At 46.4% G+C, this 144,179-nt stretch overlaps 6 protein-coding genes across 6 annotated transcripts; 5 read left to right on the forward strand and 1 right to left on the reverse strand.

Moving 5' to 3' along the window:
* Nucleotides 1–1,457: 1,457 nt before the first annotated feature.
* LOC149335660 (mutS protein homolog 4-like) lies at nucleotides 1,458–45,253 on the reverse strand. Its single transcript, XM_089553853.1, has 23 exons — nucleotides 44,939–45,253; nucleotides 44,730–44,831; nucleotides 42,305–42,453; nucleotides 40,361–40,509; nucleotides 38,887–39,077; nucleotides 36,713–36,834; nucleotides 35,574–35,794; nucleotides 31,276–31,470; nucleotides 28,692–28,811; nucleotides 28,177–28,243; nucleotides 25,236–25,411; nucleotides 22,884–22,896; nucleotides 22,740–22,785; nucleotides 21,904–22,028; nucleotides 19,682–19,776; nucleotides 18,077–18,124; nucleotides 17,035–17,202; nucleotides 15,926–15,998; nucleotides 12,500–12,564; nucleotides 10,515–10,585; nucleotides 8,581–8,705; nucleotides 5,876–5,976; nucleotides 1,458–2,299 (listed from the first exon to the last, which is right to left on the reverse strand). The coding sequence occupies exons 1-23, from the start codon at nucleotides 45,055–45,057 to the stop codon at nucleotides 2,099–2,101; spliced, it is 2,742 nt and encodes a 913-aa protein (XP_089409979.1). The 5' UTR covers nucleotides 45,058–45,253; the 3' UTR covers nucleotides 1,458–2,098.
* Nucleotides 45,254–58,285: 13,032 nt separating this feature from the next.
* LOC149335661 (uncharacterized) lies at nucleotides 58,286–87,062 on the forward strand. Its single transcript, XM_089553854.1, has 4 exons — nucleotides 58,286–58,450; nucleotides 80,443–80,696; nucleotides 82,778–82,820; nucleotides 83,828–87,062. Exons 1-4 carry the CDS (start codon nucleotides 58,388–58,390, stop codon nucleotides 85,520–85,522), a joined length of 2,055 nt encoding a protein of 684 aa, XP_089409980.1. The 5' UTR covers nucleotides 58,286–58,387; the 3' UTR covers nucleotides 85,523–87,062.
* A 19,147-nt stretch (nucleotides 87,063–106,209) lies between these two features.
* Nucleotides 106,210–106,947, forward strand: LOC149335662 (uncharacterized). The gene has a single exon (XM_089553988.1). It carries the CDS (start codon nucleotides 106,210–106,212, stop codon nucleotides 106,945–106,947), a length of 738 nt encoding a protein of 245 aa, XP_089410114.1.
* Nucleotides 106,948–110,133: 3,186 nt separating this feature from the next.
* On the forward strand, nucleotides 110,134–110,844 carry LOC149335663 (uncharacterized). Its single transcript, XM_089553855.1, has one exon. It carries the CDS (start codon nucleotides 110,134–110,136, stop codon nucleotides 110,842–110,844), a length of 711 nt encoding a protein of 236 aa, XP_089409981.1.
* Nucleotides 110,845–114,520: 3,676 nt separating this feature from the next.
* LOC149335664 (uncharacterized) lies at nucleotides 114,521–115,237 on the forward strand. Its single transcript, XM_089553989.1, has one exon. The coding sequence runs from the start codon at nucleotides 114,521–114,523 to the stop codon at nucleotides 115,235–115,237; it is 717 nt and encodes a 238-aa protein (XP_089410115.1).
* Nucleotides 115,238–122,229: 6,992 nt separating this feature from the next.
* LOC149335665 (uncharacterized) lies at nucleotides 122,230–122,946 on the forward strand. Its single transcript, XM_089553990.1, has one exon. It carries the CDS (start codon nucleotides 122,230–122,232, stop codon nucleotides 122,944–122,946), a length of 717 nt encoding a protein of 238 aa, XP_089410116.1.
* The last annotated feature ends 21,233 nt before the right edge of the window (nucleotides 122,947–144,179 follow it).

Below are 144,179 nucleotides of genomic sequence, written 5' to 3' on the forward strand. Positions count from 1 at the left end.
CCCGAGTTATCTCGGGAGTGGCAGATTAAGGGTTAAGTACCTGTTCACCTCCAGTTGCCAGGTGCAATGAAGTAGTTGAAACCGAAACTAGCTATAGTTTCCTACCCCTGACGGCACTCCCTTATAGTCGCTATTTTGGAGCATGATTTTTTTGTGGACTAGCGGCAACCATGCTCTTGCTTAAAGGTGCACTAAAGAGGAATCTGAACTCGTTTTTTTACCGCTGGAACTCGAGCTACACGTTCCGAGCATTCTTAGAAACCTCAGATCATTGTCCTTTGCGGCTGATTTCTTTAATTTAAATCGGATCAAACGTCCCGGCTCCCGCCATTTTTTAAACTAGCCGCTGACGGTAGGAGGAGTCAGCCAACCTTTCAGCCAGTCCCGTGGCTGCTTTCCACTCTGCGATCGGCGGAGTGATACGTAGCGATGGTGAAAGCAAAGAGTCCACGCGTATTTTTATTTCTGTGGGCCCAATTTGTGGCTATGTAGCCTCTGACTGGATCTATTCATTCATGGAAATCTAAAAAGCAAAATAGTAATTACTCCCTTATTACAAATCTACTCCACCTTGAGGGATTTCCCTAAACATTTGGTCAACACTGTCCCCACTTTGAGTTATTGATCAATTCGCTCTCGCCCTACCATAAGCTTGCCGTCCCGGTTAGCTCAATTGGTAGAGCGACTGCTCCGGTGAAGCGGTGGTCCCGGGTTCGAACCCCGGACCAGGACGAATTTTTTTTTAACTACGAAGTTTCTGAGAAAGCTGTATAGCTTTCCTTTGTAGCCGAATGGCTGCACTCAGGTGGACGTCAATGAGTAATTACTCCCTTATTAGCAAAATAAAAGCAAAAGCGAAGCCGTCACGCGACTGCCTGAAAGGCACTCCATGCATTAGTCGACTCCTCTTACCGTGTGCGGTGAGTTAAAGAAATGGCGGGAGCCGAGACGTTTAATCCGATTTAAATTATGTAAATCAGCCGCAAAGGCCAATAATTCGAAGTTGCTAAGAATGCTCGGAACATGTAGATCGTGTTCCCGTGGTAAAAAGACGAGTTCAAATTCCTCTTTAGTGCACCTTTAACAAAAGACAATGTTTTCTTTGACCCTAAGAGCTAGTATTTCTTTTCGTTCTTCCAAAGCGGACGCATGTGTCCGCATGTTCATTTCTTTTCGTTCTTCCAAAGCGGACACATGTGCAAGTATGCCACATGTTCACCCTCAAAGGATGCAAAGCGCGGGTTTCAGCCAAAGATGTGAGCAGGATGAGCATGTTTGCAACGGGACATCACAAGCATCCATTCTCTTTTGATGGTGCATCCGTGTCCTCCAAAAATATGGCTCCAGCTTATCATTACTGCATTGGTGCTCTGACAAGTGAAGTTCTTCCTCAGAGGATGTGCGTTTAAATTTTAAGGCATTATCTCCAACGAAATCGGAGTGTTATACATTCATGGCTGGGCAATTCTGCTTGCTGTGACATTCAGGTTTACCCAGTGCTGTTCAGAAACGCTGGGTTGCCTGCAAGAATAGCTTCAATTAAAGTAACAAAAAATATCTTACTTTAACATTAATTTTCACACAAACAAGATGTCGCACGACTAAGACCTTCATTATCCCGGAAAAAAAGCAAAAAAAATCCATAAACTCTCAAAGCAAAGGTAGGAAAACTAATCTGAATAAATCCACGGGAATAAAAAATCTACCAGCAAAAGAAATGTTCTACATACCGTCAGCTCAGCTTCAAGGAAAGGAAAAAGCACATTGGCGTCAGCTGCTTAAATATCCATTAGGAAAGAGCACGAGTTGCGCAAACATAGTATGAACAAACAATGAGTATTGATGGTAACCCCCCAAAAAAAGATGCAAATAACAGGGAAAGTTCAACACATAGCGCATCAAATACCTTTAACACACCCATAGGGAGACAACGTCAACTGTGAGAACTAAGTTATACTGGTAACTCAAAAAAACAACCGATGCAAGTCACTGGAAATGCTCAACATATAGCTTGTCAAATACTTTTAGCATTGAAAAACTATGTTCGGTCAATGGGTGCAAAAGAGATCCGTTAAGGACTTTGACGCCAAGTTGCTCGTTATTCTGTGTCCAAGTGGCCAGCCTCCAAGCTCTTGCGGAGCTCCATCAATTCCCGGGCCTTCTGCTGTTCCTCGAGCAAGCGCAATCGCAGTTCTTCGCCTTCCAGCTTGGAGTGCTTCGCCAGGACCATGAGAGTGCCGGCGAGTTCAATCTCGGCTCGCTCCAGCTTTCGCATTACGTCGTCTTCGTATAGCGGACCCTGGAAATTTTTAAACGGAAGATTATGTAATCTCTCAAGTGGCCACAAAGCATCGATGAAGAGTTGACCATTTTTCTTGCAGGTGCAGTATGCTACTTCTCAAGTTTCAGAGATACACACAAACAGCAACTCAGGCTGGCATGTACGATGAGCTGTCTTTGTATGCTTTACTGTGACAGTTGTGTCAGTGCTTACCGTATCACCGACAAAAATTTACTTACGGCTTTGTCAGAACAGTACGGCACAATGGAATACAGGTTCATTAATTGGAAAGCCTAATCACCCCTACATTCTTTTTACATGTCCCAATATTCAAATAAGAAAAAAGGTACCGCTATTCAACGCTTAGTTTGAACATTGGTTTGGTTTATTGGGGTTTAACGTCCCAAAGCGACTGAGGCTATGAGAGACGCCGTAGTGAAGGGCTCCGGAAATTTCGACCACCTGGGGTTCTTTAACGTGCACTGACATCGCACAGCACACGGGCCTCTAGAATTTCGCCTTCATCGAAATTCAGCCGCCGTGGCCGGGATCGAACCCGCGTCTTTCGGGTCAGCAGCCGAGCGCCGTAACCACTGAGCCACCGCGGCGGGGAGTTTGAACATTGGTGACATTATAATCACGCCACAGGAGACCCCTGCATTTATGGCCAGGGTACAATTCAATTCAGTTTATTCTCCAGTTATACACTGGAACGTTCTCTGGGCTAAAAGGACTAACTGGGCCTTGACTGAGTCCCAGAGACGTTTACAGAGCAGCGACAGGCAGAATATACAGAGAAATGCCATACAGTACAAAATTAAACAGAGCATATACATATAAAAAGTACATACATATATACAAAGCAGACAAAAGAGGACACATATACATAGCTATACAGTAAAAGCTCATTAATTCGAACTTCACGGGACCGGGAAAATCATTCGAATTATCCGATGTTCGAATTATCGAATGGCCGCGAATAAACCGACAAGAACCATTTGCATTATGGTGTATGTAGGGTATTTACTCAACGAACCCACTCACATAATGAACCCACCCACCCCTGATTTTTGCCTAAGAATCTGAAAAAAAAAAAAAAGCGTCAGTCGTTAACGCTTCCCTCCGTTTGGCACCGTCACGGCCCACAAGGCATTTCTTGGCAGCGCGCCAAGATGCTGCGCAGCGATAACATCACTTTTGACGTTAGCTCCAGCAAAGGGGGAAGCGAACTTTGGCAGAGTGCCAGCGCTTGTGCCGGCGTCTTCTTCGCTTCCATTGGCGACCGACCGATGGGTGGAAGCATGGACGACACTCGCAAAGAAAAAAAAAGTTTTTCGCACGTAATTTGTAGCGCCCGTCCGAAGTCATAGCCTTCATGGGCGTTGGCTGGGACCGCGCTGACAGTGCTTATCCGTATTTTTGAATTAACAGGGCTCGAATTAATGAGCATTTAGTTGCGAGTTGCGGAGGTTGGGCGGAAAAGAGGGTAGGCAGCCGCCAGCGCGGTCGCCACCCCTTCCCTCCGGTGCCGCAGGCCACCGCGCCAGTGATGGAGCCATTTAAGCTTTACCCACTCTTCCAAGGTTTTATCTAGTTCCATCTTCTGTCCCCGTTTAGGACATACGCAGCCTCTAACTATGCGGAGGAGGTGCTTTTTTTTTGGCCACATGCTGTGTGCCAAGCCGCCCAGACGCGGTGGCGCGTAGTTCGAATTATCCGTAACGGAACCGACTCGCTTTCGAATTAACGGGCTTTTTTATACACAGATCTCTATGGAGCTTGGCCGGACCAAGTAGTGTTGTTCGAATTATCCGAAAATTCGAATTATCGAGTTTTTAATTAACGAGCTTTCACTGTATAACCACAAAATGCGAGGCAGAAGGCAATTACAATTTACTGAAGTATTCGTATAGCTTTTTGCGCGAAAAGTTATTCATATCTTTATGGCAATTTAATATAACAGGTAGATTGTGCTTTATGGACCGCAATTTATAATTGGTGCGAAAATGAGGAATGAGCCAAGGGTCGGTGTTACGGGCAGCAACATTGTCCACTAAAAGAGGATTTGAAAAGATGGCTTTCTTTTTGACCACACGGTATAGGTAATATGAATAGAAAGTCATACTCTTTCCCAGAAAAGACACTTTAAGCTTTTTTTCTCTCATCGACGAGAATTAAGAAAGAGCTCTGGTGAGTGCTGTATTTACAATAGATGGTGCCGCGGCAAGTATATTCTGACCCTGTCCCGCTGAGACAGGCCTAATGAAGACGATCCACGATATGGTAATGCGGCACTCAGATGTCGAGCCTGAGCACACGGGATCAAATTCTGGCTGTGTTAAAGTGGCACAACTTAAAAAAAAAAAAAAAAACAGCAGTTATTAACAATGGGACACAGTTTGAGCCGTCCTGTATTATTTCGCTGACCGATCACAACAGTAAACGAAATAAGCTTTTTAATGCTTGCCTTTGTTAAACCAGCCATGTATCATAAGTCTAAAGCTCATTGTTTCTTTCTTTCTGTGTTTAGCTTTTTATTAGGTATGAAGAAAAGTTTTAACAACAGACTGCATACTTTTTTGTCGCGGAAGAATTTTGTTTGGCCATCCCGAATGTGGGCGGAGCTTCACTGCAGACTTAAGCTGTAGTCAACTAGAGAATTCTAGACACTGTAGCCACATTTCGATGGAGGCACGAAATGCAAGTGAAGCCCATGTGCTGTGCGATGCCAGTGCACGTTAAAAAACCCCATGTGGTTGAAATTCTTTCCAGTAACACCACCTCTTTCCTTCTTTTTTCTCTCTCTCCCTCCTTTGTCCGTTCCCTCACATGGTGATGAAGGTGTCCACTGAGAAGTGAGAAATTTACGGTGCCTTTCCTTTCTTCATAACAAATATTCAACTTTTTTTTACTGGTAACAAGCTCACTCACTAACTGGGATAACATTTTGCTTGCATTTAAGTGAGTTTAACAGCAAAAATTAAGCAAACTGATGCAAGCTTAGGTTCCACATGCAAGGATATGTAGCTTTTCCTCAAAAATTTGGATGCAGCAGAAATCTAAAAGCAAGCCTCTGTGAAACTCTGCTAACCTGGAGAGCATACTGGGTGGTCCAGGGAAGCCCGCAAATAATTTTTAAAGATAAAGATAGCACTTTTGAAGTACAAAGCCTGGCTTTTGAGTACCAGCAGTATACCAGTGTTGGCACAGACGTCAGCGAACTGGTGAATCATGTTAACTAGTAAGCTGGTTAACTAATTTCTAATAGTTAATTTATAACTATTACAATTAGACTCTTGGCTGCAATGGGAGATTTGTAGCTGGCCTTTAGTAACAGCCAGTGTGAGTTTTCAGAAGTTCGAAAACTGCATGCCCGGTTGGCGCCTCGCAGATCCGTATGATGCCTGCGGTATAGTGAGCTGCATGCACCTGCAGCGGTCACATGCATGTGTGTTCAACCAGTGTGTACAACAATGTGTGTTCAGCCTCCAGAGATGGCGCCACATCTCGTGACAAATGTCAAATGATACAAATATGCAGGACACAGACAAAAATGGAAAACCATTTGCGAGTATGAAGTCGAACCATCCATACGTTTTCATCATCTCCAAGGTTGGCCGATATCTGCTCGGACACTTCGTAGGCCCTCGTCAGGACGTCGCAGGGTATCTGCGATACTTCCGCCAGCTTAAGTCCTGTAAGCAAAATAGCATTAAATTAACTTTTGAATTCTCTTCTGAAGTCTCGTCTATCCTGGTAGTGTCTAGTCATCAAATCTGAACACAAACGATGATGACCGATGTTAATGATGCAAAGGCAGCTTCACCAAAAAGAGCCAAGGCTAAGTAGTTTGGTGTGAACGCAGACCTATTTTCGCAAGCATTTCCTTAAACAGAACCTTAACCCAGTCGGTCCCAGGAATCGAACCCTGCACCTCTCGCATGTCTGAACGCAAATGACACCAGATCTAGGTGTGTCGCCCCCGAACTATCATTTCAGTGGCCCCCCAATTTAGACATTTCCGGTTTCCACTGTGTCTGCATCTCCTTGCGTTTGCCATACGGTAAGCGTATTTTGAAGAACTCATTCACATTCAGCAATTTTAACATTCAAGTTATTTTTCCTGATATTTTACATGCGCCGATTATATTGAGTAACAACTGTATAGAACACGCACTCAACACGCTACTGGATGAGGAAATCAAAAGAGCTGATATTACGAGGGTGTTTCATCTAAGACTGTTTTTAAAAATGGGCTTTTTGAGCTAAAGGAATGCTCTTCAGCAATGAATTGTCAGTGGTGGTGTTTATCAGAATACAGCTAAGATGTGTTTGATTAAGGCTGGTAAAGTTAGTTAAAGAAGCATAGGCACCAAATTTTTGCTTGCACGTTTTCTTCTTTCAAACGATGTGCTAGACGTTAGTAAACTTAGGTCCCTCCATGGTATTCATCTATGAATGCTAAATAATTTATAAGTGAAATTTTTTTCTTGTTGCTGTTTTAGCTCCGCCTTCATCAGCTGAACAATGGCTGTAATGTGTAGCTGGTGTTTAGGTCACGTGAGCCAGGAAAAAAAAACTATATAATTGCTGATACGTAATTTATTGTCATTCTAAATCTTGAAGCAAGCTGGCTTAAGTGTTGTAAGTTAAGTTAAGTAAGTGTAGTAAGTTAAGGCTTAAGTTGTAGTAAAATAGAACTATGCATGTGTTTATATTTTAGCTTAGTGCCCCATGTGACCTAAACATATGTTGCAGCCATCGGTCGGTTCACCATCATCATCATCAGCCTGACTACGCCCACTGCAGGGCAAAGGTCCCTCCCATGTCTCTCCAATTAACCCTGTCCTTTGCCAGCTGAGGCCACCGTATCTCTGCAAACTTCTTGATCTCATCTGCCCACACAACTTTCTGATGAAACCGAAATAGCACGATAGAATACATTAAGTTACTTAGTGGTCGTAGGCGAATACCTAATGTTCTAATCTCTAACGCATATCGCTTGAAAGAAGAAAACATTTAAGTCATATTAGGTGTCTTTGGCGCTTTAACTTTACTTTCATACTCAGGTTCCTCATTTTTAATGGGAGGTTTGTAGCCCACCGTAAACATATCAGTATTTAAATGTTCAGAAGTGTCATTCTGATCACTGCTACAACGCAAGTAATTTTAGGGTTGTAGAAGGGCCAAACCGTAACTGCTAACCCATTTAGGAGGCATTGGCTAACCGTGTCTACGGGTGCACAGCATTACGCTGCGCAGAGAGTGAAAGCGAAACCTGGCTAGCTACCGCTGCCTTGTCACGTGAGGGCCTCTTTTCCACGATGCTTTCCATTACATTTTTTATGACTAGGCTTCAAGAATGTCACGTGATGCTCCCTCCCAGTTTTTTTTTCCTACTTGCACCGCGCTCACACGGGTGCTATGAAAAAAGCACCTGACACCCGCATCGCTGTGCGACGCCCGCTCTGTCGTTTCATGAAAGCATTTTTTTTTCTTCCGTATGACCCGGGAACACCGTGCAGAGACCAGATGCCATCAGCCGGGCCAAAGTGTCAAAAACCTAAAATTCAAAGTAACACGAGAATCTGCCTTTCTTTCCCGTGAAGCTGTAACTTTAAAACTTTGCCGTCATGTCAGCAATGTGCTCTAAGAAGCATTATTAGACATATTAGCTGTAACTGGTGACTATATTTGGCAATATAAGGAAGAGCCTGCGTATTTCAGCTCTGTAGCTTTAACCGCATTGCCAAGAAAAGTAGTCACGGAGTATAGCTTCAGAATTCCATCCTCACCTCAGCAGCTCTGCTTTCATCCTCACTAATTATTTTGTGCCAGTCCTACCTCAACCACTAAAGTCGTCATGAAGTGAGGGTTAAGACGCCCTCGTGAGGGTGCCATTGTCTGCTCGCCATGCATGGCTGTATCCTCAGATAAACAAATTCCTCGTACACAGGCTGAGGCAGAGATTCACATATTCTTACGAAGGTATAATGATCCCACCTTGTTTACGCTAGGTTCATTCTGTCACAGCTGATGTATATAATGTTCCTTTTTTTTCCCCAATAAATTGCCGACAGTTTTCCCCGCTCGATCTGTCTGCTGTTTCTCTGTCCTCTACAGCCTACACAGCCTCATTTCACTATATGTACGACCAACAAGCACAAACCGAAATTCGACTTTTTTCGCGGCTGTCACTTCATTTCAGGTCAGGACACAAGTATGATGTTTACACAGATGCTGTACGTATAAGTGACATATGCATGCATTGAGGGGAAGAGGAAAGCAGCCTCACAGACCGTAGTTTCGTTCCATGCATGTCCCCCTGGCCAGCCTGTGCGTGTAGAGCAGCCTGGTGGTGCTGCCCGCAGAGTCGCCGTCGCCGCTGTTCCTGTTGCCCCCCGCCTCCACCTCCATGTGGTAGCTGTGGAACGCGGAGCTGGTCTATGAGAGCGTTCGTCTCGGCTCTGCAGGGACACGAGCTGCAACTCTTCTACCTTCACACTTTCGAAAACTATGCCACCCCCCCCCCCCCTCTCCCTTGTGGCGCTGCTCCCACTGGGGTGCGGTAACAGCGTTCACTGACTCGCCGCGGTGGCTCAGTGGTTAGGGCGCTCGGCTACCGAGCCGGTGTACCTGGGTTCGAACCCAATCGCGGGAGCCGCGTTTCGATGGAGGTGAAACACAAGAGGCGCCCCTGTCCTGTGCGATGTCAGTGCGCGTTAAAGATCCCCAGGTGGTCGAAATTATTCCGGAGACCACCACTACGGCACCTCTTTCTCTCTTTCTTCTTTCACTCTTACCTTCCTCCCGTCCCTCAGAGCGCAGTTGAGGTGTCCACCGAGAAGCGAGACAGTTGCCGCATCTTTCATTTGTTGATAAACAATAATTTTTTTTTTCCTCGAGTAGCGTCTGCGGCAGCAACGCCTCTCGCCTACCATGGCCGCGTCAAACTGTCTAAGAACGTTGGTCGCGTCCATATGCGCCATTTGTGCATGGCAGCCACGCTCCCACCGCCATTTTGACGGGTGCCACTGGCGGAGGAGCGTACTGGTGATGACACACAGTGGTTATTTTATGACATCATAAACAAGAAGGAAAAAACGGCCCCATGAAACGATGGAAAGCTTCTGTTTGTGAGTAGTTATGCTGAGAACGGCCAATGTGACTTGGCCGAGAGGTTCGCAGCGGCGTAATCTTACCCACTGAATGCAACTGGCGACACTAAAACGCAGTTCAGGGCTCAAAAGAATCAGATTATTTTGAAAAAGACTCGTCTTCTTGGCAAGAGTAGTCAGAGACAAACAAAAACTAACATGCACAAAAATGCACTCTTTCCCAAAACAACACCTGAATGGAATTCCTTGTTGCACGACTCACCTCACCCTTTCTTGTGAGTGCTTACATATATGTGGTTTCTGCACAGCAAATTAGTTCTTTACACAAGACTGTTCTTTACTGTGTTGTCGTATTTGCATATATGTCGGCACCTCTATGTTATTTGTTGCCACTATGTGTTTTCAATGTATGTATGGTACCAACTGGCCGTGGTATGATATAACATTGTAATAAAAAATTAAAATAAGTCAAACACTATCGGATGCGGCCGCTGTCGTTGACATCGCTGGATATAACAGTTTCCAGTGCGCACGCGGGGGAGGCTGCTTTCAGGTGCCCGCAAAAACTTGGCGGGTTCGATAACGACAGATCATTTCCAAGAGTGGGCAGAGCGATTCACGAAAACTGCTGCACTGAAGGCCCTGTGTAACACACGATGCGAATAGTGAAATAATATAGAGGGTTTTGCATACGTGCCTGCACTGAGAGCAGTGTCATGTGCGACTGTGCTGTACAAACATTTATGAAGTGGAGAACTCCTTGCTTACCTGAGCAGCGCCTGCAAGCATAGCGGTCATTTCTGTCTACTTCATGCGTAAATTCTAGGGGTGTGCGAATAGTATTTTTTCCAAACTGAATCGAATATGAATAGTGTAGCTAAAAACCTAATCAAATATGAATCGAATATTCGTGCTAATATTTGAGCGAATATACATATAAAACGAGCAATCGTGTGGAACACTGAAGTGCCAGTGGTGCACTGCTGCTATTTGCAGTGCACCACTGCAGTCCACCACTGCAGCTTTGCTATTTATTCGCAGCTAATCCTGGTTTCATTTGAGCAACCACACTACTAACTAGCTCGGGTATTACACTACAGAAGGCCTGCACTTACTTTATGACGTGCGGGTACATGGATTCCAGCTGTGTCATCATGTCAAAATGGGTGGCGACAATCACGAATGCCTGAAAGATGCAGAAAAAAATGCATTAAAAAAAAGGCTTCCTCCCAACACCTGTTACAACACTTCTAGAATCCCAGGCACTACTATGACATCAACCTGTGAGTGAGAATGAGAACATCACACACGACCCCCTCAGCTCCTCCTTGCCTGCTGAAAAGCAGAGCTGGAAAGTCCTCCTCGCCCTCGTTAGAGATCTAAAAGCATGCCTCCATTCGTTTCAAATTAAAGCTAATTCCAATGAAAGGACATGCAACGCTCCTAGTCATAGATAAGATGCTTACATTTCCATCTGTGTTGGCTTGTACATTCGCACGTTTGTTTTTAGGGCATGTATTGTTTGCTAGGTCAACCACCAAATGTAACACCATGCTATCAATTTACAGAGCGCATGGTCTATATTGGTGCGTCAAATAAAAATAATGTGAAAGAACAGCGGCTCATGCAAATGCAGCGATGTCGCATGTGTCTTGTCAATCGTGGTATGTCATTTCCAAGTTGAGCGTGTAAGATAAAACACAGATGTATTGTAGAACCCCGCTGTTACGTTCCCGCAAGCTGTGTTTCCCTGGCTGCTATGTTTTCACGGCCTTATCCTATTTAGCTCCTAAAGAAACCCATGCAATACACACTCCCAATTGTGGCAACGTTCCCGCATGGTATGGCGCGAATGCCACCTAGCGTGTTCTACTCTGTGTTGGTATTTTAAGAGCCTATGTTTAGCATGCACGGAATTGTGAAAGCAAGCAAGCTACAGCGAGAGTCTCCAGTACATTGAAGCTTGACCGCCACCGTCTTCCAGCGCGCTGCGCCAACGTCAGTGCCATGCAAGCTTACGGCCAGCATGATTTCTGTTGTGGCCATTGGTGCAGTTTCAACGCCTCTTACGCGAGTGCGAACGACTAACGGCACAAAAACGAAACTATGGTGCGAGACATGTACTGCCCGCTGGCAGCTAATTACTTATGTACGATATGCGCATGTGCAGGTTGGGTCCGAAGGTTATTTTTCTGTCATACGTTTTTTTTTCTTGTCTGCTGAATAAAAGACACAATTTCTAGATTCCAACTGTGCTCAGGCTTAAAGTGGCCGTTGCTAAAACAGCGCAAAAGTGTCTTCGTTCGCGCCCTCTTAGCATGCTCAGACAGCGGGCGGGTCAATGCAGGGCGTTTCGAAAGTTCTGTGCATGCAGAACGATTGCGAGAGCCAAGAAGCCTTGCAAATTTCAAAGAAGTAAGTTGATCTTATAATAAATAACAAAAAATGAAGTGGCAGGCAATGATCTACAATTTTTTACTGTGTCATTGGTCATAAAAGTTGCTCATTGGCTGGAGGGAAGTGATGTCATTTCCGGTAAAGGCATCAACAGCTGCTAATACTATCGTGCTGCCGACACAATGGAATCGGATGCCCTGCGCATTTTTCACACACTGTATTCGGTGCTACATTTCCTGAACAACAGTTTTTTTTCCGCGATCCTGCGAAAAACGTAGTAACGCGTTTCTACAGCAGTGTAATTTATGTACTGAAAAAAACAGTGGAAAGGAAGGACTAAAGGAAAAAAGATGGGTGTCAGCTGCGGAAAGTGCTGTATATTCCTCACCCACCTGACCTGCAGCTGGCGGGAATATAAGAGATAGTGTAGTAAATAGGAAGGGAGAAACAATGATGAAAGCAATAGTAAGGAAGTATAACGGAAAGAGGTATATATTGACAGCTAAGTACAATGGCCACATTCATATGCATATACAAATGAACTACATATTCACTGACATATTCAGAAATGAGGAGCTACGGGTTGCAAAAATAAATGATCAGAATATGCTGGCATGCAAAACAAAGACATACATGCACAGATTTGTTTACGTGTTCACATTAGGGTGCAAGTTAGGAGACTCCTAGTTCTCAATGAACTCACGTCGGAATCGATGAGCTTCTCAGTTATTGCAATGCTCATAGCCGAGCCTTCCTCTTCGCTGGTGCCTAATGGGGAAGAGAATAGATGCATGTTACTTCTGCCCTGCAGCACAATTTTAATGTGGAAAATCCATTTCAGAATTGAAGATTCTTCTTCGATGGTCTTAAATGTGAAGACGTTATGTGCAACCTTGACACCTTTTTTTGATATGGTTTTGAAAGAAAGAAAGGTGGGCCTGGAAGAAGGGGAGCAGATGAAGAAGACAGCCTTGACTGAACACATGCAAAGCAAGCCTCAATTGTAGAACAACTCTATTCATCGGAAAGTGTAAGGAAGTGAATCATGGGATATTTGGATTATAGGTCACGGTGAGCTCTCTTCCAGACTGGACGTCAGGTGGCTACACAGCACAGCCTTGCAGTGACCTCTTTGGCCCTGCCCGTCAAACGAAGTTGTACCTCTGGGGTCCGAGTTGAAGAACACAGTCTCCCACTGCTCTAGGTTGGAGAGTCGCAAGTTCTCCGCAGGGCATTAAAAAATAATATGAGAGCAGCTTTGGGTGCTCCGCACTTATCACAGTCTTGTCTGAATTCATCTGGGGTGAATTTGGAAAAGTAAGGATTAATAAAGGTTCCTGTTTGTAACTGCCTCCAGGCTACTCCTTGCCTTATATTGAGTGAGGAGTGAGGGGGAGGTAATTTAAGCCTACTGTTTCTGTAGTGGGAGGTAATCTCATTGTAGTAGACCATTCTCCCTTTGGCCGAATGAAAAGCCGAATCGCCCACTGCTCGGCCAACGAATTCTCGGGCATCTTAGTTGGCTTTTTCGTTTCCCTCACTGCCCGAGTGAGCTGGAGCCCAAACAAGTTCAATAGACCGATTTCACAAAGCCTACTGCGCATGCGCGCGTTTACCGGAAGTAGCCAGCCGCCATCTTGGTTGTAGTCCTTCGTGGCGTCGTCTGCACGACAGCCCACATTACCTTGCTCCTTGACAAGCATTATACCCGGCCGCACTTTCCGCAGTTTCGTTTATTGTGTTGAGCTCTATAAAGGAAAAAGAGGCTCCACGGCGGAGTTTCGAGGGGTGCAATGCTGATCGCGGTAGGAGCAGCGCAGAAAGGGTGGTCAGTTACCCCTTGAAGTGGAGTGAACGTGGTGCCGACGCTCCGCTTGTTACTAGAACCTTGCTTTGGAAAATGCTGCAGGTGACGATGCAAACGCGCTTGACCGCCGCTTTCGTTAATTTTGTCAGCAGTATATTTCAACGCATAGCGATGCACGCGATTTTATTAACGTCTTCGGACAGTATATACATTTCTTGCCACCACATTTAGCTGTTCCAGTATTCGCTGTATTCATCGAGGCATTCGCTATAGACGTGTCACACAGCGTTTGTTGTCTTTATTTTTTCGTCATAGCCCTTGCTGAAAACTGGCCATGCGATAGTTTTTTTTATTCACATCAACACATAAGTGTATTCACGACGTGCTCGGCGGGTCACCAGCAGGAAAGATGAGCATTCGAGCGAGCTATGCCGTTTTTCTAAATGGAGATGTGACAAATGCTTGTGTTCAGTACAAAATGAGAAAAAGACAAGCCAATCGGGGAGCTTTTGATACGCTTAATTAGGGTTTAGGAGTTTTTAATTTCGCGACCAATAGTTTTATTTTGATTATTGCTACACTAATTATTTTTATTTTGGTTAATATAATCTTCTGCCAGGGCGTCTCCCGTACGACTCACTCTCGCTATTTTCGCAGTACGAGTACAGTAGATGGCCTTTTTTTTTTCGAAAACAACGGGCAAAATGTGGATGATATCCCGGCATAAATGGTATGTGGCTGATACTGGAATGCCACTTATGCTCAACGACCAGTGAGCTGGAATTATTCCACATTTCTAGTTTTATAGCCTCGCTTTCTCATTCCGTGAAATAGAGAAAGCATTTTCGCTAGTATGGCAGCTCGAGACATCAGGAGTGAATACGTGTATCAAAAGAACATTGTGGGTTCCTGAATATGACAATAAATCTGAGCACACTTGTTCCCTTACAACCTTGCACCGGGCAGAAATCTCTGCAAGGACGGCTTGACAACGCAGCACGAAGGCAAATCCGATCGTCGTCTTTTTAACAATCTAAGGGACCGCCTCAAAGCTGAGCGGCGCGTAAAAGACATTTCATACAGCTTCAGAACTTGAAATTTTTTCAATGTCCACTGATCAACAGGGACAATACGGCTAAATGCACTGAACAGGACTTCTTCCCCTGTCTTTCGTGAACAGCTTCCACGCAATGTCTTGGGTACTTTTTCTCTTCTATAAAACGGAAAATCCGGGACCCTCTGCTTCGCACGGTTGTCGGAGCTCATGACATCCCTCAGGTGTCCACAGTGCCGCAAATCTAGCATTCATGCAGAGAAACATCGTGTGGCGACGCAAACAGGGCTGCTTCTTGCGCGTGCGCCACGCATCGCGCCGACGCGGCCGCCGGCCGGAGTACCACAACTCCCAGAGTGCATCTCGGCGGCGGTGGCGTAGCGCAACTGCTTGTGAAATCGGTCTATTGGTCTTAAACTCTGTCGTGGTAATTTGGATATATAATTTTGAATGCTGTATTACATACGAAGCCTTGCACAAAGTTCCGTATTGCCGCTTTAGAGTCGCTCATTATAGCAGAGGACATAAACATGATAACCCGTAAAGCCTACACAGAGGCATTAAACCTTGCCCACTACATTGGCCTTAATTGTTTGGGAGTTCAATTCACCTCACATACTGCGGGGTTTTAGAATAAATCCGTGTTATCCATTCCTAGTGTGACTGTTCCCTTCATGAACTGTTGATGGTGCTGCAAGGAGCGGCTAACTTCCAGAGACCTTTGATATATCATGTGCTTGTTCACCTCTCTCGGTGGTCCCCTCTATTCCTTTGTAAATTGATAGGCATAGCACCCAAGAGGGTGGCAAGGGGCAATTGTGAGAAACATTTGCCCTATGTGGTATCAAATACGCCCTTGGTCTTTTCTTTTGCTTTGTCAAGGTAGCTATTTAAAATGATTAAATTACTTTCCTTCCTCACAACAAATGTTTCTCTACGCTTTCCTTGCTTTCACCACTGGCTTCTTTTGTACAAGCCCTATTGAGCCTCTCACCTCCATAATTCTTATCTTCCTGTAAACATATACACATGCAACACCAAGAGCACAAATCCTGTCCAGGAAAAGACTCGCCACATATCCTGTCTTTTTTCTACGCGTTATCTTGGAACAAGAGTGACAAGTAGTCCGTAATTTACAAGTTGCAGACTGCAAAACAACTTATTTAGTGCTGAGACACACAAGGCACACAATAAAGGAAACAACAAAATGTTTACAAAAAGCTGCACTGTCTGCAGTGGTGGCCCAACTGCGAGCGCAACATACCAACCTCTTCCAAGCTCGTCGATGATGATGAGAGACTCGTCAGTGAAGTTCTGCAGGATGTAGTTGATCTCCCGCATCTAGGGAACACAGGAATAAACAGCAGCTGTCATGTTTGCCTTCAGAAGGCTGGAGCAGAGTAACATTTTAAAACAAACACAAACAAGCCTTCCGCCAAGAGAGACGTTCACATAGGGCCACCACAACCTGTGTAAATAATGCAGCCTGGACATTTGAGTATGACATTTTTCTCTCTCTGAAATGCTGATTTATTGAGGAGCCACGGCGCAAGATTTGACACAGCTCTAAAGGTGTTGTGAGATGAACGCCAATGAAACTGGGGGCAGGCAAACAAAAAACACACTGGCTGAAAGCGTAGTTTCAGTATTGTGCTACCTATGCAGTACAACTTGCTGAGGTCTCTGTGGTAAATATTAAAGAAAAGAACACAAAAAAGAGGCTGCATGTCTGTTTGCTTCAAATGAAGAAAGGATCAGTAACAAGTAAACTGTGCCTATGTGATCGATAATTTACACCTGTGGGGACCCGCCCTGTTTTGCCCCCAAGGTTTTCTTCCCTGCGATGCGTCTTCCCTAGTTAGCTATAAGGGAGGGTGTAATTGTGGTGGGCGCGGGGGAGACAGCCCTGCCCGCTACGATCTCTGCCACTAACTTCCCTGTTCCCCATCCCTTTCCCCGACCCCCTACCCCTGGACACCAAGAGTGATACCACGCATTGGGATCGCTCACCATGCACCCCAAACCACGGGACCATGCACCAACAATGAGGGACATTGGAGTGGACTAAGGCTCCAGATTAATTTCAGGCCTGCATTTCACGTTCCTGGAACGTTCCTGCATTTCACAGCCATCCACATACTCCTGTCATGACTAGAAACGAATATGCAGCCTTGTGCCTAACCGCGCACTGCCACTGCTACTGACACACGACACTGTTTGCATTAGATGTCACATCAAACTGAACGACACTAACAGTGTTTGAGTAATGACCTAATGCCGAACCCTTGCATTCATACTGCAGATGATTTCGTTTTCACTGCGCCTGCCGCTCTCTCTTAACGAGGGTATAACGAGAAAGGCGATGATGATTAGAGACCTCCATGAGGAAGGTGGAGCAGTTGGTCTCGATGTCGTCCCGGTGCCCCGTGCGTGCAAAGATCTGGTCGGCAATGCGAAATGATGCGTACTTCGCAGGCACGAAAGAGCCCAGCTGGGCCATCACTTGCAGCACTGCCACCTGCTTCAGGTACGTCGACTTCCCGCTCTGAAAGAGTAGTGTTAATGATGCAAAGGTAAGAAGAGCAAGGCACACATTTTTGGCGGCCAGGACAAAAAAATATAAAAGGGTAGTGCCTAGCAGAGTTCCACAAAATTATGTACCAGGAAAAGAGGTGTCACCATGACACTAAGGACAGTGCTATCGAATTTTTTTGTAGTAAAATCCAATAATTTGGCATTTTGTGGCTTTGTTGCTGCTTGCCCGGCAGTGAAAGGTGCAATTATTGCTGAGAGATATGGATTCCAAGTTTAAAAACTTTTTCCTGCCAATGCGATTCAAACTCCAGACTCCACGGGAGCTGCTGACAAAGTGTCAAAACTTTCTGTGTCACTTTGCTGCTTGCATGTGAAGCCTCACTCCAGTCATTGCTTTGCATGGCAAATGATGAATTACACCAGCTGTGACAGGGAAAGTGTCGTGTTTAATAGGCAACTGCTGAAAACAGCCAGAAAAATGCAGCACGTTTATACAGCGCAATCAATCGGAAGAAACTATACATTGGTCCAGAAGATGCAACGTTACATTACTAACAGTACATGACATCACAGGCTGCTCATATCTTTGCATGACTCTACAATAGTATATGCATGAAGTGATGCCTACAAGTCCCTTAAGTTTTTTTAAAGTCAATCAGAGCTGACCTTTCATACTGTTCTCTTTTTTCCCTGTTGTGAGATGACAAAATGACGTCGCTAACAGCAGTCAGCGATATGCGTCTGCTTCGGTCACTGAAGAGTTATTGTGAACATGGCAACAAATTTTTCATTTACAAAGCCTATCCTATTATAGTCTCTATTTGAGAAAAGTTGGCATCTGTGTTCGAGCAAAGCTAGCAACTCTTTGCAGGTTCCAAACTCACCATGTTTGGTCCGGTGATGACATTGCAACTGTGATGTGGGCTTGCATACTAGAAAAAACAGACAATCTTAACATGACATAAAAAAAAAAGAACGACCAAAAGCTGCAAAGTTTAGATGTACACTTTCCTGGCATGTCATGTCAGTTCCAAGGCAATAAAAATTTTGCTGGTTAAATTACTGTGATGCCTTCTGGTCTCTAGCAATTCTCAACAAATCCGTAGGGCAAACTAAAGTTGCTGTCAAACCACCAAATGAAAAAGCGACTTATAAATGAAGTATACATGAACCGCACCTTGTTATGCAAGCAACAACCATAGCACCTGCCTCCAAGTGAAAGGTAATGCGGAACAACCCTCATCACACAAGTACTAGTGTAGTTACTCTGGCACTCTTTCAACCTTAGTGAGACAACTGAGACTTGTGCAAGGCACAGGTTAAGCATGTGAACAAATTTTTTGGCTCTGACAGGCTATCATGTTTCCAACCGATTGTGAAAACATTGTGAAGAGCGATATCACTTCATAATTATATCGTTTTAGGGCGCAAAAAACAGATAAGACACGTAGGTAGGCGACAGGACGAAGCGCCAACTTCCAACTGTTTAAGCCGTTCTTGATGCAAAAGGCGACTGACTGTCCTTGCACGACAAGTGTTGGTGACGACACGTGATACAATCATCAATGAAAGGAGGAGATGACACACAAAAGGAAGGACCCACTGTACTAGAAATATAGTCTAAGGGCACTTGCTGCTGGGCTGGTTGGTTTTGGTTCACAATTAAATAGTTTTAAGGCGCAAGAAACAGACAGTACACATAGGTAGGTGACAGGACGAAGCGTCAACTTCCAACTGCTGCCGACGTTGCAAGTTGGCGCTTCGTCCTGTCACCTACCTATGTGTTGTCTGTTTCTTGTGCCTTAAAACTATTTAAAAGGGAGTAATTACTCATTGGCATCCACCCAAGCGCAGCCATACGGCTACAAAGGAAAGCCATACAGCTTTCTCAGAAAAGAAAAATTCGTCCTGGTCCGGGGTTCGAACCCGGGACCACCACTTCACCAGAGCAGTCGCTCTACCAGTTGAGCTAACCGGGACGGCAAGCTTATGGTAGGGCGAGAGCGAATTGATCAGTAACTCGAAGTGGGAACAGTGTTGGTCAAATGTTTAGGGGAATCCCCCAAGGTGGAGTAAATTTGTAAACATCTGACCAACACACTTCCCACTTCGAGTTATTGATCAATTCGCTCTCGCCCTACCATAAGCTTGCCGTCCCGGTTAGCTCAATTGGTAGAGCGACTGCTCCGGTGAAGCGGTGGTCCCGGGTTCGAACCCCGGACCAGGACGAATTTTTCTTTAACTACGAAGTTTCTGAGAACGCTGTACGGCTTTCCTTTGTAGCCGTATGACTGCGCTTGGGTGGATGCCAATGAGTAATTACTCCCTTATTACAAATTTACTCCACCTTGGGGGATTCCCCTAAACATTTGACCAAAACTATTTAATTGTGAGACTGAAGTAACCACATGGCAACAATCGTGCATTGAAGTGCTATCATGCTCCGTCTCTGTCCGTAAACAAGAATGACGATTAGGAATCCCCCTCACCGTGTCATTTGGGATGAAGGTGCGCATTCCAGCCTTGTCCAGCACAGGGTGACGGCCCTCAATGATGCAGAGGGTGTCGGTGAACTCTGGACAAACTGCACAGAATGAAAGAAAAGGGAAGCATGATGTATGTGAAGTATTGGGCCAAGCAGATGCATGTTTTAATTCACTGGTTCATACAGTTATCCCATAGTAGTAACAATGCATCACAGCAACATTCTTAATTGCACCTTACTACGCTTTTCAGGTCACTGAGCAAGGGGGGGTTACGTATGAACATACAAACATTAAAAATATGTACACCAGGTGTTTCACCTAAGATGTTCTGCAATTTTTAAAAATAAGAGTTTTGATTTAGAAGAGTGCTTTTCCCGGCATAGCATCGTCAGCGTTGTAATGCATCAGAATACAGCTAAGGTGTGCCAGCTAGTAGGCTGGTCAACAAATATTGATTAGTTGACCTTTTAACTATTACTGCTAGTCTCCATATTTATTGAGGGGTATGCAGCCTACCATAACACATCCATGTCAGTTTTTATAATTTCGAGAACGCAATTATCTTCGACGTTGTAACCCAACTAATTTTGGCTATTTCGGCGAGTTATAAGCGCTCAAGCGGTTGCTATGCCTGTAAGCTTCTCGAAAGATTATGTGTTTAAGTGCAATTTAGCAAAATATGTTGGGCCACAGCACCGAAGGTAACTCCATTTCCGAAGTTCGAAAAACTGGTGTGAATATTACTTACTTACATTCGAATACACAGTTAACTATTCAAGATTAGTTAACCAGCCTAATAGTTAGCACTTAGCAGTATTCTGCTGAACTATACCACCAACAACGCTGTGCCGAAAAAAAAAAAACATCTCACATTGCAAGTGAAACACCCGATGTACTCGGCGATTTTGTTTACAGGTTTTTATTTATAAAATTGTGACAGATACGTTGGTGCGGTCTGTGCAAGTAAGTTGACTGTACAATGACATGGATGTTATGTACGTGGTAAAGCTCAATAATTAGACAATTAATTAAATAAAATTAACTAATGAGCTTTTATAATTTTGACTTAAGGGGACAAGATAACAAAGCGATATCGAAGGCAGTCACCACTGAAGGCGAGCTCAGTTATTTTCTCAATCAGCAATGTGGTTCAAAACAATGAATGCCAAAAATACGCACTTGAAAGCTCAATGAAATGGCTTCTCCGCACTGCACAATTACAAAGTGGTGTCGCTCGCATTTCTAATGCAGCAAATACAGAGGGCATTTGCATATTTTAAGACAAAGAAGCAGTTAATGTGATTTCAGTGAATACATTAGGCACAACGGCACCACCTAACAAATATGCAACGCAGAAAAGCCAACCAAATGAGCTTTTAAATGTGTATTGTTTACGTTCAATATTTTGAACCACACTGCTGATTAAGAAAAATTAAAAAGTGGGCTCACCTTCGATGTTGATGGCACTCATTTTCACAATATAATCTTTCCCCCTAAAATCAAAACTAAAAAAGTTTATTAGGTAATTTTAGCTAACTAATCATCTAATTATTGAGCTCTATCTAGTATATAATGTCCGCCTTGATGTACAATCCCCCTGCACAGATTGCATGAATGCCTCCAAGTTGTTAAAATAAAAAACTGTAAACGTTTAAAAAGAAATCACCTGGTATAAAAGAGAACTACAAAGTACAGCTTTACATCATATACTAAGAAGAGCACAGGATGCTCTAATCTGCTGTTTGCAATGATGTAGAAATCTGAGCTTTTTACACACAAGAAGACAGCGCAGGAACAAACAAACATCACACTGTTGATTGCATGTATATATATATTACTCATATATATACTAACGTACACATATATATAGCCAATGTCATCCCACCTGTTCATTGCCACTTTTCTTTTTAACCAGTTTTACTAGCAAAAGAGCTCGGTATCACTGCACAGATGATATAACAGCTGTGCACCAAGTACAAGCGGTGTGCTAGCTCTGTGCTGGTCCTCAATTTTCCCTTTGCACAATCAAAACACTTCAGAAAAAATGACCACATTTCTACAGCGTGTATTTACAGGTCGCAGTCCTCCCCTCTACACTGAAAGGCTTCCTCCCAGTGGCTTTAAACCCTTGGCACAGCAATTTGCTTGAATGTTAGCGTGATTTCTTGCTGAAGACAGGATCTTGGCTATGTACCACAGAAGTTATGCCTCCAGTGACTGCTCACCATAGTCGGACAGCGTGCAGGCCTCGGCCAGGGAGTGGAGGAAGTCGATGTTAGAGATGACCTCTGCAAGCTTGTACAGGCAGCCGATGTTCAACACAATGTCATGCAGCACAGAGGTCAGGACACTGAAAAACCACGCGGTGCAACGTCAGAGGCGAGAGAATTGTTAAGAGAAATGAAAAACCCCTAATAGGCTACAAGATATTTTGTAACTGCATGTATAGGAACATGTGATGAAAAGCAGGCATAAAGAAAGCCACATATTGAATTTTCAAACCATAATCAGACTGAAAAGTAACAAATAAGTAACCTAGCGATTCCATCAAGGGATTCACGTTTAATAAATTTAAGGGTGCTATTTAAACAAAACAATTTAAACACCTCAGTCATCTAGGGTTACCACAGACATGAAAAACTACACAGCAGCTTCATGTCCAATATTACTGCTGTATTAAAATGCAGCTATTTCACACAGGAACTAACGCTTAAAGATTGAGATATGCAGTCCAGTTCAGAGGGGTTTGGTGGATTTTAGTTTCCCAATTCCCTCTTGTACTTGAATTGTACTTGAAGAGAACACTCAGCCCGTACTGCTTACAGCAACATGTTTTCTTGGGCTGGTTCAAAACCGGCACAGAAAGGATAGCACAGGCACCAGTTATGTTCTATGTACTATTTTGTACTCTCCCTTTCTTTTTACACTATATTCGCTCCACCTATAGAAATCACAGGACATGCATAAGATATAGAACATAGTTTAGTTTTCTAAGGAGGCTTATGAGCAACTTTAATATTCAGAGATGCGTTTATCCCGGGGTGAAGAAGTGGTAACTTACCTCCAGCTCAGACGGGTAATTTCATGTATGGCTTCTCTGGCTCTATCTACAAATTAAGGTAATCAGGTGGCAAAAAAAACAAACAAAAAATGATAACGTACACAATTCTGCACACTTCTCAGGAAACATCAGCGGTATTCTTACCATTCATCTTGATCTTTGTCCAAGGAGAACAGGGCAGTACATAGATGAAAAAAAAAGAAATTATGAAAGCTTATATTAGCCAAGAATGAGTTGGCAAGAAAGTGAAAGGCATTGATTGCATGTAAATCTCATCGATTTGCTCTTGTTGATAAGTGCCAAGGAGCAAACTTGATTAAATTCATGCAAGGACACCGCTGCACCTTGTGGGAAACATATAACAGGTCTCAAGTAGAGTTTTACCCCCTTTTAATAATGTGGTCACTATTATCAACGTGACTTTTGTGCTACATTCACACATAGCGACATGAACCTGCTACATCAACGCTTTTTTCCTTCACTTGAATCATCACCACCCAGCTGTGTCCATTGCAGGAGACAAAGGCCTGTGCTGATTATCACCACTTATCCCTGGTCTGCAGTAGCCACTGCTATCCTACTAACTCCGTAAACTTCCTAATTTCACGTGTCCACCTCACTCTCCACTGTACACCCGTACACCTGCCCATCTCGCAATCCACTGCATTACCCTAAGTGTCCATCAGTTTATCTGTTCTCTGCATTCCATTCAACAAGTACTTTGGTTTGGGCTAGTTGGTTCATAGCTACGGTTGATTCTGAAGACGGCGCATAAGGGACAGGGACAAAAAAGGCTCAAGAAAACAACGCCTGTCTGGCGCCTGTCCGGTTGTTTTTCTTTTGCGCCATCTTTAGAATCAACCTTAGGATCCCAATCCTTCCTTGCCCATGTGCATTTCCTCTTCTTGACTTCAGCTGATCAATTAACTTGCATCTGCTGCCTAATCAACATTGCTTTCTTCCAGCACCTCAACACCGCACCTATGAACTGGTTTGGTTTATGGGGTTTAACGTCCCAAAGCGACTAAGGCTATGAGAGACGCCGCAGTGGAGGGCTCCGGAAATTTCGACCACCTGGGGTTCTTTAACGTGCACTGACATTGCACAGTACACGGGCCTCTAGAATTTCTCCTCCAAAGAAATTCCAGCCGCCACGGCCGGGATCGAACCCGCGTCTTTTGGGCCAGCAGCCGAGCACCATAACCGCTGAGCCACCGTGGCGGCACACCTATAACTGTTTGTTCCCAAACTTACTGCACCCGATGGGCTCTGAACCTCCCATGGACATCCTGCAGACAACCTGAACATCTGCACGACGTCCAAGGGAGTTTCAATGCCCACTGGGCAGTGTCTATAACTTAAATTGAAGACTTTTTGTGAGTCCTCAGTCACACTAAACTCGGCAACCGCTTTTCCTGGTAGTGAACGGAAGCCTACAGGGGGGGAGCATTCATAACTGACCTACTGCCGAATGGTTCGATCACATGACAATTTGCCTGGATGGATGGAGCACTGTTCTCCTCATTCCATCGATGGCTGGTGCCATCTACGAAAACTTCTTCTAACAAGATGTGCCTAGTAAACTAGTTGTAGCCAAGAAAAGTGTATAATCCTTGATTTTGCAATGCTGAAAGTTGGTAGCTGTATCAGAAATGTGTCTTAAGTAACATACTGGGTGTTTCAGCGAACACTAAAAAATTTTCAGAAATAGGCTTTCTTAGTAAAAATATAGCTTTTGCGGCATAGTATTACCAGTGCTGACAGACACCAGAAAACCAGTGAATCATCTTAGGTAGTAAGCTGGTTAACTAACTTTTAATATTTTAATTTTTTAACTAGTAGAGTTAGTTGTCTAGTTGTAATAAGAGATTTGTAGCCGGTCGTTAATAATAGCCATATAAGTTTTTAGAATTTCAAAAACGCAATTACCCTCACCGCTGTGGCTCAACAAAGTTTGGCTGCATCGTGCGAAAATACATGCGCTTTTGAAAGCATGCAGGAAAAGCAACCCCTCCAGTGCACGTAACTAGTCGAAAAAGCCAAATTTTTTCGAGCCACAGCGCCAAGGGTAATCACGTTTTTGAAAGTCTAAAAACTGATATGGCTATTACTAACGACCGCCAGGTTTCTAACTCTAATAGTTAAAAGTTAATTATTAGAAATTAGTTAACCAGCTTACTAGATAAGATGATTCACCAGTCTTCTGCTGTCCACCAGGCCTGGCAATACCATGCTGCAGAAGCCATAATTTTACCCTAAAAAGCCTATTTTTGAAAATTTTTGGAAGTGTTCACTGAAACTTCCGGTATACTGACAAAATACTGTTAAAAAAAATGAATAACTGAAACTGGGGACTACACTCCACATGCGTAAGAAGAGAGGGCGCGTTTCAGATTCGTAGCTCCCACTCCACTGCGAGAAAAAGTTGTTGCAGAGTATCGGAGAATTATCGAACATGCCCCCGACTGATGACGTGTTCACCGTTCGGCAGCTCACCAGGCCGTCGGTGGTGAACGAGATGGTCGTCTTGGTGAGGGACACCTTGATGAACTTGTCGGGCAGGTCAGGAACGCGGCCTGTGTAGCTCATTTGAATGTAGAAGCCTCGCAGCTGGGAGTAAGCCACTCTGAGGGGCAGTCCATGCTCCTGGGCCAGGTCCTTCTCGACCATCTCTGCACAGAAGTGTCGCCAGACATCCGTCGATTTCCCCACAGCTGGAAACTCAGCATGCGGCTTTACATACAAGGATAAAAGAAGGAAAACCCACATGCATATTTTTAGCAGTAAATGATGAGCTTTTGCATGTTAAAGGGACACAGAGGACACCTCCGTCCAGCTTTTGTTCATCATCATCATCATCATTTATTTTACCCTTATATATCGAGGTATTACATATATGGGGGGGACAAAGCAAATACAACTGCGAATAAAACGTCAATAGAGTAAAACATAGTGCAATACAATAAAAAACGATGCATCTCAGCACGATGCTGGTCAGTGATGAATGGCGAAAGGCTGAATTAGGTGGCAACAGCAACAAGAATAAGTGTAACTGGATAAAGAACTTTGAGACAAATTGGCAATAGCTTTTATTCAGTACAGTGATTAATTAATGTCTGTCAAAATTTAATAGGGTTGCGCTCGTTTGCAATGTAGAAGTAGCTGTTTTTTTCATGTCAATTTGGCAGCAAATAAAGACATTTATTACAGAAAAAATTGCATTTAAAAATGAATTTTGTTTTTCCCTTGCCACTTGATTCACCACTTGATTCAAACTCGTGACTGCAGTAACAAAAATGAAAGGAATAATGGTGACCAGTCTATGTGAACATAGTGTTGCGGCTTAGCCTCAGTGAACCGCAAAAAAAAAAAAAGAAAACTCTTTTGCCATCCCTGCAGTTTGCTTGTGAAAACGTTCACTCACCGTAATTGGATAACTAATGAAAGCTTTGTTCCCAGTGAAAGTAGGCACTTTAACACTTGAGCGCAGGGATCTGTCAATACAGGCCAGCTTCTGTTCTGTCTTCAGCGTTTCTCTTCAAGTGAAAACTCTGTACTGCCCCCAGTTTTTTCTTTTGCACAATAATAACAAATCACTGCTTTACAAGGTATGCGAAAAGTGGGTATTGCACAGGTAAACAACTGCACTAAAGGGATGGATTTGCACGAAAGTGTTCATGAAATGGAAGACCAAGATGTGTGAGCCGGTGTCAGAAGGGCCGCCTCACCGCTACAGCCATGACAAATTAAAACTTACATTACACAATCACTCCTACAGACTCAGCAACAGCCTTTTAGCTGTTTCCCCTTAGTTTGTTTATAAATGCGATCCAAACGCAGTCAACCACAATACATGGAACTAGTACCGCAATTGCTTGCATAGCAGACCCACTGTTTTTCCCGAAAATTTAAAGAAAATTTGGGAGGTTTGTGTGCATTACTCAAATGCATCAATTAAGAGAGTAAATATGGCATTAACTGCTTCCTTCATAGATGTTCAAAGCAAAGAGAACGACAGATTGCCATGGTTTTTGAATAAGCTACCAGTGAGACAGATGCAAATCATATATACATGGTCTGTTCTGAAAGTAGTAGGACTGGTTTTTTCCTGGGCGAACGGGCGGACGAGAGGTGGTCTGCGTGTGCAGGATCGTTGAAGGAATGCTGGGAATGCATGGGGAAATTGGGAATGCTGGGGAAAATCGGCAGTCGGCTCTTGGCCGTTAAAAACAGGAGGTCGCTTGTACTGTGAACCCCTGTCGAAACGTCTCGTCACGCAGAATCGTCGAGCGTTTACTGCATCAGCGATACGCGATCAAATTTTGAGTAAATCTTGGTAAAACGGGCAAAGAGACTCACAACATGATTAAGGAGGCCTACGGTGACGCTTCCAGGTGTAGATCAGGTGTTTTTGATAGGCACAAGCTTTTCCGAGAAGGTAAGGAAAGAGTGGAGGAAGACGACCGCTTCAGACGCCCTTCGACCAGCAAGACCAACAAAAATGTGTAGCGAGGGAAACATTTACTTAACAGTGATCTCTCAGAATGATTGCTGGTGACTTGAGCATTCCTCAAACCCAAGTTTTTGGGATCGTGACAGAAAACTTATCCATGAGGAAAGCGTGCGTGAAGTTGGTGCCGGGAGTGTTGTCAGAGGAGGAAAAGCCCAACCGGTAGGATCTTCTTCGTCATCTGAATGAGGACCCTGATTTTTTGCCCAGCACAAGGCGGCAACGCTGCCTCAGCCCCCCCTAGAGCCTCGACTTGGCCCCGCCAGACTTTTCTATTCCCGAGAATAAAATCGACGCTCGAGGGGAAACATTACGGATCAGTAGAGGTGGTTAAACAGGCCGTGACGAGGGAGCTAAACAGCATTCCTGTCCAGGCATTCCTGGAGGCGTACGAAAACTGTAAAACTCATTGGCAGCAGTGTGTAGGTGCGGAAGGGTGCTACCTTGAAAAATTGTAATCGTTTGTACTATTCTCTTGAATTAATTTTGTTTAAAAAAATGAGTCCTACTACTTTCAGAACAGACCATGTACATCCGTCCTATAAGACTATAGCAGGGAATCTCAATCTTTTTATCCTCCAGGAGCACCACTGGCTTTTAAAAAGGTGTCAAGAACCCCATGCATCTTGACTTCTAAACCCTCCGCCCAACATGAAAGTAAAAAAAAAACATGCAGACACACAGCCCCTCAAAAAATGCCAAAAGTCAATATTAATGACTCACTGTGTAGTAACACAAGCTACTATAAGCAACTACAATGCAATTAGTTCCATATTAAGGCAGAGGAAAGGTGGGGTTTTAGGCAGACACATACTATAGGTGCTCGAGAAACTAAAATAGTGCTCCAAGGAAGGCAAGGGTTCCACGGAATTGGGTTCGCGAACCTCTGGCCCATAGGTTTCCTATGTGAGCACAGCGCAATCTCACCGTGAATATCATCTTGCACTTCTGAGTAGGTCCTTCGGGCAATGTCAAGGAGGCCGTTGACTTCGGGCTGAACAATAGAAAAAAGATGAGGTTCCGGTGAACCCAATACAAAGCTGGTTTCCTTATTAATACCATTCAAAACCTAGAGCATGGTGCGCAGCTTTTGCTCAATGCTTGATTTCTGCTCTGGAACTCAGAACCCTTGACGGGCACAGAGTTCAAGAAAAACATTCCAGGCAATTCCAGTGCAAATGTTTAGATTCCAAACACGGCCTAAATGTTTCATGTTATTCAGTTTATAAGCTGCATGCACTGAAGGAGGATATAAATCTGACATACTGTTTGCACTCCTGTCCACTGTCATTATTTCAATTTTTCTTTGTAATTCTTTTGCTACAGCAGAAAGAGGCTACAAGACGTCAGCATGCATTGTAAACAAAAGCTTGTTGGAATAGGAATCAAGCTGGGGTTAGCTGTTAAAGCATGCTGCAAATGTAAGAACATGCTGAACTAACCTTTATGCTGAAGCAGAGTTGCAAGACTCTGTTCCATGTGCCCTTCTGGTAGACGACATCATCCCTTATAACCGTGCAGATGCGTTCATGCATCTGACCGTACCGGACATCAGTGATGTGCTACATTGAAAGAAAGATAAAAAGAAATACTATACAAGTTCTCATTTTTAGCTGTCAAAATTCCCCACATTGTTTAGAGTGCAAAGAGGACACCTAACTGGCTGAAACTGCTCAGTTTCGCAAAACTGGCATCAATGAGGCATTGCTCTCTGCCATGTGAAATAATGAAATGCAGCAGGTTTGTGCTGCCCCACATAAATTACTGTCAACAACTGAGCAATCCGCAGTTGTCTCGGGCCTACTAGCCCACAGAACCTGTGCTTCACATACTGATGTGAATGACATCACACATGACCTTTGGTTGTCAGAAGTCAAGCTTGAAACCAAGTGGCATAAATTCTGCGATAATAAATCATGGAGAGCTTGCTGTACCTACGACATTCATCACTCTTGCTGCAGAGGGTTCGATCATACAAATTTGGATTGAAGTGGGGTAAACAGCTCTTCTAAAAATGAAAGGGTCAAAAATACATGTGCAAGCAATCCATTTCATAACATGCATTCGAGCACTGATTATCTGTTTACTTACTAGTACAAAATGCTAGTAGCTTAGCACAGAAGGCTACTTAGAGACATGAGAGAGCAAATGTGAGAAAAATGTGAGAAAAATGGAAGTGAAATTTGGGCTGTTAAAAATAGTTACCAAGCATGCTGGTAAGGTAAGCAGATATTTCATCCGTAATACAACAACAGATAGCCACATGCAACATATATCCTTGCTCATTAAATTCTGTCCAGATTTTGCATATTTCTAGTATCTCTGTCTAGCTTGAACAAGTCAAAGAAGAAGGTATTTAGAGAATACTTATTTAGTACTAGCAAGTTCCAAACTCTGTGCTATGCTACGCTGGGCGTCAAGCAGGACCATTCTGGCTTAAAATGCTTGTATACCGAACTCTCAATAATTCAGACTCAGAACGGGATCAAAAAAATTTGTTTGGTTTATGTAGAGTTTGGGTTAGGGGAACCTTTTTTTTTTAGTAAACATGACGCTGACAACATCAAACAACCTGAAGTTTTAAATGAAGCAAGTTGGAATCAATGACCATCCTCTGTGCAATCCACTGTCAATGATTTCACAGTGGAGCCAAAATTAGGGAGTCCTACATGGTGCCTCTAGTAAGAGTTTAAAGTAGTTTGAAACAGACTCCTGATAATATAAAATATGAAAAGGGACCGAAATTTTGCTTGAACTAGGTGAGTTTCAAATTAAGAGGTGCATTTTTAATGGAATGGAAGATGATGGGACCAGCACGTTCATTTCAATAACCGAGGAGTCCATTGTAATTCACCTTCAGTCAATGATCTCGCAGTGGATCCAAAAATAGCCCATCCAGGATATGCTGCCTTGAGTAACAGTTTAAAGAAATAGCAAGGAGTCAGGACAACTCTGTCCAAATTTCAACCTCAGCGAAAATCGGATTTCATGGCTCTTTCTGGTGACTTTAAAGTTTGCACAGCAGTAAAAGACACATTTATTGCAAAGGAAATTTTATTTGTGAATTTGTCCACTGCTTGAACCAAACTTGGGAATTGTCAGACTGAAAAAAGATTTCGTGTCACCGCATGAACGGGAATGGTAGTGCATCCTAGGCTCAGGGATCCGTAAAAAAGAACTGTCTTGACACACCGTGGTTTGCTTCTGAAAAGGACCTCTATTGGCGATACCTGTATTTCATTTTGTAGTGTACTTCACCATTCACAGAGCCACACACCCGGCGGAGATCGACCTTTCTAGCCATGGTTCATGAAACCCTAAACCACGGAACTGAAAACTCAGAGCCAGGTGGCCAGGTAGAGATGAAAACAGATAAATGTTCGCCACGCACAAAGTATGTATTGATGAAGGTGCTCTTGATGAAACCAGTTGAATTTAATAATAGTTTCATCCTTTTGGACTAACACAAAGGACATTACACATTTCGTGGTCTTTCTGTTTTCAGTGAAAGGAGCTTTTTTGTGATTAGAATGTGCAATATATCAGAAAAAAAAATTCCGGGGGCACTTTGATGATCTAAAGTGCATGAGGCGAAAACCTTTCCACGCAACTTCGGCTGCACGGCCATAGGCACATACAAGGTGGGCGACTTGGACTGGCTAGTCATGACAAATTAGTCATGACTAACTAGTCATGATTCATGAATAACCAGTTATTCATGACTAATTAGCTGATTACTGGTTAATGACTAGTTAGTCATGGCTAATTAGCTGATGAATAACTAGTCATGATTGGTTAATGACTAACCCATCATGGCTGGTTAGCGACTAGTTAGTCATGACTAATTTGTTGATAACTGGTTATGACTAGTTGTGACTCACTTCAGATGTAATAGATGAATGGACGGAGTCATGGCTGCAAGTATGACCCATTAAAGGCTTTCACCTTAATACAGCCAACTGTAATCGTTCCTTAATGTCCCTTTAACAGTACTTGAAACTCGGACAACTGCTGCCGAGTGCTCACCGCAGCGTACGTGCCCAGCAGGGTGCCCTGGCACTTGTCGAGCACAATGCGCAGTGGCTCGACGTGCTCGAGGATGTGCTTGATGCAGACGCAGTTGTGCACGGCTGCCTCCATGGTGCGCAGGGTCTCCACCCGGGGCACCTGTACCAGGGCTGCCAACAGAGACTCCATGTCTGCAAACTTCACCAGCAGGAACTGCACCACCAGGGAAAGCGGGACACACTGGGCTCAGTTTCGCAATAACCAGCACCATGTTTTCCATTAAATGCCAACTGCTGTGCTGTGAACACGACAGGTGTGACAGGTGCAAGCCAGTGTAAATGGTTCAGCCCCCTGTTGTGTAAGTGTTGTACCTGAACAATATGGGTAAATGCTTCAGCTACCTAAAAGCTCCCACACCTTAGTGGGTGCCAAACTTGTACAACAGGTGTACAGGTGTGACAGGTGCAGACCAGTGTAAATGGTTCAGCCATCTGTTGTTCAAGTGTCGCATCTGAATAGCAGGTGTAAATGCTTCAGCTGCCTAAAAGCTCCGACACCTTAGTGGGTGCCAAACTTGTACAACAGGTGTACAGGCGGACAGGTGCAAACAAGCGCACCTATAAGCTTTAGCTACATCTGCTCCACCTGCAAACTTTTACAGGTGGCATATCTGTGCAGGCGTATTTGTGAATGTTTTAGCCACCTAAAACATGCACTCAAACATGCGTTAAACAGATGTTAAACAGATGTAGTAACTGGTTGCTTTACAAACAGAAAATGCTATCGCTGATGGAGTCATATGTGCCTCTTGTGTGCATACGAGGAGATGCTGATAAGCATTGGTTTTCCAATTCTCTTCGAAGATTATTAAAAAAGAAAAAGCGTCTTTTCCGAGCAGCCAAAAATTCAGCCACCGTTTCAAAATGGGATAAATACTTCGAATGTCTCCGTAATTATACGAATCTTTTGAGACGCTCCAAAAAGAAATTTTTTAATAATGATTTGCAAAACATAATTAAAAATAACCCCCAGAAATTCTGGAAGATTCTGTTGCCAAACCATAACTCGCCGCAGGGTATTATCTTGCGTGAGCAAGATGGCTCGCACGTCTCTGCAGATCGCTGTGCAGATGTTATGAACAATTACTTCTCTTCCGTTTTCACTCATGAACCCGTCCTTCATGTACCCAACCATAACAGCTCTCATTTCAGCCAGATGCCCCCAATCTCCATTTCTGCCGAAGGCATAGGTAAACTTATCGACAGTTTGAAGTCGTCTAGCGCCCCTGGACCTGACGAGATACCTACCAAAATACTAAAAGGCACTAGAGAAATTTCATGTCAGATATTACAAATAATCTTTAGCCAATCAATTTCAAGTAGTTCGATTCCAAATGACTGGAAGTTAAGTAGGGTTGTTCCGGTTTTCAAGTCAGGTGATCGCTCTGATCCATCAAACTATCGCCCTATTTCATTAACATGTATTGCTTGCAAAATGCTAGAACATATCATATACTCACAGGTTGCTCTTCATCTAGACAAAAATTCCTTCTTCTTTGCCAACCAGCATGGATTCCGTTCTGGTTTCTCGTGTGATACCCAGCTTTACGAATTTACTACGGACCTTAACCTCAATTTGGATTCTTCATTTCAAACTGATATTATCTATCTGGATTTCTCTAAGGCCTTTGACCGTGTCCCACATCAACGTCTGATGTTTAAACTCTCATCCCTCTCTCTTGACCCCTTGGTACTATCATGGATTTCCTCCTTCCTTTCAGACCGCACTCAGTTCACTGTTATTGGCGACCATCGCTCCAAAAACTCGAATGTCATTTCAGGCGTACCCCAAGGCTCTGTCCTCGGTCCACTTTTATTTTTAGTCTTTATAAACGACCTCCCTACAGGCATTTCATCCACAATCCGCCTTTTCGCTGACGATTGTGTACTTTATCGTCGCATCACTAATACATCTGACCAGTTGCTCCTGCAGAAAGACCTCAACACAATAGAAACCTGGTGCGCCACCTGGCTGATGAAACTGAATGTGTCCAAGTGTAAGAGCATGCAAGTCTCCCGAAAACGCTCCAACCTTGATTATTCATACTCATTGAACTCCATGATCATTTCACGTGTAGAATCATACCGATATCTGGGAGTTATTATCACAGACAAACTGAACTGGTCTGAGCATATCACGAAACTTGTGGCGGACACATCTAAAACACTTGGCTTCATCAGGCGTTCTCTCTCTTTATCCCCCAGTAACATTCGTAAGCTCGCATATGAAGTATACATTAGACCTAAACTTGAATATGCCTGCGCAATATGGAGCCCTCATCAACAATACTTAATTGACTTACTAGAAAGCATCCAGAATCGTGCAGCTCGCTTCATCTGCTCAAAATATGATACACGGATCAGCGTTAGTGCCATCAAATCATCCATTGATCTCGACTCGTTAACTCATCGAAGGAAGACATTACGGCTGAGTTTATTTCATAATCTATATTACAACCGTCCTGACCTGCGAACCTCCCTTCTGGTACCACCTGTACGAACGTCCCGTCGGCTCTTCAATTCCCTGAGCGTGCAGCGTATTACTGGTTCCACAAATGCATTTAATAAATCATTCTTGCCCTTGGCTATTGATGACTGGAATTCACTTCCCGAAACTATTGTCCATGAGCGTGACAACTCAAAATTCAGGCAGTTAACATCCGCTCATTTTTCTAAATAAATTGATGAGCAGCAATAGGATTTCATTTTTCTTTTGCTATACTTTTCTCTAATACCCTGCATTTTTTCGTTCAGTACCCGATTGCTTTTCCTTTTTGTGTGTGAATATACTGTTTTGTTGTTTGTTAAATAATACACTGCATTTTTTGTTCAGTACCCGATTGCTTTTCCTTTTTGTGTGTGAATATACTGTTTTGTTGTTTGTTAAAAGTATGCGGAGCATAAGTGCCTGTGTAATTTTCGTCCGTTTGTTTTCCCTATATTTCAAAATGCACGGATCATAGAAATGCACGTACATCACCATGCCTCGTTGTGTTTTTCTTGTCTGTATAAATATGACCATGGCCATACTTTCTTGTCCCCCCCCCCCCCCCCCTTATGTAATGCCCAAACCAGGGCCCTTAAGGGATAATAAATGATGATGATGATGATGTAAACAGGTGTAAAATATTTCTGATGCCAAAGCTCACAGGCTCATTTGCACTCAAATTTTATGCACAGCCAGCCTCTTCTGCTCAATCCCAATTAATAGCTACTCTGTCAGGCTTCTCATTGCTTTTGCAAAGAATAAATAAAATTATTAGAGCCCATGATTAGTCCAGGCTAGAACTGGAGAAGTTTACAGCTTCTGTCACAGATGAGCCATCTCAAGCTGAGATAGTGAATGCTCACAGCACTTTCTCATCTGCTCTCTCACTTTTTCTTCTCTATTTTTCCTATTAATGACAGTAGCGCTTTAGTCCTTCTCTTCCTGCTAAAAATTCTTGGGGGCACTTTGCTCTTACTAAAGTGCACTGAGGCGAAAGCCATTTCCATCTCTGTTGCTGCCCATGTTGCTGTGGTGATTATGTCATAGGTGACGTCACGGTCACGCACAGTACATTTTCGGTTATGGCATACTACCCCATTTGATGACGTCATCAGTCTTTTGGGAATTGTTTTTATTAATTTTTCTTAAAGTAATTAATTTTATTTAATTAATTTCGTGTGACAACATACTGCACAATGTTGCTGACGTCTGTTTTTATTAATTAGTTTGATTAGTTTTCAATTAATTTCATCTTACCACATACTACACCATGTTAATGATGTCATCAGTTTTTAATTAATTGACAGCTAAGGTGCGGCGATTTCGTGTTACGACATACTATGCCACGTTGATGACGTCATCAGTTTGATTGACAGCTAGGGTGGGACAACTTCTGCGGACGCACACGCTGGTGAGTCATGAGCCTATAAAGGCTTTTGCCTTAAAAACATTACTGTTTATAACTATCGAACAAAGGTGAAATGCCTCCAACTTTTGCCTGCTCATGACAAGTATGACAGCAGGCAGCGGACCCTAAGGAAAGTGAATGTCTTATCATCATCGTCACCACCATCATCATCATCCTGACTACACCCACTGCAGGGCAAAGGCCTCTCCCACGCCTCTCCAATTAACCCTGTCCTTTGCCAGTTGCAGCCACTGTAGCCCCGCAAACTTCTCAATCTCAATCAAATTCCAATTCAAATTCATTCAAATTCCAGTTACAGAGTAGGCTATTTCTGCACTGCGCGTTCTGTCTCAGAGTGCACCTGGAAGCTGTAGAAGATCTCCTCGCTGTCCAGGATCTGTTGAACGGCCTTCTGTCGCTGCACGATGGTGGCCAGTTCACGGGGCGGCTGCAGTATGTTGACTCGGAGCAGTCTTGAGCCCCCGGGCGTCTTGGCATGGTTCAGCACACCAAACAGCGACACTGAGCTTCGCGGAGCCAAAGTGTTGGTGAGGAGCTCGAGGTCGTGCATCGTGGTCGAATCTGCGAGGCCAAAAGACTTTGAAGACTGAGGAGCTTGCAGGCACACTCGCTCAATGCACCTGAAGTACAGCATCTCAGGACAACTTCTTTGGATGCACATGATGAAGTGCTGACGAGTTGTTTGCTCCCATGGCAGTGGACAAAAAAAGCTTTAGGCTTTGCTCAGCCCAATGGCAGGTAGTTTTGTGAGGAATTCAGCACTTCTGTGTCTTTCTAATTCAAGCATAAACTTCACTACAGCACAAGTGACAGCAACAAGAGGGCTAATACAGCCTTGCTTTTAAATCCTGCTTTAACTATTGGCTTGAATCTGCTATGCTATCTTCATAACCAGAACATAAATATAGAAAGTGTTAGTATTTCAACCCTGAAAGTTTTTTTTCTACCACACAAGAATGACAGGCATATCTATTATGAACAGCACCTGCAATGACTTTTCTTTTATTTTGATCCTTTGATCTTGCAGCACACAGTGATATTCATTTCATGTTGAACGCTCATTATGAATTGTTCTATTACATTTATTTGACATGTTTAATGGTATCATTTGAGTAAGCTTTCACTCAGCTAATTTCCGCTTTCGCAAGTTCTTCACTTCTTATGTAATATAGTACAGGTCTCAACTGATGGCTGTGACAAGGCATACTGGCAACGTGGTTGTGGTTGTGTACTATGCCTACCTCTATTCTGAGTACATCATTACCAATCATGACATGCTTTCTCCACCTCTCTCCAGTGCAGAGTACCAGGCCAGAGAATCATAGCTTAGACTGACCTTTCCATACTTCTTTGCAAATAGGCTCCCCTCCCTCTCTTCTGCGCTGAACCTTCATCATCAAAGACAAAGTACCAATGCCTCCCTGTGAACAGCACTTGTAATAAAGCCTGCTCTGCTTGAGGAAGGTGCAATAAACTCACCAATTCGAGCCACGCCTTCCCCGGTGCTGAAGATGACCTTGATGGAATGGGCCGTGCAGGCAACATTCTGCATCACCTCCACATAGTGGATCAACGCAGCCGTGGCAGAGAGCGCGTAGTACCTGCGTAATTCAAGGAAGCAGAAATTCATGTACATGTACTGAAGCAGATAGAGATGTGCACCTGAGAGCTCACTGAGTAATTACAGCCCATATGTGCACAAACATGAGAACTTACTGCTAGTAATGTAAGTGTTAAATAAACATCTACTAAACAAGGCAGGATTTGATGATAAGACCTTAACCCTTTAAGGCGCTTTGTAAACGATTGTGTACATTGCAAATTGCAGCTTTTTTTCTTGCAGTGTCCGCTACCTAGCACTGATTTCACTGCTTCAGGAGAAATAGGGTGCTTTTTATGCCAACTAGCAAACACAGCAAATGATGTTTCTCAAAACAGTGAAAGTGGCAGCACGACCTCCACAATTTTCTTGCAGACAAATTCTGCAACTAGTGTTAATTAAATTTTTTTTCTAAATTTGTAAGGTCAAGTGCATCTTTAAAAAGAACATGACTACACAATCTTTCGAACATTAATTTCACAAATCCCGGTATTTTAGTATTCCAGTTTCCAATCGTTTTGACAGTTTGTAAAGAATTTTTGATATGCGTGTAAAAAATTAACCAATGGTGTGTTCCACTGGAAATGAATTCGCTTCCTTAAGGACTGGGTGTACTATCTAGACATGTAAATGGTTGTTTTGCATCAAAATGATAAACAGCATCTCCATACAAATATCGTTTCCAGTAAAAATGGATCCTATGGCTCTTGTCCAGCAGCAAAAGATGCACTTAATGCTGAGAAAATTGAATTAATTTCAAACTTTTCCAGCAATTGACTAAGTCAACTCATGATATCAGGACTGAGAAGAACTACACGATCCCCATTTAGAAGTGAGTAGTGATGCAGTCTATCCTCATGGATCCGTGTGAAAAAAAAACAAACAAACTTTTTGATGTATCCCACTTTGCTTGAGAAGATAGCGCGTGGTGGTGATACTTACATTTCTTTGGTGGTGATACTTCCATTTATTTTTTCGACCTTTCTGAGCTTATAAAAACTCTGTTTTTAGTGAAAGTAGTGTTTCTGTCATTAGAAAGCACTAATCGATCAATACAGGCAAATTTCAGTTTGTCGTCAGTCTGCCATTAATGAGACTGCAGCCCCTCATATCATCTTTCAAATTTCAAACTAAACCTCGCGAACTCCATGAAGTTCAAATTACTGAAAATTTTGCTCTAGTAACACGTTTAAGCACATGCATTTCTCATGCAAAACATGGTGGCAAAACGGAAATGCTGCAATTGTCGTGGTCAGATTCAATGAGACTGCTGGTAGAATACAGATTAACTGCCGACATCTACCACGTTATGTCAACACAGATGTCATGAGAAAAATACAAACAATGCATACATATTTCTTTGCTTTTACAAAAGAGTGACAGAGCTTTGCAGCAATTGAAGAAAAGGAAAATTAAGGCAGCAGAACGGGTGAACCGTGAGCATCAGCAAAAGCAGAAAAAAAAAACATAAGACATTCTGACAATACCTATATTTCACATGAATCGCACCTTGACCACATACCATACCATACCATACCATACCATACCATACCATACCATACCATACCATACAATACCATGCCATGCCATGCCATGCCATGCCATGCCATGCCATACCATACCATACCATACCATACCATACCATACCATACCATACCATACCATACCATACCATACCATCAGTTTCTGTTACTGTGCATTAAATATAGATAGGCATTTTGTATCATGGAAGCGAAAACCAAATGTCATCATGAACATGTCGGCGAGATGATGCAATGTTAGATATCACACGAAGGTTTGGTTTGGTTTAAGGTGTTTAATGTCCCAAAGCAGCGCAGGCTACGAGAGATGCCTTAGTGAAGGGCTCCGGAAATTTCGACCCCCTGGGGTTCTTTAACGTGCACTGACATCTCACAGTACACGGGCCTCTAGAATTTCGCCTCCATCGAAATTAGACCGCTGCGGCTGGGATCGAACCCGCGTCTTTCGGATCAGCAGCAGAGCACCATAACCCCTGAGCCACCGTAGCAGATGATCACACAAAGGCACTCACTTGTTAACAACTTCTGTCTCAACCGAACTGTACTCTGGCACACAGAGCTTCCTAACATACTGGATGCCGAGATTTTCGTTGAAGAACTTTCGAGCCAGGCTGGTGATGGTGGCCGTTGGCATTTCCTGCTTCAGCTGGCTCACAAGCTGGGGCATGAGGTTGCCTTCCAGCACCGTCTTGGGCAAGAGAATCTGAGAGTGGGCGAAGAACAATTTCCATCGCAAAGGCACGAAGCAAGAACTTGCAAACAGAAGTGATAAAGAGGGTAGGGTTGCTAAGGTCACATTACGAGCTCTGCCTTCTTATGAATGCTCTTCACAAACCATAGCACAACTGAAATCGCAGAGAACAAAGGCCCAAATTGGAGGAAACTAAAAGTGAACATTGCATCAATCTTCTTCCTACTTTATCTAAACATTTTTTTTTAAAGAAAAAGCATTAACAAAGAAATGCAGCCTATACAAGGTAAGTTGCTGGGCGAGTTGGTTCCGATATTCCATGAATACAGCGCAATGAACAGGACAGCAAGAAGGGCACAGGCAAGGACACAACACAGCGCTGTGTTGTGTCCCTGCCTGTGCCCTTCTTGCTGTTCTGTTCGTTGTGCTGTAGTCATGGAATAGCAGCCTACACAGTAGCTTGAAGTGGAATTCAGCACACGAGAGCGAAAGGACTGGAGCAATTATTCGCAATCGTCAAGCTTGTCTGCAGGCTTATCACCATACTAGCCATCATCCTACCATACGGTACATGCAATTTTTTCTCCTTCACCAAGCACAGGTGTGAACAAAACAACACAGAGCAGGCTCTGATGTTTAAACTCTTCTCACATGTTCTACAGTGAAAATATGTAGCTTTTTTGGGTTTAAATAAGTGCACTGGTAGCATTTGCTAGCGTATGTAGTGCATTAGGTGCCCCTAATTTTCTCTTGGTAAGGTAAGAAAGGAGCCAGGGTGATGTAGCATACACCACATTATTATGGCTATGATTGTACAGTGTAATAAGATATTAGTTCTTGTGAATGCATGCTGGGACTAATAAGTGCATACACCATATTATTATGCCTGTGACTGCACAGTGTAATATTTTATCATTAGCTCTTGCGAATGCATACGGGAACTAACGAGCTATAGCTCAGTCCGACGAGCGCCGAACGTAGTGTGCTTGAGAGGCTAATGGTTTGATTCCTAATGTGACCAGAAGTGCACTATTTTTCTTCTTTCACTGCTTCATAACAGGAAACAAAGTGCGCAGAACAAAACAATGCGAGAACTTGAAGATACTGAGAGACTGAGGTGATCTGGCAATGAATGATGTTTGGGTGAGACCACACAAGAAGTGTGCAAGATTCTTTAAAAATCAACAAACTTTGAGAATACGTGATCGTGGCTGTAGACTCCCTGGGGCTACAAGCGTTTCATGCTCAACGGAAAAAAAAAAAGCTATGCTGATCTCAGCTGTTCCACACATTACCTCATGAGGATCGAGCACCTGCAGCTTCATGAGGGTGTTAGTGTACATCCTGTTGTCTGGGAACTGTGCCAGGACCAACTCCGGGTTCTTGAGATCGAATGATGCCATGCCGATATCCCCCCTGGCGAGACCTCTGCCTTCGGCGATTGCTGCAAGTGTAGATGACAAGGGACAAAGTAAGGACGAGGACAAAAAAACAAAACACCTTGGTCATTATTCTCATGAGACCAGTGCCTGAAGGAACTGCACTGTAACGCACTTTTAAATCCATAAGGACAGCCAAGATGGCATGAGATGGTTCTCTAAATACTTCAACTAAAAACACACAGTGAAGGAAAGAATGGTGGTCAAATGAAGCCAATCTCTGGCAGAAATCAGGCAAAAAAAACTACAGAGCTCTGCGCACTGCTAAAAACAGAAGAGAACATTAATAATGGTCAAGTCTAGATTCCAGGGATGTAATCAATAAGGGCCTCTTGAAATTCTTATGTTGATAGGCAGAGGAGGCATTAAAAAACTTATGCATTTTGTTTACTATGTTACTATTATGTTAACACTATGCTACTATGTAAAATGTTTATTATGTTGTGTTAAAACTGCATCTTAATAAATACCTTGGCCACACTGGTCAGTGATGATAGCCAGTCACTCTCACAGCATCATAAAAATACCCAACCAGTCAGAACGCCATGTGAAACATAATGGGGATTTCATAGTTCAAGGAAAATTTAAAAAACTCGCATTCTTTGCAATGCAAGATTCTACTGCAATTTACAAAGGTAATAGCGACCTCATATGTTTAAGACTATCAGATAATTAGATGATTAGTTTAACAACATATAAATCTTTAGCTTAGTTTAAGGTATCAATATAGGACAGATAGAAGTAATAATGTTATCAACAAGAAATCTTGCATTCTTCAAAAGCGACAAGAGACTGCTATCATATTTGCATTCTCTGCACACAATTTTAAATTCTCCAAACAAAATACCACTATTAATAATTATAACAAATGCAATAAAATATAAGAATTATTAATTTTAAAAAATTTTAAAAATAAGTACATGAAAAAAATTGCAAGAATTATTTGATTAAATAAATGAGACAAATGAACTAGCTTTGATAGTTATTTTATGTCCATATTTGCACTCATGGTAATGAAGTGGCCCATGTAATCAATCAAAAAATTAATAGTAATTAATTAAAACAAAAATTCAGGGGGGCACTTTGCTGAGCTAAAGTGCGGTGAGGCGAAAGCCTTAAGCGCGGTGTTGCTGCTTGTGTCACTGATGTGTGGTTAAGATGTTAATTAAGTACACAATTGTTTGTGAGAAATTCTAGAGGCCCGTGTACTGTGCGATGTCAGTGCACGTTAAAGAACCCCAGGTGGTCGAAATTTCCGGAGCCCTCCACTACGGCGTCTCTCATAGCCTTAGTCGCTTTGGGACGTTAAACCCCATAAACCAAACCAAACCGAATCTTAAATGCTGGAGACACTGGAGGGCATTTGGGAGGCATCCGTCTGATTCGATGCCTTTCTGCAAACACTCTCCAGCGTCCTAGACAAGGAGAACTGCATATGCGATGGCAGGAAGTAGCGCAGCCATTAGCACGCTCGGCTACGAAATGGAAGGATGGTGGTTCGAATCCCATTGTGCACAAAGATATTTTTTTCTGGTCTGACTAGAAAAAATGTGACACCTCTGCTGACAACCTGCTGTCGACAACCATGAGGCATTAAAGGCTTTCTTTCGCCTTAATATGCTTTCTCTCTGTCTTACTCAATGCCGGGCCCTGCAAGCTATGATGATTAGACAGTCCTTTGATCTGCCACGCTTACTGATGCCACTACCACTGAGTGAAAAAAATCAGCTGTTTGTACACTGTTCTCGGGGTACTGCAAGCGGCCAAAGATAGAGGCAGAGGAATGGCGTAGGAGCTCACCGACAACCACTGATTTGGAAAGTATGTCAGTGCTGCCTGTGCCTGGTGTTGTCCTGCGTCTCGGCCCCGATGAAGAGCTTGCAGTCCTTCCATGGTGCAGGGGATTTCTCAGTGGTGGTGCAGGAGTTACCAGCTGTGCTCCAGAACCCCTAAAATGAAAGACACCACAGGAGAAGAATACATGACTGAATCCCCACGTAGGATCAATCTTCTGGATCATCAAAACAAATACTAGTATTAGATGATGAAGCTGAAGGGGCGTTCCAATAATGGGTCAGGTCAGTGTCAGCTGAATGTCTTAAGGGTGTCATCATCATCATCTTAATCTGTTAATCTTTACTTCTTAATCTCATCCGCCCACCTAACTTTGTGCCGCCACCTCCCAGCAAACCAAAAACCTCTCAGAGACGTCTAGCTAGACGTCTCTGAGAGGTTTTTGGTTGGCTGGGCTGCTACATTTGCCATCTCTTGGAACCCACTCCGTTACCCTCAAAGACCACCGGTTATCTTGCCTTCGCATTACATGCCCTGCCCAAGGCCATTTCCTCTTCATTTCGACTAGGATGTCATTAACCCGTGTTTGTTCCCTCACCCACTCCATCCGTTTCTGGTCTCTTAATGTGTAAACCCCTAATGGGTAAAAAACAATTCAATTAAGGGTGTCAGGGGCTGCCAAAGCAAGAATGGGCAATTATGAAAATGTGCTCAGGGGTTCAGTGATGATGACAGTTAAATGGATCAGGTGACAATTAATAGGTCTCCTGGCACATCACTAGGGCAGACAGGTTACAAGGCTCTGGGTTGTATGGTGATGTTGTTTCGTGTGGACGATAACCCCAGGATCTCGGAGAATGGTACTGGCTATAACAGCTGACAGCCATAAATATGCGCCAGGGATATGACTCCCAGGAATCTGCGTGTGAAGTCAAGAATCACCAATTGCGCATATAGGGGCGTTAATTAACCAATTAAACTATCGTGTCATTCCCCTCCAATTCTTTTTTCCGTCTCGACGCGGTGGGGCACTTGACTGCCGAGCCCGGTGACGCGGGTTCGATCCCGGATACAGCGACCGCAAGGCGCCTGGTTACGCGATGTCGACTGGAGAACGTTCAAGAACGCCAGTCTAAATTACTCCACGACGGCGTCCATATACACCAAACCCCACATGCCATACCATACCGTACACGACGCCATACGCCATACTAGAGTGAACTGCAGCCATACCATACCATACGCTCTTTTAGTTTTTTTGTGCAGTTTCTCGTCAGGAGAGGTGCAAAATGATCGTGATGAACGGACCTATGGACGCGTCTACGAAGTCCCATATGACAAGATACAGATGTGCTGATTTGATTACACACGATATGCCGGAGCGAAAGCAGAAGCGAGGCACAAAATGCGAGGCGTTGCACAGAATGCGAAGCGCTGCACGAAATGCGAAGCGTTGCACGAAATTAAGCGACGCAGACAGTCACGTGCGAGACAAGCGGAAACCGGAGAACCGGAGCCCGTACGTTTGCTGTCCATCGCCTAGCTTTCTATAGCTGTGTCATGCATGTCACCGTGCAGCTACCGCTTGAGGTGACAAGCAGGCAGCGATTATAAGCAGTTAAGCACACGATAAGGCTGCACATGAAGCTCTAAAGTCATTGCTGCGTTAGCTGCGGAACCCTGCAAACTGTACCAATCCGAAAAAGAGCGGTCGCCATGGCGCGCGATGCGAGGTGCGCGGCAAGTTCGAAGCGCTCAGTCAACGGCTGCCTGCTGACTTGCTGAAATTTAACGGGTTGCCTCAAAACCCTACGTGGTAGCCGGTAGGAGCGAAGGTGGCACGTCTGCCCGTTCACGCTGCTGTGCTTCGCAACTTTACCTGCTTTTACAGCACGAAATAAATCTAGTAAAAGACGCAACTGACAGCACACCACCGTTGCGTTGACGAACAAGACTAGACCAGCCAAAGAGATCTGGCCAAAGAAGCAGAGGCGTGCGCAGCGTCCTCTAGAGCATCGCTGGTATGTTCTACTTGTCCATTGCGACATTCTGGTCCCAGTCTCGGAGGCCGTACATTTATCTTTGGGTCCCCGAGATGTTGAAACGGATTTCTCAACGAATGAGTACGTTCCAGCTCATTTTCCTCCAAACGCGCGGAATTGATTGTGTATGTAATGATGTAATGGATGTAAGGTGCGTGTTTCAACTGAATAAGCCTCTCTGTAAATCAATTCGCCTCTGCTTCTTAATTCATGGGAATTCACAACGACTGTGCAGACTATGGAGTTTAAAGCATCTGCCCAAAAGCTGTTGCCAATTTCTGCTGGGAAAGTCTGTTTCCGGCGTAAGCTAGGTTAATTGCTTTGCACAAACTGAAATTCGCGTAGACACGAACAAAACAGCTGCGACATCAAAGGCGCTGAGCTCTCACCCGCTACCGCTGCTGGTGTCGAATATCGCGTTGAAGTTTAGGGACGATGATGACGTCGTATACGCAGGATTCGATCTTGTTGTCGCAGACCTTTCTGGAGCTCTGTGGGGGCAGGGGTAAATCATGTCAGGACAAAGCAAAACGAGTTTATGCAAATTTCGCGTAAGGTCCAGCTGCGCACAAAAGGCGCCGATGTCCCGAACTCTCACCCACTGCCGCTGCTGGTGCTGAATATCGCGTTGAAGTTCAGGGACGATGAAGAAGTCGCAGGATTCGACCTCCTAGTTGTCGCAGACCTTTTTGGAGCTCTGGGAGATTTAAAAGCCATGTTAAAACAACTTAAAACGAGATTATCTTCTTTATAATCCGACGTTTGTAAGCAGCACGAAGTGATGCAAACAGGTGCGCGAAGGGTCTTCTGCTGCACTACCAGGAGGGAACAGGCGAGCACGAAATAAATGTTTGACTACACGTTGTGAGGAGTGATGTTTGAAAACAATGCACTATTTTTAAATAATTTGTTGGTTTCTGTGGTTGTCTTGCGTTGAAAACTTGAAATTTAAATTGCGAGCCAACTTTTGAGCGCCTTGAATGCGCGCACCACCATGCGGCACAGATAGAAGCAAAAGGGGTGTCCGGGCGGGATGTCCATCATTGCCTCCCTTGAATTATATTTCAAACACATCGGAAACCGTTTGAAATATGATGGTAGTAATTCACCAGTCCGATAAAAGACATCAAGTCCTTCTTCATTTGCGGCAAAGGAAACTCTCTGATTTGCCTGAATTTTAAGTTGTTGTGATCGTCTTGCTCCCTGACCGACGACATGACCCCGATATTCGACTTCATTACGGCCGAATTTACACTGAGCAGCCTTAACCGTTAACCCTGCTTCTTGCAAGCAGGAAAGACCTACTGCAAATGTTGGATGTGGTCCGCCCATATGTCTGAAAAAAAAAAATTGCTATATCTTCCAGGTAAGCCTTGAAAATGCATACGGAGCATTTTTTAAACCAAAACTTACAACAAGCGGCTTAAAGACACCGAACGGAGTCATGAACGCTGCCAGGTTGCTCGCGTGTTCAGTAAGTGGTACTTGACCGTATACGGCCCTGACAAGATCGACGGCTGAAATGTATTTTGCTCTGCTTACTTTCTCGATGCAGGCTTCAGTACTCGGTATCGGGTAGACCTTGGTTACAGCAACGACATTTAACTTCCGGTAGTCCACACAGGGACGCGGATCTTTGCCGTGGCTCTCTACCAAAATAATGAAACACATAATCACTTTCTCCTTTCTCAATTAACTGCAGTTGAAGCATTTGATCTACAGCATCTTTTAAAAGCTTTTCTTGACGTGGGGAAAAGCGATAGGACTTGCACTGAATTGGCGACTGACTGGCTACTTCCTATATCATGCTGGACTATAGATTGGTTTTTCCAGGAATTGTGGAAAACAGATTCTGGTATTTTTAGATTAAGGCAGTCAGATCCGCAAGTTGATCCTGACTGAGCTGTTTCGCATCAGTCATAAGGGCTAAGATTTCGCTGACTGCCAACATTCCATCGGATTAATGTTTAGGGGAATCCCCCAAGGTGGAGTAGATTTGTAATAAGGGAGTAATTACTCATTGATTTCCACCCGAGCGCAGCCGTACGGCTACAAGGGAAAGCTATACAGCTTTCTCAGAAACTTCGTAGTCAAAGAAAAACTCGTCCTGGTCCGGGGTTCGAACCCGGGACCACCGCTTCACCGGAGCAGTCCAGGTTTTCCCGAAGTCAGGAATATTGATAAGGGGTAGCAAGCCAAGGAACAGAACGACATGATGAACGATGAAATATTATTTTTAATGGCTGCGGGCCTAGCGCGAGCGCTCCGTCCCGCGCCACTGCCATCTTCTACGTCTCCGTAACAATATGAGCCTGAACTTCCTCTGGTTGATTTAGTGCAATGCTGACGACTTGTACACTTTCCAGGTACGGCTTTACTAAGTTGCAGTGATACATTCGAACCTCTTTGCGACGTCCAGGAAGTTTTACGACGTAGTTTGTCTCAGATAGTTTCTGCTAGATCGTTGCTGGCCCCTCCCACTGCACTTACAATTTATTAGCCCTAGCAGACCATAAGAGTAGCACCTTGTCTCCTACCTTGTACACTCGAAGGCGACTGTTTCAGTCGTAGTAAACCTTACCCCGATCCCTAGCTTTCTCGATATTTGCTTGTACAAGCTCTCAAGTTTTGTGGAGGCGGCTCAATAGAGAGAGTACATACTCTGTTACCATGGGGTTCTCGGCTTCGCCTTCCCAGCCCTCACGCAGCAATCGCAAAGGCGAATGAAGGTTTCTGCCGTAAACTAAACTAATTCCGCGGGCGTAAAACCCGTGGACTCGTGAACTACGATTAGCAGAGCGAAAAGCATAGCCGGCAAAGCCAAGTCCCAATCTTTTTTCTGCTCGTGGTATAAGGCCCTGAGGATACGTTTCATGACCGAATGCGTTCTCTCCACGCTATTACTTTGTGGGTGGTTTACCGAACTGTGCAAAATTTGATGCCACACCTTTGTAAAAAGCTGCTTGTTAAAGCAATGGTAAAAACGCTACCAAGGTCACATTAAATTTCAGTTGAGAAGCCGATCTGAGAGAAAATTATGAGCAGACTGTCTACCACTTCGGACAGAAGTCTGGTCTTTCATGGGCACGGCCTCGGGAAACTTGCTAGCAGGGCAGACAATGGTTAATAGATACCTATAACCACTCTTAGTGGTAGGTAGTGGACCTACGACATCTATCACAAGCCTCCTGAACGGTTCCGTAATTATCGGCACCAGGGTAAGGGGCGCTTTTCGTCCCTCGTTTGGTCGTCCCGTCCTTTGACACGTGTCACACGAACAAACAAACTCCTCAACGTCCTTGAAACAACCGGGCCAATAATACTCTGTCAATAGCCTGCACTTCGTTTTCGTGATTCCTAGGTGCCCCGACCACCCTTCCTTATGAGCAAGTTCCAAGAGGTCACCGATTATCCCCGCCCTTTCACAGAGCCCAAGATCCTCGGCCCGTGGCCACAACAGCCGACTACCATCAAGGCTCATAAGACAATGTTTTGTCTTTCCGAGAGACTGCCTTGCTTGCTATATTGTGACTTTGTCTCTCGTTCCTTCTCTCTTCTCTTCCCTTTTTATCCCCTCATTCCCTTCCCCAGTGCAGGGTAGCCAACCGGAAACCTTTCTGGTTAACATCCCTGCCTTTCTCCCTCTCTTTATTTCTCTCTCTCTCTCTCTCTCCAAGAGGTCACGCCTGTACTTGTATGGAACTACCAGCTGGTCTACTTCAGTACCGTCTTCGTCCTTAAAGTGACAATGAATAATGCCGTTCTTCACATAAAACGAGATATTCGGTGTTACATTTTTTCCCAGGCTATCTCGACATTTTCCTAGCGTTGGGTCCGTGGCCTGTTCACTGGTAAGCGTGGACTTATCAACATTTACCGGCGAGCTCGCGACACTAAGCTGGACATTTTCATAGTGTTGTCTTTTCGGATGGCACCTTTTGTCGAATCTACTTTGAAATTTAACGCCGCAAAAAGGAAGTGGACGATATACGCTCTGAATGCGGATATTTAGCCTTGACTTTTTTAGATACAGATGTGCTAGAACGCACGAATTTGTATGAACCGATGGCTGTTTAATGCTTCCATACTAAATGAATAAATAAATAGAAAGGCAGTTCGGTTTGTAGCTATTAATTAAGACAAGTGCTTAAGTATGACTAATAGGACTATGCTAATAATAAACGATCGCCCGGGAGGCCTAATTTAGAGGATCGTCGATTGCAACTTCACCTCAAGTTTTTTTTTTAATAGTATTTTCCATATTCAAACTGGCATAGATCGATATGAGTACATCAAATCAACCACTTATACATCACAGAGGAAAGACCATGTCTTCAAGGCCAAGGAGTACTCATTATAGGAGTGATGCCTTGAGTCATTAGTTTTTTGTTCGAACAATTCGTCAGTGGAATGCTTTACCGCCTGAAATTCTCTCCATCTCGTCAAACGAAGCATTTTGCCAAGCGTTGAGTGCTTAATTTAGCAATGGCTGTATGCATGCATGTTTTTGTTGGTGTATCATGTTCATTGTACACTCAAGTGTTTTAGCGTTTGCCACCCTGCTTTAATGCCATGCAGGCGATGCAGGCATTAAATAAAAAATATATTCTTCACTCAAATGCGTGTTTGCTAGAGTTTAACGGTGTAGTAAGTGCGTAGTTGCCCATTCGTCTCAATTTTTATTTTTAGTTCAGGAAAGCTTGGCGATTGTTTCGAAGTGGCTATACCGCGGGTTACGTCACAGGCTAGCGTTCAAATGATCCGACTGGTTGTAGTCGCTTAATATTTGTGCGTAGATTGGCGAATACAGTGCTCTAGTTGCGTACTGTTACACGGCTGTGATCAAAAAAGTTTTGATGATGGATGAATTGTATTGGTTGACTATCGGCAATGACAAAAAAAAAGCTTTATTACCACTGCTTCCCTCAAAGCTACAGCACTAAGTGACTCACTAGAATGCTGTTCGTCTGCATGACTCATCTGGCGTCAGCACATACCGCCATGGCTTATAAGAGGACGTTGGCTTTCGCCGTGCAATTGCCATGCATAACGCGTAGCAGCCTGAAATGCCGCAGTAAATAAAGTAAGATTTGCTATGACCAAACCTTAAGAGAAAAACTGCGAGTCACAGAAGAAAAAATATAGAGCGTGACCTTTCATAAATAATTTAAAAAGCACACACTAAAGTTTTAACAACATTGAAAATGGTTGTGGTCATGGCGCGCGCCGCTAGGTCAGTGATTCATGTAACGCCACTTATTGACGTTACAAAAGTTCCGACCACCCAGATTTGCACGCGTATTGGTAGCGACGACGGGCATGAATGCAGTATGCATTTACGATTATGTTTAACGGACGTTCTAGCTTGCATTATCAAGTACTGTGCGCGCAGATGTGGCGTATTCAAGACTATAGGTGCAGCTATATTGTGCCTTGGCACAGTAACGGCCGACTTTCGTAACAACCCCGCCAGTACAGATATCCGTTCAGCAATGCCTCACAAACAGAGCTACACCTGTACCACGAGCAGCATGAACAGAGGTGGTTCAAACAATGAGAACTGCCTCTTCAGTATCGATTTCGTGAGTTAAGATGTAGTCTTTGTACAAAGTAACCAGGCTGCACGTTTTTCTTCTGAGTCGTATATTCAAGCTATCATGCCAGCCCTCAAGCTCTAAATCTCTGCATGGTAAGAATAACCCCTGTTCTCACCTTCAAAGAACTTTTTGATCTTTAGGGGTGCCGTGAGGGCTCTGTTATACGAATGCGAAGCAAACCATGGAGCCTGGTTACTTTTGACAAAGACTGCACATACAACGGCAACAAAACGAACACGTCCAGCAATGCGGGCGAGACCAAAAATTGACTTGCACAGCGGGCAGAGCAAACGACTGAGCTCAAGCAACATGAACCGCAACCTTCTAGTCGAGCCCGTCAACGAGCCTAACTGCAACCAAATTAATACGTCATGCAGTGCGCGCAACATCAAAGCTAGACCTGCAGAGCCAGGCGCGGGAACAGCGGGGCTCAGATGAAGCGCGGCTTTCGTATATTGCGAGCGAATGAGTCATACTCCAACCATGCCGTAATTTACTGCGAAGAGTGACTGCACTCGCTCCAGCTTCACACCATATCTTACCGGCCAAGAACGGCCACTCATCTCACAAAGGCGCGGATCCAGCGCATTATTGAAGTTAGCACGACCGACACTTTGCAGCCAAACCTTTCGGGTGAGCATCGTTGGTTTTGCTGTATGGAATAACGAGGTTTTTTCCCGTCGCCTCCTAGGTTGTTGCACACATAAGCTCAGCACAAATTCGCTGTCTCGGCAAAGCATAAACGCCGTCAATGCTGGCGAAACTCTTCCCGCCAAAACTGCGTCGAACAAAAACAAAAGGAAGTATGCTTTCATGCCCGGGAATGACGCTGGCGTCTGCTGAGAAGCAAAAAAGCGCGCGCTAACACGTGACCACGGCGCCTCGGCCAATGGGAGGCTCGATACTCCCGCTGCGCGCTGGGAGAGGGGAGAAGGCGGAAAGTTAGAAGGAAGTCGACACATTTGGTTCATTCAGCGGCTTTAGGCTAGAGCGGCACGTCGGGACCTATCAGCGCGTGCCCACTAGCGGGGTGCGGAAGCAGTTCTCGGTAGCGGGCCGCAGTGTGCAATAACTCTCTTGTAAGGAAACTCTCATCCTCACTCGTCAGGACATTGGTAACTTGCAGACCATTTGTCCCGAAGACTTTTGACTAAAAGTGCAGTACACTCTTAGATTAATACTCGATGTATTTAATACTCCAGATTAATTAATACATTGATACTCCATGTATATGCGCCTCATGAAAGTGTTGGTTATCAAGAACGTTAATGACTGCCACCACTGTAGAGTGTATACAGTCGCGACCAAAATAACACGGAAAACGCTTTGACGGTCAAACAGCTTTCATGCCTTACCTATAGAAAATTAGAGGGTACTTACTGCACATGCGTATTACACACAAGAGATACTTATTACAAAGCCGTCGTACTTTCTCCATGTAAGGCGCGAGAAAAGTTCAGACTGCGAAGCATTTTTCGTAGTATTCTGGCCACAGCTGTACGTACTATCAGTGTCAAGCAGGGTGTCGAACCGGAACCGAACCTGAACCCGAAACCGGAACCGAACCCGAATTTCTAGCCGGACCGGAGCCGAACCGAACCCATATTTTTTTCGCCATCTTGGAACTGAACCCGAACCGGAACGATTCAAAGGAACCGTTCCGAACCGGTTCGGAGCTCGGTTCAGCCCCATTTTTTTTTGCAACCCGGCGCACTTCTTTTTTTTTTCAGACAAAATGAGATAGCCTAACGCGTAGGTTTACCCATCCGAAGCTGTCTGCGCTGGAAAGTGGGAGAATGGCGCCCAGTATATGAGACAACAAAATTGAATGAAGTATGATGTGTGGGTAGAAACCTAATTGACTCTTCTGTAATGTACTAGCGCCAATTCTAAAGCATTGTAAGTCAGGTTTATGTGAAATCTTGAGTTATTACTTCTCCTCCTTTTCATGTTTGTGTATGGCTTTAATCAAATTGTTAGCACTGATCTAACGCAATAAAGCACTATAGACACCAAATTTTTGCTTGCGTATTTTCTCTTTCCAAACGATGATTTCGACATTGGTATACATGGAGCACCCTGTGGTATTTGCCTACAGCCAATAAATAATTTATATTCGAATTTCTTTGTGACGTTGTTTTAGTTTCATCAGGAGAACGAGTGCTGTTACCTGTAGTTGAATTTAGGTTACATGAGGCACGAAATAAAACGGCAATAACTCGTTTGTTGTAATTCTAGCCTTTGACGCAGGCTGGTTTATGTGCAGTAGTGAGTCAAAACAAAATATCAGCGTCTCTATCACAGGTTTGCACGCCTCACGTGACAGTTCAACTGCAAGTCACAACATTTCTCGGTTGATGAAACTGAAACAGACTGAGAATAAATTCTTTTCTAAATTATTCAGTGGCCGTAGGCGAATACCGCATAGTGGTCCAGGTATCCTAATATCTAAGTCATCGTTTGAAAGAAGAAAACACGCAATAAAATTTGTGTGCACAGTCCTTCGAGCACCGATTGAGAATGTTGTTGCTAGGTGCGGGCTGCGGACTCAGTGAAGGCTAGGAATTGGGTCTTTATTCAGAGACTTTGACTAAAAAGGAAAGAGGGCCCCAGGCCCTTGGAAGCTACAGACTCGTTCCCCGAGCAGCTGCTCTCTTCCGCTGCTGGAGGAAGACTGTTTTTGTCCGTTGACGGCCGAGTTTTGGAATGCCGTGGTCACGTCACCAAGCCGCGGTTCTCAAGAGAAAGCGTCCTTGGGGGTCGAATCCAGACCACCCCGAGTTCCGATGCGAGAGGAGAGAGGAGAGCCGTGACCCTCATAAACGTCAAGTTCGAGAGGGGTGCGTCTTCAGCTGAATATGAGCCCCGCGCACGCACGCACGCACGTACACGCACACGCACACACGCACACACACACACGCACACACACGCGCCCACACACACACACACACACACGCACACACACGCACGCACGCACTCACAGTGCGGTTATTTTTGGGAAGGGATGCTATACTGCTAACGCAGTAAGGAGGACAACTAAACGAGTATGCATACTCCGAGTTGGACTCGTACCAGCGGCAGCGCAACAGAAAAGCTCCGTTTAGAGATGCCTTAGGCTACTCCGCCATCTCCGAGGCTTCTTTTTATCGTTGTTGCATAAAATATTAGGAACCTCTGTGACTCTCCTCGTGCCTTTCTTGATCTCGTCGAATTCAAAGATCTCAGCATAAGTCCGCACATCAAAATTTCAGAATGAGTCAGGAGATTGAAATTGAACAACATAGTCCTCCAGCGGTAAAGAGCATAGTTCTCTGAACAGCGACCTCGTTGAACGCGGCTGTTCTGTGTGTTGATCCATCATGCGGGTGTTCCACACGCTAAGCTGTCCTACGAACACGAAGAGTTCGCACGGAATTCCGGAGTCTTTCGTCGCAGACAGAAATCTTATAGTGAAGTACATGATCTCAATGTCTATTTTAAGACACTGCTGAATATGCCCCAAAAACGCAGCATCACGACAAAAAAACACAATTATTTTGTTGCTCAGTGATTTCTCGTTGCTCTCACAGGTAGCAATTCACTGACCACGGCACAAACGCCTCCTTAGCACGAAGGTATACAGCCGGCCAACACTTTAGCTGGCGTGCGCGGCGGCCGCTTTTGCTGCGCTCCTGCGCTTTGTGACGAAGCAAACTTGAGGAAAGCTTAATATTGCCACGCGCCTGACGCGCCGCGCGGCCTCCGCGCTGAATCGAAGACGACGACGAAGCGGCGGTGGACTCTCGCGGCGCGCTTGTTCTGTTTGGTGTCGTGGAAGCTGGCTCTAGAATTAAAAGAAGGCTCCCAGTCTTGGGTTCTTGCCGACGCCTACCTTCGCGGCTCCTCTGGTCGTGACACTGGTGGAGGTGCGACCGATGCTCCCTACTCCTGAGGACGACTCGACGCGCCCGCCTCTTGTGACCACCCCCGTCCATCGTGCCAGCCGGAGGATCCGAGGCCTGTCCCCCGAGGCCCTCCCTGTTGTCAGGCGTCGGCAAGAACCCAAGACTGGGAGCCTTCTTTTAATTATAGAGCCAGCTTCCACGACACCAAACAGAACAAGCGCGCCGCGAGCGTCCACCGCCGCTTCGTCGTCGTCTTCGATTCAGCGCGGAGGCCGCGCGGCGCGTTAGGCGCGTGGCAATATTAAGCAGGGGTTTAGTGAGCCTCTGCTTAAATTTGATATCTTATCAAGTTTGTTCCGTCATAAGCGGCAGGAGCACGGAAAACGCGGCCGTCACGCACGCCAGCTAAAGTTTTGGCCGGCTGTACGTCCTAACGCGTAAGGTCCATGTTTGAAGCATGAACAAGGTTTTTGCGGCCGATTGAACTACAGTCGAGCCCATTTATAACGAACCTGACGGTCACGCGGATTCCGTTCATTATATCTGATGTTCGTAGTAAGTGGACTCTTCGTATAACAGCCAAAAATACTAAGGCCACTAAAAGTGGCGTTTATTTCCTATAAAACTTCTTTATGCGCTCCTACTTGTGCAAATCAGATCCTCCAGCGGCTCTTTCCAGGCTATCTAGGGTGGTCAGTTAATCCTCGTGGAGACCCTTGCTGCTAACCATTAAATTTAGCGACGGGGTATGACTAATCGTGGTTTATTCCACGGAAGCTGGTGGCAAGTCGGTCACATAAACAAAATTCCTGAGAGTACGGGAGTGCTTGTGCTTGGTGTTCGTCTTCGTCACAGCCCGCGCTTCTGCAATTTTGTGCTCCACAGGAGCGTAGTTGTCTGAGGAAACATCTGGCCAGCCATGGATCAACGAAGCTTTGTCACACATCTACATGCGTCCGGTCACGTGTGTTTTCGAGCTGCTTCTATAGAAGAGTGCGGTGAGGGGCTAGTTGGTACGACATTATGAGGACAAAAAGTAACTGCGCAAAAGGACGGGACAAGAGAAAGAGAACCACACGGGACAAACGCAGACTGACAACTGAATTATTCCACCAACTCCTCTTTCCTTCAGCAGCAAAGCGCATGCGCACCAACCACAAAAACAAAAAAACAGAAGCGACACTCATCTCGTGGAATCAAGGAACTCGAACTCCTTGCGGTACAGGTGTAGTGAAGCATCGCTAATACACCATGGTCGCCAGGGATAAGAAATAACGAGAAATTATCGAGGCCTTGGAAATCGCGAGGTTAGGGCCTGATAAGTGCATTAGCGATGCTTCACTACACCTGTACCGCAAGGAGTTCGAGTTCCTTGATTCCACGAGATGAGTGTCGCTTCTGTTTTTTTGTTTTTGTGGTTGGTGCGCATGCGCTTTGCTGCTGAAGGAAAGAGGAGTTGGTGGAATAAATCAGTTGTCAGTCTGCGTTTGTCCCGTGTGGTTCTCTTTCTCTTGTCCCGTCCTTTTGCGCAGTTACTTTTTGTTCTCATAATGCTTCTATAGTTCTTGTACTCATGAAACGACAAAAGTAGCGCAGCGCTCGCGGCACTGAGTGCGTCATTTGCACTGTCCGCTGTGTGACGCTGCCTGCACGTGGTAGCAGCGCAAAAGATGGAGCCGACTTGGCAGGCTATGCATGCCACGTGACCAGCCCGTGCTAACACGCATGGCTAGCAAGGCTTTAAAAATTCTCAAATCGCTGCTGTTACTTGATTCACGACCATGGTCAGTAGCTTCGCTTTCGACGATGCCCCTTTCTCACACGCACCGCGCTTCCACTTGAGAAGCTTTGCCCAGCCGGCGAACACGCAGGCAATGATTGCCCTCGTAGGCCATCGACGCGGGCTTGGCCTGCGGTTACTTACTGTTTGAATAGGGAGTTATAGCATATCGTTACCGTGTTTACGTTACCGTTTGCAGTGTTCCCAGACGCCGGATTTTCCGGTTAGCGCTGCGCACTGCAGTGCCGTCTTTTATCGCATTTTTCGGTCGACATGTTCTTTCCGGAGCGGTGTCGTTCTTTCACTTCTCGCTTACTGGTAGCACGACCTCTTAAAATTCGGGGGTAGTTTATGGCGCCTGCTCGCTCGCTATAACCAAGTGGTGCGGCCAAAGTTTTTCGTTGTATCTGCGACGAATTGTCGTTTCCCTTATGCATATTTTCACGGTAACACCGCACCCGTTCGTAATAAGCGAGCGTTCGTTATATCTTCGGCCGTTGGGCTGGACTACATCCGCTGAATTCGTATCAAGAAAGGCTAAGTAAGGCTGCAGATATATGAGTAGAGGAAGCAATGACCGATCACAACCTTTATCGTCTGCCTTGTGGAGAGGTCGTACAGGTATCCCAAGGAAAAGCGAAGAGGGAGAAAACCGAATGTATCAGCATAAATTTCTCTAACGACCAAGTTCAGAAAAATAGACGAGCACTTAGCCGCCTATTAAGCACAGCTCCCAAAAAGTGGTTGTTTGTAGTTTTGAAAAAAAAAAAAATGCCCTGAAACAATTTGGTGGACAAATGATGTACGACAGATTCACCAGACTCTGCCAAGGGCGCAAAGAATTCTGTACACGCACAGGCTCCCTTTGATAGCCCCCCAGGAAAAGTTACAAAAATTCTACGTAGTGCAAGTACACCTTCTTCCTAGCAGAATGCTGCACTTGCAAGAATGTTGCAACGCAACATCCCAACGAATATGTTACCAATTTGTGTCCGTGCAGAAACGAAGCTATCCAAGTGTGTTTTTTTTTATCATATTCTTTTTAACAGAATAAAACAGGTCGACGTCATCATAATAAGTCATAGTCGTAATTTATCCCTGTACTGGCGAGAATCCACGACTAGCTGTCTTTTTGAAAATACTGAGAAACAGGGGCTCGAGATACATAAAGCGAGTCACAAAGGCTATATCGAAGAGGAGATTTCAGTAAAATATGTTTTGGTACGCTCGGGGTGTTAGGGAGAGCTAGTGCTCCCACGAGGCTCTCGTTCGGTGGGGGATGGGTGATGGAGGGGTTCTCGCATATTCTCGTAACATGTAGGAAAGAGGGGGGGGGGGGGCTGGTAAGTTGATTTCGGGACGACGAAAAGGTGTCTGTCTGTATATAGGTGCCGATACATGGCAGCTTCGTTTCTCAATAGTGCGCGGGAACGTAGAGGCCTGGTGCGGCGGTCACGTCGGCGCCCGCGTAAGTGTACTGCGTACGAAAAATTCCCTACTGACTCGAGCTTCGAGGAGACCAATTTCTCGCGCGACGGGGCCTCCGAAATTCCTCAAGCTGGAGAGTTGTGTAGATGCAAAATCCTAAGGCTTTTCGCCTTATACAACATCAGAAGGATTATAGCATACGCATAGCCGTACATTATATTTTGAGTTTATTTCATTTTTCGGCTCTTGCCGTAAATTCGTCTTTTTGCCGCGGACAATACATAAAGTGGGTAAAGTGAGAACATCTCGCATTAAACAAATTTTTGCATTTTTATGTTATATATCGATGCCACAGAAAAAAGTAAACACCATAACAAGGTTGATTAAAACCCATCTACGTTCTAATTTTTTTTTTGCCCTGAACCCGTTTGAACCCGTTTGAACCGGTTCAGTACGGTCCGAACCGGTTCGAACCGGAACGGAATGTCGCTCTGGAGCCGAACCCGGAACTGAACCCGAAAGGTGTGAACCCGAACCTGAACCGAACCCGAAAAAATTCCGGTTCGACACCCTGGTGTCAAGTGAAACGCAAATAGCGGAACGCGTGGCGATAGGCCGAACTGAGGCCGCCTGCCTGTAGTTATCAAAGAGAGGCGCGAATTTCCGGTTCGCGATAGTTTACTTCTATTTCCTTTGGCGTTCATTTTCTAGCTTTGCCACGGGAGCGCCGCATTCATACTGCGCTGTTCGCATCGCAACCCGATGCTGATAACATGGCATCGGTGGAAGCAAAAGCAAAGCGCTGTGCAATGTGTAATCGGCGGTAAGTATGAATGCGGCGCTCCCGTGGCAAAGGTAGAAAATGAACGCCAAAGTAAATAGAAGTAAACTATCGCGAACCGGAAATTCGCGCCTCTCTCTGATAACGACAGGCAGGCGGACCCAATTGGGCCAATCTCCACGCGGTACGCTGTTCGCTTCAATTTGGCTCATTTGTACCTCAGACAGAATCGGAAGATCGGAACCTCAGTTTCCAGGAAAGGGCTGTAGCGCTGAAACAGACAACACACAGAAAGCTAGACGGGACAGGCGCGGATTCACCCTGAATCTCAGTGAAGAAGGGGGTTAGCCGGCGCCATCTGTCGGCTGCGGCGGTCAAGACCGGCCGGCGGCGCAGCAGCGCGCGCGGATCGTCGTCTGCGACGGGCCGCAATCGATCGGTGGCAGGCGGGCGCCAGCCAGAATGGCGACGTCTAGGCCCCGCCGTGTAGACTGCCGGCGCAGGTAAAAAGTAGCGCCACGCCGTCGGCGGACCAGCGCGGCGCCCGGTCACGGACCCACCCCGGAACGGCCGGGCCATGGCGGCCACGCCGACCACCACCAGCTGCTGGGGATGCTTCCGATGGCGTCAGCTGCAGCAGGTGAGAAGCGGAAGGCACACTACGTACTACCTCTCCCACCTTCCCGAGAAATCGCGCTATCCCGTCCACTCGTCCCGAGACGGGATGTCTCCCGTTAGACGTGGAACGTCCTCTTTCGGACGAGCTCTGCTTTGCTCGCAGGCACGATCTCCGACGTTCTTCCTAGTTTGGCTGCCGCAGCTACCCTGAATATCGCGCCAGCTCATTTCAATGACCGCACTCTTGAACAGTGCACTAAAGCTGCTTATCTGAAACCACTTTCAAGCGCCGTTTTATCCTCGTTAGCTCGAGTCGCAGCTTTCAATTTGGATTTTCGCTCCGAAGCAACGTTGGCTTCTCGCGAAAGCAAAATTTTCACTTTTGAATCACGCGAGGAACAGTGTATGTAGGTCACAGCATGGCTAACAAGAAGACGCAGCTCTGACGATGTTGTATCGCTCTCGCACTGCACTTCCAATACATCGCGACTAACGACCCTGAATGAATATTTTGCAACGTGTTCTTTTTTGTCTGTTTTGGGCGACACGCTCGTCTGTCCTCCTAACTTATTTATTAGTTAATCTGCACACCCTAATAGCTCTCTACCGGTGTGCACGACGTTGATGCCTTTTTTTTTTCCGTTTACCTAAAATCGGGCGTTTTTCGTGGAGGTATATTATGTCAACCAGGTATAGGCCATGTAGAACCAGTATCTTCCTATACTAACCGACGTCATCGACAAGGACTGACCCGGGTAGTGTGCCCGTTGCTTGGTCGTTAACGGCCTCGGTTTCGACCGGTGCTACGCGGCGATTCGGGAAGAGACCGTAAAACGGGATGACCAGTCGACGGACAGGATTTACTGCGTCGGCCAGCGTTGAGTTTGTGACGGCGCTGTGAGGTGAATGCGCTTTATACTGATCGCGACCGAGTAATACCACCTAAAGCTGCAGCATTTAAGTAGCAGAAATGCGGGCTGAAAAACACTTGTGAAAGAAAGTAAATTAAAAAACAGCGATCAGTTATTCTTTGTCTGCGAGAAATATCTGCTGTCTGGAGGGATTTTTTACTTCAGTTTTCTTTACTGTGAAAAACACTTGTACGATTGGCTGACGTCACTGTCGCTGAATGACGAACGGCAACACATCCTGGCAACCTCGTGTCTCCAGTTCTAGGATTATGCAACCGAAAAAAAAGAAAGCTTAGCGCAGTTGCTCGGAATAGTTCTTGGCAAGGACAGTGAGCTTAAATTCGACCCTGCGTTTGATGCGAACACTTAGATGTCGGTCGCTGTAATCACGACCGTCGCTTCCACAGGCAGTCCGTAAAATTCAGCACGTACCTGGAGAGTTTCGGGGCAATTTCAGAGTGTGCATGACATCTACGAACGAAACGCGTTTGTTATGCATGCTTCAACATCCCCCCCAAGAAATGAAGAAACAATAGCAAGGGTATAATATTATGATGCAATGGCAATGACGCTGCTTGCGAGTGGTTTCTTTACAAAAATTTTGCTGAACTGGGCGTGACGTGAAGTCAGAGCCGTTCGTACCAAGCCATAACAGCTATAAATCACGTCAAAATATTACGTCAGACCTGCTTTCGGTTCTTGCACGGATAGCGAACCTTGATGAAGGCAAGACAACTTCAGTTATAATGGATAAATTTTTTATTTACAATCAGGTCTACACAGAAAAATCAGTAACTCTGCATCAAAGGACGAGACTAGTTACCTCTAATCGAGTGTGAAATTTTGTACTTGACGCCACCCCAGCGCAAGCTTTGCAGCTCGGTTCTAAACACCGGCTGTTTAAGCTTGTTGCCGTTGAGGTACTTTTCGAGTCTTCTGTCACCGCTGTGATGGACTGTAATAGTAGAGGCTGTGACAGAAAAGATAAACAAAGAAACTAATACTACTAAAAGAAAGGCAATAGAAGAACAATTGGCATCCTACACACTGATGACTGTTCAATAACAGGATGCCGTGTATGTTATTTTCCCCTTTGAATACATGGCTACAGCGCTGCGTAAAATTAGCAATACGTCACACTGTTTTCTCGCCGTCGTCTTCAGCTTCTTTGCCGGGCGACGCCTCAAAAGCCAGCAAATACCTCAGGCATGCCAGGAGGTGTATGAGCACGGGTCAAAGTAATAAAATTATTACTACCATCATTACCAGAAGCGGAAGTCGCCAAAATTCTCTCTAACGAGCAACCCATGTGCTGATTCGTTCAGCTGAATGACATTCTGAAATTAAGAGAATTGCGTTCCAGTCCGCGCTCTACGCTATACGAGCGCGCGCACCTACCCACATCAGTAGGAACGCTTCCGAAGAGGCATAGAAAATCTATCGCGCACGGCCGACGTCAGAGATGCTTTATAGGCGGCACCGTAGCAAGCATTGGCGAGCGTGCGTAGGGCATTAACGATTCCTCGTAAAGGTCAAGCACGCAAATCCTCGACCTTTCGGTACGCGATGCACCGAGCTTCCAAGAGGTGCTCTGGTCATTCTTGGGCGCTTCTTCCCATGCGTTGCTACTGACACCGAGTCGGAAACAACGAATCAAGAACACAATAAGTTCGCAATAAGTTCACAGTAAGTTAAACATTGCTTCCAGCAGACGGTCCGCGTTTTGTTCCTCGCTTTAGTCCGAGGATTGACCTATTGCCATAGCTCAGTGGCTATGAGGCGTTCTGCTAACGAGCACTATAGGTCGCGGGTTCGATCGCAACGTCGACGGCCGCGTAGAGATGAAGGCGAAAGGTGAGAGCGCACACATGCGCTAAATTTGGGTGCTTGGTGAAGACGTTCGAACGGTCGAGATCAGACCCGAGCCTTTCGCTGTACGAGGTGTCTTAGCGAACACTTTACTGCTTCTGGAAATGAAAGCCGATTAACGATGATTAATTCGAACATTGATTGCCGGAATGTTGTGCCTCCTCATCGAATCGCTCGGAGAAGGCACATTTGACAAAGGCGATGCGAAACGCGGAACACTTGAGCTGGTTTAGAAGCGTAAAACCCGTTTATACAAGCGTCCTACTCTTTATTGACATTCCACGATGTTGGAGGACGTTTGAATACGTTTGAAAACGTCTAAGGGACGACTATGGATTTTCTGTATATATTTACGCTTGGCCTATTACGCTTGCCTGCAAGCAGTGCGACAAGAACTTGGCTCGTTTTTATGATTTCACTGGTAAGTCGCACACTCGAGTGCAGAGAACTTAGTTACTACCTCACACTAGGGAAGAGAAACGAGTTGTATGCGAGAAAATGAAATTCTGGGAGATTAACGATACACTTTTCTGTTCATTTGTGTAGAGGCGACTGTCAGGAACGTCATTAACATTACAATCATGATGATGACGATCATAATAAGCCTAGCTCGTCGACTGCAGGTTAGAGGCTTCTCCCATATTCCTCCAACTAACCCTGTCCTGTGTCAGCTGCGGCTGCCTTATCCTCTCGAACTTCCTTATCTCATCCACCAATTATCTCTGCTTATCTCTGCTACGCTTGCCTTTCTATCTGAATGCCCTAGGTTAAGTAAGTACTCTCTGATACTCTCCATATTCTGAGAGGACCTTTCAAATGAACTATTCTTACACTTCTAGTTATGATCACTCTCGTGGCCCGGATATGCGGTCACTACCTGCCCTCAGTAGATGCATTCTTTTACTAATAGCAGGCAAACATCTCAAGTTGTCATTAAAATATGCCTTCTGCTCTCTCTTACCACTTCCAATGCTTAGTTGCCTTTTGCAAAATGCTGTTCTCTTTCGAGACCATTGGACATTAGTTTTCTTCATATTATTTTTTCGATCTATCATTCTGTTTTTCCTGTTTAGGTCCTCATTAACGCTCTGCAATACATACCCTGAGTCACTCAGCAGGGCATTACCGTCAACTAATCGGAGGTTGGTATTCTCCATTAACTTTTGTTTCCAATTCTTCTCAATTCCAATTATTCTCTCTGAATACCTCCTGTAAACACGTGATTGAGAGTGCTGGAGAGATCGTTTCTCCCTGCCTGACACCCTTCCTGATTGGGATTTTATCTCTTTCCCTGTAAAGGGCTATGGTCGCTTTGCATCCGCTATAGGTATAGTTTTTCCAGTACTAATACACGACTGACGAATTTCACCCAAAAAGTATAAGAATGCACTTTTATGACGGATTTGTACATACCTTGCGAACAGCATAAGGAAGAACTGGGTGTTGTCAGAGAGAGAGAGAGAGAGAGAGAGAGAGAGAGAGAGAGAGAGAGAGAGGTATGAGAAAAGGTGTTTATTTACAAAGAGAGACAGAGAGGTTGGACTGAGCTGGGATTCTCTGGCCTGTGTCTCTGCGCTGGAAAAGGGGAGAAGGGAAGAAAGAAGGTTAAGATTGGTGACGATGTGGCCAGAAAAGATGGACGAATACATAAAAACCCATGACTAATGCGGATAATCACAGCCTTGAACTGAAACCCGAGTTGCGTAAGAAACAAAGGAACGCCTAGAGAGAGAGAGAGAGAGAGAGGGAAAGGCAGGGATGTTAACCAGAAAGGATTCCGGTTGGCTACCCTGAAGGAGCGCCTAAATGCACGGAAAGATTTCCCAGTCTCCGGCGAAGTGCCCAAATACAAGGTCAATCGACAATGCCCTGGTCTCGAAACTTTCCAAGGAAGCCGATCGACAAACAGTATTACGCGCGCATAGACATGAAGCAGACCATGATTACGTCATCCGCAGCCTCAGTGACGTAGCAAGGAGTCCAATTAGGAAAGTCCACAAGTCTAAATAAATGGAGTCGTCACCGCGTGAAAGCCACGTACAGTATCACTCTATCCTGTCACTGCTGAAGCTACGTTTGTCTGAAAAAACCTATTTCTTTTGACGTCGGCTATTAATATAGTTATCATGTGCTTTCCGACCAGATAAGTTGAACTTCGATAATTCGAACGCAAAAAGGACAAAAAGTTCGTTCGAATTACGTGGAGGTTGAATTAGGGGGATCTTGATCGGACTACCCTCTCTCACGTTGATGTGATGACAGCGTAAGTTCGAGTTAACTGGGAGTTCCATGCAAGCGAGTTAGAAATAAAAGGATTCTACTGTATAAAGAGGTTCGAGGGGTTACTGACCTCGGGCTCCGCATCTTGCGAGGGGACTACGCCAGTACATGAGGAAAAAAAACGCTTGCTAATGACACATGCCGTCGCCTCGTCGTAACAAGTGAGGCTGCCTTTCCGTGATGGAGGCCTAATTTGAAATATCACAATGGGCCGCATGCGTGTTGCTATTCCTTTTTTTTTTTTACGGTAATTGTAGCAAGTGTTCCTCTTTTCTCGTTTCTCATTTCGTTTCTTGTCAGGTCCTTGATAGTGTGACAAAAGAACAATTCTGCTGGCTTGAGGAGGTTAGGAAACCGCTGGAGAGGATGCGGCCTAAATAGGTAAAAAAAAAGAAAGAAGCATAGAGAGGAGAGGAGCCTTCGTTAGAGGTCGAACTAAGGTCTATAAGTATTCCTATATCAGGAGGAAAGAAGTTATATTCATTGGAAGCCCGATAGAAAGGATGTGAGGAATAACACAGAAGGAGGAAAGAAAAAAAAAACAAGAAAGAAAGAAAATACCAGGAGAGAAAAAGATACCAACAGAGAAATGGTACGACACAAAAAGAAACAGAGAGAAGGAGATAAATCAAAGGAAATGAAGAAAGAAGGAGGAGCTTTCTTGCGCCGTCGATGAAGCGAAAAGACGCGGTGAATTACTCTGCACGCGCCCCCAACCGGGACCACTTTGGGAAGCTTCACCCGGCGCCATAGTGCTTGCCTTTCGCGTGCTTCCCTCGCGCTGCGTTTATTCAAAGCATGTCACGTTCAACGCTGACAAGGCCCGACTAAAGAGCGACCCGACTAGCCCCCTGTTCACGTCGATGTCGGCGACATGCGTCAACTACGGGGCCGGCGTTCCTCGAAAGTCTGTGCTTTTCGGGTCGTCGCCGCAAGCAACAGATTGGAGGGTCTGCCTGTGGCATCAAGAAGCGCTCTCCGAGCTTTTCGTTTCGTCCTTCCTACCGGGCTTCCTGTCGTGGGCTGATGAAACTCCTGTTGAAACAGAGTAAACGGGGAGGGGGGGGGGGGGGGGGGGGAGGGCTCATTGCCTTTCTTCTCGCGGCTAGTAGAGAATCGCAAGACGATTTCGGAATGGATACGCCTCCAGCTTTTTCTTGGCTGCGCAACAGCGCTGCTCGGAGATCGGAGAAACTTGTGGTTTCGAACGCACACGACAGGTCGTGGGAGCATGCTGTGTTCATTGGCGTGTTCGGAGACATTGCGTCACCGCTCCTCACTGTTTCCCTTCTGGTCATAATTCCTCATCAACTTGCGAAACGCAGCCAGCCGCTTTCAGTTTCGCTTGATGTGGCAACCTTGCCGTGACTTCTTGTCTCCGCTCCTCTCATAGTATTGCGTGGTACATGCGTGCATTGCGGTTGGAGAACATCTGCTGTCACGTCACGAAGTTTTCTTGACTTCTTGTGTGCGCACCTACGGGGTACAGTTCTCGCTGTTCACTCACGTTGATAAGGTAGGCTGAGAGCGCCGCCTCGTGGTAAAGTAAATATGACGCAGCCAATCAAACCCCGCGTCGTCGAAGTTTAACACCCTTTTGTATGTTTATACTCTTATACTCAGGGCTCTCATTGTGCAACGCTTAGGTGCGGAGCGGAGAGCGACAGATGTCGCCAACATTTATATTCGGTCTCCAAAACAGATGAAAACAGCGACACCTTGACACCGACTCAATCAATGCCCCTATTATCAATCAATCAATCAATCAATCAATCAATCAATCAATCAATCAATCAATCAATCAATCAATCAATCAATCAATCAATCAATCAATCAATCAATCAATCAATCAATCAATCAATCAATCAATCAATCAATCAATCAATCAATCAATCAATCAATCAATCAATCAATCAATCAATCACAGTAAGTCAGTAAAATAACGAATTAGTTATATCTTAACCTCTGCATGAATGAATAATATTACTCACTCAGTTAATGATAACAATTATTCGGTGAATAAATTAATAATTTAATGAATAAATCTATCAGTCAATGAATGAATGAGAAAATAGAAACATTTTTTTTTGTTTTGTAAAGGCGGCTTTGCCGCTGCACTTTCTCTTCAGCGGTAAAGCACGCTTCACAGGCTTCGTTTCTTTTTTTTTTTCTGCCCGTGACAGTCCAGGACCGAATGGACGGGAACGGGGAGAAACACGATTGCAGAATGGAACGAATAAAAACGAAAACAAACAATCCCGCATAAAATGAGCCACGCAGCGCCGGAAATAGTAGGGATCAATAGGGCGTGCAGGGAAAGAGGGGAGACAGAGTGCGCCTGGCTGCCCAAACGTATTTATGTACCGCGACGAAATATGATCGTCGATTTCGAGAGGAACACGGCGGCACGAGGCGAGGTGAGGGAGGCGTAATGGGAAAAGCAACTGAAAAGAGGGAACAGAATTCGGGAATTCGGGGAAGCGAGGAAAAGCCTGCGTTCCACTCCCCGAAGGATTTGACGTCGGAGGCAGGCTGTCTGCGGCAGAACGACACTTGGTTGTTTCTTTGGTCTTGAACGCGCAATGGTGTTCGCAGAGTGGATGACAGATTGGATACCTTTCCTACTGCGTAAACATCTCCGCACTGCAGAGGTAAAAGAAAATTTCATTTTGCTTGCTTAAGTTGCATGGCGCAGACGCGGCTCCGTGTCGTCAATTCGTGAGATTCAGTGAAGCGCAGGCATTAAAGGGACTATGAAACAAATTTATTGATATTATGTAAAGATAGGCAATCCATCACTCGTCACTCCAGCGCAAGAATTTTTGAGCTAGCATCAATAACAACGAAGTTATAGGCGATTAAAAATCACCCTCCTCCTCTCCCCCCTCAACTCGTACGCGTGGGGCACCATAAAAAAATAAAGAAAACAGCTCCGGGACTGGGCTCCGCCCATGAAAACGTCATTCGCTGACGTTCGGTTTACAACTTCCGGTTGTCGCACTCGCGAGCAGCAGCGTGCGTCGGCAGCGTCTCTCCGGTCTCGGCGCTTTCTTGGATTGCGGCGCGCGTCGGGTTTCTTTGCTAGTTGGCAGAATGGACCCAGACCTGTTCCCGGCTCACACAATGTTTTATTTTTTTTGTGCGCTGGTTCGGCCGTCACACCGATGCTGCCAAGTCTTGGTGTGAAACACCGTGCATATACTGAGCCTAGCTCTCGAATGATGTTGGACACCCGGCTGCGGGATCGCAAAATCGCGCCGCCTGACTTAGAACACAAGGAACATACGGTATTACGGTCGTAAAACGGACGGGAGAGTCAAAGAAGGTCGGGACCGAGTCTGCATGTCGAAGCAGCAGCCGAATGTGAACAGCAGCAGTACGTAGCCGTCAGGCCAAGGCCCTCCGCGACAGCTAACGCTTCGAATTCGTCCTGTGCCCTAAGTAAATGCGGCACCTTTTTTAAGTTCTCGTAGATAAAATTGTCTTCCATCGCAGATCATATCGTGTAAACGTCCATACCGATCGCTGTAAGCTGGAAACTCACCTTCCCGGCGGGAAGAAACAGTGTCGGCAGCGACTTCGGTTGAAGCTTCAGGTGCTTGACATTCATGCCTGACTATCGAACGAGCGCTGGATTATAGTAGTAAGCGTCAGGTGCGAAGTGTCGACCGCAAACGCGGAGTCTTCGGCGTGCGTGCGACGCTGGCAGTCCGATGCGCTCCACCCAGGCTGCTCGCTCACGCACGTCTCTAGGAGTAACATGCCCGAGTTCAACACCTCGCCAGTCACTGGGTTTGCAGCCGACGACACAGCAAGGCGTATTCATCTTGGGCGGTCGAAAAAGGCACTGCTAGTGGCTCCCGAACTCGCGACAGAAAGAGGCGGCAGAGGTAAATTAAAACCATATGCGCGAAGGCAATGCCCTCGCTCGCGCTTGCCCCAGGGGGTCACGCGGCATCTCGAGCAGACGATTTTCACCGCTACCGGAAGTGTGCCCGTGACGTCGAAGCTGCCGCGGCTCTAGCGAATGACAGCGTGTGGTGGCCTGCCGACGTCATGGGACTAGTGACGTCTATCTTCCCGGTTTTGGTTTCAGAATTGCTCCCTACGAAGACACCAAGCGGCCCGCGAATTTTGAAAAACACGGTTTTTAAAAATTCATAATAAATTGCCGGCTGAGTTCCGAAGACTCATACTTGGTGTCAATGCTTCTGAGCATCACTTCTAACATTTACAAGCGGCTTTTAATTCTTTTCATGGTCCCTTTAAGCAAAAAGTAAATATAATCAGCGAATATTGCCAAACACCCGACTGAGTCGGCATTCCTGGCATCGCTTTCTTGCAGCTCATTTCAATAAGAATGCACACTTCACCAGTGGTGAGGGGCATAGTTAAACCACATTGTCACCAATTTTCGCTGTGGGCCCTTTTCATTCTGTTCCTTTGTGAGCTGTATACATTTCTTGGAGCATTTTACTTTGGATGTATGTGAAATAAATAAATAAATAAATAAATAAGTAAATAAATAAATAAATAAATAAATAATAAATAAATAAATAAATAAATAAATAAATAAATAAATAAATAAATAAATAAATAAATAAATAAATAAATTTTTATACCCACGAACAAACAACTAACGGTTAGGGTAAGAATACCGAGAGGCCCCGTAATACTTGTACATGCTGAGGACGGCGGCTGCAGCGCGATGCTTTCAAAAAGGGTATTTTCGAACATCACCGACGACTGTACGCGTCTTTGCACGTTGCTTTCCTCGAATCGCGAGGCGGCGAGTATGGAAATCTAATCAGTTACGGGCATCACTCTCAGGCGGGGCGCTAATCCCCTCAGCGGGGGTGATTAGGGCTTCCCTGATATCGCGGATTAGGTACCGGTTCATCGCGGTAGTTCGACCGGCTACGAGTTGCTGTTGGGTGGTGTTAACCATACACGCAACTGTCCAAATTCATTCTTAGAAATCAATCAATCAATCAATCAATCAATCAATCAATCAATCAATCAATCAATCAATCAATCAATCAATCGTTTATTAATCGTTACGTGAATGAAACAATCATGTAAGGCCAAGTAAAATCATGTCATGTTACCACTAAGGCGGATAAATGAGCAGCTAAATGCGGAGACATATATTGAAAAGATTTGCAGAGACAAGCGGGTACAGTTTTGCTGGCTCAGATAACTCCCTAAAAGAAGCAAGCAAGTAAACACATCGACTGACCGAGTGCGTCAGGAAAGGCGGGCAGGAAAGTCCGAGCAGGGCTGCCCCTAGATGAGGTCCATTTGGATATTCTCTATGAGCATCCCCCCTCCCTCCGTGTTGCACGCTGTGCCCGCGTGCGGGTACACAGGCTCCCTCTACCAGCGCAGCTCGGGGATTCAAAGAGAGCCGTTTGTTTTGATGGCCTCGCATTACAGATGCTTTGCGCATGGTTGGGCTTCGATGCTCGAGGGTTGCCACCGACGATGCTGCGCTTGTTTTTTTTTTTTGTGCGTGGTGTATGCACGGTCGTATGTTTTCAAGTGCCTTCGAGCCTCCCACGGCCGTCTTTGTTTGTTCTCGTGTTTTTATATTTCAATGAAGGCCATAACGCCCATCGTCCTCCAAGCAGCTGAGTGCGTGTGCTAGGGATTCTAAGGCTTTATAGAGTCTGCGTCCTAAATTGGACACCGTGGCACGGAGCGCTCCCTGAAGGGATCTGTGCGGAGTTTCTCAGCCCGAGAGTTATGCGGTGATCTTGAATCGCAATTCCGTATCTCAGTTGGCTGCCAAATAGTTTGGAGAATGAGATGGCGATTGGCGCAAGTGATTTGGGAATCAGAGTGCGGATCTATAAATTTTTTATGTACTTTGGATTCTAGAGGTATCAGGCATGATGGTGAACTTGCCTCAGGATGTGGTTCGGGAAGTTCGGAATTCAGATTGAAGTCAGCGCACAATTGCAATGGTGGTGAACCTAACCTCGACATAATGTTAGTTGACCTTCATTATATTTTCAATACCTGCCCATCAAGATTTAACTCAGAACTGGTAAGCTTCTCTACGGGGAAATAAAATGAATGAGGAGTTCTCAAGTCACTTTTTTGGTATGCAGACCACTTTGTTATGAGAGCAGTGTAAAGTTGTCACGTCGAATATATTTTGAATGAAATAGGCATAGTAGGACAACGAACTGAAACAGAAACAATTTGGGCAATTTAGTGCTGGCATCAAGAATGTAGAACTCCAACATTACGTCAACTAGAAGTTCAACTGAAGCTTGCTGGAACTTTGAGCTGCTCGGTTATAGTAATGTGCATGCCGTATGATTAGACCTACAGGTTGCATGGTTCTTGTCGCCTTTTGCCATGTACAATCCCTCCACACTGTTCATGCTTTCCGCAACTGCGTCACGATCACAATGGCGTTTTTCTGCTTTGTAGAGTACAAGAGACCAGCATAAGGCATTATATTTTTGCGCGAAAGGACAGAAGGGACGAATGCGCACCTCAGAGAACAGCAATCAGACTTTTGCACGTTCATGTGAGATGAGTTCAGCGACTCTCGATTAAACATAGTGGTGAGCGCAATTTATCCTCGGCGTGCTTACTCATGTTGATTCGAATCAATTGAATCCAGTTCGTGTTACTTTCGAGTCCACATCACGTACAGTTCGCGTCCAAATTTTCGGCGTGGACAGATTGAGGCATCCAGTTCGCGAGCCTTGTTGAAGGTCACAGGTATAGACAGCAGCATGCCCCATTTTTCGTGTGTTGTACTGAGTTTCGCGCTGTTTGCTGTGGTATGAGTTAACCTCTGGCCAAATTCGCGTGGGTGTGTTCCCTGATGGGTCCCTAATTGAGATTCGCGCAGTTGCCATATAAGCTACTTCCAATATTTTTTGAAAACACTGGCCTTCAGGGGTAGCCGAAGGTGGCTCAAGCCTTTCTTCACGACAGGGCAGAGGCGGAGCGATTGCTGACATAATTATCATGCGTCTAATGCCATCTCGACTACCAACGACTCTCACTGTAAAAAGCTTGTCCCATGATTAGATCACCACCACAATCAGAATCATGATCTCTGTCGGCACCATCTTTGGCACCACGACACCGTCGCCACCACATTCGTAGACTCCCCCCCCCTTCCTCTCCGCACCACCACCACCGTAATATCACCGTCGTCATCAACACAACACTACCACTCCCAGCCATTAACCTCGTTTTAGTTTACTGCTATTGAGTGAAAGACAGCCTTACCATTCAATCCTACCGTCATTCTCAGAGAAGATAAGAGATAAGGAAGGACAGAGGAGTTGCCGGTTGGCGACCGTACACTGGACGGATTCGTTGAAGTGATTCCCCTACAGAGATTCCACCGGTCTGGTTTCCTATTGGAACCTAGTAAATGAGAAACACTTCGAGACGCTACAGATTACTGGGCAAAGTGAAAATCGCCGTCTGCGTTAGTTTTCAAAAGAAGCATGTCGAAATAGAGGCGCTGGGTCATTCCCGTAAATCCTGCGTTGTGGGTATATTGGAAAAAGAAAGCGTTACTAGTTTTGCAAGCGCCTTTTCTCGGAAAGTCCATCCAACATTTCCACCGGGAAAATAAATCCTGACAATGGCCTGGAGAGCTCAGCCAGATAGAACTTGACCTTGAGGCAGCGCGAGTTCACCTAATATAACTGAATTGTTCGTTTGCGAAACAACCTCCACTCCCCCCCCCCCCCCTCCACACCCACACCGCCAGCCTAAATTTAAACTGCCAGAGCGTGTCGAGCGGCGTGGGCTGACGAAATCTCCAAAAGCCGTTCGGAAAGGAAAACTATAAGCTTAAAGGGACACTGAGGAGAAATTGAAGTTGGCTTGTATCGACAGAATACCAGCTCCTGATTACAAAAACGCCACTCATACTGACAACAAAGCTCTTTTAACGTAGAAAAGAGCAAGAACCAAAATACAGGTATCGCCGCCACAGGCCAAACTCGCAAGTACAAGCGTGATGAGATCATAGGACAAAGCAGCGTTGCTAGAACCAATGGTTCTAGCAACACCAGGAACCGAGAAACCATGCATCACTGAGGCGCAGCCAATTCATGCACAAATCTCCTTGACGTCGCCAGATGGCGCCACGTGCCCGGCTGCTACGCGCGCTCCTGAAGCATCGGGACAAATCAGCGCCTGTTTTCCGGCGGTAGGCGGGCTCCCGGTATTCCGCTAGCGGTAACAAGGTACACGGTATGCTAAAGGCGTCTATTTGCGAGAACTTCGTTGACGACTTCGAGAACGAGATCCATCGTAACGCTGGCAAAACGCCAGTGCAAACGTAATCGAAGCGACTGTAGCGACGGCCGCAATAGCCGATAGATGCCTTCAACGTGCGGCCGGCGGTAGCTTTCTTTTCGGCTGCTGCTAGGCCGCACTGCTGGCAGCCAGAAATCACGGAGTCTGCGTTACGTCATGTGCACGTCATGTTTACGTCTCTTAGTCCTCTGTCGTCATAGACGAATCCCAAGTTTGAATCAGAGCGGCGGGAAAAACTTTTTCAACTTCGAATCCAAATTTCTTAGAAATAAATGCATCTTTCGCTGCCGGCCAAGTGGCAACAAAGCCATGACATGCCGAACTATCGGATTTTACTATAAAAAAAATATTAATAGTGCTCTCCTCAGTGTCCCTTTAAATTTAGCGTCAGAGAAAAGCCATTTAAAGTTGCGACTGTTGGGAAACTGTGACACAGCGGGGTTTCAGGCTTCTGTGCTTGAGGTGTACGTACAAAGAAACCCAGGGCACCAACAAATGAAGAGATAAGCCTGCTCTCTCCTCTGCCCCCTCTCCAAACCCTCCAACCTCTCCGAACTGGCAATATGTTAAAACACGATCAATTCGTCCCAAGAAGAGACATTCAAGAAAGAGTTCGAATGTGAAACTGCAAGTGTTTGAATTTCCAGCGGCGAACCTTGGATATCACGTCCAACACCACTGCCATCATGATCATCAGCACCACCACCACCATCATGTCCGTCATCAGCAGCGTATGTCTGAAATTACAAAAATAGTCGTACTGTTGCTGGAAGTCCCTAGCCGCGCATACTTACGACAAAGGCAAAATTTTTGCGCATGCGCGAAGAATGCAACAGATTAAAGGTCTATTTAGCGCACATTGCTCCATGCTTGTCTTGAATGCGCGGCGTAGAACGCACAAGGGCGAGTAACCACGAACGATGCGTCCTTATCGTCCGTGTTCCTCTTCCGTGCATCTTTTCAGCGGCACATTCATGATGAGATCAGCAGATGGCGCTTAAATGCATCGTTTGGGCGCAGTCTCGCACCCACCCGTCAAAATGGTAGGGTCACAGATCATCATCATAATCATGTTACCAGGTTTTGCATGACACGGGTCTCAATGTGTGCTCATAACAAAATACAGGAACCCAAGAGTTTCGTTTCCCAGCGAACCACACTGCACTTCTACGGCGGCTACAAAAATGAATATAGCAGCCGCATTATGACTGGTCCTAAAACTCGTGCTGTGGAATCCGGAGCTAACGCGTCCCCAAGGGCTCTTTACACCTCTCAAACTTCAGCCACGAGACCGCCATGCGGTCGTCACTCTGCTATGGCCTCAGATACTCTGCGTCTGTTCCACAGAATGCAACCACTGCTGCGAGTGATCCATTTTAGCTGCATGCTCGTTCACCAGATAGGGCAGGCTATATATGGTCTGATGGTCCGGCATACCCGCTCACCAGATACGGCAAGGTATAGCCTGCCACCTTTAGCGGCATGCCCGTTCACCGGACACGGGAAGGCTACAGACTGCTGCCTTTTGCGGCATATTCCTTCATCAGACCCGGCAAGACTATAGCCTGCTACCTTTAGCGGCTTCCCCGTTCAGCGGATACGGTGAGGCTATAGAGTGCTACTTTTGGCATCGTGCCCGTTCACCAGATGCGGCAGGCTATAGCCTGCAATATCCGGTGCATAGCCTTCAATTCCTCCAGCCCCGGTTACCGGCGCCTTTGCCGTCGGTGATCATCGAGTAGAGCAGGTCTTTTTCTGTCTAAAAGCGTCAAAGCACGCGCCCGTCTTCAATGATCGGACCGCGCTGGCACAGAGATAACACTACGCTCAATTTGTTCAGCGACCTTCGTGTGTCAGCTGAAGCCCGTTAATCGCGGGTGGCTATAGATAGGCTTGGGGCCTCATCACTGAATGCTGCCAATTTTCCGATCACTGCCGATCGAATTTCTCGAGACGGCCTGAAACGACGGCTTTCTCGGAACGCGGTGCAGTGATTACTTTCCGCTCACCCTTAGGTTTAATTAGAGACTCGCCGAACCAACGAAGCTGTTGCTCTTGTTACTTGTGCTTCGTTCCCGTGATCGCGATCGACCTATTGCCCTCCCATTCCCTCAAATTTCGCTGAAACCTCTCTCACTCTCTCCCCTCGTTGTAGCTCGGTGCGGCCGAGGTGTGATCACCCGGGAGGCACTTTCGCGTACCGAGGAATGTCCGCGGAAATTCTTTTCTTTCCTGTGAGGCCTGCACGACTGCGCAGACCGATTGGACGATCCGCCTCTTAGGCCTACTGGGCTAAAGAAACCAAATAATCGATTCCTTACTTCACTAGGCTCTATATGTTGGCAGACCGTACTTAAACGAAGGCGATTTCTGCGTCATATAATGACTGAGTACATCTTGGCTCGTTTCGTGAATGTAAATAAATAAATAAATAAATAAATAAATAAATAAATAAATAAATAAATAAATAAATAAATAGAGACGTAAATAGATCATCATTTCAGTTGATGGTCTATTTCCTATTTCCTTGATGACAATTTCCTTCTAAGAAACTGCCCGTTCAAACCTTGCCTCACGGCTCAGTAAGTGCGAACGCGACAACCACATGCTATGATTCTGCCAGCAAAGCTACACGCTTTTTGTTCTTATTTTCTTCTCACTTTATTCCGCAGCAATTAACCGAGGTTCTGACTTTCTTATTGTGCGGTTAAGGTTTCTGCGCACTCGTTGGACGGTTACCTCTGTGTAAAGCGAGTTTCAGCGGCAGCTGTTTGTGGCAGTGATTATAATATGTTGCATTCATTATTATTCATTATTAGTCTTCTCTGGTGGAGTGCTCGTGACGTCACTATGCTGTCATTTATGACGTCACTGTGCTCGTACTTCCCAACGTGGCACGCTGACTCGGCGCGTTGCATTGGCGTCATGCGTGACCTCACTGCATGTTGACCAATCAGCGTAGCGCGTTACATTGACGTCATGCATGATGTAGCTACATGCTGAGCAGTTAGCGTGGGGTGGTGTTAGGCCATTGCTAACGCCGACTCCAATTACCCGGGAAACGTGTTCTTAACAGCTGTTGCTGTACAAATCTACTGTATGAACCGAAGGCTTAGAAGCGATATTAAGGATATTATTCGCAGTTACTAGAGAAAACATATCCATCCGTCAAAGAAAAGCATTAAGTCCGCTTAGCTCCCCCATCTTCGTTTGTTTCTGCTAACCTGCAGATATCGGCCAGTGCACTGAACGTTACTTGTGTTCTTAAGATGTGTGAGTTGGTCCAGATATGCTCTTTCGCACTGCTCACAAAAATAACCATTTTGAGTTCTCAAAATTTTAAATATATGAAGCTCGAACTGCCCACAGAGTATATAAGCGTTCTTAAATTGTAAAGTGAGGGTCAAGCAGAATCCTTTGCGGCAACTGGTACGATGTCCGAAACGGCTCCTTTATGTGCCATGTATGCATTCATGCAGTGTGTTAAAAAAAAAGAAAAGGTGAAGGGGGCAGTCTGTGCCAGGCGTTACTTCCAACTTGTAAGCTTCGTCATGCGACGACAAATAAAAAAAAAAGAACGACATGCGCAAGTCTTGGAGTGCCATGTTTCCCGTCTGGGCCTTCCCGGCGGGCACCGACATCTAATATGCTGACCAACAGTAGCACAGAAATCCCCCGAGGCAACGAGAGGCGTCCGGCCGGAGCAAAGCGAACAGCTCCGCAAGGAACAGCTTCGCAAAGCTTCCTTTGCACCCTAACGCCTTCTCCCCACTTCCCTACAGCAGCAATCAACCAAAGGGAAAAGCCGGCTGGGCGGGCTCGTAGACGGGAAAACAATAGACGAACCGGAACTGAAGACGTCTTGGAAGAGATACTCGGGAGCAAAGACAAAGAGGAGAGCAAAGGAAACAAAAAGGGGACGGCACAAAGGAAGCGTGGAGTGAGCATTTGCAGCGTGGTGCTTCAAAAAGCCATCCGGCGCGACGCGCAAGAAAAAGGGAAGGCGCTTCCCGAAACGGGGGTGGCAACGGTCATCGCTCAAAGGACCGGGCACGCACGACGGCGGTGATTAATTTCAGGACGCCGCAATTGGGCGCTCGCTCGCTCGCCCGCTCGCCCTCCCCGTGCATGGGTTGCAGGGAAATCAAGAAGGGACAAGAAAGGGAAAAGGGGGCGGATTAATGGGGAATAGGGAAGAAGAGAGGAAGTGGTGCCTAGAACTAACGCTGGTAGGGAGAGGGAAACCGGGAAAAAGGGGAGCTGAACGATGGCGAAAAGGGTAGGAAAGAGGGAATGAAACGGATTTGTGAGCGAGCAGTAGTGGGGAGAACGAAGGCAGGGAAAAGGGTGCGGAGGAATAGGGAATAGAGAAGAGTTGCGGGAATGGACTCTAGAGCAGAGCGCAGGCTAAAAGGAGAAAGGGGGCTTCGGAACGATGGGAAATGCGAGGGAAAGGGTAAAGTAAACCGTTTCGAGAGCGAACGCAAGCAGAAAGGGAAGCTAGGGAAGGCGTCTGCAGAGCGATGAGGAGTAAAGGAGGGGGAAGGACGAAACGGTTTCGGGAGTGAGCGCTGGCTCCAGCCGGCCCATCGTTGTCGTCGGGAAAAAAAAGGGAGTCGCGAACAGGACCAGCGCAAACAAAGAGACTCCGGCGAGCCACGCTCACATCGATCCTCCCTCAAAAGCAACGCCGCGCCCCTTCCCGCCATTTCACCGTTTCTTTTTGGCACTCGCTACTACTACCCGTAGTATCCATTCCATGCGTTTTTCCTCTTTTTTTTTCTCCACTGGAAACAGTTTATCGCCGTCCTCAGTGTCCCTATTATCTTTCTGCGTTCTTCCCTTGCCCGCTTCACGCTGTTCTCTTTGGCAAGACTCATTTTGGCACCGTGGTGTGAATGGTCGGATGTTTTCGGGTTTCTATTTTCGTACCGGTTCTTGAAACCCGGTGGTCATTGTGACGCGGGATTCGTTTGTGCGGGTCACGGCATTGTCAAGGCGATACGACTGCAAGAAAGTTCGACGCATCTGCACCGTTTCAGGCTTAAAACTGTTGTGTAAAATGCACAGGCACAACCACGACTTTGTTTTCTAGCATGCTATGTGTACATTTCAGAACGTAGAAGTATGTTTGAGCACATTAAAAAAAAACAAAGAATAGGACAGCATTAATTACTTTTACGTTTTAGGCTGTTTATTGTTGGGCCGTTGGGTTCTGTAAACTAAAATGTCGAAGGCGTGATTATATTAGCGCTGCCTAAAGAGCTAAAATAAGGTTCTATAATCGTGCGCTGGTAGTTGTGCACAGCTGGAAGAAAATGTAAACGAACTGATTAACATGTCAAAATTTCCCGAACACGTCATTCAAGTGAACCGACATGAACATGAGCTATATAGCTGAAGAATAAGTGTTGAGCCTCGTTGCCGTGTAATATGATGTAATAGTAGTGTTTAAACTTAAACTTTGGTTCACATTACCCGAAGTACATTGCGTTAAGATGCCGCCTAACTCACTAAACGTGGGTCGTTCAAACAACTGCTCGCGATTAATCGTGAGCGCAATCTCAGCTATGGCGTTTCCGTCTTTTGCCTGCAGTAAAACGAGTCCGACAAAACGAGTTGGCTGATGGGACCAGTAGAAGACGTGTCCTTTGATGCAGAGATCCGAAGCCTTTAACAGTGACATCATACTCTTCAGACTTTCATGCGCTCAGTCATACACATCGCATACTTTCACATCTCTCATATATATATATATATATATATATATATATATATATATATATATATATATATATATATCCGTTCAGCACTTTGGCCGCTCTGCATTTTATTTGGAGACGCAAACACTGCTCTCGGTAAAAATGACATATGTGCAACCTCGGGACACTGATATCGCTTAATTTAGGTTGACTTAGTATTCCCTTTAGTGCCTTTTTCAATTATCAAGCCCGTAGGTCGACGCCTCCTGTCATTCACAAAGCACTCCGTTCTCTTTCTAGGCCGCTCATTCCTTTCCTTTCCTTTTTTCCTCTCGGAGAGATAGAAAGTCCGAGCGCGCTTAGGCTGCACTGTATAGTTTCGATCGCGCGCGATATATACGGAAACGGAGAGCGATTCCTTCGGGGGTCCCGAATGAAAGAAAGAAGAATAGAAAAGTGATAAAACTGATATCCATCAACGGTCGTCCGAGAGCACGCCAAGTGGGCATTACGCTCCCGGTCACGTTCTTGTCTATAGATATCCCTGGGCCTGTCGTCCTTCGTCCCTCAGAAAGGACTGCTGCTGCTTCTTCCGGGGGTTCGAGAACCGGCGTGACCTAAGAGAAAAAGTGTGGCGCCCCCTATGGGCTGCCCGCGTATTCGTATATACGCGGAGGAGGCAGTTTGTTTCTTCGGTGCGGGTGCGGTGCATACAAACTGCGCCCGAGAAGGATCGAGTGCGCGCGTAAAAGCTATCGAAGAGACGTGCCTGTTCTGCGCATGCGCCGTCCGGAAAAAAAGAAAGACGATGAAAAATGTAAAAAAAAAAGCGGGTGAAAAAACCGAACTGCGGTTGCGAGAAGAGACACCTCCCGGTCGCGTCCGAGTTTATAATGCGGCTTTTTTTTTCCGACGCTTTTCAGCACTTTTGAGTGGGGTGTTTGGTTTCAGCTAGACACTAACTCGGCGGCGGTATCTCGTGACTTATGCCGCTGTGACGTGCGTGGGATTTTGCGTGAGAAGAAGAAATTGCTTGCGGACCCCGTATTTCAAGGCGTTATGTTTATTATCACCGTATGCAATAAAGTTATCCAGTAAAGCATTTCTTTATGCAGTAAAGCAGCAGGCAGTAAAGAGAATGCAAGATAACCGCTGGTCCTTAAGGCTAACGGAGTGGATTCCAAGAGAAGGCAAGCGTAGCAGGGGGCAGCAGAAAGTTAGGTTGGCGGATTAGGTTAAGAAGATTGCGGGGACACGGTGGCCGCAGTTGGCGAAGGACATGGTTAATTGGAGAGGCATGGGAGAGGTCTTTGCCCTGCTGTGGGCGTAGTCATGCTGATGACGATGACTAATAGCAAGGAGTGGTTAGAAAGTTTATAGTTAGCTGACAGTTAATTGAAAATTAAATAATCCGTGTGATTACAGCGGCAAATCCCACTCTTCATTGTTATCGTGCCGCCGCGGTGGCTCAGCGGCTATGGTGCTCGGCTGCTGACCCAAAAGACGCGGGTTCGATCCCGGCCGCGGCGGCTAGAATTTCTTTGGAGGAGAAATTCTAGAGGCCCGTGTACTGCGCGTTGTCAGTGCACGTTAAAGAACCCCAGGTGGTCGAAATTTCCGGAGCCCTCCACTACGGCGTCTCTCATAGCCTCAGTCGCTTTGGGACGTTAAACCCCATAAACCAAACCAAACCAAACCATTATTATCGTCGTATTAGTTTTTGTATGGACGTAGAACATACCTGTTGTTAGACGAGGCGAACGTCTTGTGTATACGCGCCTACTGGGCCCAGGCAAGATTCCCGGTGTACAAATATACTAGAAAGATTGAGCGTGTAATCGAAAAAGAAAGAGAATAGGGTAATTATTAGAATGAGGCGATCTTGAGTGGACAGCTGGAGATCTTGAGTGAATGAGTGGACAGCTGGAGAAAAGCAGAGGAGGAGCGCGGCGAATACTCAAGGTTGACAACTAGAAGTCACTACATCGTACTCAACCAGCGGTGAGCTAAGTATGCTCGACTAAATACGGTTGCCAGTCCATCATACCTAGAGGAAATCTCCTAAAGAAGTTTCAGCGAAAGCTGCGTCCGGGTGCGTGCGGAAATGTCATTACTCCCTTAATTTGCATGAGGTTCGCTCCTGAAATACTTAAAAAACACTGGCTTGAGCACCATACTATGAGCTTTATGCGTGCATCGTGTGTACTCACAGAGTAACGGCTTCCGCGGAAACGTTCCATACTGTTCTCTGATCTTCCATTCCTTTTAACTATTTCTTTAGCTTCATTAATCCTCCTCCCCACGTGTAGGGTAGCTAACCTGGCACTGCTTAGTTAACCTCCCTGCCTTGCCATTTCCAGTCGAAAACACAAGAGGGAAATTTCTGTCTTCACAACAATTTTTTTTTAGTGTTTTTGACCAAGAAGTTGTAGTAGCAACAGAAATTTTTGTAGTAACAAAATAATTTTGCATAGTTACTACAGAAAAGTACCACAGAACTACAGACTACAGAAAAGTACTACAGAAAACGCTACAGTACTACAGAAAAATAGTACAAAATAACAGAAAAGTCTGTCTTTACGACAAAACAGAAAAGTCTGTCGTTACGACAAAACAACAGAAAAGTCTGTCGTTACGACAAAACAACCAAATAATTTGTCATATTCTTGAAACGGTTCTATCGTTTTTTTTTGACTGGGTTATTCTGTCTCTCTCTCGCTCCCTCTAGTCACAAAACATGGATTGATTTGTGGATCTCCACCTTCGACCACGACATAGTGCACACCTCTAGTATCCCCTGTGTTACCTTTACCGGCTATCGCTTATGAGAGACAATTTATTTTTGGCTAAGCACGGTTCTAATCTTTGCACATAGCTAGTTTATGAGTGTTCTTAAGCTCTTATCTGTCTCCCCCCCCCCCCCCCCCCCCCCTTCGTTTGCCACGCAGGAGAGGAGCTCGCGCGAGTCCACCCTGAGCTTCCGTCCCAGCCACGGCCTCTCGTACAACCACCACCCCCAGCAGCCGGGCCAGCCGCTGCCGCACCACGGCGGGGGACTGCAGCCGGGTCACCCGTTCGCGGCGGAGCGCCCCCAGCTGGAGCAACCGACGAGCCACACGCCGGGCCCCAGCCAGCCGGGGTCGGTGCACAGGCTCTCCTTTCCCCCCAGCGGCATCGAGAGACATCTGGCGCGGCTGCACAGGTGAGGGGATCTTAAAGGTACAGGAAGAGATCTCAAGGGCAAAGGAGACCTGAAAGGCACAAGAAATCTCAGTGGTACAGGGGACCTGAAGAGTAAATTGAATCCGAAGAATAGGAGGCATCTAAAGGCTGCAGAGAATCGCAAGAGTGCTGGGATCTCAATGGAACAGGTGATCTGAAGAGTACAGGGGATCTCAGTGATACCGCGAATGTCAAGGGTACAGAGGATATGAAGGGTAAAGACAATCAGAAAGGTAAAAGAAATCTCAGTGGTACAGGGTACTTGAATAGTAAATCGAATCTGAAGGGTAGGATGCATATGAAGGGTACAGATCACCTCAAGAGTGCAGGGGTCTCAATGAAAATGAAGATCTGAATAGTACACGGGATCTCAATGATACCGTGAATGTCAAGGATATAGGGGATCTGAAGGGTGAAGACGACCAGTAACGAACAAGAAATCTCAATGGTACAGGGTACCTGAATAGTAAATTCAATCTGAAGAGTAAGATACATATAAAGGGTACAGGGAATCTCAAGAATGCAGGGGTCTCAAGGAAACAGAAGATCTGAATAGTACACGGGATCTCAGTGATACCGTGAATATCAAGGGTACAGGCGATCTGAAGGGTGAAGACGATCAGAAAGATACAGGAAACCTGAATGGCACAGGGTACCTGAATAGTGAATTGAATCTGAAGGGTAGGAGGCATATAAAGGGTACAGAGCACCTCAAGAGAGCAGGGGTCTCAATGAAACAGAAGATCTGAATAGTACACGGGATCTGAATGATACAGTGAATGTCAAGGGTACAGGGGATCTAAAGGGTGCAGGAAATTTTAGTAAACAGAGGATCTGAAGGGTACAAAGAATGTCAATGGTACAGGGGACTCAAGGTAAAGATGAGCTTGATGGGCGCAGGGAATCTGTATAATAAACAGGATCTCAAGGATACAGAGGATCTAAAGGCGACAAAGGATTTAAAAGACACAAAAGAGTGTGACTTGAGACCCCTTCCGAAATTTCCTGTCTTGCTTTTTGTGGATCTCCACCTTGGAAATATCTCGCTGCTGTGAAAAAACAAGGGGCATCTACAAACGATACCGAAAGCGAATGGAAGCCGGAATGTGTTTATATTGCGCTTCGTCGGCCGCTTGTCCCCTGGCAGCAGCCGCAGGCGATTATATGATATATTATAACTGTCCCTTAAATATGATCATTCGAGGTAAAAAACTCCCTGACCTTCCTCCTTTCTCCAAGGTGAAGATTAAATCTTGAGAACACGAAGACGTTTCCTGATCATTATTGTAGAACCCGAAGAATAGAAAATTAGAACTGCGTGCCCTATCTTCTGAATGGTCAGGTCAGGCTGTTATGGTACTTATTTCCTTTGCCTTTGGTTCGACGAGCGTTTGAACATTTTCGACTGGTGCTTTCAACGGTGCAATGTATCAAAGGTCATTTTAGTTTAGTTAATCTCGGCCTAATTTGATAGTTCTAGCTATTCTTGTAAAAAAGAAAGGAGGAAAGAAAACTTTGCTACATCATATTTGGTGTTATTCTGGTGTGTGAGCTTGCCCGTGAGCCTCATAACGGGCGCCGGTAATCCACTGGTTCTCGTACCCATGGAGGACACGAGACTACATATGCCTCCATCACTCACTGCAGACATTACCTCCACCACGCCTACAGCTTACCACCTCGTAGGCTGACAGTTCAGGAGTCAAACAAATTGACACACTTGTTATCCCGGCCTGACTGTTCCTATACCGTTTATGCTTTGACCCCTCCTTCCCCAATCGCCCTTGGCCTTACACGAATGTGGAACATGCCCTTCTCACTTGTCCTACAGCCATCCATTCCCCATGCTACCCTAAACTCATTGTTCCCCGGGTATCACATCGACCAGTTTTTTTTTCTCCGCTTGGTAGAAGAGTACATATAAGCTCTTGCTGTGACTTTTAATAAAATAGAAAAATTAAGGTTAGAAATTATCGCACTCCATCATATGCAAGAAGACACGATTGCGGTTTCTGTGGAGGTGGTTCATTGTTTGTTTGTTTTTTCTCTCTGATTTTTCAGTACCACAAGCACCGACAACAGGAAGTCGTTTCCGCCGTGCCAGGTGAGTGGGAAGACGTTTGACGCTCATCTAAGTGATGCAAAACTGCAACGTGGTATGAACTGATCGAATAAAAAAATAACGTAGCCGTTGCTTCACTTTAACTCTACTGCCTTCACCGGAAGAAAAAGAAATGACAGAATACAGATTAATATAAATTGAGTTTTTTTCTCACTTTTCCTAACTATGCACGTTTCCCGTCTTGTACATTCGAATTTTGAGCACGAAGTGCCGGAAGCAGTTCCCGGTTTTCCCAAACACATTTCTATGTAGGTGAAATGCGATAACTGTGTACACCAATCAATCAATCGGTCGGTCGGTCGGCCGGTCGGTCGGTCGGTCGGTCGGTCAAACTTTGCTTCACACATTCAAGATAGAGATAGAACCAGCAGGTTAGTCTAATTCAAATGAAATCAAGTTAAATCAAAGACTATTTTCTTTCTAACGAAGAAAAAGTAAGCTGAAGAAAAAGGCGTGTGACGCCTGACGATGCCTCAGATCCTTGGTACAGTTTGTAGTCCTGTGCACTTAAAAAAGGAATTGCGTTACAGCGAAAGAAAGGTGCACAAACTGCTTCAAAAGTAGTCACAGGAGAGCAACAAGACATGACAAAATTACATTTCGTCTCTGTACAGACGAAATGTGATTTGCAATCCTTATCACTCTTGTGATCGGTCAGTCAATTGACAATCAATGATTCAATCTTTACATCACCGAATACAATCTTTACATCTCCCAAAGTTATTCTGATATTAACGGAGAGGTTTAGGGGCAAAATGCATTACTTGATTTTACAGGAGCGGGAATATATGTGGAAAAAATGAATATGCGAATATGCATTGTTGTTTCGTGTTACGTCCACGCTGGCTTCCAAGAGAAATTAGTCCAGAAAAGCGGGGCTAAGTACTGCCTTATGCAGGAGTGTTTACCAAGTCTTGTTTCAGCTAAGTTTCGTGTCCTTCAGTGGGGTTTTCACGTGGCATGTAATTGAATTCTCCGTGCCTGTGCAGGTTTCGGACACGGACTCCGGCTTGGGCCGCACCATAACCGCCGAGACGAGCGAGGAGAGCTTTGCCGGAGCCGTTGCTGCGCCCCAGGCGCCACCTACGCATCGCCTGTGCGGCGGATCCGTCTGCAACGGCATCTACCGAGGCAACGGCGCCGTTGCCAACCCTCCCGGCGCTGCTTCCCTGGGTGGCGGTGCGGACAACGTCCTCGACGATGGCCTCGCCCACGAGATGGCTTTGCTGCGCGTCGAGCTCGAGATTGTGCGATGGGAGTGCGAGAGCATCATCCGCCAGAAGAGGCGTCGCGACCAGGACCTGCTGGGCTCGTGGTCCAGGCGGCGTCGAGTCCTAGACTGGATGCAGCGGCACGACAGCAGCGACACGTCCTACGACCCTTCCACGCTGTCTTCCAACTCCGAAGACCGCCGCGAAGCGAGTCCGAGCCCAACGTCGTCCGTCGAGGCCCTGTGCAGTCGAACTCCGCCACCGTCTTGCGTAGGTACCGCTGACCCGTCGGCCATGGAGCATATTTACGAGGCCGTGGCCAGGAGTCCTTCGCCATTGTCTGCAGCGCTGGGAACGTCTTCGCCTCACGTTCGCTCTCAAAGCATGACTTTGAACAACAATCAGCCAACCAGTGGTCCCACGGGTCGGGTCCTCTCTCCAGAGCACAAGAGGTGCTCGTCAGCGAGTCCAGTGCGTCGGAAACTGCAGAATGCCGCTTTACCGGCCGTGCTGAGTCCCGTGAGGACGTACCGGTTCTCGTGCACCATCAATGAGACCCCGCCGGCAGGGGCATCTAGGGGCACGCGTTCGCCAAGCTGCTCCCCTGTCAGACACAGCGCGGCTTCGTTCAGACCCCGATGCAGTTCGAATCCGGTTCCCCACTCTGTTACCCCAGCCGCCGTACCGATAGTTACGTCGCGTACGGCGGGACAAATCAGCGACCTGTACAGGCGTCAGGACCACATCACTTCCTGCTTTCCCACTCAGAGCATCCCGGAGAGCCCATTGGCGCTTCACAGTACCAGCTCCAGCCCCATACCCGTCATGTACGACCGTTCTCCCGCATCGCCCGTGAGGTTCCAGGATGGAGGCGCCGTTTCCTCCCCATCCGGTCTTCGGCATCCAAGGCCTGCGAACGAGGACAAGCCCCGGCGGTGGTTCGACGGCATCCTCCAGGACACCTCCGCGTCGTACCAGCACGAACCTTCTCAGCTCTGCTCCTTCTACAGCCCTCAGAGACAGAATCCCAAAGCTGGAAGGTTGCAGCCCGTTTTCGAGGCCGAGTGCTACGGAGGTCCCAGAGGCGGAATCCTCGATCTCGACCTCGAGTTCGTCACCAAGGAGTACGAGATATTTCCGGCCGACGATAGCGCGGCGTGTCGCGATGATGGCAATGCTGCCGCTGGCGGTGGGGCTGCGCAGAGACCCAAGAAGACGCGCCGCCAGATGAGGAAGGAGCGCGCCATGCAGATCGCTCGCACCAGGGCGGACACGACCACGTCTACCGACTCGGACGCCACGCTCAAGCATCACCACAGCGGATGCCACGCTTGCGCCCGTAGCCGCAAAAAGGGGGCGTCGCAGGCGCACAGGTCACCGTCTAAGCAGGACACCACCGCCACAGCTGCGCAGAGTCGCAAGCCGATGAACCGTGATGGTCTTCTCGCAGGCGCCACTGACTACATGCTCTGAGTCAAGGTCGTTGCCTAGGGCATATTCTATATGAACTTCGCCTCGCAGATTCCGTGCACCAGAGTGGAATTGGAAGCGACTTTGCAAAATTTAGCCGGCTGCTACGTCCGACGGACTAAACTTATTCTAGTGCTAAAACCTAAGGCTGTTAACCAGCAGTCATGGTTCATAAGTTGGCATTCTTCCACCGCTACAGGCAGCGGAGAAAAGAGAGCAAGGAGAAAAGAGCAGAGCCACCAGAGAACTAGGAGAAACTTCAAGGAAGGTCCTGTGCTGTGGCTTCTCCTTTGACCTTGATCACTTTCTCCTGCGTTGCCTGAAGTGATGGGACCTATACGGCTGTGTCAAATGGGGAGCGTTAGTTGTTCTCCGGTATCTGCGCGGAATTCATGGAGGTTTGTCAGTCTTACTAAACGTTCGGCATCAGTTCACATTGCTGTCTGATTCCTGCGGTAGTTCATCGAACCTATTTACCAAGGGGGTCGTCCTCGCAAGTTCAACTGATTTCCACACGTATGCAGCGGGTGCTGAGTTCGATGACCATAGAGGTCACGAGAATGACTTCTCGATGGGCGGGTGTTGAAAGCTGTTGTCGTTTAATGGTGAAAGTAGATGCCGGCGAGGACACGAACAATTTTGACCTCCTCCACACAGCCTGCGGCCCGTACCCCGTACATAAATCTAAAACTTAACACTGACAGTGACTTTGCATCATATTTACTCCGAGAAGTAGAAACTCGAAACTAACTGCATCTTTGCTTTGATAGAAAGGACACTGGGCGGTACCGAAGCTGAAACTTGTTAGGCGAATGACTGCAATTCTATGCCAGGCGTGAAGAGGTCTCTAACTCTTTATTTGGCGTACATAAGTCGGAGAGTTTCCACAACTGCGCACGGAATTGGTGAGGCGGAGCTATTTCAGCACTCCATTAGTCTTACATAGGGACCACCGTTTTACGAAGTTCTCTCGTGGCGACCGTGTTGCGATGGAATATAGTATTCATCGCTGGCTGTTCATGTCGCCACAGGCACTTCTTTGAAGAAGCGAATGAAGCGACTAGCTTTGAGTGCAAGAATGTGTAACGCGTTTGACATTGTGTGCACGCACTTCTAACACTCGACGCTCCTTTAATAGATACAGAAGCTCGCAAATCAGCTCGAAATGCAAGTTAATGCGCTGCAAGGAAAAATGCTGCGCTTCGACTTCAGTCGCGTTCGTGGCAGGCAGCAAGCAGTTTCTGTGCATGCGCTCCGCGAACCAAAAGAATACCTGTAGAAGAGATAGCGTCCTTTACCGTTTCCTCTCTTACTGGACAGTCCGTGAAAATGAGTAATTGGCTGGGTAGTTTTGAGCGAACTCTTGTAATAACGAACTAAGTTCATTCGGACTACCGCTTTTAACGAATTCTTTCGCCTTACCGGCATTACGAAGCTGGGTTCGTTGTAACTGCGCTTGCATTTTGCTTGAACACAAACGATATCGATTTTATTGTTCGCGCTTTTCTCCCGTCGATGTACCGAAGCTATACTCTAACCTAATCGTAGCAGCGAAAAAACTATAGACGGATACGACTCAAGAACGAAGCGGCTTTTCCCCCTCAAATAGGACCCCCTTTCCAGCCAATGGCGTCGGCTGATTCTCATGACCCTACTAGCGTGACAATGCAGGGAGCGGCGTGACAATGGAAGGAGGGGACTATCTCCTTTCATCTGCCATCCCCTGCATCGTCACACTAGCAGGGTCATGAGGATCGACCGACGCCATTGGCTGGAAAGGGGGTCCTATTTGAGGGGGAAAAGCCGCTTCATTCTTGAGTCGTATCCGACTATAACACCGGATAAGCGCAAGGTCCAACCCTTCTTCGTTTGCTTAGAGCCAGCAAGAGCGCTCGTTTATCCATATCGCTCTGGAGCGTAGACCATGCGGTAAGAAGTTTAGTACATCTATCCGCCAGTCACAAATGCCATCTTTAATTCGGTCGAAGGACGGTCAGCACATGGTTGTGTTTAGGAAAGCGTGTGTGCCGACACCAAAGGCTTGCACATGGCCTCATAATTTCGCCGCGGAGCTTAGGTTCACGAAGTTCTGAGTTGCTAACAAACACGGCACGCGCTTAGCGAAGCAGTGGCTATGTTTAAGTGCATATGTGACCTAAGCAGCTCGAAAAACCTGGCTTGTTCACCGAGATAATGCATTACGAGTCGAACTATGCGCGAACACCCGCGCCCAAAGTATGGGCGTTCAAGAACGTTCAGCGTAAAGGGACACTGAAGACAAAGTAAAAGTGCTATCTATCGATACATTATCACATTATAATGAGAAAGACGCTAGTTCCATTGAGAACTGAAATTTTTAGCAAAAAAAAGTAAAACAATTGACCCACAGGTGTCGCCACCACCGCCCTTTTTCGCAAGAAAACTGCAGTGATGTCAAGACCTACTTTTAGCCGCGGATTCCTGAGGCTACACTACACCACCATTCACTTCCAAATGGCGATCACGGAGCCCTTTTTTGTCTTGACATCATGAGTCTGAATCGAATTTCGGGGAAAACAAACCTCAGTTTTTAAATTCTGCTTTCTCAGCAATACATGCGTCTTCTGCATCCGGGCAGGCATCAAAACAGACAAAAAGAGCCTTGCAGTAGTGAGAAAAGAAAATTAAAATAAAATTGTCGTCAGTGTTCCTTAACGAGTGCGCGGCCTTTGACGAACGCTTGGCGAACACCCTACGAACGCCATGACAAGCTTGCTTATCGATGCAAAAAATATCCCTGAAAAATCTACAATGGTTTCTAGAGCAATCCATGTTTACCTCACTGCCGCCTGTTGTGCTTTGGATATCGCGGAGAAATTCATAAAACATCAAATGCTGTTAACAAGATGCGGGCATTTTGCGGTGTTACCGAGAATTGCTGCGGTTACCTCACAAAAGCAGTGCCTTCCAAAGGGCTGCGAACATGCTGTTAGGACTTCGTGACGGTTAACCGGAAGGTGATGTTCGCGTTACATTTAGAGTACAAAAGAGGAAGCTGTTTGACGCCGTTCATTAAATGACAGTTGATCGGCGAGCATATTGAAAGCCAGCAAGTTAAACCGGTGACAATTACATCCTTCAAGACGCTCCAATGCTGTTATTACAAGGTTATAGTTCGACGTACGCATTATCATTGCCGTATATATATTCCTAGAATAACGAGAACTAGTTCTGACTCTTGTGAAATAATGTTTGCTCCGTAACAGGGAAATGAAGATGAAATAAGTTCATTATTCCAATGTGCGGCTGTTACGTAAACTTATCAGAATGACTGTCAAAACTTTGTCGCTGACGGTCAGTTCGGTATGGCTTAAAAGTTGTTGATATTCTGATTAACTATCACTCCGAATGACTCATATACTATGTCTGCTAATACGGTATGAGTAGTACGTGCGCGCCAGGCTAAAATTCCCCCTCCCCGGATCTTTGGCGCTACGCAACCGAGATTGAAGTCAAGCTGGAAGAAGTTTGCGGGGATTCGGCGGCTGCAGCTGGCAAAGGACACAGTTAACTGGAGAGACATGGGAGAGGCCTTTGCCCTGCAGTGGGCGTAGTCAGGCTGATGATGATGATGAACTGCTGGAATAAGGAAAAACCACCGTGATCCTCACGACGAGCGTCGAGTCTTCGCGCTAAATACCTGATTACAAGGGGCTTTCGATAAGCTGTCTTGCAACACGGGGTTAAGGAGATGCGAAAACCCTTACAAGCGTGATGGTGTTCAGCGACTACTCACAGCAATCAGCAACTTGCACCCAAAGGTGGCGCAACCAATCCGTCTAGTCACAAACACGGTGCTGATCATTTACCCTCTCCCACAGCCTCACTTAGCCCCATCGCTTTATGCCGGATGTAGGAAGCGGAGAGAGTGCCTACGATCATCTACCCTCACTCTGAGCCACAATATACAAGAATGCTTTTCTCTCACCCTCTTTGCAGCGTTCCTTTAGTACAATGTACGTCATAACACTCATTCTGGTGCGGTTTGTTGCATGAAAGAAGGGTCACCTCACACGTTGACGCTCGTTTCTTTGTCGAGTGCTGTTGTGCGTTTTTTCTGCAATCTGTGTTTTTTTATTACATCACGCTGCTGCCTATATAACAACTCACTGCTCGGCTGTTGCTTCGCGTTTCGGGTACACACACTACGGGAGTTTTTTTTTTCTTTCCTGGTTACTGCAGGTTTGCGTGCGTTCTTTTCAATGTTGTGTAAACGAGCCGGACATTGTGAATGACGAGACGTGAATCGGCGGTTTTATTTTTCGCTCGTTTGTTTTGTGTCTTGTCCGTAGCATCTGGTGGTACGTGCCTTATTAGTGGCACACCCGAAGAGAACGTGTTTTTTGGGGAATGGACTGTCTACTGTTAAGCGAATAATCAACTGGTTCCAGGCTACGAAAGTGAATGGTTTTAACAGATAGGTGCTCTTCTGTGGCACATTTATTGGTGACAAAGAAGATTCACGAGATTCTACCTTTCTGGGAGAGCCGTACCGAGAGCCTGTGCACAATGGTACACAGCGTCTAGCTCGTGTTAGGTCAGTTTCGATTCTAGGAGGTAGTGATGTGTGTGTGCGTGTGCGTGCGTGTGTTTTACTGCTTCGAACAATCGGGTGCTCAGGGACATGTCATGTTGTGTGAACCGCCTGGTTGCGTGGTTTCAGTTGCATTTGTGGCACTGGGACCATCGTGCTTTGGCGAATGTACGGACGGAATGATATATGGAAAGTTGGGGTTGCTTTTGAGTTGGAACAAATATGATAAAAGGTGACAATAATGATGTCAGGCAGAGGAACAAAAGTGTGCCAGCCACTAGCTTTTTTTTCTTCGACTTTTTGAGCACTACGATGAATTGGAGCAAGTCGAAAAGAGCTGCAACTACACAACATTCCATGTGTACACTGTGTTTCCTAGGCATTCTTTTATGGGTATAAATTACATCATAATGCAGATAACTAAGTGGCGTTATAGATCCCATCACGTTCAACTACACGTTGATGTTTCTCCGCGGACACTTTTGAAGCGTTCTGAAAGTTCGCTTGTGTCGTTAGGTTTTAAGGTAACTGCGCTAATATCAGTATGCGAGATCAGAAAGCGCAAGCATCCTTATTTCGTGCTTTGCGCTACCCGATTCCAGCTTCCCTCGGTCTCGCTTTGGAGGGTTTCTAGTAACAGAGTGCGTAGCTTTACTCGCTTCTAGTAGAGTGCTGAAGAACAACGCAAGCATTGCTAAAAAACATTCATCCCTCACAGGTACTTAGCAATAAGAACGTCACTCACGCGGAATTTGCCTCGAAGTGTTCAGATGCCACAAGAAGCGAAGGGCATTATTACCTTCTACTGGCTTTTTTTACTACACCGGAAATGTGATGCGATTCAGAGACAAAAACTGCAGAATTTATCTTCCGCATCCGTATTTACGCCAAGTTTCGCAGGCGATGCTCCCGCATAAGCATGTACACCCCCCGCCAAAAGTCTCCGGGCCACAAGGTTTGCTTTTAGCCGTCTAGTGGAGTATTCTAGTGGAAAGGAAAATAATAGATGTAACGTTAAGAGACCGCAAGCGGGCAGAGTGGGTGAGGGAACAAGCGCGGGTTAATGACATCGTAATAGAAATCAAGAGGAAGAAATGGGCTTGGGCAGGGCATGTAATGCGAAGGCAAGATAGCCACTGGTCCTTAAGGATAGCGGATTGGTAGAGAAGGCAAGCGTAGCAGGGGACGGCAGAAAGTTAGGTGGGCGAATGAGATTGAGAATTTTGCGGGGATACGGTGGCTGCTGCTGGCAAAGGACATAGTTAATTGGAGAGGCATGGGAGAGGCCCTTGCTCTGCAGTGGGCCTAGTCAGGCTGATGAAGATGATGGCGTATTCAGGCTCCCGTCAAGCTGTAAACTTACGGAAGCCGAAAACTAGCCTTCTCCCATTCTCTGGAGACCCTTCGGTCTTTAATCGCAAGTACCCCACTATGTGGCTCAAAACAGACCACGTGGACCGAGTACGTTTGATCAAGGCTGTACTTTTTTCCTTTTTTTTTGCTGCCGCATGGTTTGGGATCTCGTTGCTTGAACTGGTTCACTGAAGCGAAATGTTTAGTCGAAAGGTAACAAATACGCTAGTCATTCAAGGTTGTGCACGAAAGGTTACGTGAGAGGACATCGAAATGTCATCAAGTACTTAGTTGAGGAAGAAATACAATGGTGGTTGAACACGTTGCTTCACTTTTACTGTGGTGAGCAGCACATTACTTGCACAGCATTTAAGATGCTAGGGTTCTGCCAAGTAGCTGTACTTTCAGTATAGTTTAGAGACCAAAGAACCTTAACTACAGCATCTTCTCACGTTTATTTTCTTTGGCTTAGTGCAAGTGCGATTGAAAGCGAGAGCGAAATGACTCTGCGGCATGGCGCCGACACCTATAGTTCGCCGCTATTTTTTTCGTGTTTGAAAGAAAACGACTCTGTCGCTTCTTCTGGAGTACTTTTCTCGTGTTCCCACTAAATTTCCATGTACCGAGTATGCAGTCGATGAGAGTCGAACGTAGCCGAAGAAAGCCAAAGATAAACGGATGCATGTCCAGGCTTCCCTACTGCTTCTGAATGGTTCGGTGAGCGAAGGTTTACGGTTGCTTGAGAGCACAGCTTTGTCTGGATAAGCCAGCGTGAGTGGACCTGTATCAACGCAAAGTAATAAAACAAAGCATTTTGACGTTTTCATTTTATCACTTGGTGTGGTGTGCATTCACTGCAGTGTAAGGGGCATGGTACGTACAGTTTTTGCCAAAAGTAACCGGGCCTCTCGGTTTGCCTCTCAGTGTTATAGTAGAGTCCTTGTGCCATCCTTCGAGCTGTAAATGTCTGTAAGGTAAGGAGAAACTTTGTCCTCATTTTTCATCTTTGGGAAAGCCACGAGGGCTCCACCATGTGAGTGAGAAGCCAACCTTGCAGGCTGGTTACTGTTGGAAAAAACAGTACGTCCCGTAATGATGACTGCGTAACCAGCGACTGCCGAAGTCAGTTTTGAGTGGGGAGGCGGAGGCTGGCACTCCACTTTCAGCAGCGATCACTGTCAGTGCAGGGAAGTGACACTGTTCTCTCTTTCCCTCGCTAGGGGAGAGGTGGGGAAAAGGGGTGGTGCGACCACACCCCTACTGCGTCTTCCTTTTGTGGACGGAGCTCTGTATGTAACGGCCAAGCCTGTTTTATCTTGTGAGAAAAGCTGGCTGTGTGATCTAAGGTGCTAATGGCACAGCCAGCCTAAACATGTATACTGGCCATGTAGGATGCATGTGTAATGTCGACCAGAGAGTTAAAAAGAAAAGAAAGAATAGAAACTCCCATTTTTTTTTTTGGAAATGTAAAACCTAGATACTGTTGTCGGACGCCGTTCAGCGCATGAAGCAATGCATAAATTTTGCAAGTTCACCTAATTCTACTTAGTCACACTGTTGCCTCTACATTTGACTTGCAACACCCAAGCCTTAGTTAATGTCAGTACGCTTGAACGGCGAAATGTGGTTCTTTTCGAGCGATGTCATACCTAAAAATTCTGGACAAAAGCATTTTTGAGGGGGAAAGAGTTTATTAGTGCAAGGTTTTCATATATTGTTACATTTCCCTACAACAATCGATATATTCGTCGATCTGCCGTCGGCAGGCGCGCATTATTTTGGCCGTTAAAATTTTTGCCATCGTCAAAAGCGTTCTCCGTTGGTTCTCTATAGCATCATTAAAACTTCCTGTTGGGCGAGTTGGTAGTTCATATTGAATTAGAAATATTATAGCGCAAACAAAGACACGGACAAAAAAGAGAGGAAACACACACACGAGCGATGACGTAAGTGCGATCTTCGGCCTAGTGAAACCATCGTGGGGGCATGTGAAAAGACTGTGCAGATTACTGCGCTCGGAGCTCTGGCGGCAAGTCCGCCTTTTTAAATAGCGCTCGTGTGTGTGTTTCCTCTCTTTTTTGTCCGTGTCTTTGTTTGCGCTATAATATTTCTAATTCTCTATAGCAGTCAACTGCTCGATGCGAGAGATGAAAGCACTATAAAAGAGAGATTTTTCTGAATATCGCAACAATATATGGACCATTACCTACAATATTTCTATACAAATAACTTAAAATATTTCAATAATAATTTTTTCCAAGAATGTCGGACATGGCACACACAAACGTGTTTTAATAAAGAACGCGCAATCGATCGATCGATCGATAAATAAATAAATAAATAAATAAATAAATAAATAAATAAATAAATAAATAAATAAATAAATCAATCAATCAATCAATCTGCGTGACTTCTTCACAGCAAGAAAAAATAATGAGCGTGTAAAAATTGCGTTCTCTCTGCAAAACAGCAAAAAAAAGAGTGGGGCGAGATCGATATCGGTTTATAAACGGTAATCAATAACATTATCGCTCGTTTCTTTACGACCCTTTCGAGTTTAGAATCGAAACTTATTTCCATTGGTTCCAAACTATGCTAATTTTTGATATTTGTTTATTTAATAGAATAATTTCAAGCAGGAAATATAGCGCTTGCTCGAACTAGAGGATCGCAAACAGCGCTGTTTCAGTCACCCTTGCAGCCTCCACCAAAGTTTTGCTTCAGGATGAGTGGGACACATTGCATATGCAGGTGGAACGATGCGGTGAAAACAGTTTAGCTTCACCGCCACTCTGCTCTGCAATACGTATGGCCGCCTTCAGGACCACCAGGACCACGTGATCAAAGATGGAAAGAAGCTTTGTGGTCGGAGAAATAGATAGATATCTGCTCGACTTGCTGCACCAATGCCTGGTTCTCAAATCACCAGTGCCTGGTTCTATGCAAGTATTCAGCGAGGTTGTCACAGCCGTGGGATGCGTTACGAGCGAGAGGAACGGGATGTTCTCCCGCATAAGTGGTAAGAAATTCCTGTTAGTTAATGGTTGATCGCGTGAGTTCGCTCACCGTTGTCAGCCCTAACGCATGTAGCCCACATCTCTCTCTCTCTCATGATCCCACGTACTTATAAGCGCGATTCAGGCGTCCACTGACCCAGGGAGCCAGTTATGCGCACTTCCTTTCCTTAAAATGATCGGAGTGTAGAACGTTGTCAACGCCAACGCCAATCAACACAGTGAACGCCGACGGTCTATGGCTTCAGCGCCGCGTTTCTGGCACAACGTTGTCAATGCCTGCAGCCCATATTTCTCTCTCATCACCCCACGTACCTATAAGCGCGACTCAGGCGTCCACTGACCAAGGGAGCCAGTTATGTGCACTTTCTTCCTTTTAAAATTGCACAACGTTGTCAACGTTACGCATGCAGCGCACATCTGTCACTACCGCCACGTAGCTTAAAGCATGATTGAGGTGCCCACTGTTCCGAGAGGGAAGCTATGCGCCTTCCCTCTAGTTTCCAAGCTCCCGCTCCATTGATTTCGCAGCTTAAAGCGCGACTTTGTCCACTGCTGGTTACAACGGGCAACGGCGACGGCGCGAGACGCAGAAACGGGCGCCAAAGAGCTGCGCTCTAAAAAGACGAAGTTGGGAGAAAACACCGAGCGCTCAGTAGATATTAGGCTTAGTTGACCAGGGCGAGCTTGTCTTCTAGCTGCACTGTACAAATCTCATGGCACTCTCGGAGAGGGGTGATAGGAACAGGGTGAAGAATATCGACGGGGCGAAATGACCGGTGGAAAGTCAGTGTCCGAGAAGTGCGCAAGAATTAGGGCAGTTCAGGCAGGAATAGTCAGAGCACCATGTAATAAATTGTCCGATCTGGAAATCCCATTGACTGACCACGCATGTCCTCGTGAAACAATGATGGGACATTCATATACTCCAGGCTCACTCTCACTATTGCGTTTTCAGAAACGTGTTATCCGCATTATTGCAAAAGTCCCTCGTTATTCACACACAGCCGACTTGTTTAAAAAAAATTAACATAATTGGTATAGAGTCGGTCAAATATTTTAGGGGAATCCTCCAAGGTGGAGTAAATTTGTAATAAGGGAGTAATTCATAGAGTCTTTATATTCCTATAGACTAATCCGTTATAACAAGTCAGAAACCATTAAACACAACCATTCTTTAGCTGAGCTAGCCGGACTTGCTACGAATTATCCTGTGTATTGTACTCGAAATCCAGAGAAGTGGAAAGTTGATGTATGCCGTACAAATTACGGGAAACAAATGTTGAAATATCGTCTGCCATCACCCCTGAACGAACTGTCCGGGGAAGATAACCGAGATGTTTTCAACACATTGTTCAGGGATCTACGCAGTATGTTTCTCTAACTTAAGAAATGTACGTAGCAACATAGTGAATTTCTTTTTTTATTTGCGAAATTAGCACAGTTACAGCGATGTAGGTTATTTTGTTCTTGTTTTTTTTTCTTGACCACTTTCTTGCGTGCATTTTTTATCCTTATTTACTTTCTGTACAATACATTTCTTTTTGTTCTCAAACCTCAAGTTTGTTTGCTTTTTGTTACTTGCATTTTCGTCTTTTTTATTTTGTAACACTTTCTGCCTTCTGGGCAGCCGCTTTTTTCTGATAATTCACTAGCTATACTTCCAAACATTCCTGCGTTTTCCACTGTATGCCTTGTAAGGAGCACGGACCTCGTCAAGCCACCTTTGGTTCTTTGTCCGTGCCCCTAAGCATCTCAGGATGTTTAAATAAACTGATTTGATTTGATTTGATTTGAAGGGATGACCAACTAGCCCAGCAAGATGTACTGTTAAGCAATTTATAACAGGGCACAATTCGGCGTTTCAAGCCGCTACGTTCACTTGTAACCTATGCAGTCCCTGCTGTCATGTTTGTGTTGTTGCACGTCAAACTTCGTTCTATAATTTATGGTGCACCTGTACTCGCTTCGGCGGGCGCGGCTTCGGCCGCTTATCTGCGTTTTCAGCAGAGTCCGCTCCGGCGGACGCAGTTGTTGCTGCGACGCGCGTCTTTTCTTTCCTTTTTCTCTTTCCTTTGATCTCTTAACTCTCCTCTATCTGCACGTGGCAGCGGTGGTGGCGTGGCTCGAGCCAGTAGCCAGTAGCCAGTAGGCAGGCCCGTGCAATTTCCTCTTCATCCTTCTCTTAGTAACAACAACAACAACAACAACAACAACAACAACAACAACAACAACAACAACAACAACAACAACAACAACAACAACAACAACAACAACAACAACAACAACAACAACAACAACAACAACAACAACAACAACAACAACAACAACAACAACAACAACAACAACAACAACAACAACAACAACAACAACAACTACAACAACAACAACAACAACAACAACTACAACAACAACAACAACAACAACAACAACAACAACAACAACAACAACAACAACAACATAAATTATTGTGCCTTGGCGACTGCCGTGCCACGCTTATGGCCGGGCCAGTCGGCCAGCTCTCGAGGACGAGAAAGAAGCAGACGATCTGCACTGACTGCTCACGCGCTCGTCTGCGCGAGGCCACGCCCACCCTGCGGCTGCAAGATCGACGCTTAGGCACAACGGTCGCTCCGAGCGCCAAGCACCCTGCTCGCCGTTGCGTCCCTCCTCTCCTGTCTCCGGGATCCCGCCTTCTGCGCTCTCCCCGTACCTCCGGACAAGATGGACGCCCACCATAAAGACGAGGACCGGAGGGAAGAAACGCCATCTAGTTCCCAACACGGAGGATCTGTTCAGCTGGTCCAAATGGCTGCGCGTTCCTCTTCGAGCGTCCTGCCTTTTCCTGGGGTACGGACGCGTTCTTCGAGCCAGTCCAGCTATGCTGCTCGTGTTGCAAACTTGGCTAGAAGCTTCGCACGCCTTCTGAAACGGAGGCTGACCACTCCGACAGGTGGAGGAGTTAGCAGCCTTGCGAAGGAAGTTGGCCCTCCGCATCTTAAGATGAGGATGGCGCAGACAAGAGCGAGGAAGAAGGAACACGAGTTGGTGCGAGCCCTTCGGAGAATGCAGATAAAAGAAGGAACGACGTCCGAGTATTATGGATGTAAGCGACTCATTCATTCATCGTTGATAGTCTGCCCTAAGCAGGGAAGAGCTCGTACTGGCGGAGGAAGAACTGCCTCCTCGAAACATGGCGGGGCGTCGAAGTGTGATGATGCCAAAGAGCGCATGAAGAGAGCCTGGTGGGAAACGTCGCCAGGAGGCGTTGCGGAGTGTTCGGAGGCCAGTGTCCAGGAGGAAGAACGTGGTGGTGGCGAAGACGAAGCATTTCCGGTACAACAGAGCGAGCCGAAGACAAAGCCAGTGGACGAAAAAGTGCCCAGGAGCAGGCTGTCCACGTGCAGCGACAAGAACACGACGGTGCGCCGGCCGAGCAGCGATCCAGGAGGCCGTACTGGCATTCGGCCCTGAAGCCGTGTTGGCTCCACTTGTGCGACGGCGAAGCATGTAGCCCTGCACCTTGGTTGTGATGAGAAATACAGGTGTTTTCGCATCACGACTGATATTGTACGAGTGTCATAATCCAAGCAGCTGCGAAATAGTTGCTTGCGGTTGATTTTGTAGCCTTTCCTTGATGTAGGGTCTCTGATGCAGGCATTGTTTGCGGTTTGAGTTACGGAATCCGGCTAATGAGCCGCTTAGAAGGTTTGTGCTTCAAAAAGTTTTGACAAAATTTCTTGGTGTGGGATCGCACGTAAATGTAGAGCAGAAGCTTTATTTCTTGCACTTAACTAAGCTTTTACGCATCACTGAACAGGAACTTTCGTGAGCTAGGAACTGTCAATGCAGAGCTGATAGCTACTTTACATCGCAGTAAATAGTTAACGCTTTGCTTAAGCAGGAGGGAATGTCAAGTTGTAATTGTAGGTGTAAAGGGCTGGCTTTTGCGGCTTTTTTTTTTTTTGCTGAGATAGCCCTCACAATCAACTGTTGATCGCTGCCCGAAGGGCGACTGTTAGAAAAAATATAAGCGGCCATCGTTTACCAACGGGCGCACTCAAATCACAATATGGTTGACTCCAAACATCAAACAGGGCATTCAGACGTGACACTGTTGACTGCAGGTCTGCTGCTGAGTCGACCTGTGACACCGTTTTTCTATGGAAAACTCGGGGTGTGCCGCCCTTTCGTAGTTTTATATTTGCGAAGGTCTTCGGCGAAAGTTGGATGCCAGGAACTTGTTATTCGCTATCGTTAGGGTCAGCAACGTGTGGCGCCAGAAATTGGCCCAACGACTAGCACTAAGAAGAGAGTGATAGAAAAGAAGTATGCCAAAAGTAAGGCACTGGACATTGGGAAAAGAAACGTTGAGGCACTTAGACATACGATGTACCAGCAGACCTTCATGCTAGGAGCGTATGGGGTGTCTGTCTGTCGGACGGATTATGGCAATGGAGGCAAGGAGATGAAGTTTTTATTAATGCCACAACATTAGACCACCCCATGCGATTTCGCCACCTGCGTTAATCACAAACGTCGCTGACTGGCCGAGACTGCGATGTCGTCAGAAAGTCACGGGACTACGGCACAGGAATTAGATTGAAAAAATGGCCTGGCTTAGCTTATGGTTAAGCCTAGGATGCGAAGCATACCGCCGGCGGAGGCTGCGCGTCCGCAAGCGAGCGCACGAGTTGAGCCCCAGCTTTCACAGCTGTTGTGACGTCATATCACATGGTGCGCCGATGTAGGTCAAGTGGTAGCTACGCGGCCGCGCGCGGCGCAGCAAGGAAGAACTCGGTTGTGCGGCTAGTATGCTTCGCATAAAACAAGGGTGGAGCGCGCAGCCAGGAAAGGCCGAGACAGGCAGGACGGAACAGGTTCCCGGCTGCAGCGCCGGTTCCCACGCCAGTGTGCAGCTGGCTGTCGAGTTTACATGCTAGTCGGGCAGCTCCAGTTGGCATGGATCCTTAACCTGCCATGAGCGTCTCTACAGCCGCGGGGAGCACAGACTCGCTCCCAAGTAGACCTGAAACACGTGGCCTAATTTTGCATTCCACTTAAGGTGACAAGCGTCCCCATAACTTCTATGAGAACTCCATGCTCGGCACACTCAGTGATAGAACTAATGCGACAGCTCTAGAGACGCCATTTGGGAAGCCTAGTGGAAGTCAAGGAATTATTCCGGAGACAATCACTACGACACCTCTTGCTCTCTTCTTTCACTCCACCTTCCTCCCTTCCCTTACGGCACGGTTCAGGTGTCCACCGAGCTATCTGAGGCAGATACTGCGCCATTTCCTTTCCTCAAAAAACCATTTTACCTGTTTTTTTTTTACCGAGTAGCAAGGTTGGCGCTTTGAAGCGCAATAATTTGGGAAAATTCTGTTCGATGTACAGTGATAAAATTTATGACGCCCTCCCGTGTTCACACTCATAAATTTTATGACTGTGCTTAATTGGAGGCCTGAAAAGGTCCACTGCGTTATCTTTGGTTCGCAGGCATAATGACCGGAAGCATGAAACATCTTGGAAATGTTAACTTTTGTGGATTGATAAAATATTTTTTTTTCGTTGCAATGACATCGTTCGCAACAGCTAAGCATAAACAGCGTCACACACTGTGCAATGCACCATTATGAGCAAGTAGCACCAGCCATGACTATCGCGGTACAGCTGTCATTGAGAACTCAATTAAAAGTCAATCGTAAATGACGGCGGCAAGAGAGAAATGATACCTGATGAGAAAAAAAGTGGACACAAATAAAGGAGTCCAGATCACTCGGGACTGTTATCGCCCCTATTTGTCCTCGCAAGAACAATATAATGTAGCGAAAGCCACTGCCAATGTTGTCACCGACAAACGGTTGACGTACACGGCCAGCAGGGAGCTCGAGAGAGGAAGACAAAAAACATCTAAGAATGTCCAAGACTTGCGCGAGGGGTTCGTACTGTGGCAATATCATTTCATAGTGGCGACACCAAGTCCTTTAAAGCCCCCGTTATTTCTCTACTTGATTTCTGGTCTGGACTTCACCACATTTTATTCCTAATATTTTCCTTTCGAACGGTTCCATTCTTATGAGGTTGTTATAAGGTATAAATTACGCCATACTCAATCCGTAGTAGGCCATACCGCTTTTCTGCACAGTGCTATGCTGCAGCCAATCCACCGCGGGGCTCGAACTCTCGATCTAGCAGAAGAAGACAACGAAGGCGAAGTAGAAGAAGCGGAGGGGCTGCGCAGCTGACTCCGTTGCGGCTAAGTACCAGGCGGTGCTGAGTTAATCCTCGAATTTCTGCTTGATTTCTTGTGTTAGTCTTCCCATTTTCCAGGGTGACTGAACGCGGGAACGTGGACTGATGTCCACAAACTCTCCCGGCCAGGGGAACTGCCCCTGGTCAGCTTGTCTCGCCCCAGATGAGCTGCCTCTTGATTGTTTCCTCCGTGGCGGAGTTAGCAGCATACCGGTTGCTCTCGTCCCCGCGGATGAGGGCTCCATCAAGCTGAATAACCCCGAGGCTGTTCAGGCTGCGCTTAAATCTACCACCCCCCATTACATGAAGATTACTGACGTCCGGCAGTTCGGCCGTGGAGGGATCGTATGCAGATCGCCAGACCAGGCATGCGTAGCCGACCTGCTGAAGTGTTCGTCGTTTGCCAATCACCCGGTGAGCGCGTTCATACCTCCTCATCTGGCGTGTTCGAAAGGGCTAGTCCGTGGCGTAGACCCACGGCTAAGCGCGTCCGAGACATTAGAAAAGCTCACTTCGGCTGGCGTGATCGCCATTCACCGATGCAGTCGTGTGGTGGATGGAACAAAGATACCGACGGAGACTGTTATTGCTACATTTGCGGGGCTGTCCTGTCCATCTGAAGTTAAGGTGTGGCCATTGATTTTCCGTGTGGATCAATTTATATCTCGGCCCCTTCAGTGCCGTAATTGCTGGAGGTTTGGCCATAGCGCCAAGGCCTGTAAATCGAGTTTTCGCTGCTGTGGGTGCGGAGAGAGCCACGACCCCGCTGGGTGTTCTGCTCAACAAGAGAAATGCTGTTTGTGTGGCGGTGGACACTCAGCAAGCCATTCCGAATGCCCAGCGCGGGTTGAGGAAGTGCAAGTACTAGAGTTGGTTGACAAGCGCAGGTGCTCAAGACGTGAGGCAGTTGCAGTCATCAAAGATAGGACATCTGGCTATGCAAGTGTGGCAGCGCGGCATGCAACCGTTGTGGATTCCTCCTTGTCGCAAGCGATTGCGGCGGCGGTGGAGAAAGCAATGGCAAGTGCCATGGATCGCATAGTTGAAAATCTGTCCGCGTGCATTTCGCAGGTCATGGCATCCCAAATGTCCACTTTATTGCAAGCTTCTATTGCCCCCCTTTGTGGCACAATCACTTCTCCATTGGTTGCACCTCCCCAACCTTCTGTGCCCGTGTCTTCCAATCCACTGAGTCAGACTCAATCACAGCCTTCGTCTATCCCTACAACCAGTTATTCACATCACAGTGAGACAGAACTCTCATCTGAAGAGTGCGTTGATATGGAGACTGAGATGCGTGCTCAAAAGCGCAGTGCGTCTCCGATAGGTGGTGCTAGTCCGTCTTGCTCTCAGTCGAAGAATAAAAAGAATCACCCTAGATCTACACCCAAAGGCAGCATTTTGGATCAGGCGGTCTCCGCTGCGGCCCTTTCGGCGACATAGGGTCGTTGAAGGTGTTGCAGTGGAACTGCCGGTCTATTCTTTCTGCTTCAACAGATTTAGTTTATTTAATCAGTAAATTAAGTCCAGATTTAATTGCTCTTCAGGAAAAGTGGCTCTCTAAAGATTCTAGGTACAATTTACAAAATTATCGTTCTTTCAGGCTTGACCGGCCCTCAAGAGGTGGTGGGTTGCTATTGTTCGTATCCACAAAATTTTGCCACAGGGCAACTGTGTCATTTCAATATATGGACAGGCAGTGCGAAATTCAGGCACTTGATCTCAATATTCCTGGATATCAGCCACTCACTCTGGCTAATGTATATTTTCCAACAGGTGTGCATGACGTTCGGCCTCTTGACTCGTTTTTGTCTAGTTGCAGGAAACAGGTTTTAATTGTTGGAGACTTCAACTCGCATCATGTTTCGTGGGGGTTTCGTACAGATCGCTGCGGTACGCTCTTATGGGACTGGGCTTGTGTGAATAACCTCATATGTTTAAATTCGGGTCTCCCCCCATTTGTCCGTGGTCAGGCTCGCTCAGCGTTAGACTTGTCATCTTCTTCCCCCGGAATAACTGTGTCCTCTTGGGCGCCAGTTGCCTCCAATAGCGATCACCTTCCGATCAGCTTCCAAGTTATGTGCCAGTTGACCTCTCCTAACAGCACACGGCGCACATTCATAAATTACGACAGTTTTAAAAATGCCCTCAAAGCAGACCTTCAGGAATTATCTCATTCCAACAGTGGAGATAATGCCATCCGCATTTGTTCAATTTTGGATGGAGCTCGTAAAAAATCGGAGTTCTTGGTTCAGGCACATAAGGGAACATCGTCGTGCCTTTGGTGGAACGCAGAGTGCGCTCGCGATTATAGGCGCCGAAAGGCTGCTTGGAAGAAACTTCTTCATAATCAGTGTCCCAAAAACTGGATCGATTATAAGTTCGTTGCAGCTACGTTTAAGCGCACCGTATCTCGTGCAAAGGAGTTGCACGATACTGAACGCTACGAATTCCTTTCAAAATCTGGTAATAGGCGTGCTCTATTCAATTACCTAAAATCCAGGAAACTAATCTCGTCCACCATGAACGCTGTCTTCCTAGTTCAGTCACCGGCTGAACTTGCACAGTCCCTGGAAGAGATAGGCAGAGGTCTTGAGCGCCGGTTTACGGCTCTTCTTCCTTCTCCTCAGAGATTTCTTGCCACTTTGGACGATTTCGAGGAGGTCACCCTCACTGAGCTCTCGAACACTGTATCCCGCCTTCCACCCGCGGCCCCTGGCCCTGATGGTGTGACTTCTTCTATGATTAAAATTTTGTTCGAGGAATCTCCCACCGACTTACTGGCGCTTATAAATTACTCTCTTAAGGGGCCATGGATTCCAAATGAGTGGCGTTTAGCAAAGATTATCCCGTTGCTTAAAAAGCAGGGAGATGGTTATGTGTTAGACAATATAAGGCCAATTTCTTTAACTTCGAATCTCGTTAAGTTAATTGAGAGGGTGTTGCATGGTAGAATAATGTCTGTTATTTCAGAGGCTGGGTTGTTGAACCCTTGCCAGATTGGTTTCAGACCAGGATGCTCTATATGGTGTGCCCATACCGATCTGGAGAGCCGCATACAGTTAGCTCGGCGCCGAAATCAATACGCAGCGCTTGTTACTTTAGATGTATCTAAAGCCTATGACAGCGTTGAGCACAGGACGCTCTTGCAAAGACTGCAGGCAGTAGGACTTCCGAGATACTTTGTGGCTTGGGTTGCTGAATTCCTTGCTGACAGGGAATTTTACTGCTTTCAGAACAGTGTTTCATCAAGCAAATTTCGACAATCGAGAGGAGTGCCCCAAGGGGCGGTCCTCTCCCCTGTACTTTTTAACATCTTACTCAGCAGTATTCCCTGCAGTCCTCAGGTGTCCACCTATGTGTATGCTGATGACATCGCCTTTTTTGCTTCAGAGAACGACATTTCCTCTTTGTACCAGTCCTTACAGTCCTACCTCAATGTCCTAGACCAATGGTTAGGAGACATTAATCTGTCCCTTAATGTCAGTAAATGTGCTTTATTGGTTTTTCCGCTCTCTCGTCCAGTTAATATCTCTATTGTTTACCGGAACCATGTAATTCCTCAAGTGCAAAGTGTCAAATACCTCGGAGTAATTTATGATCCTTCTCTTTCCTGGGCGGCCCATATCGAGCAGATCACTGTGAAAGGAGTCCGAGCAGTCGGTATGCTGCGCAGGCTGAGCAGTGTTCGTTCTGGCATGAGAAGGCACTCACTTCTTATGATTTATAGAATGTACGTCCGTCCAGTCTTAGAGTTCGGCTGAGTTTTATTCTCTGGTGCACCAGCGTATAAACTTCGCCCCTTGATTCTCTTGGAGCGGGAGGCGTTGCGCCTTTGTTTGGGCCTTCCAAAATTTGTGGCGAATTCCGTTTTGTACCTGGAAGCGCGTACTCCATCACTGACTTCTAGATTTCGGCTCTTAACGGTGAAAACGTTCGTAAGAATGTGCGATTCTTCGCTCCATGCCTCCAATTTGATCTTCCTTCGTCAGCCTAGGCTATTTTTCAACGAAACCTGGTCTCGTTTCCGTACCCCTCAGATATGTTTGGTGCAATCCCTCCTGGACCCCTTAAACGTCCGCATTTCGGACATCCGTCCGGTATGCGCCAACTCATCTATTCAGATTGTCTTCGATGACATCTTTCCAAAACATGCAAAGTTAATGCCTTTTCATTTGCTCAGCGGTTTATTGCAGGATTACCTGCTGTGCTTTAAATCTCATGTGCTCATAGCGACAGACGCCTCACAGTGTGAAGAAAAGGCCGGTGTTGGCATTTTCTCCATCTCCCTTGACTGGTCATTCTCACTCCGCCTTCCCGATTACACCCCTATTTATTTGGCCGAATTTCTAGCAGTAGTCTTAGCGTTGCGCAAATTAAACAGCTCCTTGTCTTCTGTCATAATTATGACAGATTCATTATCGTTGTGTTCCTCTCTCACCGCGCCTACAACATCTCAGGCACTTCGGTTACTCAAATGCTTGGTTCCACCCCACGTGTGTTCATTACGGTTGGTCTGGGTGCCTGGGCACAGAGGAATCCATTTGAATGAGGTTGCTGATACCCTGGCGAAGGCATCTCTTCAAGGCCCAGTCGTATCTGTGCTTCCACCCAGCGCATATATTACCGCGGCCAGGTTTCGCAGGTATCTGCTCTTGAAAGAATTCGCAGCATCAGCTCTGACCTCTTCTCCCGAATTCCGGCATCTCCTTTACCCGTGGTGCAGTAAAGGATGGCGATCACGCAAGCTTGAGGTTTCCTTCACTCGTCTACGTTGTCGCGTGCCTCTTTTAAACTTCTACCTTTATAGATCTGGTCTGGCGGTCTCCCCATTGTGCCCGTTCTGCGGAGAACCCGAAACGATAGATCATTTCTTGTTGACCTGCCGCCGTTTCTCCTCTTTACGGAGCCGCCTGCTGGAGCTTCCGTTACGACAGCTTGGTCTAAGTCTGTCAGCTGGGGTTGCTCTGTCTCTTGGGGCTTCCTCCCTTGGGCACAGTAACTGGAATGTGCTCTCCGCCATGAAAAACTTCCTTACAGACACTAAACGGCTGCCGTCTTAAGCTCTGCTCTTTCTCATGATCAATATTTCTCTGGAATGAAAGCTTTCTGAAACGTGGAATATTTAGCCCCGTTCTCTATTTCAGTCACCGATCTCAAAGCATTTGTTTAACCTATTTCAATTACACATTTGAGATCCTTTCATTTATTTCCTAATTGCTATTATTATCATGATTATTTTATTTTTCCCCACCATTATTTTCTTGTTTAACATTTTGTACACCTATCAGTTGCCGCCTGTGTCTTGGCCGATCCCCCGCAGTGGGTATGCGCCATTTTCTAGAGGACAACAACAACAACAACGACTCCGTGTACACGAGAGCTGTGCGATTTCTTGTCCTTGTCACCAAGTCAACAAGAATTCCCGCCAGTGACGGACCTCGGAAGCGTCCTGTTGCTTTTCACATCTTCACGCTTCTGCAGATCCAACGATGAACTCGCGTATGCTGCCACGCAAGCCCGGTACGTACCGCTGTGTAGGCCCCGAGACATCGACTAAGAAGATCTTGTTCGTGAGCTGGTGCTGCCGAAATGGACCACGCAGGGTAAAGGTCAAGCGCATCCCTGGAGTCCACAAGCGCTACCTGCCCTTTCTCATGGACAGATCGGTGACCGACGAAACAGCGATGGACTTGGGAGCAGACCCTCAGCTTACGAGGAAGGCGGCGCTGAAGCTGGCCAAGGAGAGGGAGGCCGAGCTGGTTCAAGCCCTCCAGCAGCTGCAGATTGTGGAGACGGCGGCGACCCGAGTAGGGAAGAGGAGACGGAGACGTGTTTCAGCGATGTACGACGGCTGCGCTGAAGGGATGCTCGGTCCTGGTGCGGCTGGAGGAGCGACCTCGGGACATGGGACGGAATCGGTAAGAGCTGCGAAGAGGCTGACCAGCTGGGTCAAGCGTTCGTCGTCATTGGAGGACGTCGTGGTCCGTCTGAAGGCCAAACAGGAAGCCCAGATGAACGTTGACGATAGCGTCAGCGACAATTGCACCCCCAGCCAGAGAAGAAGCCGGAGGGCAAAGGCGAAGAGGTCCAAGAAGGTGCCCCGCAGCAAGCCGTCCACTTGCAGTGAAGGGAAAGAACGGAAGAAAAAGAGATCTCGTCGGTTGACAAGCGATCCTGGATGTCATATCTGTGTCGAGAACTGTAGTACCATCGGAATTCGTGACTGATAGCAACATGTGACATGATAATTTTATGTAGTGTAATACTAAACCTGTATTTGACCGTTTAGAACGTATGAAGTATGTGACGGAATAACAAACCACGAACGACGACTTATTAGCGTCATTTATCGTAGATGCAACGACTCAATGCTTATTTTCTTTTGGACAATTCGCATGCCATGTAGAGTTTGAGCTGAATACTTTGCTTATAATTAATTTTGGCTGTCTTAAGATCTAACCATTACTGAAAGTACTGTTATGCCTTGAACTGAACGCAGCTGCCTCCCGGTAATCCGAAGCAGAGTTGAATTATGACACTTGTTGAGTAATGCACGTTTTTGGGCGCCGTGTAATTCATGTTGGCACGTTTCTGTACTCGCCATGCTCAACAGAACCGAATTGCCTCTGCTGGCGAACGTGAACGCAAAAAATTCATGAACGAGTGAACATACTGAGTCCTCTTTTATGGATAAGCTTTCAAATCACTGGCATGTTTCGAACTTTTTCTTGTATCTGGAGCGTCGATACATTCAATACAGTCTACATTGTTACAACAATGTAAACTGTATTGAATGTATCGACGGCTGCTATCGACGGCGAGTGTGTTCTCAGACTGAGCGATTATTTTATTGTACCGGTAAAATCGGTTTAACGTTTAATAAAGCGTCCATGCAAGCATTTGCTTCGGAGTCCAATATGAGCGTGTAACTATTGGTGGTGGTGGAAAACATTTATTTACACATACACTGCTGGAGGTTATGCATGAGCTGACCCAGAGGGGGCCAGCCAGTACTAGGTGGAGGTCCCTAGATCGGGACCCCAGTGGCGCCGGCCGCCGCCCGGGCTCGCGCGACCAAGGCCCGTTGGGCCTGCAGGTCAGAGCAGCCGAGCAGGGTCGCCTCCCAGTCCTCCCGGGTTGGGTTGGGGTGAGGGGGGACAGCAGGGTTGGAGGGGCAGGCCCACACCATGTGATAAGTGTCAAAAGACTTCTCCGCACAGTGCGGACAGCTGCCCGAGAATGAAGGGTCGAAGTGTTTGAGAGCTGCCGGGTACAGCAAAGTATTAGTATACAGGCGAAGCAGAAGCCGCTCCGGCGCGCCGTGGTTCAATGGTTATGAGAACAACTTAACTCCCGCCTAGTCATAAGAAGCAGGAAGGAGACAGGATTGGCGCTGTCATAGTCTAGCCCAGCTATCGGTGCTGCTGCTTCGAAGTTGCCTAAACAGATTCGATTTTGATTCGGTTTCGATTCGGGTTTGGTTTTTTGGGATTTAACAGCTCAAAGCGACCCTGACTGTGAGTTACGTCGTAGTTGAAGGCTTGGGTAATTTCGAGTACTAGGGGTTCTTTAACAGTACACGGGAAGCTAGCAATTTGCCTGCATCGAAATGGGACCACCATAGCCGAGAGCGAATCCGCCTATTTCGGGTCCACACCCATGCACCATAACCACTGAACTACCACGGCGGCGTTTTGTTCGTTTGCGGTTGACCACTTGTGCTGCGTGGATCCGTGGCGGGTATGGTTTCAATGACTGTAGTTTCCTAATCACTTAGCGTTGCTCGCACTAAATATGATGGGATTTTGAGAAGTTCGCGTGTGTCCAATAGTAGGAAAAATGTTTAACGGCAACATGAGAATGGTGAGTGCGGTAGGCAGTCGCAATTATTATCTACACTGCAAGCCGCGATAAACTATCGTATGGATTCTTTATCATTGTACGTCCGTTCACGTAAATGCTCCAAACGTTAATTTCTCATTAATAAAATCTGCAAATTGAAAAAAAAAAAAACCTGCCCCTACTGTTTTCTTGTTAGTGGTGACTTTTGGGTTCCTTTGCGTATGCCGTAACGAGCCCCCTAATTTCTAAAACTTTACCTGTTCAGCAACATCCCAAGAAAGTGCAAGAAACATCCACATGGCGCCATGCAGCCTTCGTCTGCCATGTACTGTGCTCTGCCTACTGACCTATGGCGGCAGATGTCCAATCAATGCCCATCAGTTCTGGACAAAAGTACTTTTGAGTGGGAAAACTTTTATGAAAGCAATTTTTTCGTATAATGCAAGATATCAATATAACAATTAATATATCCGCATATCACCCGACGGCAGTCTGGCATATTTTTTTCTATTAATGTTTTTGATATCATCGAAAGTATTCCCCATTCGTTTTCTATGGCAGTGTTAACTGTTTCATGCGGTCGATGGAAAAACTTAAAAAAAAGTGCTTGCTAAATATCAGATGACTGCACCATTACCTTCAGTATTTCCGTAACAGTACCTTACAGTTTTCCAATGTTCAAAATTTTTGTCCGAGAATGTTGGACATGTTCCACTTTCGAGTGCATCTGTGATGCGTGTAACCTAACCTTGAGAGTGTTCACCAGCGCCACCCTCCTCCATAGCGGCGGACGCAGCAACAGTCTGCAATACCGCGAGTGCCACGGATGAGGTGATCTAACGAAGAGCACCGTCCGCGACATACGGAGGTCGTGGGTTTCTAGTACACTGTAGTCGTGGGAGTACCAATGCTTTAATAACAATAAATAAAAAAGGTCGTAATTACGGCTATATTAACGTCAGGCCGACATTTATAGCTTCACTTGCAATTTTTTTTAGGAAATTATATCGGCATAAGCCCTTACTATAATAGAAAATATCGCATAATCACATTTTTATTTATAATAGGATGGTTCATGGACCATTGGATACATGTTCTAGATCCACTGAGAAGGAGGAAGAAGAAATAGAAGAAGCCGCGAGGTTGCGCTGCTGGCACTTTTCTTTCTCCGTATTTTTTGTTTTGTACAAATTCTAGCTCAGCGTCCCAAATTTTTAAATTTAAATATACTCCATTCCCTGTACATGAGTGCGTTTGTATCCGCTATGCACCCTGGCCAATACCCCGCCGTGAGTATGTGCCATTCAGCCTGAGGACATCATCATCATCATCATCGTTGTCATGCGAACAAGAGGACAGCAACAAGAACAACAACTGTACGAGCCTCGTCTCTGCGACCACGACAACTAGAAGTCCCGCCGACGTCATACCTCTTAGGGTCCCCGAACTTTCTCTTCACCTCCACGGAGCTCACAAAAGAGGTACAGATGAGCGCGGGCGCCGAGGCAGCCGCTGAAGAAAAGCACCGTATTTCAACTCTCGGTTCCTTGACCATTCCTCTCTTTCCAGTCATGGCCTCCTGGATGCTGCCGCCACGCAAGCCCAGTACGTACCGCTGCATAGGCCCCGAGACATCGACTAAGAAGACCTTGTTCCTGAGCTGGTGCTGCCGCAACGGACCGCGCAGGATAAAGGTCAAGCGCATCCCTGGAGTCCACAAGTGCTGTCTGCTCTTTCCCGTGGCCAGACCGGTGGCCGACGAAACAGCGATGGACTTGGGAGGAGACCCTCAGCTTGCGAGGAAGGCGGCGCTGAAGCTGGCCGAGGAGAGGGAGGCCGAGCAAGCTCTCCAGAAGCTGCAGATTGTGGAGACGGCGGCGACGCGAGTAGGGAAGAGGAGACGAAGACGCGTTTCAGCGATGTGCGACGGCTGCGCTGAAGGGATTCTCGGTCCTGGTGCGGCCGGAGGAGCGACATCGGGTCATGGGGCGGAATCGGAAAGAGCTGCGAAGAGGCTGACCAGCTGGGTCAAGCGTTCGTCGTCATTGGAAGACGTCGTGGTCCGTCTGAAGGCCAAAAAGGCAGCCCAGATGGACATCGCCGACAGCGTCGGAGACGGTTGCACCCCCAGCCAGAGAAGAAGCCGGAGGGCAAAGGCGAAAAGGTCCAAGGAGGCTCCCCGCAGCAAGCCGTCCACTTGCAGTGAAGGGAAAGAACGAAAGAAAAAGAGGTCTCGTCGGTCGACCAGCGATCCTGGATGTCATATTTGTGTCGAGAACTGAAGTACCGTCGGAATTCGTGACTGATACCAGCGTGTGGCATGCAAATTTTATGTAGTGTAATGCTAGCCTTGTATTTGACCGTGTAAAAGGTGTGAACTACGTCACGGAATAACAAAACCCGGAAGACATTCGATTTATTAGCTTTATTCATCGTAGATTGAATGACCTTATGTGTACTTACTTTCGGCCAATGCCCATGCCATGTAGAGTTGGTGCTGAGTGATTAGGGTATAATTTTAGCTGTTCTTAGATGGAACGATTACTGAAAGAACTGTTATGTCTTGAACTGAACGTAGATGCGTCCTGGTAATCCGAAGGGAGTTGAATTGTAATATCTCTCGAATGATGTACGTTTTTGGACTCCGATTTATTAACGTTGGCACGTTTCTGTACCCGCCATGCTCAACAGAACCGAATTACCTCTGCTGGCTATATTGAATATGTTTTTATTGATGTACGGGCGTACATACTGAGTCCTCTTTTAGAGATAAGCTTCCAAATCACTCGCATGTTTCGAGCCTTCTTTTGTTTCTACGGCGTCGGTACTCAGACTGAACGATTATATTATTGCGCCGGTAAATAAAGTTTATTAAAGTGCGCATGCAACCATTTGCTTCGGAGTCCAATATGAGCGTGTAGCTATTGGTGGCGCGCCGGGGTACAATGGTTATCAAAACAACTTAGGTCCCACTTAGTCACAAGTAGCAGGAAGCAGACAGGATTGGAGCTGTCATAGTCTAGTTATCGGTGCTGCTGCTGCGAAGTTGCCTAAGCATATGCGATATTGGTTCGGTTTCGATTCGGTTTTGGTTTGGTAGGGTTTAACAACCCGAAGCGACTCAAGCTATGAGGGATGTCGTAGTGGAAGGCTTCAGATGATCTCGAGCACCTGGGGTTCTTTAACAGTGCACGGGCAGCTAAAAATTCGCCTGCATCGAAATGGGACCACCATAGCCGAGAGCGAACCCGCGTCTTTCTGCTCAGTAGCCGAGCACCATAACCACTGAACTACCACTGCAGCGTTTTGTTCTTTTGCGGTTGACCGGTTGTTCTGCGTGGATCCGTGGCGGGTCTGGTTTCAATGACTGTAGTTTACGAATCACTTAGCGTTGCTCGCACTAAATATTATGGGATTCCGAGAAGTTTGCGTGTGTCCATTAGTAGGGAAAATATTTAACGGCAACAAGAGAATGGTGAGCGCGGTAGGCAGTCGCAATTATTATCTACACTGCGAGTCGCGATAAACTATCGTATGGATTCTTTATCATTGTACGTCCGTTGACGTAATTGCTCCAAACGTTAATTTCTCGTTGATAAAATCTGCAAATTGAAAAAAAAAAAACCTGCCCCTACCATTTTCTTGTTAGTGGTGACTTTTCGGTTCCTTTGCGTATGCCGTAACGAGCCCCCTAAATTCTAAAACATTACCTGTTCAGCAACATCCCAAGAAAGTGCAAGAAACATCCACATGCCGCCATATAGCCTTCGTCTGCCACGTACTGTGCTCTGCCTACTGACCTATTGCGGCAGATGTCCAATCAATGCCCATCAATTCTGGACAAAAGCACTTTTGAGCGGGAAACCTTTTATGAAAGGAATTTTTTAGTATAATGCAAGATATCATTATAACAATCAATGTATCCGCATATCACCCTACGGCAGTCTGGCATATTTTTTTCTATTAACGTTTTTGATATCATCAAAAGCATTCCCCATGGGTTTTCTATGGCAGACTTAACTGTTTCATGCGACCGATGGAAACGCTTTAAAAGAAAGATTTTGCTAAATATCAGAAGGATGCACCATTACTCTCAGTATTTCCGTATCAGTACCTCATAATTTTCCAGTTTTCAACATTTTTGTCCGAGAATGTTGCACATGCTCCACTTTCGAGTGTATTCATGTTGCGTGTAACCTCACCTTGAGAGTGCTCACCAGCGCCACCCTCTTCCATAGCGGCGGACGCAGCAACAGTCTGTAATACCGCAAGTGCCACGTGGAGGGGGATCGAACGAATAGTACCGTACGCGACATATTAGGTCGTGGGTTCGGAACCCCCTAGCAGGATGTGATTGTTTTTCTCATTTTTTCAATTAAGTTATCGTTGATGCAAAAAAAAGTTATAGCAGTGCTAATTTTCCATTGATCAACATCAGGAAAAATAAAGTAACATTCCCCTTTGCCTTGTTTCAGTCCCTGTTGGCTTCCTTCCCAATTAGCACAGATAATTGGCTCAATATTGGGAACGTATTGGTTAATGCCGGCCCTATAAAGGACAAGAGTGAAACCATCCTAATGGCTAAATTTTTGCGTTCACTGCATCCTCGATGCCAAGAAGCAAGCTGTCCGCTTACAGTGACGGGAAGAAGCGTGTGAAATGAAAGGTCCCGCCGGATTACCACAGACCCTGAAAGTCCTCTCTTTAAAAACTGAAACTCTGTCGGCATTCCAGACATGTACAGGCTTTGTCAAAAGTTTGGAGTCCAGGGGGTTTGCTTCTGAAGCACACTGTCTGGTTCGTAATGCATCTCCAGCGCTCCAAATTTGTTGAAGGTAAGAAGATTTCTGGTCCTGCCTCCTCCAACGGGTAGGACTACCCCGAATGTTACAGGAGTCCCACTGCCAGGCTTAGAAGCAAACTCCGTGGGCTCTAAACTTTTGACAAAGACTGTACCAAGGTGGACATGCTCTAGGTTCATGAAGTATGAGGCAACACTTGCGGAATTTAGGGGTGTCATGCACGCGAACTACGCTACTAGGTCCGAAGTCATGAAGTTGTTTTATTCTCACTGATATATAGCACTATTAATATGGGAGTAATTACTCATTGGCATCCACCAAAGCGCAGCCACCCAAGCACTTGGCATCCACCCAAGCGCTTGGGTGGATGCCAATGATTAATTACTCCCTTATTACAAATCTACTGCGCCTTCGGGGATTCCGTTAAACATTTGACCAACACACTTCCTATTCCGAGTTACTGATCAATTCGCTCTCGCCCTACCATAAGCTTGCCGTCCAGGTTAGGTCAATTAGTAGAGCGACTGCTCCGGTGAAGTGGTGGTCCCGGGTTCGAACCGCGGAGCAGGACGAATTATTCTTTAACTACGAAGTTTCTGAGAAAGCTGTATAGCTTTCCTCTGTAGCCGTATGGCTGCGCTTGGGTGGATGCCTACGAGTAATTACTCCCTTATTAAAAATCTACTCCACCTTGGGGGCTCCCCTAAACATTTGACCAATAGCACTATTAAGTACAGACTGCGAACCAACGCGTTAATAATAATAATTAAATATGATCACGAATCACAGCAATTAAATTGCTGGGGTGACATTTTTAGGTTCTGTTGCTAATTTTTTTTTGGAGGAATTTATAGCGCCCTAAGTCATGGTTGTAATACAAAATATAGCAACGTCGTATTTTTATTTCTGATACGGTGGTCCATGGAACGCTGGATGCATATTGTTGTTGTTGTTGTCCTCTAGATAATGGCGCTGTAGATCCATTGAGAAGAAGAAAGAAGTAGAAGAAGCTGCCACGTTGTGGAGAAGAAGAAGAAGAAGAAGTGCTGCTGGGCCCATGTTGACGCGGACTGTTCGAGGCCTTGTCTCTGCGACCACGGTTCCTTGACCACTGTCTACTCTCGGTCCCTAGACCATCGTTTCTTCCTTTCCTGTCATGGCCTCATGGATGCTGCTGCCACGCAAGCCCGGTACGTACCGCTGTGTAGGCCCCGAGACATCGACTAAGAAGATCTTGTTCGTGAGCTGGTGCTGCCGAAATGGACCACGCAGGGTAAAGGTCAAGCGCATCCCTGGAGTCCACAAGCGCTACCTGCCCTTTCTCGTGGACAGACCGGTGGCCGACGAAACAGCGATGGACTTGGGAGGAGACCCTCAGCTTACGAGGAAGGCGGCGCTGAAGCTGGCCAAGGAGAGGGAGGCCGAGCTGGTTCAAGCCCTCCAGCAGCTGCAGATTGTGGAGACGGCGGCGACCCGAGTAGGGAAGAGGAGACGGAGACGTGTTTCAGCGATGTGCAACGGCTGCGCTGAAGGCATGCTCGGTCCTTGTGCGGCCGGAGGAGCGACCTCGGGACATGGGGCGGAATCGGGAAGAGCTGCGAAGAGGCTGACCAGCTGGGTCAAGCGTTCGTCGTCATTGGAAGAGGTCGTGGTCCGTCTGAAAGCCAAAAAGGCAGCCCAGATGGACGTTGCCGACAGCGTCGGGGATGGTTGCACCCCCAGCCAGAGGAGAAGCCGGAGGGCAAAGGCGAAAAGGTCCAAGAAGGCGCCCCGCAGCAAGCCGTCCACTTGCAGTGAAGGGAAAGAGCGGAAGAGAAAGAGACCTCGTCGGTTGACCAGCGATCCTGGATGTCATATTTGTGTCGAGAACTGAAGTACGATCGGAATTCGTGACTGATACCAAAGTGCGCATGATAAATTAATGTAGTGTAATGCGAAACTTGTATTAGATCGAGTAAAAAGTATGAAGTACGTCACGGAATAACAAACTACGGACGACGACTTATTAGCGTCGTTTATCGTAGATGCAACGACCTAATGCTTATTTTCTTTTGGAGAATGCACTCGCCATGTAGAGTTTGAGCTGAATGCTTTGCGTATAATTTTGGCTGTTCTTAGATGGAACCATTACTGAAAGGACTGTTATGCCTTGAACTGAACGCAGCTGCCTCCCGGTAATACGAAGTAGATTTGAATTATGACACTTGTTGATTAATGTACGTTATTGGGCGCCGTGTAATTTATATTGGCCCGTTTCTGTACTCGCCATGCTCAACAGAACCGAATCACCTATGCTGGCTAAGTTGAATATGCTTTTATTGATGTACGAGCGTACATACTGAATCCTCTTTTATGAATAAACTTCCAAATCACTGGCATGTTTCGAACTTTCCCTTGTTTCTGGAGCGTCGATACATTCAATACAGTCTACATTGTTGTAAAGTGCGTTCTCAGTATGAACGATTATTTTATTGCACCGGTAAAATCTGTTTAACGTTTAATAAAGCGTCCATGGAAGCATTTGCTTCGGAGTCCAATATGAGCGTGTAACTATTGGTGGCGCGCCGTGGTTCAGTGGTTATGAGAACAACTTAACTCCCGCCTATTCATAAGAAGCAGGAAGGAGACAGGATTGGCGCTGTCATACTCTTGTCCAGTAATCTGGTGCTGCTGCTTCGAAGTTGCCTAAACATATTCGATTTTGTTTCGGTTTCGATTCGGTTTTGGTTTTTCGGGGTTTAACAGCTCAAAGCGACCCGGACTATGAGTTACGTCGTGGTTGAAGGCTTGGGTAATTTCGAGTACTAGGGGTTCTTTAACAGTACACGGGAAGCTAGCAATTCGCCTGCATCGAAATGGGACCACCATAGCCGAGATCGAACCCGTGTATTTCGGGTCAACGCCCGAGCACCATAACCACTGAACTACCACGGCGGCGTTTTGTTCGTTTGCGGATGACCACTTGTGCTGCGTGGATCCGAGGCGGGTCTGCTTTGAATGACTGTAGTTTCCTAATCACTTGCCACTGCTCGCACTAAATATGATAGGATTTTGAGAAGTTTGAGCCCATTAGTAGGGAAAATGTTTAATGGAAACACGAGATTAGTGCGCGTGGCTAGGCAGTCGCAATTATTATCCACAGCGACCGATGGAAACGCTTTAAAAGAAAGATTTTCCTAAATATCACAAGGATGCACCATTACTGTCTGTATTTCTGTATCAGTACCTCATAATTTTCCAATTTTCAACATTTTTGTGCGAGAATGTTGCACATGCTCCACTTTCGAGTGTATTCATGTTGCGTGTAACCTCACCTTGAGAGTGCTCACCAGCGCCACCCTCTTCCATAGCGGCGGACGCAGCAACAGTCTGTAATACCGCAAGTGCCACGTGGGAGGGGATCGAACGAATAGTACCGTACGCGACATACGGAGGTCGTGGGTTCGGAACCCCCTAGCAGGATGTGATTGTTTTTCTCATTTTTTCGATTAAGTTATCGTTGATGCAAAAAAAAGTCATAGCAGTGCTAATTTTCCCTTGATCAACATCAGGAAAAATAAAGTAACATTCCCCTTTGCTTTGTTTCAGTCACTGTTGGCTTCCTTCCTAATTAGCGCAGATAATTGGCTCAGTATTGGGAACGTATTGGTTAATGCCGGTCCTATAAAGGACAAGAGTGAAACCATCCTAATGGCTAAAATTTTGCGTTCACTGCGTCCTCGATGCCAAGAAGCGAGCTGTCCGCTTACAGTGACGGGAAGAAGCGTGTGAAATGAAAGGTCCCGCCGGATTACCACAGACCCTGAAAGTCCTCTCTTTAAAAACTGAAACTCTGTCGGAATTCCAGACATGTACAGGCTTTGTCAAAAGTTTGGAGTCCAGGGGGTTTGCTTCTGAAGCACACTGTCTGGTTCGTAATGCATCTCCAGCGCTCCAAATTTGCTGAAGGTAAGAAGATATCTGGTCCTGCCTCCTCCAACGGGTAGGACTACCCCGAATGTTACAGGAGTCCCACTGCCAGGCTTAGAAGTAAACCCCGTGGGCTCTAAACTTTTCACAAAGACTGTACCAAGGTGGACATGCTATAGGTTCATGAAGTATGAGGCAACACTTGCGGAATTTAGCGTGTCATAAACGCGAGCTACCTGTGAGGATCGTGGGAGATGATTGCAGGTCTTATTTTCAACAAACACCAAAGTACAAACAATAAACGAGGCGGCTTTTAACGGAAAGGAAACCAATTACAATATGAGCGAGAAGAAAGGAAAGGAACAAGAGAACAACGCAACAATACACGGGAAAAACACACGGGGGAACAGAACAAAGTGCTTATGATAAATGCAGGAAAAAGAGTCAAAGAGGAAAGTTCACACTACTTGTCTTATTCGAGCAACGAGCGGGGAGGACTGGCTGGGTGTCGGGCAGTCAGGGAGTCTCTTGGCGTTCCAACGTCGATGAAACGCTACCGCAGCGTCGGCGTCTGTGGGCTCCCGGCACGGTTCCCAGGTCTGGTATCCCGGAAAAAAGGTCACGTAGGCGCCAGAGGCGGCCTGTGTGGAGCAGCTGACGGATGGACGGAGAAGAGTAGCGCCTGGGCCTGGTGGTTAAGGCTCTCGACGATGGATGTCCAGGTCTGGTGGCCCGGACGTCTGCGGCTAAGGCCCAAGCCCGGAACTCGGGGAGCCAGCAGAACTCGTCCACGTCCGTCGCCCACCGCGCTCTTCTCTTCTCTGCCACGTAATCCTCTTCGACCTGCCCCGCGTTCCCCTCCGCACGCGCTCCTCGTGCTTTGTCTTCTCCTCACGAACGCCGCTGGGTTGCGCTATCTCCTTACAGAAGGCCCCCTCTTCGGAAGTTTTTTCCAAGGGAAAGAACTCAACTTCAGGAGAGCGACACCAGACGCGTTCGACGATCGCAACACAGAACACCGCACCACAGCGCGCACACTACACACCACACACAATATGACGGTCGTCAATGTTCGAAGCGTTCACAGACATTCGCACACACAGCACAGAGAGCACATGGAAAGTCAACGTGAAGCGTCCATAGAAGGCGAAGAAACACGGAAAGCATAAAAAGTAGATAGCCGACATTCAAAAACAAGCATGAACAAACAAAAACAATTCCAACAACAGGTGTGGGCTACATTCTTCCGTATTCCATTGTTCACATCAAACCACTTCACCGTCGCGAGAACTTTTTCGGCTAGTACTTCCGTTTTCCTTTGTGAAACCGTTTTCTCCAAACCGACCTCGGTTTCCACCCTGATTTTACATGTTCCCGTCCTACGATGTTATTCACTCTGTTCTCCCTTGCCTTCGACACAGTCTGCTGACACATATCACACGATCTGACATAACTCTTAATGTCAGCCTGTACACCGGGCCAGTAAAACTCACTGAGCACCCTAGCTATTGTTTGCCGTATTCCATGATGGCCGGATAATGCACTCTTATGTGCCAACTTAAGAACTTGCGTGCGTAAGCCCTTCGGTACCACCGCTTGCTCAACGACGTGGCCGGGACACACTTGGTACGACCGGAAAAGAACACCGTCATCTGTATCAAAGGAGTGGGCGGTCTGTCCCTTGCCATGAAATATTTGCCCCAACTTCCTGCGACACACCTCTAAGGTCGGGTCTTCTTCCTGTTTGAGGCGAAACTCCGGCCGTGACAAGTGGAGTGTGTTCAGAGTGGGGCTTTTACTACTCTCTGAAACCTTTGCTGTCACCATACGGGAAGGAACATCGACCGCACCCTTCATGGCAAGGGAAACTGCCTGATCAGTGAGAACTGGCGGGTCAACCGAGAATGGAGGTTTAGCCCCGGGGACATTGCCTATTATAATGTCGTACAAGGGTGTAGACAAGCAGCACGCGATGGCCTTACCCGAGAAGTATGGAGAACAAATCACCACCTCCGCTTCCGGAACTTCTACACGAGTCCCATTGGCCAAGAATAATGTGGCCTGTTTCCCTGTAAGCGCCGCTGCCGGTACAAGGGACTCACGCACAACAATGCCGGTGCTGCCCGTATCCCGTAAAACCGAACCAGGCTGGCCGAACACCTCGCCGTGCGCCACGGGCATAGCAGTTTCCACCGGGTTGGAAGGACAGACCATCTCCCCCAACTGGCCCTCTACGCGCGTTACCACTGCAGTGCTATCGGGATGTGAATATCGAGGTGTCATGCAACAGGCGGACTCCTCACGGTCTCCTGGCCTCTTAGCTTTGCATGACTGGGCATCATGTCCTACCTCGCGGCACCAGGTGCAATACGATTGCTTCGGCTTCGTCCGACAATCCGCCGCCTTGTGCCCAGTCTTCTCGCAAAGAAAACACCGCAGGCGAGATTGTGAACCTGAAACCTCGTCCTTGGCTTTATTCATCGTATGCTCCCCCTGTTCTTTGAAGAACAACAAGTTATTTTGCCGCTGTGCTTCAAGAAAATGATCGGCAGCCTCCGCCAGCTTGGCAACTGTCTTGCCCTCCCGCTCACGTAAGAAAAGGGCTAACCGAGAATGACAGTTGCTCAGAAATTGTTCGCTCACGACCATCTCGCGAACCACCTCAAAAGTGCGGCCTTCTCCCCGCATCTCGACCCAACGGTCAAAGAAGCTAAACAACCTGGCAGCATATTGCGAGGCCGTTTCTCCATCCTGGGGCTTGCTCTGGCGAAACTTCTCTCGGTACCCTTCCGCGGTGAACCTAAACCTCTGAAGCAAGGCAAGCTTCGCTTTGTCATAATCCACGGAATCCTCAGGCGAGAGCCGACCGAAGACCCTAAGTGCTTCGCCGCCAAGGCACAAGCTCAACGCCGTTGCCCACTTTTCTTTTGGCCAACCCTGCCCCGTGGCCACATGCTCAAACCTCTTTAAGTAGGCATCGAGGTCATCCCGCGCTTCATTGAACTGTGGTATGAGGCTGTGCGGGTTAATGGAGCTGGTCGATGAGACGCTATGCTCTCCACGGTCACTCGGAGGATTTGCGCCACCCTCCTTGAGCCTTATTTGTAGCTGCAAGTTCTGCGCCTCTAACTCCAAACGTTCCTTCGCAGCTTCACGCCCCGTCTCCAAATTCCGTGCCTCTAACTCCAAATTCCGTGCCTCTAACTCCAGCTTCTGCTTCGCAGCTTCACGCTCAGCGGCTCTCTCTTCCCGTGCCTTACGAAGCTCGTCCTCCACCCATGCTCGTAACTCCGCGCCGCACAAGCCCATGCGCTCGCCTAAAGCAACCAAATCTGAAGCGCTCATCCTTTTCCTAAATTAACACAACAGGCAAAGAAATCAAAAACCGACCTCGTCCTGTCGTGGACGCCAAATTTGTGAGGATCGTGGGAGATGATTGCAGGTCTTATTTTCAACAAACACCAAAGTACAAACAATAAACGAGGCGGCTTTTAACGGAAAGGAAACCAATTACAATATGAGCGAGAAGAAAGGAAAGGAACAAGAGAACAACGCAACAATACACGGGAAAAACACACGGGGGAACAGAACAAAGTGCTTATGATAAATGCAGGAAAAAGAGTCAAAGAGGAAAGTTCACACTACTTGTCTTATTCGAGCAACGAGCGGGGAGGACTGGCTGGGTGTCGGGCAGTCAGGGAGTCTCTTGGCGTTCCAACGTCGATGAAACGCTACCGCAGCGTCGGCGTCTGTGGGCTCCCGGCACGGTTCCCAGGTCTGGTATCCCGGAAAAAAGGTCACGTAGGCGCCAGAGGCGGCCTGTGTGGAGCAGCTGACGGATGGACGGAGAAGAGTAGCGCCTGGGCCTGGTGGTTGAGGCTCTCGACGATGGATGTCCAGGTCTGGTGGCCCGGACGTCTGCGGCTAAGGCCCAAGCCCGGAACTCGGGGAGCCAGCAGAACTCGTCCACGTCCGTCGCCCACCGCGCTCTTCTCTTCTCTGCCACGTAATCCTCTTCGACCTGCCCCGCGTTCCCCTCCGCACGCGCTCCTCGTGCTTTGTCTTCTCCTCACGAACGCCGCTGGGTGGCGCTATCTCCTTACACTACCCTTCCAGGTGCAAAGTCATGAAGTTGTTTTATTCTCACTGATATATAGCACTTTTAATATGGGAGTAATTACTCCCTTATTACAAATCTACTCCGCCTTGGGGGATTTTCTTAAACATTTGACCAACACACTTGCCACTTTGAGTTACTGATCAATTCGCTCTCGCCCTACCAAAAGCTTGCCGTCCAGGTTAGCTTAATTGGTAGAGCGACTGCTCCGGTGAAGTGGTAGTCCCGGGTTCGAACCCTGGAGCAGGACGAATTATTCTTTAACTACAAAGTTTCTGAGAAAGCTGTATAGCTTTCCTCTGTAGCCGTATGGCTGCGCTTGGGTGGATGCCTATGAGTAATTACTCCCTTATTACAAATCTACTCCACCTTGAGGGATTCCCCTAAACATTTGACCAGTAAGACTATTAAGTACAGACTGCGAGCTAGCGCTTTAAATAACAATAATAATTAAATATGATCGCGAATCACAGCAATAAAATTGATGGGGTGATATTTTTAGGTTCTGTTGCTAATTTTGTTTGGAGGAATTTATAGCGCCCTAAGTCATGGTTGTAATACAAAATATAGCAAGGTCGTATTTTTATTTCTGATACGGTGGTCCATGGAACGCTGGATGCATATTGTTGTTGTTGTTGTCCTCTAGATAATGGCGCTGTAGATCCATTGAGAAGAAGAAAGAAGTAGAAGAAGCTGCCACGTTGTGGAGAAGAAGAAGAAGAAGAAGTGCTGCTGGACCCATGTTGACGCGAACTGTTCGAGGCCTTGTCTCTGCGACCACGGTTCCTTGACCACTGTCTACTCTCGGTCCCTAGACCATCGTTTCTTCCTTTCCTGTCATGGCCTCATGGATGCTGCTGCCACGCAAGCCCGGTACGTACCGCTGTGTAGGCCCCGAGACATCGACTAAGAAGATTTTGTTCGTGAGCTGGTGCTGCCGAAATGGACCACGCAGGGTAAAGGTCAAGCGCATCCCTGGAGTCCACAAGCGCTACCTGCCCTTTCTCGTGGACAGACCGATGGCCGACGAAACAGCGATGGACTTGGGAGGAGACCCTCAGCTTGCGAGGAAGGCGGCGCTGAAGCTGGCCAAGGAGAGGGAGGCCGAGCTGGTTCAAGCCCTCCAGCAGCTGCAGATTGTGGAGACGGCGGCGACGCGAGTAGGGAAGAGGAGACGGAGACGTGTTTCAGCGATGTGCGACGGCTGCGCTGAAGGGATGCTCGGTCCTGGTGCGGCCGGAGGAGCGACCTCGGGACAAGGGGCGGAATCGGGAAGAGCTGCGAAGAGGCTGACCAGCTGGGTCAAGCGTTCGTCGTCATTGGAAGAGGTCGTGGTCAGTCTGAAGGCCAAACAGGAAGCCCAGATGGACGTTGCCGATAGTGTCAGCGACGGTTGCACCCCCAGCCAGAGAAGAAGCCGGAGGGCAAAGGCGAAAAGGTCCAAGAAGGCGCCCCGCAGCAAGCCGTCCACTTGCAGTGAAGGGAAAGAGCGGAAGAGAAAGAGGCCTCGTCGGTTGACCAGCGATCCTGGATGTCATATTTGTGTCGAGAACTGAAGTACGATCGGAATTCGTGACTGATACCAAAGTGCGCATGATAATTTAATGTAGTGTAATGCGAAACTTGTATTAGATCGAGTAAAAAGTATGAAGTACGTCACGGAATAACAAACTACGGACGACGACTTATTAGCGTCGTTTATCGTAGATGCAACGACCTAATGCTTATTTTCTTTTGGAGAATGCACTCGCCATGTAGAGTTTGTGCTGAATGCTTTGCGTATAATTTTGGCTGTTCTTAGATGGAACCATTACTGAAAGGACTGTTATGCCTTGAACTGAACGCAGCTGCTTCCCGGTAATCCGAAGCAGAGTTGAATTATGACACTTGTTGAGTAATGTACGTTATTGGGCGCCGTGTAATTCATGTTGGCCCGTTTCTGTACTCGCCATGCTCAACAGAACCGAATTACCTCTGCTGGCTAAGTTGAATATGCTTTTATTGATGTACGAGCGTACATACTGAATCCTCTTTTATGGATAAACTTCCAAATCACTGGCATGTTTCGAACTTTCTCTTGTTTCTGGAGCGTCGATACATTCAATACAGTCTACATTGTTGTAAAGTGCGTTCTCAGTATGAACGATTATTTTATTGCACCGGTAAAATCTGTTTAACGTTTAATAAAGCGTCCATGGAAGCATTTGCTTCGGAGTCCAATATGAGCGTGTAACTATTGGTGGCGCGCCGTGGTTCAGTGGTTATGAGAACAACTTAACTCCCGCCTATTCATAAGAAGCAGGAAGGAGACAGGATTGGCGCTGTCATACTCTCGCCCAGTAATCTGGTGCTGCTGCTTCGAAGTTGCCTAAACATATTCGATTTTGTTTCGGTTTCGATTCGGTTTTGGTTTTTTGGGGTTTAACAGCTCAAAGCGACCCGGACTATGAGTTACGTCGTGGTTGAAGGCTTGGGTAATTTCGAGTACTAGGGGTTCTTTAACAGTACACGGGAAGCTAGCAATTCGCCTGCATCGAAATGGGACCACCATAGCTGAGATCGAACCCGTGTATTTCGGGTCAACGCCCGAGCACCATAACCACTGAACTACCACGGCGGCGTTTTGTTCGTTTGCGGTTGACCACTTGTGCTGCGTGGATCCGAGGCGGGTCTGCTTTGAATGACTGTCGTTTCCTAATCACTTGCCACTGCTCGCACTAAATATGATAGGATTTTGAGAAGTTTGAGCCCATTAGTAGGGAAAATGTTTAATGGAAACACGAGATTGGTGCGCGTGGCTAGAGAGTCGCAATTATTATCTACATGCGACCGATGGAAACGCTTTAAAAGAAAGATTTTCCTAAATATCACAAGGATGCACCATTGCTGTCTGTATTTCCGTATAAGTACCTCATAATTTTCCAATTTTCAACATTTTTGTGCGAGAATGTTGCACATGCACATTGCACATTAAGGATAGTTGCCGGGCCAGTTGGTACATGATCACACCGTAAAACAGCGCGCTTACACGGGACGAAGAAAGAAGACACGCACACACACAGCGCTGAACTTACAACTGCATGGTTTATTGCATTGCTCGCAATAAATACCGGAATAAATACCGCTCGCAATAAATACCGCAATAAATAACGTCTACGCGAAGCGGGTTTCCCGGATGCCCTCATTTCAGGGATCGGCTTCAAGCTCCTGAAGGATCTCCGCCTATCTAGCCTCCCGATGAGGCCACGCAAAGAGAGAAGATGGCTGTCATGCCGTATCTGCACGGGATCAGCCACTCGTTGAAGAAGATAGTAGGGCGTGCTGGAGTGAACTTGGTCCTAACCGCACCCAGAAAGCTCAATATGCTTTGCAGAATGGTGAATGAAGATGCCCCAAAACCAGCGCGGTGCAGTAAGAAACATGAAAAAATGTTCACCACCTGTGACACGGAGATAATCTACGAGATACCGCTGTCATGCGGCGCATCTTATGTGGGCCAAAGTGGACGCTGCATAAACGACCGTCTACGAGAGCACGCCATTAACATCCGCACGGGATACGGCAGCACGCTGGCAAAACACGTACGTGCCTGTCATTGCACACCTAACCTTGGACGAAGCCAGATTTTGAGGCGGTACAATCATCAGCACAAACGTGAACTATATGAAGCATTCATCATAGACAGGAAAGGCGCGTCATGCGTTAGCACTCCATCGATGGCACTGACAAGAAAAGAGATTAAATATCTTGAATAACCTTTGACGACATGATGCGACAGGAGGATATCTCCCCGCCTTCCTTTGGTTGTTTTTTGTTTTCCTTTCCGGTATTTATTGCGAGAAATGCAATAAACCATGCAGTTGTAAGTTCAGCGCTGTGTGTGTGCGTGTCTTCTTTCTTCGTCCCGTGTAAGCGTGCTGTTTTACGGTGTGATCTTCTATAGTGCTATAGAACGGAACTTCTTGGTTTCGTTCGCTATGATCCTGACGTTGCGGATTTTTGTAATATGACAGGTGAGCCCACGTGGCGAAGTAGAAAATGGCGAAGTATCTTTAATGTAACGAGAATCATCGAGCCAACGTTTAAGAGGAAAAGTGCGTGCCGAATTCGGTGGAGCTTAAGGCGATTTAACCATTCCAGTTTCAATCAACGCTCAGCAGTTCTGGTACGTGGCTCAACGCACGCGGCTTTGCAATTATAGTATTTCAGATTATTGTGTATCAAGCCGTTATAGCCATTTTTGTGCTTCAAAGAAGCGAAAAGAGCTGTCGTAAGGGAACTTCCTGGATGATGATTTGTGAAAAATACAGAATAATGTATTACCGTGTATAAACGCTTACGGTATGCTTCTATGCTACTATAAATTACTGAAGCATGCTTTTACCACATTCCTTCCGACATTTGAGGGGATTGATTTGAGTGACTATTTCTAAAGAAATTTTTTCCGCACACCAGCATCCCATAAACCGTCAACCCATACCCCAATCCCAACTACGCGGATCCCATAGTAAGGCGTTGGTTTATGTGTCTGCGGTTTTGTACCCAGCAGGTTAAGAAATAGTTCCATGAGCTACATTTCACATGGCCGCAAATATTTGTCTCTAAGGTTCAACACATCTTAGACCTTGTTGCGAAAACATCCAATCCCAGTGTTTTGAACCTGTTGGAATTTCAACAGCGTAGTTTTTTTTTTTTAAATAACTGTTTTGAAACGTCTTCGTGCAAGTAATATAGCAGAGTGTCCAATAAGTTAGTCCACTGGTTAATACGATTCAGGAGCAACGTTTAAGTTCTATGTGCTATATGAACGTTAAATTTTCCCGTAAGTCTGCTCTATAGTTAGCTTGGCCGGCTTCACTCAGTCGTCCGTCTGTGGGCTAGGCGTTACGGCAGAGATGCGGAGGCAATTTCAGAAGCTTTTATTTTTATTTTTCACTGGAAGAAATGCGTGCTGCCAGAACCATTCATCGCTTTTGATGGAGCAGCAGTACTACATAAGTTTTGCGAGTATGCGTGGAGATTACTACGGTAAAATTTTTTTGACAGTCCGTAATGATCACGTGAATTAAAAAGCTGTGATCACAACAGGGCGTCTTCATATTTGGTTGCACTTAGCCCCGGTGATGGTAATGGTGAATCTTTCACACAGGAGCTTTGTAAGCATCTTCAGCCTCAGAGTAGTGCACTCCAAATCTTCGAGTACAGGGTATTATTGCCTTCTGGCTTGTGTCTGTTTCTAAACTGACGGGACTTAAAGATGCCTGATTCAAATGAAAGTTTGGAATGTCCTCTTTTCTAAAAGCACGTACTCTGATAAAGCTTATTAAATGTGGTACTGAGTGCCTTCCCGAAATTTGGTCGCAAACAAGGCATCAACACTTCCGAAGTTTGTAATTTACATCTTCCACAGAAAGAGAACAGGCAATTCGAGAAGCGCTTCTGTTCGTTTCGGCATTTCCAATTAGGGACATCACAAAGGAACTGCCGTGAAGCTACGGGCTAATGTTGAACGTGCTCAAACGCGAGAGGCAGTTAAAAAACGAGATTTGTAATCGAATCACGGGCTCGGACGAGCATGGGGGTCCAAACAACGCCAAACCTGTGAAACGTACGTGAAACATAGTAGGAATGTCAATAACGCCCACCCTTTTACTTGCTTTTTCCTCTCGATTTCCCGAGATGATAGTGAAAAGCGCAGGGGCGTAAACAAATTCCGCTTTATCTATCCCTTAATTCAATTATGAAGTAAGGGAGATTTGCTGGTTCTCAAGCTTCACGCAATTTGAGAGGCGCTAAAGCACCAATGAATGATGCCTGTGCGCAAAAACAAATAAAATGAGATCCATCTCAAAAGCCTCTTTTTATGTGAGACGAAAGTGTTTTAACAGCACCAAAAAAAAAAATTAAATCTTAAGGTCTTGCCAACTCAATGTGGACTCTGCAGTGAACCCTGTAGAACCCCTGTAGTAGATTTGTACCGTTTCTCATGAGGACATCATCACCATCACACGACCACTTAAACCGATGAACCAATGTAAATGTCAAGCGTTTCAGTGATTGTTGTCACTGAATACTCGATGCATTTATCGTGTACGTAAGCCATTTAACAAAACGCAGTTATTTTATACTGAACTTTGACATTTAGTTTTGCCACTGTGGTTGCGTGAGTGAGTTGTAGTTGCATGAGCGACTTCAAGCATGCGCCTCTTCTGGTACCAACGGCTTCTATAAGCACAGATGCTGTGATCTTCTCTAGATATGATCTTGCCTATCTTCCTATATTCTCGCTTCTTTATTCGCTACTGTTACTAATCAGGCTACAAGCCAGTTGCGTATAGCTACAAACCTAAAGCATGAGGGGACTCATTGACTTACCTAGCTTCGAACTGTTCCCGGGCAGCTCGGAACTGTGTCCGGACCGGAATGAGAATCATTAATGATGCATACATGAACTTCCAGGTTGCCCATGGGTGTCTCGGATTCGACGCACTTGATAGATCGAGTATACGTTATCCCAACGCCCTCTGTTGTCTTGACAACACAAACCACCGCTGGCTGGACGGCTTTATAGACTCTTTGTGATGCACATATGTGAAGTATCGGGGTCAAAAGTCTCCAGCACACCACAGCGGCAAACAATGCGTATAGCTTTGTTGTCAGCCGGTGGTTGCAGACTACATTTGTGGCGGGGAAACTTGCTTTTGGGCTCTGAAATGTGAGCTAGTGAAATCAGCCGAAAGTTGCCACACTTTGCACCTATACGCCAAGATCAGCAGTTGCAGGTCGTGGAGACTTCGGCCCCTATGGAACGTTGCTAGAAATAAGATGACTTCCTCGCCGACAACATGTACCCTTTTTTCATAGACGGGTACAAAACACCCCACCGCTGCGTGGCCACTAATTGTAGAGCTCTTTTACACCCAGCTTTCCTGGGCATTCAGAAACTACACTCGAAACACCAATACGTTCATGTGGGAATAAAGAGTAGTAAACTGTCCTCTGGTACACAACAGGAGTAAGCCGTGCTCCGGTACACTCCATTTTATGAAAAAGGGAGTGCACTTTACGCCCTTTTTACTCTTTTCTGTTTAGAGTGTAACGCCATCTGGCGGCCGCTACTAGCGACCACTGCGAAACGCAGTCCTAATATTTTTACCTAGTAATTTTGGGAAAACTGGCTCGCCCTTAGAGATTATGCGCGAACATGGATGTTATCATGGCCGAAGTCAGAAAAAAACGCTAACAAAAAAACAAAAACAAAAAAAAAAAACAAGACATTTCAGAACCTAGTCGGTTCCTTCATCAGGTGTGATTGCGGACGAGTTGCAGCTTGCCCTTCGTTTTGTTAGCCACCGGATCTCTGATTTTAGACCTTTGATGTAAGAGAGGGGAAGGTTTTCAGGGAGCGGTTGACATTCCCCCGCATCTGCTGAATGTGCCACGACTTCGGCACTGCTAAGCAGTGGGACAAGGTTCGCAGAGATGCGACGGCTCGAACCCAAACCAGCCTCAACAAAAATCTCGCAAAGATATTCAGCCAACACCCGGATTTCAAAAGGCTCCACCTCCACTTTATTTCGAGAAATGGTACAGCTCTATGCTTCTACGGCGTGCAAAAAATTCATAAACCTGACTTATCTTTACAGCCAAATGTGGACTTCACTCCTTTCCCCCTGCGGCGTCTTACGGACTATCTTCACAAGGTACTAGCTCCGCTCTCCGGTATAACACCGACTCACGTGCGACACTCGAGACATTTTGTCCAATTTATCTCGAACCCGACCAGTGAGGATGTCGAGAGCTAATACCGTGCGAACACCATTGATACTGAGCGAACACCGCTGAGCGAACACCGAACGAACATCGCTGAGCATCGACGAGGTATGCCGCCTCCTTGATTGTTGTATCCGCAGTACCTATTTTACTTTTCAAGGACAGTTTTTCAAGCAAACCATCGGAACTGTTATGAGGGTGTCTATTTCAGTCACAATGCCTAATTTAACTACGGAGGACATCGAGAGACGGGTGTTTCGCACCTTCAATCCTCACCCAAAGTTGTTCCTATACGTTACGTAGATAAATGCTTCTGTATGGTAAAAACTTCTCGAATAGAAACCCTCCAGTCTCATCTAATTTCAACCGAACCAGCCATACAGTTCACCGTTCTGCGCGAACAGCACGACAGCCTTCCATTTCTCGATGTTGTACCCACAAGGCACAAAAGAGGCTTACGATTCTCGGTGTACAGAAAGGCAACCTACATGGGAGGGTGCCTCCAAATCGGCTCCAACCACCCCACTCCCCACAATGCATCTGTCGTGAGAAGAAGAGAGCGGACACAATCTGTTTCTCTCCAGGAGAAAAAAGAAGCGAAAAGAACCGACTTTTCTCTGACCTCCGAAAAAAACAAAAACGGGTACCACATCTCCTTCTTTCGGCGTATCACCCAAAACCAGAAAGGACTCCACAAAAAGCAAAAATATATTCACCTCCGGCCCAAGCACTTGCAATCGGCTAAAGTGCGCTTGCATTCCTTATGTAAAAGGCATTAGTGAAACCTTGGCCCGTATTCTCAGGAAGGAAGGGGTACAATCGACACACAAGCGAACTTCCCCCATCTGACGCCTCCTTACGAGCCCAGAAGACCGTCATTCTAAAGAAAAAGACTCAAGAAGAAGTATAACAAAGCACCTGCTCGAAGTGCTCGGCGTCCTACATAAGTTACGCCAAGAACTTCCCCGAAAGAACGACGCAGCACAAAGCGGATGTCAACCAAATGAAGACGGATCTAAGCGCGGTGGCCAAACACTGCGAGACATGTGACCACAAGATTGACTTCGAGGGAACCATTGTTCTCGACACCGAGCCGCTCCCACGCAGGAGGCTCTCACTAGAGTCATGGCATATTCAGCAGACGCGGGGGGAATGTTAACCGCTCCCTAGGAGCCCTTTCCCCTTATTACATCCACGTTTTACGGCCAGTGACCCGGCGGCTGAATAAACGAGGGCTTAAAAAGGCAAGATGCAACTCGACTGCATTCACACCTGACGAAGGTGCAAGTAGGCTCTGGAACGTTTTTATTTTTGGTTGGCGTTCTTTCCCTACTTAAAGGGTTGTAAGAACCACACAGCCAGTTGCATTTTTAATCTATCAGCGAAGGGATGAACTCCGACATGGACACTGCAGCAGTGCTGTGTGTGCAAATCTTACTTCACTAGATCTTAGGAAACACAAACATGCTCTGGCAGAGAAGCCGACCGAAGTTGCTTTCACAAGCCGGTTGCTTGAGTTGAGCCGTGCCCGTTACAGCTTTGTTTCCAGAACCGTTTCAAAATTAAAGAGAAGAATCATATCCCGCAGTTAACCCCTTAGGTGCACCGCATTTCGCTACGCCCGAGGGCTAACGGCATCTAAGGCTCAAAAACTTGAGGGGACTCTTATGCTTCGTCTTAACTCTTTGCCTATCACTTTAGCAGACAAGGTCATTCTCTACTTAACGATCATAGAACGCGGGAAGTGCTCATGCCCCTCTCGGCGCAGTGGATCCAGCAGCGATTAAGCGATGCGTCACTACCCCGACAGGTGGCTGTTTCAAACACAGCCACCGGTGGGGTTTTTGAGGCCCAGGCTGCTCTCCCCAAGCAACCTGTTACGACCAACAATTAATTTTCACGCCGCTTGTCACTATGGGCAAGTTTGCTCATAATCCGGTGGGCAGGTTATGTTGGCGTAACAAGTTCACATAACTTAGATGATACCTAGGTGACTTAGGTGGCTCCATATCGATGGTATAATGTTGGAGGCGGTGGTGAAAAAAAAATGCGTCCGGAGCACTATGTAATGAGGCCAGTCTCATGAGCCAAGCTCTCTTGAAGCCGTTACTTTTTCTCTCTCTCCGGACCCACCAAAGTCGGCCCAAAGTGAGGTCTGAGACCGGGCCCTGACCAGTAAGACGCGCCGCACACTGTCACGTGTGGGTCTTCTTTAGTAGAGCGAAAGCTCTACTCCTCCCATAAAAAGCTCAAGGTCATGTGGCTCTGAAATTTGACCTTCAAACCAGGAGGGCAAGAAGCTTAGCTCTGACGTCGTGCCAAGTGACTCGCCACGCCTCGCCACAGCTGCGCGCGTTGAGCCGGCGGCACTCGCTCGCCTCGCAACTATCGAACCACGTGACTCATTACGCCTCACCACAGCTGCGTATGCGGAGCCGACGGCACTCTAGAAGCCGCCGGAAGAAAATCGTGCGACGCGTTGTTCTCTATATAAAAGCTTGTGGCGAGTGCTTACCTTCACACAAAGCCACGGATGAGCGACGTGCCGCAACTAGTGCATCGACGATGGATCGCCGATGTCAAACGGAGTCTTATGATCTTTGCGATATGGAAAGGCGTCAGATTGGATAACCATGCTTAACGGAGCTCTGTTAAACCCCAGCTATTTGTTTTATTTTTTGATATAGCTTCACGATTGTTACATGATATTCCCTCCTGAATTTTTCTTCCCACAAGGCTGCCAATTGCGGTCGAACTTTCAGGTATAATCTTCTTTGGCACTGTTCTGCCTAAAATAGGGAGTAAAGGAAAGCGTAGAAGCGGGTGGCAGAGAGTCAGGTGGGCGGATGAGATTAAGAAGTTTGCGGGGATATGGTGGCCGCAGCTGGCACAGGACAGGGTTAATTGGAGAGACACGGGAGAGGCCTTTGTTCTGCAGTGGGCGTAGTCAGGCTGATGATGATGATGATGATAAACGGTCGATAACGTGCAGGTGAATGACATGGAGAGGAGAGAAAAACCTTTGCATTCCCTCATTTTAAAGCAGTGACGTAAGATGAAGTGACAGGTATGTCTTTTCTGGCCCAGCATTTCTTCGACACGATCGGCGAGCATACGGGCTGAAAATGTGCTTGGTGCTCTCTGGAAGAGAGAGACATTCCTCCCATCTCCTCTAGAGTATCTATCGTAAGACGATAGTGTACAAGCATCATAAGCTATCATTGCCCACGAAAGAGTGAGTGATAAAGTGGCAAGGAGTAAGGGATGCAGGAAAGGCGTCAAATTGTTCTAAGTATGAAGTTATTTTAGTTCTCGTTCTCATAAAACTCTGGCGAACATCGTGGGAAAACCGCGACTAACGTGAGGGAGATCCTAAACTTGAGGGCGAACATTAGGCGAATTTCAAGAAACTTTCCGTACGAATGCCACGCAACTTTTTGAGTAATAAGGAAGCAAAAAGGAAAAATCAGGAATCTCTTGTTCTAGTGTTCGGAAACTCATGACCGAGTCAGAGTTCACAGATGAAAGGCGAGAAAATGTTGATTAAATCTGACGAAGTCCCGTTAATATTTTGACACAGAGCGTTTTTTAAACTTCCTTCGTCAGAAAAATGGAATTATTTCTGGCTTAATGGAAAAGTGCCAATCTTTCCCCGAATTCTTGCATTCAATATTCATCCCTGAGAAAAAGCCAAACTCTTGGATGAACAGCGACGCGATCACCATCCAAGCCAACGGGATACGAGTCTGCGCCACATAGCGAGGACGCACGCATGATAGATCGATGCTTGCCGCATCCATCTAGAGATGGCGGCAGTAGTATCGGAAATTTCACCATGCATGCATTCTAGGTTGCAGCCACGGTGGAAGAAAGGTTCTACGACTAGAGTTACTGTATAAGTACCTAGAGTTACGCATTTGTTTTCTCTGCACCGCTCGAGCCTCTATTGCCTAAACGAGATAACAAGATTCAAAAGCATCCATGCATACAGAGAAGCCAACCTCTCTGCATCGTATAGCACAAGACCGTTGCTCACAGTCCATTCTTACAGCTACTGTACTGATGCTTTGTGGCATTTTATTTTGTCCGAGGGCATATGTGCACTGAAAACGATGTTTTCTTATCAATAACACGCTATTTTATCGCAAGTTTTGCCGAAACGTAAAAAGAAATCATTTCTAATTTGTGGCATTCAAAAAAGATAGTGCCACCCATCCACAACATTGAGAGTGTTCTGTTTGTAACGCATCGGGATAGGCCTTAGCGCAGTCAATGCATAACTAGCAAGCTGTGTCATTCAATCCTACAGTAATCTTCCAAGAACTAAGCAAGTTCGGAAGCCCCAATCCAGCGGATTGAGCCTGCACTCGCTCTGACAACTGTACCAAGTCCGCCTCCTGCAAGCAAGAGTTGCGGCTTTCTCTCATTATAGGAGTGCTTAGGGGAGCAGTATCAGGTACACGCGTGCAACTTTGGCAGTGCAGATAACTCTAGCGTCCTGCAGCACGCAACGCCCCACAGCGGATTTCTGAAGAGATAGTTCACTCCTTTTGCCGTTTTCAGAGAGACGGCGCCACTATGCCTGAGGATACAAAAAGATCTGGTGTGACCCGAGGAAAAGATGTTTTCGCCGCATTAATGCCCATTGTGCAAAGTAGCCAGCTTTACAAAAAGTCAGTCATGAGTAAGAACCGAACTGAGTGGGGCAAAAAACTCAAGAAAATCATTCCCTAGCCCCGCACGAGTATCCGCTCGCATTAGATGTTGTATTTGAGGTGATTAAAACTGGCATTTACCAATGAACCAAATAATTATGTCCTTCGATACTGGAATTGCATCATTTCACATTAAGGCAAACACATATGCAGAGAAATCTGTCGTACCCCATTTTAAAGCGCACACACACAATAAAACAAACAAATATACACGTGAGGTACCTCACGAAGGAATATGATGGGCTTTCTGTCCCCGATGGCAATTCGTTGCGGTGATTGTCCCATCACACAAAGCTTCAGGAATGTTTTCGTTGCCATAAGAGAATATTCTTCTAGGCGAGTGCTTATGCTTCTGAAGTGTTTTCTTTGTTTTCTTTCGTAGTATAGATGTTACCGGGCTCCCTTATGAGTGCTAGTTTGCATATATGCTGATGCCATAAAAATTAACTCGACCATAAGTGCAGTCTTTGTAAAAAATATAGAGCCCAAAAGGTTTCCTTCTGAACCCTGCAGCATAGCTCGTTTTGCATCTTGAGTGACCATAATCTCATAAAGGCGGGAAAAACTCGCGTCTTCGACCCGCCTAAATCTATAACTGCCACATATGCTTGAGAGCTTCGCTACATGGCTTGGAAGGAAAGCCCCTGGGCTGGATATTTTTGACAAAGGCTGTACATGGTCCTTTTAGAGAGCGGAGGGTGGGGTGGAGTTAATGGAATGGTCGCTCTCCAGTAGTAGTCGTGAAATAATGATTATTTATATTGTGCACAATTGCTGTTTTATGCACTGAACACACATGCATTAAAAATGCGGACATCCAGTGAAGCAGTGCCGCTTCTAACAATGGAAAAGGGTTGAGCTCAAAATGGACGCATTCACCGTGAACGATGCGATTGGTCAAAGGATATGAAGTGAGAAACAAAACTGAAAAATATGAATACATTTATACAAGGTGTCCTTGAGTCGCTCTTGACACAAGAACACTTTTAAAGAACGAGTGCTAATACAACCCCCTCCCCTCCTCCTCGAATCCTTTTTCGCCCCTTCATCCGCTGAATGTCTGGAGTCACGACCAGCCTTCCAGAAAAATTCCACGCAGCCTCTTCTCCCGAACATAATTATTCGCCCTGAATGTCAGCGACAATTAAGATTCACGCCTGCTTAGAGTGAATTCCGCGTTCCCGAACACATATGCCGAGGGAAGATTTAGATATGAAAATGCTATTTACCAAAAAGATGTGCTGAGTCCCTTGTGTGGTCGCGGATGTAATTAGCACAAATGCAAACTCAAAAGTAGTTGATTCTCTTTAGCTTCCTCTTTGTGTTCGTCACAAAAGGATATAACCAGAGAGAAGCGCATCCCTCAACTTATGTTATAGCGACTTGCTTGAGCGTCAGCAACATTTATTACTGCCACTTTAAGCGCCTTTCCTCTTTTATTTACAGTGGTCCAAATCACCAGTAAGCTAGATAAGGAAGAAATAAAATATTAAATTTATTTTTCCACTTTCAAACCAGAAACAAAATAGTAGGTCAATTTAACGTGACTGAAAGAGAGGAGATAAGCTTATACGAGTTTTCAAGTAAGCACTCTTGATTTTCTTGTGCTATCAGCTCACTGAGATCCCTCTTGATTCAAATTTACCCCCCCCCCCCTCCTCCCCTTCCTTTTGTGTTTCTATCCCAGTGCTCAGCAAGCTAAGCGACCTATATCTGCACGTATAAACTCCCCAAACTCCAAAATCTACGGCAGCTTTCCTCCTGTTGGCACCAGCGATGTCGGCCTGATGGATGTGCTGCTAGGCCGCTGTTCCACCAACCGTACCAACATATCGTAAGCCTCGCCCAACCTCCCCTGCTCCCCCTTTATTCCCGCGCGAACACCTCGGTATATCCTTCCCCGCCACCTTGACAAGGGCTTCGAGTGAGATCTCTTGCCGGTAGATTCTTAGTTGCCGCTACTCTAGCGGCCGTTCCTGGGGTAGGCTTAGGGACGGCTTGTTGCTTCGCTCTGGCGGGATCGTTTCGACGTTAGGCCTAGTGCTAAGCCTACAGTTAGGCCTCACTCTCCTTCGTTCCACCGCAGTATCTCTGCCTCCGAATCCAGCATGATACTGGCACTCAGACTTGCTCTAGGACTCGTTAGGCGCATGTGTAGCGCTAATCGCTGTTCGGGCGATGTTAACGCGAATCGTCATCGTTCCGTCGAGCATCAGAAGATCTGCATGTTCGCCGACTTGTGCACACACCTCACGTACGTAGGTCTTGAGCCACTGCTGGCTGTTTTGTGGTCCGCCTCCTTTCTGTTATCGTAAGGACTACAGGTGAGGTGAAAACAAAAGCCACAAAATATGAAATATGAGGGGAAGGGGGCAGACAAGAAAAAGAGGCACATAAAAAATAGCTAACGTAGTGGGCAGCTCCTTTTGCGCCTCTTTTGCGCTTTCTGCGCCAGTTCGTAAGTTCATGCATTTCTGAAGCTGAATGTCAATTATCTCATAAGTTACTGTTCAATTATTGATATGTTAGTCATTTAGTACGAAGTTATTTCCCATTATTTGAGTTGAATAGAGAGCAACGAAAATGTGTCGAGTTAGGCCTTTTTTCTTTTTTGGAAATGTATTCAGTTCGGCCTTTTTTATTTATTTTTTTCGGGGGAGGGTGGTGCAGTGCAGGATGATGCAGGTTAACCTGGTTGAGGAAGGGTGGTCAGTGCAAGAGAAAGAACTGAGTCCTGAATTCGCCTCCGGGCTAGCACCTGTAATGGGTCGTCTACACAGCCGTGGCACAGCTGCACGTACCTGTATATCCGTCTACAGCCAGAGTGAACCGGAATCCACATCGCAAGTTATAAGAATGCAGATTAAACTTATAGCACGTTTGGAATGGACAGAGAGAAGGTGAAAAAATGAAAGATGGTGAAGCCGGCCACAGGAACGCAGCTCTGGCTTGCGATTCTACATACACTATTAATTAATAGAAGGAGTAAAACGGTAATAAACTGCCGTCTTGCCCAATCCCTTTCATAAAAGAGAGTGCGCTTAAGGATAGCTTACCCCATATTTGCTCCACTATAGCCGTATTCGTGTTTAGAGTAGAGGGAGAAAGTTGAAGGAAAGAAAGAGGTAGAAAGTGAAGATAGGAAGTTATGAGGTCATAATGCAAAAGAGGCGTGCAGTGTCATTCACTGCAATTACACCGCTGTGCAGGCTTAAGCTTGCGTACTGCTCACTCTTGTTCTCCATGTTGCACGATCACTGTTTCTAGCCGAATGAAACAACTACATCGGAACACATGTATTGCAAAATTAAAGGGGAAACCTGGCTACGGTGCCGGAAAGCAAATCTCTTGTTATTTTTCACTCCCCTTCCCTCCGTCCACCTAAAACGATAAACAACCATTCCGGCATATGCGCGAGTATCGAAGCATTTAATGGACGCGCCAGACATAGAAAAGAAGCAGTGCTAACGTTTCACGCCTTCGTCCAAGGCATCAACACAAGGAAGAACAAGAGACAGTTCTGAAATCGTTGCAGCATTTTTTGTTTGCTTTAGCCCCAGCCTGACTTCCAATCACGCGAGTTCCAAAAGGGCAACAACAACAGCAACTAAAAAGAGGTCGGCCGCGAGAAAGATACGTACAAAACTCGGTGCATATAGCCACTTAGTGACGTGACTGCTATCGCAACGGAAATGCCCCGTCCCACGACAATTTATCATACGTATCGCTTACGCTGATGTCTTTGCTGGCCGGCCGCTCATTGAAGAAAAAAACACAATAGAAATATGTCCGGGAACCGTTTAATGAGCTGACGCTTGCACCACATACGCGTAGAGCTGACCCTAATCCGACTTCGGCGCTGTATATACGTCACATCTCGTTCATAACGGATCCTTTTTCTCCATAACTGTTTATCAAGCGACGCCAAGACTGCTCGTTAGGGGAGATTGATGTATGGCCGATCAAGATTAAGGGAATGTGCGTGCCGATAGCAAACCGAGACTGTGTTGCCCCTGGCGCTCTCTATTGGTCGTGTGGTTCTTTCCCCCGTTAATTTTGTTTTCTTCCGGTTTGGAACGTAGCATGCTTGTGGTCCTTCTCTATACGACGCCTTAGTTCGCTGTTTGCTAAACCACACGGCCTTTCGCGTTTTGTTTAGTACTTTCCGGTGGTTTTCCGTTCCTCGTTGGCGGCCTTAGACAGTGTCTTTTGCCTGGATGTGACCGCTGCTACGGCTCGGCCCCACATCATCTGTCGTCTGCTTCGTGCGATTGCCTTCTGTCTGCTTATTTTTGCGGGTGGCCTACCCAGTCCATTTTCTTTGCCCGTGTCTCCTCGTCTGCCATGCCATTGGCTCGGCTCAGCTTGGCTTGTTCCCTCACACCGACATTTTCTTTTATCGTCTGCGGCTTTGGCTAAAGCCGTAAACGGACGGCCCTGCGGGCGAGTCTTGCCTCGCACAAGGCGAGGTGTCAAACAATGGAGCCGCCATGATATGATGTGTACAAAGGACCCTGGATGCGAAGCCTGAGGGATTATTTTCGTCGGCACGTTTATCGAAGCAGGCGCAGAAAGAAGGAACAATGCTAGCCAGTCATGAAGCGCGATCGCAGCCAAGTCCGAAGTCGAGTCGGGTGAGTAGTGAGGAAAAAGAACTTTAATAAGATCCAAGGGGGGGGGGGGGGATACGTAGCTAATTTAATGATGCTTTATCAGTTACGGTAGTTGTACGCTTGGCGCAGGCAAGTCCGTACACCTTTGTTAAAGCCGGGCTCTTTATGCATGTCATGTGGCCTTTCACATAATTTGGCAGCTTACGGCTGTATGCTAATGAGCATGTGTCTGATTAGAGAGGAACTAATTAAGGTAGCAGTGATTTAGCGAGTATGAAAATGCATGCCGACGAGGGGTGCGTGTACACGAACGGCTGTATGCCCGTGTTACGTCTCATTCGTGCGTCATGCGATCCGATAACAGAGTAGAGCACGTGATCGGTAATATGCTAGTGAGATCAAGTGGAGTCCCTAACGGGACCCATTTACGCTACCGCGACATACCCTTAAAGTTGGAGCTTAAGTATCCCGCATTTTTTTTAATGCATGACGAAGCATAATCGAGTCCACGGTAGAGAGAAGGCAGGAAGACGGGATTCTCGACAACAAACGCACAAAAAAAAAAAAACGGACAAGAGTCGGTAGGGAAGCCTCACTCCCCTAGCCAACCTTTCGACAAGGAGATTTGTCTTGGTCTGGGCAAGTATGGGCATGGCACGGGTGAAAGAAGGGCTCTGAGGAGGGAGCACCGGTGAAAGGGTGAGAGTAGTAAGACGACGGACGAGAACTAGAACAGCTGGAGAACGTGTACTAGGACAACAGCTTTTCCAAGTTCACGTTCGCCATCTTACTATAGTCTCCCTACTTCACTCCCTCACCGGTGCTCCCTGCTAGGAGCGAAGGCCCTATCGAAACCCTGCTAACGATGAACGCATTTGCGCAGGCGAGGGCATGTAATCTTGCCCAAAAGTTGGCCAGTGGACCGAGGCTCCTCTGCCATACCTTGCTGATTTTGTTTTTGGGTTAAACAGAAGAGAGGGTAATGCACAAAACAATAAGTGAGTACGCCAGAAATGTCGACCTTCGACACCCAGACGACCCGACAACAAAGAGAGGCAGAACTCTTTGCATGCCTTGCAGTGGTGTTTCTTGAGCGGGCACGTCTCTAGAGGGCAGTCTGCGCCTCGATCTTGCATTTATCCATGCAACACGGTAAATGATTCGCCAATAGAATTAAGACTTTTGTGAAGTACGCGGATGTAATGAAACACAATACCAAGTATTCTTCTGGGAGCTGATATCATATTTTCCAAATGCTGACTCCTAAGTTTGTTGTGTTCTGCCCGCCTCCAATGTAATACATACGTTATGAATGGGTGTGCGTGAAACGATGCCTCTTGGGTGATGCTTCACGCTGGTCGATGTGCTGTGTGACAGCGCTGACCTATTGGCATAACGTGGAAATGAGTTGTTGTCTTTACCACTTTCTTCACTTTTCAATTTGTCCAAGTTGTCGCCATGCTATTAAAACTGAGTCATTGTACCGTTCATTTTGTAAACGTTCATTATTAACTCACCAGTTCGGGTCATTTCTCGCCATTTTTTCTGCTTGGTATCGTTCACGTGTTTTGCATTTTCATTTAACGCGACGGGTGTGGCATAGCGTCAGGAAGCTGGCTTCCGTGGCTTCCGTGCTTTTTCTCCCCCCCCCCCCCCCCCTTTTTTCACCAGATATCCCTTCATTAGTGAAAAATAAAATGTGTTGATTGATAGATTCAGCTACTTGCACGCTTCATTACAATTTTAAGCAGCAAAGTACAGTCTTGGTTTGCTTCTCACTAGTACAGTGGAATCTTTAAAGCTTCCCTAAAGATCAAGAGGTCTCGAAATGTGAGGAAAACGGTTCTTCTCACTTTACAGACATCAAAAATTTAGGGGGGCACTTTGTTGACCTAAAGTGCGGTGAGGCGAAAGCCTTAAGCGCGGTGTTGCTGCTTGTGTCACTGATGCGTTGTTAAGATGTTAGACTTCGCCTCTGAGAGTGGAACGCGACGGCGTCTTGCAACGCTGCCAGGGAGTCCATAGAACGCCATCACCCGTTCGGTTGTACGCCTTGCTCGTCGGTAAATTTGTTTTTGAGGAAAGGAAATCTGTCTCGCATATCTGGGTGGACACCTAAACCTCGCCGTAACGGAAAGGGAGGAAGATGGGAGTTAACGAAGACACCGTATTCACTAGACGCGCCTTTGTTCATTCCAAACCATCGAGCTGCCATGGCGGAGTGGTAGCGTGCTCGCCTCGCACTCCGGAGCGGGGGTTCGATTCCCGAACTCGACCAATTTCTTATGGCTTTTATTTAATTAACTGGCCTGACTGGAAGGGCTAATTAGGTAATTAAGCAATTAACTACACTCAGTCCTACTTACTTGGAGCTTCACTATACAAATTCTTTAATTGGTTGCATGGTTACTACCAAGTACAATTGGCCCCGTTTGAAAATCGCGCACTGTGACGTCACGACCTTTTCGACCAATTGAAAAGCGTGACATTTCTGTCGACAACAACTGCTTACAACGATGAGGCATTAAAGGCTTCCACATTAATATTTTTAGAGGTCATAAGTTCTCGACTATACGACTGCGAAGCAAATCATACAGTCTTGTAACTTCTGGAAAAGACGGCACGTTCCTCCATCTTTATTGGGATGGTATGCGCTCTATGCGATTTATTAATATTAAAGAAACAACAACAAAACAAGGGCAAGCAGCGTCGCTCATCCCTTCCATTAGTGTGAACGACGAGCACAGGTCCGCTATTCATGAAAAATTATGGGCTATAATCAACACGGAGGTAATTACCTCGCGGCGAGCTCTAATTAACGACGCACCTATCTCCGTTTTTTTCTCATGCAACTTCTTAATTGTTATCTTTGCTTTTGTCCTTCGCCTTTATTACGCAAGCAGAAGTTCTCGCCAAGAAAGGCTGGGAAAAAGAACACGTGTCGGGACGCACCCTTGCCTTGTTAACAAATGCGTTCATGCTGCAATAACAAACCCCTAGGCAGCTTGGAAGAGCGTGTGCTGGAAGCTACAATACCCAATCTTGTAAGCTCATGAAGCGTGTTTCGCGTCTTATTTTTCTCTTCCCTTCGCGAAAATATAAATTTACGCGCTACCCATTTCTCAGTGCTTCCATAATGCGCAGTGTATAATCCCTGTTGCAGTTAAGCACCCTGCCATGGCTATGCTTTCTTCATGTTAGTGGTGCCTCCTCAACCGGGGTGTACTGCAGTAAGAAAAACACTCTATTTTGTGCATTTATTCGTTCTTATATTCCTTTTCTATAAAAAGCTCGTGATTAACGTCTTTTTTCGACGTTTATTAGGGTCTCTGAAACATATAGAGGGCGTTTTATGTAAGACTTTATACAATTTTTAAAAATAATCTTTCTGAGTTAAAAAGAGCGTTTTTTTCGGCATAGCATTTTCAGCGCTAATGTACATCACAATATAGTTAAGACGTTCTAACAGCACACTGGTTAACTAATACTGAACATTTAAAGGTGCAGTGAAGAGGAATCAGAACTCGTCTTTTTGCCGCGGGAACTCAATCTACCCGTTCCAAGCATTCTTAGAAACTTCGATTTATTGCCTTGTGTGGCCGATTTCCCTAATTAAATCGAATTAACGTCCGGCCCCCGCCTTTTTTTTTTTTTAATTCTCCCCGTATGGTTGGCGGAGTCGACCAACGCTTGGAGTGCCTTTCACTCAGTCCCGTGGCGGCTTGCCGCTCTGCCATCGGCGGAGTAATAGGTAGTAATCCGTAGCAGCAAATAGTCCGCGAGTATATTTATTTCTGCGGGCTTATTTTGCGGCTATATTATCTGCGAATGAAACTATTCACGGAAACCTATAAAACAAAATAAAGTGAAAGCAAAGCCTCCACGGAGCTGGCTGAAAGGCACTCCACGCGTTGGTCGACTCCGCCCACCGTACGGGGAGAATTAAAAAAATAAAGGCGGGAGCAGGACTTTAACTTGATTTAATTAGGGAAATCGGCCTCACAGGGCAATAAGTCGAAGTTTCTAAGAATGCTCGGAACGTGTAGATCGAGTTCCCGCGGCAAAAAGGCGAGTTCAGAATCCTCTTCACTGCACCTTTAATTTTTTAACCATTACTCTTAGGCTTCTTAATCATTTAGAGCCGCGTATTCTACCGTAAGTAATATCCATATCAGTTTTTAGAACTTGGAAAACGCGCTTACCCTCGGCGCTGTGGCCCAACAAATGTTGACTATTTCGACGAGTTACGCGCACTGGAGAGGTTGCTTTGCCTGCAAGCTCCTCAAAAGCGCATGCAGTTTGGTCCGATGCAGCCTAAATTTTTCGAGCCACAGCACTGAGGGTAACCGTGTTTTCGAAATTCTAAAAATTGATATAGATATTACTTACCGTGGGCTACACGCCTCGCAGTAAGTAAGGAGCCTAATGACGATTGTTATGAAGTTAACTATTCAATACTAGTTAACCAAGTCTTCTGTTAGCACATCTTAACTATATTCTGATGTACTTCACCCCTGGCAGTGCTATAACGAAAAAAGCGCTCGTCTAAATCAAAAAGCCTATCTTTAAAAAATTGTGTAGTCTTTAGTGAAACAACTGGCTATAAATATAAAGTTAGTTGGTGCAAGCAATTGTTTCATTTTATCAACGCGCGCGCAATGGACACGAACGCCTTCTGGTCGGCAGCTGTGGTAATGTCAACAAGGGCACACTCAGAGTAAGATCATGCAATTTTTTTTTATTAAGGCGAAAGCCTTATATGGCTCCTCAGCAACCAAACACAGCGTTGTCGTCGTGTACCGCAAAAGGGGTTACGAAACGACGCCACAAAAGTACCGGAGACCGGAAATGGCATAATCGGACCGGAAGTGAAGACAACCAACCGAAAAGTGAAACCGGAAGTGACTTCATCAAATCGGAAGTGAGTCAGCTAAATCTGAAGTGAAAATATCCGGGAGTGGTGTGCTGGCTTGGCTAAAGCTGCTCTTCATATGCACGAGTACGTCCTGTGGTCTTTCCTAAAGGCTTTCACCCTAAGGCCTTTGACGTAAAAACCTTTCACGGAGGGACCTTTGAGACAGTAATACTAGTTACTGAGCATTACTAACTAATAAACAAATATAGTTATCTAGTAGCCCTCGATGACTCACAAAGGCTTTCGCATTCACAGCACGTGAGTAGTTTTGTCTCCTCCGTAATGATTTTACTGCAAAATAGCAGCCCCTATGGCTCATTCTGGATATGCTAGCTAAAGGCGCACTTGTTGTTGAGAAAACTGCTTTAAAAATATGGAATTTCCCCCTGCTGCTCCATTAAAACTCATGACATGAAGATCGAAAGGGACTCTGAGATAAACGACGAAACGCGGAGGGTAATTTAGTGTGGCCTCAGAGATCTACGACCCTTGACTTGGAGTCCCTCCACAATCCTTGTGAGAACTCCCAATGGTGGTGATACTTGTATTATATTATTTAAAACAGCGCAAAAGACAGGGACACAGATAGAAAATACACACACAGCGCTGACCAAGTGGGCAGGTATACAACCCGGAAAACCTGGAGCTTCCCAAGGACGTCACCGAGGTGCTTAGCCTCGGCCCAAAGTTTGCTGTTCAGCCGAAGAAGACAGCACCTTAGCTCCTGTCGCTGGTGAGACAGATTTCCAGCAAGGTTCCAGAAGAAGACAGAT

This window comes from Amblyomma mixtum, chromosome 7 (genome assembly GCF_055824585.1).
Source record: "Amblyomma mixtum isolate Tamu chromosome 7, ASM5582458v1, whole genome shotgun sequence".
In the NCBI taxonomy this organism is placed as follows: Eukaryota; Metazoa; Arthropoda; class Arachnida; order Ixodida; family Ixodidae; genus Amblyomma; species Amblyomma mixtum.

What these genes read in the sequence shown, in the direction of transcription:
- LOC149335660 (XM_089553853.1), bottom strand. Translation starts at nt 45,057, where the DNA reads ATGGCTTTTAAATCTCCCAGAGCTCCAAAAAGGTCTGCGACAACTAGG. An exon ending in GACACCAGCAGCGGTAGCGG is followed by an intron (nt 42,454 to 44,729) that starts GTGAGAGCTCAG and finishes CTTTCATTTTAG; the next exon opens with GGGTTCTGGAGCACAGCTGG. An exon ending in ACCTTGGAGATGATGAAAAC is followed by an intron (nt 2,300 to 5,875) that starts GTATGGATGGTT and finishes AAAAATTTCCAG; the next exon opens with GGTCCGCTATACGAAGACGA.
- LOC149335661 (XM_089553854.1), top strand. Translation starts at nt 58,388, where the DNA reads ATGGCGGCCACGCCGACCACCACCAGCTGCTGGGGATGCTTCCGATGG. An exon ending in CATCTGGCGCGGCTGCACAG is followed by an intron (nt 80,697 to 82,777) that starts GTGAGGGGATCT and finishes CTGATTTTTCAG; the next exon opens with TACCACAAGCACCGACAACA. An exon ending in AGTCGTTTCCGCCGTGCCAG is followed by an intron (nt 82,821 to 83,827) that starts GTGAGTGGGAAG and finishes GTGCCTGTGCAG; the next exon opens with GTTTCGGACACGGACTCCGG.
- LOC149335662 (XM_089553988.1), top strand. Translation starts at nt 106,210, where the DNA reads ATGAACTCGCGTATGCTGCCACGCAAGCCCGGTACGTACCGCTGTGTA.
- LOC149335663 (XM_089553855.1), top strand. Translation starts at nt 110,134, where the DNA reads ATGGCCTCCTGGATGCTGCCGCCACGCAAGCCCAGTACGTACCGCTGC.
- LOC149335664 (XM_089553989.1), top strand. Translation starts at nt 114,521, where the DNA reads ATGGCCTCATGGATGCTGCTGCCACGCAAGCCCGGTACGTACCGCTGT.
- LOC149335665 (XM_089553990.1), top strand. Translation starts at nt 122,230, where the DNA reads ATGGCCTCATGGATGCTGCTGCCACGCAAGCCCGGTACGTACCGCTGT.